The 111,005-nt window shown below is 42.3% G+C and overlaps 2 protein-coding genes across 6 annotated transcripts; both read left to right on the top strand.

The window, feature by feature from the left end:
- The first annotated feature begins 4,658 nt into the window (after positions 1-4,658).
- Positions 4,659-66,558, top strand: RBM6 (RNA binding motif protein 6). 4 transcript variants are annotated; one of them, XM_035105987.2, is made up of 21 exons: positions 4,659-4,756; positions 8,972-9,020; positions 10,474-11,785; positions 12,173-12,262; positions 13,093-13,162; positions 24,040-24,113; positions 50,597-50,671; positions 53,084-53,144; positions 54,063-54,356; positions 54,838-54,998; positions 55,845-55,942; positions 56,839-56,881; positions 57,244-57,301; positions 59,556-59,647; positions 59,737-59,889; positions 61,157-61,246; positions 62,660-62,914; positions 63,726-63,800; positions 64,751-64,848; positions 65,248-65,377; positions 66,303-66,558. In XM_035105987.2, the coding sequence occupies exons 2-21, from the start codon at positions 8,977-8,979 to the stop codon at positions 66,426-66,428; spliced, it is 3,399 nt and encodes a 1,132-aa protein (XP_034961878.2). In that variant the 5' UTR covers positions 4,659-4,756; positions 8,972-8,976; the 3' UTR covers positions 66,429-66,558. The 4 variants fall into 4 exon arrangements, with proteins under 4 accessions (XP_034961878.2, XP_034961879.2, XP_060127536.1 ...); XM_035105988.2 differs by having other exon boundaries at positions 4,664-4,756; positions 8,913-9,020; positions 54,069-54,356; XM_060271553.1 differs by having other exon boundaries at positions 4,664-4,756; positions 8,913-9,020; positions 54,880-54,998.
- Positions 66,559-68,453: 1,895 nt separating this feature from the next.
- RBM5 (RNA binding motif protein 5) lies at positions 68,454-89,472 on the top strand. 2 transcript variants are annotated; one of them, XM_035105990.2, is made up of 25 exons: positions 68,454-68,608; positions 69,512-69,576; positions 73,768-73,993; positions 74,459-74,620; positions 74,755-74,824; positions 75,255-75,328; positions 77,440-77,523; positions 78,328-78,388; positions 78,545-78,610; positions 79,714-79,874; positions 80,316-80,413; positions 80,610-80,697; positions 80,832-80,909; positions 81,819-81,891; positions 82,256-82,344; positions 82,723-82,801; positions 83,267-83,358; positions 84,117-84,278; positions 84,771-84,917; positions 84,996-85,070; positions 85,884-86,063; positions 86,700-86,774; positions 87,850-87,947; positions 88,038-88,167; positions 88,839-89,472. In XM_035105990.2, the coding sequence occupies exons 2-25, from the start codon at positions 69,560-69,562 to the stop codon at positions 88,962-88,964; spliced, it is 2,511 nt and encodes an 836-aa protein (XP_034961881.1). In that variant the 5' UTR covers positions 68,454-68,608; positions 69,512-69,559; the 3' UTR covers positions 88,965-89,472. The 2 variants fall into 2 exon arrangements, with proteins under 2 accessions (XP_034961881.1, XP_034961880.1); XM_035105989.2 differs by having other exon boundaries at positions 74,417-74,620.
- Positions 89,473-111,005: the final 21,533 nt, after the last annotated feature.

Here is a 111,005-nt window from a genome sequence, read left to right as displayed (position 1 = left end):
GAAGACCATGGTTCAAAACTCCACTCAGTCATGAAGTTCACTGGCCGACCTTGGGCCACTCACTGACTCTCAGCCTAACCTACATCACAGGGTTGTTGTGATTAAATGAGAAGAACCATGTATAGCATCTTAAGCTCCTTGGGAAAAAAGGTATGATATAAATGCAAAAAATAAATTTAGCTCAGTTAAATAAATAAGTTAAATAAGCTTATTTAACTTATATGCTTATTTAACTTATATGCAGAATTTATCATGCGAAAGGCTGGACTAGATGAATCCCTAGCCAGAATTAAGATTGCCGGAAGAAATATCAACAACCTCAGATATGCAGATGACACAACCTTGATGGCAGAAAGTGAGGAGGAATTAAAGAACCTTTTAATGAGGGTGAAAGAGGAGAGCGCAAAATATGGTCTGAAGCTCAACATCAAAAAAACCAAGATCATGGCCACTGGTCCCATCACCTCCTGGCAAATAGAAGGGAAAGAAATGGAGGCAGTGAGAGATTTTACTTTCTTGGGCTCCTTGATCACTGCAGATGGTGACAGCAGTCACGAAATTAAAAGACGCCTGCTTCTCGGGAGAAAAGCAATGACAAACCTAGACAGCATCTTAAAAAGCAGAGACATCACCTTGCCGACAAAGGTCCGCAAGGTTTTCCCAGTAGTGATGTATGGAAGTGAGAGCTGGACCATAAAGAAGGCTGATTGCCGAAGAATTGATGTTTTTGAATTCTGGTGCTGGAGGAGACTCTTGAGAGTCCCATGGACTGCAAGAAGATCAAACCTATCCATTCTGAAGGAAATCAGCCCTGAGTGCTCACTGGAAGGACAGATCCTGAAGCTGAGGCTCCAATACTTTGACCACCTCATGAGAAGAGAAGACTCCCTGGAAAAGACCCTGATGTTGGGAAAGATTGAGGGCACTAGGAGAAGGGGACTACAGAGGACAAGATGGTTGGACAGTGTTCTCGAAGCTACCAACATGAATTTGACCAAACTGCTGGAGGCAGTGGAAGACAGGAGTGCCTGGCGTGCTATGGTCCATGGGGTCATGAAGAGTCGGCATAGCTGCCAAGTTATCCCTTTTTTAAAGGGATTTTCCCTTATGCTGAATAGGCTTCCTCGCGAGAAAAGGGAAAACTTGGCAGCTATGTGAGTCGGACACGACTGAATGACTAAACAACAGCTCAGTTAACTCAACCTTGGCAGTCCTTAAAACTTCCATAATCACAGTTCACCCAACTTTTCAGGTCATTCTGTTGCAGGTTTATACAGAGGTAAACCGCATCCAATACAATGGGATTTACTCCCAAGTAAGTATGTGTGGAATGGGACCCAGGTGGCGCTGTGGTTAAACCACTGAGCCTAGGGCTTGCTGATCAGAAGGTTGGCGGTTCGAATCCCTGTGACGGGGTGAGCTCCCGTTGCTTGGTCCCAGCTCCTGCCAACCTAGCAGTTCGAAAGCACATCAAAATGCAAGTAGATAAATAGGAACCGCTACAGCGGGAAGGTAAACGGCGTTTCCGTGCGCTGCTCTGGTCCGCCAGAAGCGGCTTTGTCATGCTGGCCACATGACCTGGAAGCTATACGCCGGCTCCCTCGGCCAATAATGCGAGATGAGCGCGCAACTCCAGAGTCGGTCACGACTGGACCTAATGGTCAGGAGTCCCTTTACCTTTAAGTATGTGTGGAATGGCAGTCATAGCTACTTCCTTGCACCTGTTCCAAATTATGATCTGTGAAATAAGCTCCACAAGTGCAAAGCTCTTGAAGGAGCAACATGTTGATCTTGAAGGATCCCCGCCCCCCCCCAAAACCTACTGTGTTTGTCCTTATAGCACTATTTTGGAAATCACAATAATTAGGCACTTTAGGGTTGGTGCAGAAAAAAAAACTGGTGAAGGTAGGCAAGATTCTATCAATTGAAGATGCAGAATTGCAACATCTTGTCTGAAAATGCTTAAGAACTTGAGGATCAGACCAAAGGCCCATTTAGTTTAGAACAGGCCTCCCCAAACTGCGGCCCTCCAGATGTTTTGGCCTACAACTCCTATGATCCCTAGCTAACAGGACCAGTGGTCGGGGAAGATGGGAATTGTAGTCCAAAACATCTGAAGGGCTGAAGTTTGGGGATGCCTGGTTTAGAATCCCTTTCCCTACAGTGGCCAACTAGATGCCCCTGGGAAGCACAAAAGCAGACAATAGGCCTCTCTCACTGTTTCTCTCCCAGAAACTGGCATTTGGAGGTCTGCTGCCATTAAGTGGTTTAAATGAATGAACATAATGTTTTATGAACATGCCACTAGTATCTCATTCTTCAACTTGGAAACCGGTGGCAATGCTCCCTTGACGCTGCTTGACAAAATAGTTCAGAAAAGTTACGGTAATTACACTGAGAATATGAATGTCTCGTCAAGCCCACATTTAAGGAAGACTAGGTGTACGCATTTCAAGAGAGACAGGTAAGGTGTGAAATGCTTCTTGAGGAGCCTAAAGTGGAAGAAATAGGAAACATAGTTTCACCGTTATAGCCATTTGCATCACCTCTGTGATGAAAGGGCAGGGCTTGGCCTACTGGTTTCTGGGGGAGATGTGTTTGCATTCCACCCCACAACTTTACACATTCAAGCCTCCATCACCACAATGAAACCAAAGGACAGGGACAGGTTTACTGCCCAGTGCTTGATGAGGCTGAAGGCTGTGTCTTAGTGCCACCTTCCCTTCTGCTTTGCAAACCTAACTGCATTCTGCTAACTATGCTGACATGCACAGCCCAAACCCATCTCCAAGTCATGATAGTGTGTGACTAATACACAAACCCTCCACAAGTGTTATCAAGTGTTATTTTATTTTATTTGTTACTCTCCACCCCCTTCTTCCAAGGTACCCGAGACAGTTTACAATGTTTAAAACTTAAACAAATAAATTATATAAAATGTAAGGTAGCACTGTAACAATTAAAGAACCAAATACTGCCTGCAACTTCATTAAGCATGCCTTACTTGATCAATTTTATTGAAAAAACAGGAGAAAAGAGGGTGAAAGAAGAGTCTTGAGGTCAGCCTCCAAACGTATTCAATGAGAAGCCTTGTTCAAACAACATGCGGAATAACAACAAAAAGTGTTTCAGATCATGTGCAGAATGCCCTCCCAAACTTCGATATATATGATAACATTATCAGGGGAGCTTCACATAAAATTCTGCTATCCTTCAAGATAAATCTGCTTCCGCCTTTCTTCTATATGACTGGAATGTTTATACCACCACCGCAGTACTGACCAACTTCATCAATAGCAAAAATCAACAGCACAAATCTTGTCGTCTCCGTCGTTTACAGGCTCAACACATGAATATAAAGCTACAAGTCCCAGTAGGCACATCGACGCTAGAGAAAAGGAGGAAGTGGGTAGCGGAGCATCCTGGGAAATGTAGTTATAAGACACATACCCCTCCGCATTGAGCAAGTGAGTTTTCTTTTTCTTTATTTCCTCTTTCCAAGCAGGGCATTTAGGGCGTATAGGAGCATTATAAAAATACAAATATTAGAATTACAATTCAGTTGTCTGATGATTGATTTTCCGAGTCAATCTTTAGCTATATTTTTCTTATTCCATGGGGCATAAGTGAGAGCTGTCTACACAAAACGTTTATTAATTTATGGATTTACAGTCTGCTCCTCACCATATTCTAGTTCAGAGTGATTTTGTTCGCGGTTCAACCCAGCCCTCGTCCACGAAACTCCATTGCATTTCCCCACCCCTGCAACAATCGATCAGCGTCCTGCAGCTACTGATGCTCAGTCCTCACTAGGTTGACTTCTCATTTCTCCCAGGGTTTTCTTTTGCCTTTTTATGTATGTACTTTTTCAAACCTTGGGATTACCGGTACTGTACTCCGAGTTCCCTCTTGTACGTGGCTGTTGTCTGGTTTCTGGTAGCAACAAGCAGATAACAAAATTGGAATATAGAATAAAGAAATCCAGGATTTTGGCATAGCTGTGATTTGGTAGCAGCAGCACTTTCTCCACCTCCAGCACCCGACAGCAAATCACGCCTTTTCTATTATTATTATTATTATTATTATTATTATTAAGTTTTAAGAAATTTAAAAATTCATTTCTTTTTGTTGATTATATTTATATACCACTGATTGTAAGAAAAACCTTTAAAGCGGTTCCCATGCCAGTGCATTGTTTCCAAATTGAAGAGCGTTCAACTTACACCAGTTTTAGGTGCAGCTTCCTGCTAATATTTTAAGTGAAAGGCGGGCTGACGTTGGTCTAGCTTTCTTGCAACAAAGGGCTACCAACCCCACCCAGCTTCCTACTGCATACAAGAAAACTTATGCTTCAATGACTTGACTGCAGATCCGTTGGGCTTTAAAGTTTGAAAGCACTCAACTACAAAAAGAAAAGAAAAAGGAAATTCCGTAGGAAACCTTGATTTTCTTATTTTTGCTGCCCAACCCCAGCGACGATAAAATCCTGGATTTCTCCATTGTTTTCTTTGGGCAGCTCCCGCCTCTTGGGGAGACCCCGAAACATGGATTCCGAAGCTATCTGGGAAGCTGGCCCTTCTATCCTCCGTAAGTCTATGGTTAGCCGTATAGGCCGCTGTGCGCGTGCCCCAGGATGGCTGGGTGCGCTTTGCAAGGTCACATGGTTGAGAGCACCGGAATTTCCGGTTTCCTCCGGATCGGCGTTGCGGCTTCGGTGTGGAGGCCCAGAGTGGCAGAGCTGCCTGCCTTGCCTGTGGTGGGTATCTTCGCGCTCCCGCTCTTTCTCTGGCGTGAAAGGCCCCGGGGCTGCCTCGCTGTGCATGTGCGGCCGACTCCCGTCCGCCTTGGGTCGTAGGGTAGGGAAAGGGTGCCCCCCCATTGTCCGTCTTGGAGCAGCGAGACCGCATGCGGGAAACGCGCTTGGCGCTGACAGGGCCGCACGGGACAGGTCGGCGGGGAGGGGAACCTCTTGCCAGGCATACCTCAGCTCGTGGCATTTACAGGGTGGGGGGCTATAAGAGGGGGGCGTTTGGGCCGTAGAAATGCTCTTCCGGAAGAGGTGGGCCTCGAGGGGTATCCGCTTGTTAACAGTGAAGGAGGTAGACACAAGTTCTGCACCCGGCGACGGCGAGGACTGTTGGTTTATTATGTTTTTTGTGTCCTTTTTCTGTAGTTTGTTTGTTTCTTTGTTTTATGAACCGCCCTGTGATCTTCGGGTGAAGGGCGGTACTGTATACACATTAAATTAAATAAATAATTGGGGTGCGATGGGTTTCAAGCTTCCTGTGAGAACGCCTTTGGAAGATTCCCATTCAGGTACTGTACTGATATCTTCAGTTGGCAGGCCTCTCTTCCTTGACACTTTGGCGAGCTGCTGCCAGTGTAGGCTAAGCTGGAGGATGTACCATTGGCTTGGCTTGTGTAGTAAGATGGATTCCTGTGCTGTTAAACTCTGTCAAGGAGATGTGGGGTGCTTGCAGATTTGTGATCCAGAAGTATAATTGGAACTGAAGGTACAGAAACAAAAATAAAATCCCTGACTCTAGGAATAACTATGCAAGCATCTGGAGAGGAAGTGAAAAGTTAGTAAATTCAAATGATCTTAAGAAGGCGTTTTTATTTTTTAAAATGTGTTCATTGTTTTATATAGTTAACTATGAAAACAGCAGATATCACCTGCTGTCTTAGAAGGGGGCCTCCCGCCTTCCCATGTCTCACACGACAGAATGCTAGCAGTAACACACACACACATTGTAGGGTGTTGGACTGGATGACTCCTGAGGTCCCTTCCAACTCTACAGTTCTATAATTCTATGATAATCTAAAACGCTAGTGCTCTTCCCTTAAAAAAATATTTTAATTTTATGTGAAGTTGTGTAGATGTAATCCTATCATTTTTACAGCTCATCCCTAACTGGCCTTTTGGGAGGAAGAGTGGGATAGAATATTAATAAATTAATTAAAAATATCTGGTTAGAAGCAAGTCCTATTGAACTCCATTGTATTTACCCCCAAGATGGTAGAATTAGGAGTGTGGCCTTAATTAATTGGCTACGAGTAATAACCATACTCTTAGAATCAAAGCAAATGCGGTCACACTTTGTTCAGTGACATGTTGCTGCTGCAGGCAACACATAAACGAACGACAGATTCTAATTATGCAAACCCTCAATAACCCTTTACCTCTCCCTGAGCTCCTTAGAGTATGAGTGGGATACAGAAATGAAATAATTAAAAACTATGTGGCATTTCCCCCCATTATATTTACTGAATACTGTATCTGGAAAGACTTGTTGATGGATATAGAGCATATTCTTGTTTTTATTAGTTTTAATATGGTAGAATTTTTATTCAGAACACACACTATTTGAGCATTGGCTTGGGAACACCTAATTCTGTAGCCATATTTTAATTTTGTTACAGCTGCAGTTATATGCTGCTAGAAGATACCCATTCCAAACTGGCTTTAAGCAATTATTAAATATAATATAATATAATAAATAACTGAAAATGCAAATAAACAAAAGAACCAGTTTTAAAACAAGCATTAATCATTACAAATCATCAGCATCAAAAACACTCAAAATCAGGAAATCAATATATTGAACACTTTTTAAAGTATAATTATTATTTTAAAATAAAAGGTATATTTTAAAATGCATCACATTGAGTTCTTGGAAAACAAAGGACATACCTCTACAATTAGTTTGTCTGCCATTAAAAATTGTTCTTTTTTAAAGTTGTGTACAGTAACCTTCAGGGCAAAAATGGAATGTCCTTGGATTGAAATAGTCACCTAGTTTCTCTTGTGCTGCCATTTCTAATCGCTGCTTTCTGTCCTTTCATTGTTTTGTAGAAAGTATCCTGTTTGTCCTGTGTAAACTATAGCAGTTCATTGTTGCAAGTGATGGAAAGTTGTTTGTCATCATCAGAGAATGTAGTACAGTACTGTAATTGCTTTTTGCTTGGATAGCATGCAGTTAGTTATCTGTTCAGTAGTTATTCTTATAATGCTCAAATCAATGCATGTATAGGAAGTGACAAACTATAATTCAGGAAGAAAATGTATACTGTACCAAAATATGCCCCTGCCAGTGCACTTGTGTGCAAGGTATCTAGAACTCAGCACATTTTTGCTTTAGTTTAGATTATAATCTTTACCTGAAACTTCCCCATCCATGAAAAGACAAGTTTCCATGCAGAATTAATGCTAGCAGGTTTGTTTTTTTACTTATCAGTATCAGATTAATAATATTTATTTTCTGGACTGGAATGTGTATTGTATTAAGTGAAAACCTGCCTATTGGTTGTGGAAATGCAGATTAATAGATTTATTTTTAAAGCCAAGCCCTAGAATGTATTCTGGAAACAAAAGTATTTTTGATACAAACATTGGAAACAGCCCAATTGGACAACGTGGCATAGTGCTAGCCACATATTTGCCCATTTTTGAGTCATATTATTCATTTGCAGAGTTCTTCTGATCAAGACATAATGCAACTAGTATCATGGTTGTTCCTGTATGATTAATAGTGATGGTTCTGATCTTTCTTCTTCTTTCACCTTCAACATCTTGTGCATCAATTTAAATTGGGATGCATACAGACTTTTGTTCTTTATAGAGTGGGTGTTTAAGGCAAATTGTGGTGGAGTTCAGGAAGTGCTGTACATTTGCCAATATCCAGAATAAAGAGCATCTTGTTAGTGTTTTTGGCAAAACACAGGTGATTTATTTGTGGGCAGTTAGGATAGACTGGAAGTGGCACTGAATTTCAGATATGCTAGGTGTGGCACTGTGGTCTAAACCACTCAGCCTAGGGCTTGCCAATCAGAAGGTCAGCGGTTTGAACCCCTGTGATGGGGTGAGCGCCCATTGTTCGGTCCCTGCTGCTGCCCACCTAGCAGTTCGAAAACACAACAAAGTGCAAGTAGATAAATAGGGAAGGTAAACGGCGGGAAGGTAAACGGTGTTTCCGTGCGCTGCTTTGGTTCACCAGAAGTGGCTTAGTCATGCTGGCCACATGACCCGGAAGCTGTCTGCGGACAAACACTGGCTCACTTGGCCTATAGAGCGAGATAAGCGCGCAACCCCAGAGTCGTCCGCGACTGGACCTAACGGTCGGGGTACCTTTACCTTTTAGATGTGTGTAAAGTTCAGTGAAGATTAAATAAGAGATCCTTTCTCTGCTGTGCAGTGTGCTTTGCTGGGCCTCCTTCCTTACTCATACTTCCTCTTCCTGTGTTTCCATTCTCCATATCTCATCTCCTTTGACACTTCTGAATAAATTATGGAACAGCTTCACACAATAAATTAGCACCTGTTGCTTTCCTTTCGATATGACCCATGTTGCGGTATTGATGCTATGGTTTAAGTTGCTCTCATCACAATGGGCTTATTATTCTGATTGAGTTAAATGCTGTCTGTAGATGTGCAGGATTCACTGAGATGTTGAAAGACCTGATGAAGGTTCTAGGCCAGGCATCCCCAAACTGCGGCCCTCCAGATGTTTTGGCCTACAACTCCCATGATCCCTAGCTAACAGGACCAGTGGTCGGGGAAGATGGGAATTGTAGTCCAAAACATTTGGAGGGCTGAAGTTTGGGGATGCTTGTTCTAGGCTGTCATTGATTCAACCACTCTTGTGAAACATAGGACCTTGCAAACCTCTTTATCAGCAGAGGTGATGGGGAAATGTTTTGATTTAGAATAGTTAAGTCTCACCGTTCACAATGGAAAGGCAGACTGTCTTTCTGTTGCACAGTGGTCGACTGCTTAGCTTTTGACTCTTGCCTTGTAGGTTCAAATCATTCAAGAAGTTGAACTGAGTAATATTTTCTGGTTTAAAAGATAAAATTCATTAGCCAGAAGGATGCTAATTTAGTCGGCTTTTTATCATATTTGTATCTTGTAGAAAACAAAGCTGCAGTTTGACAAAAACAAGAACTCTTTCTTCTGTTTGTCTTACCACAGACAAAATGTGGGGAAACCCTCGACCAGCCAACAGAATGGGTCCTTTTCGGTAAGTGTTTAACATGAAATTCGTTTTTGTATTTATATTTGTCCTGCATTGGGCTAGATGCCATATAATAACACGGCACAAAATCTCTGCTTCATAATTGGTAACCACTTGTGACAACCCACTTGCACAGCATCCTTAGAGGGCTTGCCCTTCCCCTCCACCAGCTCCTCCCCAAGGTTTCCTAGTGCTGCTTTGTATGTAGTCAGAATAACGTCTCGAGTACACATGAGGGAGGTACCATTAGTTCTGGGGGAACCATGCTCAATGGTCATGGAATGCTGGTGAGAGGAAGAGGATAGAAGGGAGTAACCTGGAAGCAGATGTAGCTGGTGCATATAACTCAGTGTACACTTGGAACGTATGAACGTTTCCCTTGTCAAATTGGCAGTTATATTAATAAATGCCTACAGGAATTATTGAATGATGCTTTGGCCGAAAGTAGATTCCAGAAAATAGATTCCACTCAATGTTGGGACACTAACATGGAAGAGTGTTTATGCTCGTGTTTATATGTGGAGGACATGAACTTGACCCTCGTGGCCAAAGCTACTTTGCTAGGCTACTAGAACCGTACATTATGCCTTGTGTAGGGCCTTGGAGTTTCTAGGATCAAATGCTCCTGGAAGCTTTATGGCATGCATGCATATGCTCTGACACAGTGAAAAATCTTGAGAGAAACAGCTATACTGACAGAACCACATTGATAGGTTTGGGGAATTGTCTTCAAAGAGTAATGGATAGTAGCCATCAGCAGACGACAGAGATGCTTTGCTTTTATGCGTGGGTCTAACTACTAAATACGCATGAGACATGTTAGATGGGTACGCAGTTTTTATGGTGCAGATGAAGGAGCACATGGGGAAGGTGCAGTATGCTTTACTGCAAATTGAGATCAAAGTAAGACAATGGTGTGAGCCGAGAAAGTATATAAAATTTCATATTTGTCTCCCCTCCCTGATAGTACATTAGTACAACTAACACATGGACTGGGCAGTGTCATTCAGATATTGAGCTTGTCCACAAAGGCCTTGTTTTATGAATATAGCAGCATGAGCATAGTTGCTCAACTGCTTAAGAAAGTGATAAAACCAGATTTAATGGAAATTCTTTGTTTGGAGGAGCATCAAGGACAAATGCGGTGGCTTCCTTAATGGAGAATTCCAAATGCCCCAGCTGTATGTACTGTGAGACTATGTAGATTGTTACCTTCAATGACTCATTAATATTTCAGGTATTCCATGTTGAGTTCAACTGGGAATTATGGTGAAATGGGAGTACGCAAGTTTACTTGTCACGCCTGTCGTATACTACCTCCTCTTAAACTACCAAACATCAATATCTTCTGCGGATCTTACTGTTGAACAGCTCTGTAAAAGGTTTAGAGAAGAACATGCTGATGTGTAGATTACAAACTCGAAGGACATTATGAATAACACTGTCTTTATTTCTACAGTGGGAGCCAAGAAGAAAGGTTTGCTCCCGGGTGGAACAGGGATTACTCTCCTCCTCCCCTTGATAGTCTTGCTCAAGAAAGACACTCTGGCAACTTCTCTGGCAGAGAATCACTTCCTTTTGATATCCAGGGACACCCAGGCATCCTCAATCCTCAGTTTGCCAACAGAGAGGAACCTACTTTCAGCTTTGGAGGTAGAGATGGACCACATAGTGACTTCAGAGGTGGGGAGGGTCATTTGCATGGTTTTGGAGGCAGAGATTACCCACCTTCTGATTTTCAGAATAGAGATGAGTCACACTTGGACTTCAGGGGCAGGGTGCCACTTCTTCCAGATTTTAGAAGCAGGGAGATGTATCAAGGAGATTTCCAGGATAGGGAGGGGCAATCTATGGATTATAGTGAAGGAGACATTCCTCCAATGGATTACAGGAATAGGGATTCTTTCCGTATGAACTACAGGGATAGGGAAGCTCATAATATGAGCTATAGAGGCAGAGATGATGCTCCATCTGATTTTCGTGCAAGGGGAACATTTGATTTAGACTTCAGAAACCGAGATGGATCTCACCCACACTTTAGGGCAAGGGACATGTCTGAACAGGATTATAGGGGCAGGGAGCAGCCATATTCAGAGTTTAGGAAAAGAGAAATGCCTGATATGGACTTGAGGAGCGTGGGTGCAGCTGACCTAGACTTCAGAGACAGAGATGTATCCCATTCAAATTTCAGAAATAGGCCGAAATCTCAGGCTGATCAGGATTTTAGGGGTAGGGATGTGCCACCTCCTGTGGATTTTTCAGACAGAGATTTGCCCTCGGTGGACCCAAATGTGGACTACCAGCATAGCCTTTCTACAGTGCCACCAACAGATAGAGAATGTGAGGTAGATGAGGCTGGAATTGCTGCCAGAGAGAGGTCTTTTAGTGTTCAAAGCAAGGAGTTTCCACATTCAGAACCAAGAGCCAGAGAAGAAGAATCTCAAAGACAGAAGCCCAAGACTGACTCTTCACTAGACTTCCAAAGTAGCTGTGGTCCTCTTCCCACTCTTCAGGACCAAGATAAGCCTTCTCAGGCCTTCGTTAGCAATCAGGAGTTCCCTGCAGGTGAACAGCAAGTATCTGAACCATCTGCTCTTGGACTTGAGGAAAAAAGTGACCTGGATTTCCTTGGAAGGCAAGATACAGACTATAGGGGCATTGAGTATCGAGATGTAGATCATCGACTGCCAGGAAGTCAGCTGTTTGACTATGAACATGGCAAGTCTTTTGCAGAGGGCAGGTCTTCTAAAGATTCTCAGCCAGATCTTCAGGTATGTGATTCGTTGGAAAGCTTGTATCTATAATCATGTGTAAACATATTTATGAAAGCTTTGGAAGAATATGTTAATTACAGCCTCCCCTCCTTTGTATATTTAAAACCTAGTTAAGCTACTGTAAGGTAATATTGCAATGATAGTCTATAATGTTGAAACTTTCTCAAATCTAGTAGTCTTCCTTTGCTTACTAGTAATTCAAATTCCACATTTCTGACTGACAGGGGACTTCAAACAGTTAACATGTGAAGCTGGTTGTGCTTCAACATCGTGAACGTTTTATATAAAAACAATACTGTGTTATTTATTTTAAATCATTATAAACTGTTAAAATGATAGGCCTTCATTATTGTCTTTATATTTTTCTTGAACTTTTTCTTTAAGGACCAGGATTATAGAACCGGCCTCAAAGATATAAAACCAAGCAAGCTGATTCGACTAGGAAAAGTGCCTCAAACTGCAACAAAAGATGATGTAAGTATTTGTTTTGCTTCTTGAAACTTAATTAGAACAGCCAGTATTCCACAGTAACAGTTTTCTCCATATGTTTTATTATTATTATTGTTGTTGTTGTTGTTGTTCATTAAATTTATATGCTGTTCTTCATCCAAAGATCATTAGGTGGTTTACAACATAAAAACACAAAATACACAACACAATAGTGAAAACAATAACACCCCCAACACACGCATTTAAAGGCCAAATATAGTTCAACAGCCAAGGGCCTATTTGAAGAGGATTGTGTTTGCCTGGCACCTAAATGTATGTAATGTGGGCGCCAGGCAAGCCTCCCTGGGAAGAGCATTCTATGTGGGGAGCCTCTGTGTAAAAGGCCCATTCTCGTGTTGCTGCCCTCTGGGCCTCTCATGGAGGAGACACACAGATAAGGGCCTCAGATGGTGATTGCAGAGTCTGGGTCAGTTCATAGGGGAAGAGGCGGCCATGGAGGACCTGAGGCATTTAAGGCTATATAGATCAAAACTAGCACTTTGAATTGGCTCTGAAAACTAATTGACAGCCAGTGCAGTTGTGCCAGGATTGCACCAGTGAGCAACCTGGTCATTGAATTCTGCACCAGCTGATGTTTCCAAACTGTCTTCAGAGGCAGCCCTGTAGTAGAACAGAATGTTCCTTTTTATCTGAAGAAGTGTGCATGCACACGAAAGCTCATACCAAAATATAAACTTAGTTGGTCTTTAAGGTGCTACTGAAGGAATTTTTTTATTTTCCTTTTTAAAAAATGTTATGTAGGTTTTTTTAAAAAAATAAAAAACCTTAACCTAAAACTTTGTTTGCTTCTGTAGATTCTTAATGCTTTCCAAGCGTGTGTTGGGACACCAGTGAAGAATATGCGCCTGAAAGATTATACTACAGGTGAGAATTTATTCAGTGTCTGTTGGGTGGATTTACATTTCACCTTGCAATTATGGCTTCCTTTTCTGACATCCTTACTACTATTGATTAAATGGCCTTTGGGTCATCTAGTCTTCCCTTGCCTTCTTCAGGATTGAGCCCAGGTTTAGCAGAGATGATTTACAGCTGACTTGCTAATTCTACGTTAGCCGTGAAAAACCCCAAAAAACACTCCTAAGGAAGCCTTCTGGAGATGACAGTGGATTGTTTCTAGTGGATGTTCTTTATTCAATCTTCTCACTGGGCAAGATTTTTTCTCATCCCTGAAATACTTGCCCTGTAACATATTATGTACAAATAGTCTTCTTGTGAGATTTTGTGGCACCTCTAAAGTGGCACCTAATTCCAGTATCTTCAGATGTTGATAGCTCTAAATAGCTCAGTGGAAACATTTCTATACTTATAAGCTTCCCAAGTTTCTATACGTTGGGTTGGACTTCTCATTTCAGAGGATGGCTTCATTAAAATTTCCTGGCCTCAATCCTTAAGTTCCTAACTTGTCTAAATGAAGTTTGGTTAGGGAATAATTAGCAGTTTTCTTGTTGGGGGTTGGGGAGGCAAACAAAGATGGACAAGGTTAAACATGAAGGTAGGGAATGTGAGACATAAATATTATAGTTCCAGGAGGGGTGAGAGATGCAGGAGGAAAAATGGAGAGATGTTCTGGAATTTTTCCTTTCCTTTTCCTGCTCCAGTCTGATTGTAACAGAAATCTCTATAAGGATTTAAAATCTGTAACTTCTTTAAAGCAAACAGTCATGTAACCTACTAGTGCGTGCTACATCCTTAGTACACTTATTTCCTGGGTCGCTGTGATGTGGGAATCAAATAGTTTGCTTATACAGTATACCCTCAGTCTGGATAACGGCACTGAAAACATCCACAAAGTTGCAATTTTTTCTTTTCAGAAGTTGTTCTTGGAGTACCTCCAAACTGCTTTCAGTATCCTGAGTACAGAATCTGTTTGGAGACTTTGCATCAGTTTGAAGGAAAGCAAAATTCAAACTGCTTTTTGAACTTGGTGTATAAAGAGCAGTGTCTTTGTGCTATTAGGGCTGCTTCTGTGAAGGAAACTCGGGGGCTGTGAGGAGATGTAAGACCAGGCCGTATGTACCTTAGCATCATGCAGTTCCTCCTTCTTTTGCACATGGAGATCAGAAGCTTCTGATCACGGTTTGAGGCAAATAATAATTTGCAGTTGTCTGAACCCAGCAGACTAAACTTTGTGCAAAATGCCTATAAGCCAGGTTTGCAAACTATGAGTTGAACACCGCTTGCAGTAAAGCCATAGTTTAATGTTTGGGCAAAACTGCAAATGGTGGTTTGATGCAGATCATGGCTGGAAGTTCCTTATTTTCTCGTGTGGGGGTAGGAAGCAGAGTGAAAGCCCTAAGGCTTGTTTTTGTGATGCCAAACCATGGGTGAAATTCAAGATAACACTTAGGCAAACATTCTGTCCTCCATCTCTCCTCCCTGTGTCCCCTAAATCTGTTCTATGGGTTTCCCCAGGCCTCTGGAGCAGATTTGATGCTGGTATGGGGTGCATGTGGGACGCTGGTGGTGCTGTGGGTTAAACCACAGAGCCTAGGGCTTGCCGATCAGAAGGTCGGCAGTTTGAACCCCCACGACGGGGTGAGCTCCCAGTGCTCAGTCCCTGCTCCAGCCAACCTAGCATGAAAGCATGTCAAAGTGCAAGTAGATAAATAGCTACCGCTCTGGCGAAAAGGTAAATGGCATTTCCATGCACTGCTCTGGTTCATGCTGGCCACATGACCTGGAAGCTGCATGCCGGCTCCCTCAGCCAATAAAGCGAGATGAGAGCTGCAACCCCAGAGTCATCCGCGACTGGACCTAATGGTCAGGGGTCCCTTTGTTGTTGTTGTTTAGTCGTTTAGTCGTGTCCGACTCTTCGTGACCCCATGGACCATAGCACGCCAGGCACTCCTGTCTTCCACTGCCTCCCGTAGTTTGGTCAAACTCATGTTCGTAGCTTCGAGAACACTGTCCAACCATCTTGTCCTCTGTCGTCCCCTTCTCCTAGTGCCCTCAATCTTTCCCAACATCAGGGTCTTTTCCAAGGATTCTTCTCTTCTCATGAGGTGGCCAAAGTATTGGAGCCTCAGCTTCACGATCTGTCCTTCCAGGGAGCACTCAGGGCTGATTTCCTTAAGAATGGATAGGTTTGATCTTCTAGCAGTCCATGGGACTCTCAAGAGTCTCCTCCAGCACCATAATTCAAAAGCATCAATTCTTCGGCGATCAGCCTTCTTGATGGTCCAGCTCTCACTTCCATACATCACTATTGGGAAAACCATAGCTTTAACTATACGGACCTTTGTCGGCAAGGTGATGTCTCTGCTTTTTAAGATGCTGTCTAGGTTTGTCATTGCTTTTCTCCCAAGAAGCAGGCGTCTTTTAATTTCGTGACTGCTGTCACCATCTGCAGTGATCAAGGAACCCAAGAAAGTAAAATCTCTCACTGCCTCCATTTCTTCCCCTTCTATTTGCCAGGAGGTGATGGGACCAGTGGCCATGATCTTGGTTTTTTTGATGTTGAGCTTCAGACCATATTTTGCGCTCTCCTCTTTCACCCTCATTAAAAGGTTCTTTAATTCCTCCTCACTTTCTGCCATCAAGGTTGTGTCATCTGCATATCTGAGGTTGTTGATATTTCTTCCGGCAATCTTAATTCCTGCTTGGGATTCATCTAGTCCAGCCTTTCGCATGATGAATTCTGCATATAAGTTAAATAAGCAGGGAGACAATATACAACCTTGTCGTACTCCTTTCCCAATTTTGAACCAATCAGTTGTTCCATATCCAGTTCTAACTGTAGCTTCTTGTCCCACATAGAGATTTCTCAGGAGACAGATGAGGTGATCAGGCACTCCCATTTCTTTAAGAACTTGCCATAGTTTGCTGTGGTCGACACAGTCAAAGGCTTTTGCATAGTCAATGAAGCAGAAGTAGACGTTTTTCTGGAACTCTCTAGCTTTCTCCATAATCCAGCGCATGTTTGCTATTTGGTCTCTGGTTCCTCTGCCCTTTCGAAATCCAGCTTGCACTTCTGGGAGTTCTCGGTCCACATACTGCCTAAGCCTGCCTTGTAGAATTTTAAGCATAACCTTGCTAGCGTGTGAAATGAGGGCAATTGTGCGGTAGTTGGAGCATTCTTTGGCACTGCCCTTCTTTGGAATTGGGATGTAGACTGATCTTCTCCAATCCTCTGGCCATTGCTGAGTTTTCCAAACTTGCTGGCATATTGGGTGTAGCACCTTAACAGCATCATCTTTTAAAATTTTAAATAGTTCAGCTGGAATATCATCACTTCCACTGGCCTTGTTATTAGCAGTGCTTTCTAAGGCCCATTTGACTTCACTCTCCAAGATGTCTGGCTCAAGGTCAGCAACCACACTACCTGGGGTGTACGAGACCTCCATATCTTTCTGGTATAATTCCTCTGTGTATTCTTGCCACCTCTTCTTGATGTCTTCTGCTTCTGTTAGGTCCTTACCACTTTTGTCCTTGATTATGGTAATCTTTGTACGAAATGTTCCTTTCATATCTCCAATTTTCTTGAACAGATCTCTGGTTTTCCCCATTCTATTGTTTTCCTCTATTTCTTTGCATTGCTCATTTAAGAAGACCCTCTTGTCTCTCCTTGCTGTTTTTTGGAAATCTGCATTCAGTTTCCTGTATCTTTCCCTATCTCCCTTGCATTTTGCTTGCCTCCTCTCCTCCGCTATTTGTAAGGCCTCGTTGGACAGCCATTTTGCTTTCTTGCATTTCCTTTTCCTTGGGATGGTTTTCGTTGCTGCCTCCTGTATAATGTTACGAGCCTCCATCCATAGTTCTTCAGGCACTCTGTCCACCAAATCTAAATCCTTAAACCTGTTCCTCACTTCCACTGTGTATTCATAAGGGATTTGATTCAGATTGTATCTTACTGGCCCAGTGGTTTTTCCTACTTTCTTCAGTTTAAGCTGGAATTTTGCTATAAGAAGCTGATGATCTGAGTTACAGTCAGCTCCAGGTCTTGTTTTTGCTGACTGTATAGAGCTTCTCCATCTTTGGCTGCAGAGAATATAATCAATCTGATTTCGATGCTGCCCATTTGGTGATATCCATGTGTAGAGTCGTCTCTTGTGTTGTTGGAAGAGAGTGTTTGTGATGACCAGCTTGTTCTCTTGACAGAACTCTATTAGCCTTTGCCCTGCTTCATTTTGAACTCCAAGGCCAAACTTGCCAGTTGTTCCTTTTATCTCTTGATTCCCTACTTTAGCATTCCAATCCCCTGTAATGAGAAGAACATCCTTCTTTGGTGTCATTTCTAGAAGGTGTTGTAGGTCTTCATAGAATTGGTCAATTTCCCTTTCTTCAGCACCGGTAGTTGGTGCATAAACTTGGATTACTGTGATGTTAAAAGGTCTGCCTTGGATTCGTATCGAGATCATCCGCGACTGGACCTAATGGTCAGGGGTCCCTTTAGCTTTACCTTTATGGGGTGCATGTAGGGAGAAAGATCCATTGTGCAAGCAGAGGTTGTTCTGTTCGCACACTTATTTAGTTGAAAACCACTCCATGTTCTGCTGTTAGGTCTGAGTAGCTTAAGTAAGCCTAGTTACAGGTAGGTACTAGCTGTGTTGGTTCGCAGCCGTCAAAACAAAATAAAAAATTCCTTCCAGTAGCACCTTAGAGACCAACTAAGTTTGTCATTGGTATGAGTTTTCTTGTGCATGCACACTTCTTCAGATGTACTGAAACAGATGTCACCAGACCCTTATATATAGTGAGAGGGTGGGGAGGGGTATTGCTCAGAAGGGTGGTGGGAATGGGTGATTGGCTGATAGGTGTGGTAAACCTGTTGACTGTTAACGACGACGGCAATTGGTCTTACAGGAAAAAGCAAGGGGTGAGATGGCTTTATCCAATGTCTCTATTCAGACCAGGTCTCTCCATGGTTTTAAGTTTGGTAATAAGTAAGTCTGTTCTGCTGGATACAAACATTTGTCAATATGTGGATATTTTCCCTACAGTGTTCTTAATCACAGTGAGAAAGAGGCCATCCAGCGTAATAACCCCTAACTGGGAGGGAAATCATATGATCAGTGCTTCTCTGCTTCCTTTATGTATTGCTGTTTACAACATGATTTTGGTCAAATTTATGATTTTTTAAAAAATATAATAAAGAAATATTTACTATAAAATATTTATTTGAAAATGATAATTTCACACCCTTCTTTATTTCTACTCCCAGAGAGGTTGACTACTAGTAGTAAATAGTTAAAAGCAATACAGCATCATATTGAAAAACTAGAGTTAAAACATAGGTGCGTGCAGTTTTGTTTTACTTTCAGTGTCAACTGATTTCTTTTTGAAATGTTTGAAGCAAACCCTTTGAGCTGAAAAACAGATCCTTGGAATTGAATCCCAGTGTTTATGTTTCTGAGAAGTATGTTGGGAAATAGAGAATTGGTATAAAGTAGGGTTGAGTTCCGTTTCATGAGTAACTACACCAAATGAAAAGTTCACTAAATCGTTAGTAAATTAGAATTTAGAGGAGAGAAATTTATTTTAGCACTCTGGTATGTATAAGCAGGCATAAAGTATGTGTTTGATTTGTATTAGGGTCTAACTTCTCTTTGGATCCTGACACGTGTGTGTGTGTGGGGGGGAATTACAAACGTGCCTGGTGGGGTTTGATTTCCAACAGTCCTTGGCACTGCTTGAGGAGCTATACCCAAACTAGGGAGCTGAACAATCCTGTCAACCATTTACAGAGCATTCAGCCAAAACTAAATTGAATGCCATGTTCTGTGTGCTGCAATACAGCAGAAAAAAATAATATAAAGGGGATTCTGGGTGCAGAGAAAGTTCTGTACTCTACAGGTATCTAGGTTTTCTGGGAAGAAAATTCTATTTTAAGCCGCCTTATATATTTGTCAGAGCAATAAATCTAAATATTTTGAAAATGGTAGGATGTAGAAAGGGACGAAAATATTTGAATTCTGTTCACATTTTGATAGTCAAATGTGTTCTTGAATTACAAGCAACTGAAAGCACTTTGAGATATGTATTTTGCAACTATGATTTGATGTTTGTACTGATGCTTGGGGCGGTTTCTCAGGAGGTAAGCCCTGAAGGGGTGGCATGAGGGTCGAGTTTGTGCAAGAGTTTGTAAAAAATTCTCTATCTACCACAATTTGTGTAGGTTGAGAACTTCTCATGTTAGCTGCCTTGTTAATATATATATTAAGGTGGGATATAAAAGGTGGGATATAAATTTAACAAATAAGGTTTGGTGAATACTTTAGGTTATAATGAGTATTACAGGTTATATCTGTTCGATGAAAGATATTCGTTCAGTCCTTCTCTTACCCGTTTTTGCCATAACTGAATTCTGCTCCTCATCTTTGGCTGCCCTGATGTTTCTCTAACTCAATTAGAAAATAGTTGAATGTGGAACTGAGTTTCCTCTGTGTAATCCATGCTAAAGCTCTGGTAGGCAGGGAGTTTGCAGCTTGTTGAAAACATGGCATATTTAGTTCATAATTCACGTAGCGTCTTTAGGCAGGTATGCTATGTTGATGTGACCAGATAGCAACTGTAAGTCTCCATGTGAAAAGTGAGCAAGTATGGCTTGAAGTTATCCTCTCTGATAATGTGACATAATACATTTGTTCTTACTTCTCTTAAGGATGCACGCTTCACCTAGCCTCATCAAACACGATCAATTACATGCTCTTATTTCTGGGATTTGACTAGTTATAATTCAGCCTGTGTTCTGCCATATATTTTGGCAGCCTAGATCTGAAAGGATGTTTCAGCAAGGTAGAGGATTTGAGCATGATAGTAGACGGTTGATTATTTGAAGCTCAAAGAGAAGAAGAGATCTGTATATGAGTAATTTGGAGGAGAGGTGGAATGGTTTTTCAGTTTGTGCCTTCGTGCATTGAAGCATCTCATTTCCCCTATTTAGGGCATGTACATCACAGGAAGAGAGAACTTACTGCCATTTTTATGGCAGGCAGCTTGAAATTGGACATATGGCCTTTTGTTTCATATGAGTCAAGAAATATTTTAAGGAGTAGGTTGTCTCTAATAATGCTGACCACCACATCCAGTGAATGAGCTTGTAAGCAAGTCACTTCAATTTCTAGCCAGCATTGTGATTGCTTGTTAACTCCCAAGAATGATATGATCATCAAGTCTAAAAGTCTAAAATAAATTATTGAATAAAAAGTTTTTTTAAAAAAAACCTCTCCCAACGTTGCCACTTGTCTGAAATATAATTAAGACAGAGGCATATTCCATTTGTTTCATCAAACCACAGTTCCCTGGTTTCAAATTCATAGGAATTACATGTGATGTAATTTCTGCATACAGTTTCATAGAAATTACATGTGGTGTAATTTCTGCATAAAAAAATTCATGTCTTATTTTTAAAATCAGAGATTAAACCACAGTTTCTTTTTCTTTTCTTTTTTGATATCATGGATAGTTGTGGCTTAAATAATCCAGGTTCTATGCATACAAGTGTACAGTCACGTGGTCAGTTCTCTGGCCAATAACCACTATGTCTGAACTGAATCCTTATTTCTCAATTTATTAAAAATGATATAGTGAGTTAGATATGGTCAAGTGTAAGCTATTGTATGGAGGCCATTTCCGGCAGTCTGCTATGCGTATAATAGATAGACCAATCTGAACCTTCATGTATTTTATATTTTATGCAAAATACCGGTATCCTTATGCTCAAATGCCAGTGATGACTGATAAATATGTGCTTAGAAAGATATGTAAGATGATAGTCACCATTAGAGAAATTCATACCGCTGTATAGTTAACATAACACTTTTTTGAAGTTTTCCCCTGCCATGAACTTCTGAGCCCAAACTGAGATAGTAGTAGTATAGTAGCAGTAGTAGTAGTAGTAGTAGTAGTTGTTGTTGACAACAACTTGTTGTTTTTTAAAAATAGCTAGTAGGAAGTGAGGAAGAGAACCAAATAGGAAACATACGGATATTGTGGAGTTAACCCTAGGCCCCTACCATGATCCAAAAGATTTGTATGACATTGTTGTGAGTGGCCATTAGGAGATTTGGAGCAATTAATTAGTTCTTTGTTAGTCTAGTACTTGACATAGACTGGTCTGAATGCAGTGGTGGGCCAGGTGAGGGCCCATAATCTGAAGCTGAATTTTGACAAGATGGGAGGCACTGCATAGGTGGTTCCTGGGTCTGGGAATTGAGGCTGATGTTGTGCTTACCCTAAAAAGGGGCAGATACATAGTCTGGGTTTGCTCTTGGTTACTGGTGGCTCAACTAATCTATGTGGTAAGGAGCACCCTTCGCCATCTTAGGTTGATGCACCAGTTACAATGGGTTCTGGATGGAGATAAACTCCTTGCTGTGATCCATGTGTTCGTAACCTCTAGGTTGGATTGCTATTATGCAATCTCTGTGGGGTTACTGTTAGGTTTGGTTCAAAATCTGCAGCTAGCAAAGAATGGTTTCTACACTGCTGAGTGGAGTCTCCTGTTTCACCCACAGCATCTGTGCGGAAGGAACTGCACTGGCTCCTGATCAGTTACTGAACCAATTTTAAGCTGTTAGTGTTGGCCTTTAAAGCCCTGAGTAGCTCAAGACATGGATACCCCCTATAGACTGACCCAAGTCATTACTGTCTGCTGATGGGGCCCTCCTTACTGTGCCTCAACCTACACATATCTACTGGTGGGCGCCTGGAGAAGGGCCTTTTCTGTTGTGGCACCTACCTTGTAGAATGCCTTTTCTGTTCAGATTTGGTGGGCACTAAAGGTGTCATGTTGCCTGCCATGAACTTTCCCTGATTGCTAGTGTTGTTTCCTGTTGCCGTTGGTTACTGTGATGTTGTTACAAAAACTTGCTGTTTTTATTTACTGTGACTTGCTGGGGGGTTTTTTAAGGTTTTTTTTGTTATGATTTGAACCACTTTGGTATTTTTGAAAAGTGAAACTTAGTCTAAAAATCCTGTTAATAAGCAAATAAATTTTTAAAAAAATATGCTTAAACCAAAATCCAAATAGGCAGTGCATAGAAAGTTTGAGGCAATTGTCATCTTCATCCTGCTGAATTGCTGAGAAATCTGTTGGGGGGTGCTATGTGGATAGTGCTGAATTTGTTTGGCAGAGAATGAGCTTGAAAATTGCTGCTTGGTCACATAGCTTACCAAGTGGCATTGGACAGGCTGTGAGAAGCCAACCTAACATATACTTATTGGGTTAAAAGAAAACTATTTCCATATTTCAGTGTAAATTAAAATATAAACTCGTTAAAATTGCATGCAACTCTTGCTGGCCTTGTGAGAGGTATAATAAATAAACATTTGATTTTTTTTATTAAGATCTTAAAGTAGGAGATTGTCTCAGTACATGGAAGTAAAAATAGATTTAATGACAGAAGGCATTATCTATCGTTTGTGTAGAATACAGTAATTGATGTGTGCTTCCTTCTCCCCACCTTAGCCAAATTCCATAGGTTCTTACATCACACATCCCTATGCTACCTGTAAAAAGTTCAGCACTGAGTGATAAGGAGACTGAAGCATTGCAAACTAGTTTTAGGACACAGCATCTCTCCAGTGGTTTCATGTCAGAGGAAGGTGGATATCTCCTGATAGACAAAGATGATGTGTGTGTGTTTATATATATTCCACATAAAGTTTCTGGTATTTGTTTGCTTGTTTTCTTTAAAGAAAAAACAAAAACAAAACCTATTCATACACCTGTGCCAATTACTTATCTGTGCTACACTAGGCGTTCTGTTGCATTAATTTGTTCTATCTGCAATACCAGATCGGACAGAGTTAGTACATCATGTTTGTGTTTTGTGTTATTTGTGAAAAGAACTGAAGCATCTGAGTAGATGAAGCAGTCAAAACAAAATGTTTTATTTTTCTTTCGTTGTGAATTATACCATTGCAAACCAGTTCTTGCAGTTTCAGCCTTGGAAACTTTGCACACTGTTCCCTGCTTAAAGTGACACATCTTCCCTTGAGTAAGCCTTGGTATTAATTTAGATGGTTATGAATCCTTGATAATTTTGAGGTAAGGACACCTTTATGTACCCTTCTGGCCTCCGTTTCAGGCAGATGGGTGCATCGCTTCTTGAAATAGATTTCATCACTAGAAAATATTATTCTCTCTTAGTGGAATATGGTTAACTAACCATTTTACAATATAGTTAAAGAGATTACAAATGACCCCCCCCCCCAAAGCTTGTCTTTTAACTTGGACTACTTGTGAAGAAAGGAACAACAACACTTTAGGATACTCTTGTTAATTTTCTTGCAGTGTTTTAGAAGTGCATTAGATCAGTTTAAAAATTAAAATTAAAAGGGTTAAAAAATAGATCTTCACTTGGGGTGAAAAAGAATCTGAGACTAATACTATTACTGTAGTCAAAAATTAACAAAAACTTAAGCACTTTGACTTCTTGGTTTCACAAGGGTTGAAATGATGCCATTGAAACCAGACTCTGCTGTCTGGACTTTTGAAATGGGTGTTACACTTATTAAAAAAGCATATCTCTGGAGTGTTCAGTATCTCCTTAATTTCTAGGAGAATGAGCCCTTTACACTTTTGTTGGCTTTTTAATGGAACCCCACATTGCCTACTGAATTTTATAGTGTTTAAGACCAGTTTTAAAGAGCACCAACTATTGCCTTTGTTTTGTTTTATGGGGAGCATAGGGTGGCGGTAAATGGGTGTGTGCTGAAGGGAAGGGGAAACTGGGTACTGAAATTGTGGCTTTCTGGCACTAACGCAAATCCCGTCTGTATTTAAATGCTGTCCCCAGGTTACGACTATGGCTATATCTGCGTGGAGTTTTCCCTCTTGGAAGAGGCCATCGCCTGCATGGAAGCCAACCAGGTTGCTTTACACTTCGGTCGAAAATGCTGCTAGAAGAATATTTTTGTGGGGAGGGTTGACACCTAGTGATTTTTTTTTAATAAACAAAGATTCAGAGAAAGTCTCCCCCCCCCCCAATAGTAGCAGCCAATATGCTGATGTATTACAGAAATCTGGAGAGGCTTAATGTTCCACAGAATGAACTTCAAGTTTGTTTGTTTTCCTAAATAGTCTGCCTCTCATGTTGTGCACGCTTCGCAGGCTTGATAGTTTCTAAGTGTAGCAGTTAAGGAAAGGTTTCCAGTTCTGGTGGTTGTTCTTATGCGCTTGTATATGTGGTAGATTTCAAGTGACAGTAGCTAAAATGCTAATGTCAGATGTTTCACTTTCTTGATTGTACAGTAAAATGAAAATCTGTACTTCCTCTAAGCAAAATACGCTCTTGCGAGTGCAGACTCACACACACCCCTCTACATGTATTCATGGGCTAGACCACTAATATGCAGCTCTGAGTGAAAAATCCAATTTGCATGCCTCATTTGTCTATGTGCTTTCATCTGGTTGGTGGGGTGGGCTTTGTCTGTTTCCTTGAGTATTCATATTTATATTATTATGCAAGTTGGAGCTGCATAAGAGAAGTCTGGCCTGTTCCAGCTGCACCTGGTTAATCTGAATGTCTTAACATTTTCTTAGAAATAGAAAGTCGCTGGCATAGCTCCAAATTATATCTTCAGCTTTAAATATATATATATATATATATATATATATATTGAGTCCTATAAATAAAAAAGTAGTCAATTATAGCAGAAAATGGATCTTACAATAATACCCATGGCTTGGAAATTTTAGAAAATAAGCTCTATGTTTCCCCCCACATTTAAGAAATTGATCAAATTCTCAACTATTTTTACATAGTAAATTCTTACTTGTTGTTATTCAGTTCTTCATTTCCATCTTGAGAAATGCCTTCCAGTTTCTGGCTGCTACAATTCTAGAAGTGATTAATATTTCTCACAAAAATAATGTAAGCTGGAAACACTATGTCCTTGGTAATCTCAGTGAACAGATTAGTGCTAAATGTGATGGTTTATACCCAGTAATTTGAGAAATGAAATTTAGAAATCCTCGCCACGAATCTGTTCTCATAACATGACTATCAGATATAATGACCAGAGTGTTTCCCTGTCCAACAACAGCCATTTGAATGTTGTAGTTATTTTATGACAACATCCTATTTTTGTAGAATCTATAGATTGTCCTTCTAGATATTGTCATTGCCCATCCTTTTTTTTGTTTACTGTCTCTCCCCCCCCAATAGCTCAAAAACTTAGGGCAGCACTATATATAAGCCTGATTATAACTCAGAATATGAATTTTCTTTCCTTCTAAAAAATTGGCTTAACCAATAAGGAAGATGATACTTCATTATTATTAACCATTTATCAGTCACTTGGTACAATAAAAAGTCTCAAAGTGACTTGGCAATGTAAAATACATGCTTGATAAACATAACATACATAAGCTCTGTAGTTCTTGGGGGTTATTTCTTAACTCTTACTGCATTTCATAGCTGCTGTTCCAGTAGTCTGTCTGCAGCTTTATTCTGACAAGTGGGGAAAGTGCTATTTGCCTCAGGTTCAACTTGCAGGCTTCCCGCAGAGATCCGATTAGCTGTTTTGGTAGCATAGTTTAGATTTGTGTTAAATATGATTGGCATTTACCACAGTGCTGCCCACCAACAAGGTTTTATTTTCAAAACCCACATGTCTCTTTCACCAGTGGCCTGGAAACAGTTTACCTGTTTCTTCTTCACCTCAGTTAAGCTGCAGCAACCTCAGATGTTGTTTCTAGTAGCCGTGCAACCACAAACAAAGAGCCCCGAATTAAACTGAACAGTGGCTCTTGTATACACATGGCTCAAAAAAGCACTGGCACAAGGTTAACTGTCAAACATAAGCAGAGGGCATATTGCAGAACCCCTTCCCTTCATTTGGATCAACTTTCGATTTATAATGTTTGGATTCTTTCTGATTCAGGATTGACCAGGTTCAGCTTCTGCCTGTTCATTAACTGTTGAGTTCGTGTGTGGGGGTATGTGCTCTGTATCAGGGCAGAATCTCTCTTTGACGTATTGTACATGAAGACTCCTCACCCTCAAAAAGCTACTTTACTTTTTATAGGAAGTATGCCTGATGTATCTTCTGCCAGTTTGGACTGCTGTAGCGAAACCAGTTAAAATGTGTGTGTGTTTTTTTTATGTACCAGGAGAGTTTTAGAACCTCTCCTATTCAGATACAGAGAAAAGCCCTGAAATTTATTCAGTGTCTGGCCATATAGGTGAAGGCACCAAGGCTACTGAGCAGGATCTGTTTATGATGATGAAATCCACAGGGTTACCGTTGTCCTTGTCACCAGAGGGATTTATTTGGCATTCCAGGCACTCTTGTTGTTGCAAGTGCATTGTCATTTAATTCAGGGTAGAGAAATGTGTAAAGCAAATGATAATTGAATGTGTCTCCTGTTCTCACTGATATCACACCCACTGTGTGATATTTGTAAAATTTTAATACCATGACTTTCATGGTGGTCTGTTGTCAGTTGTCTTGTCATTTGGTTTTGACATCACTTTCTCTGTTAGTATGTTGCTGCTGTCCATTTGGGGTGAGATGCCTTTTTAGGTAGGGAAGAGGTGCAGAAAGTAACATGTCTTATGTAGTTTGCATCGCCTGCATACACGAAGCTGAATTGTTATCTCACTACCAAAATGACTTCAGAGTTAATGAACTGGCTCCTTCCTTCTTCAGACAACAGCCTTGAAAAGGAAAGAATATAGCACTTCTTCTTAATAGAAAATTACTGAGTATGCCTTAAATTTTTTTGAAGAATTCAATTATTTCAAAAAGTTATTCCATTTTGAGGACGTATTTAGCTCCCTGTGTTGGATGGAGGAAGCAACCTGTATTAATTTTCAAAATCTCAGCTATCCAGGGTATTCATGCGCTTTTATTCTTTATAGTCACCTGGAGCCGAGGAAGATTAAAATGCTCCCAGTTCTGCCTTGTCTTGGTTCCTATGCTAAAATAGCCAATGTCTCATTTATTTTAAGCATAGATTACCTGTGATTGAAAACTGAAGGATATTTGTATTAGATGATGGCATTAGTATAGCTCTCGTGATACTGTTGCCAGTCAGTGAAACAACTGAGCTGACACAAGGGTATGTTACAAGGTTTATTTGCTATGCCTGAATTGGGTGATCCATTTCAAGTTAGTTATAGCCCTTGTAAAACAAAGGATATAAATTCCATAAAACAAATTGATAAGTGTGTTCAATTTGTCACAGTTGTTAAGTAGCTGTAAGCATAGGCAGGTCTGTTTCTCATCATTTTCTGGATCATTGATAAATCATTAGGATGAGTTGGATAAGGAACTGTAGAAGAACCACAAAAGATGTTCTCTTATCTTTCCTGTGAGGTCTGCTTCATGTTAAGTTTGAAGCCCTTTGCCGACAGTGGTTCTTAACTGTGGTCCATGAACCACTGATGGTCTGCAGGCAATTTAAGTCAATTTAGAGCATTGACTTAAGGAGGAAACATTGAAGCCAGCAGTTCATCTATGATACGTTTGACCAGTTGTGACATAAAAGAAAGAGAACTTTATTGGGAAGACAGGCTGGTTAAGTATGTGGCTGCAATTCTTGCAGTTCTTTTACTTGTTATGTGCAGTCTGTGGCACATTCACTTGTTAGCTGCAGTACCCAGCAATGGTTTTGCATTAGCAGAAAGTACATGCTTGTGCATAGTGGGGTAAATTATTTTTTGGGGATTGATCCTGCCAACTCCACTCCATGCCTTCTATGCTGCTCCTAAAGGTTGGGGAACTCTTGAAAACATGGGATATGGCATGGAAGGCTGTTGTGGGGAGGAGGAAATACTAAAAACTGGATGGCTCAACTTGCATGAGCAGAAGCGCTTTCCACTAGTACAAGGCATCATAGGTTACAGCCCAATATCTTTTTCCAGTAAAGAACTTCTTTTGTGTGCATCTGAGGTCTCAGGCTGAGCATTTATTTGGGTATCCTTGTGAGATCTATGGAACTACTGTGGAAAACAATGTGAGACGACAAGTTGCTCCTGCAGCTAATTTTGTTTGCACCAAGTGGCTAGGATTTCTAAACACGCTTCTGTTTTGAAATACTATTATGACATTTCATTGAAGTACGTTATCATATATGGTTTATCTCATTGGGAACTCCGTTGTGCAGACAATCCCCAGTCATAGCAGGGCTAAGTGGTTCACCTAATGCCATGGTGATGAGGTGATGAGGTATGATTGACAGGTGGGCAGCCTCACTCCACTGGTAAAAATGGTCTTCAGGATGGGATCTCAGAATCCAGCTTGTCCTGTCTTATAACATCTCCATTAGCTACCATGTAAGCACAGCTCCTGACATCATCTGAAGAAGGCCCCACCTTCCACCCCCACCAGTTCCTTTCTTGCTTTTTGTTCCTTCCCCAGTGGCATTTAGGATTGGGAATTCTAATCTGAGATAGCCATGGTGAAAATTGAAGCAGGGCAGTGGTTATTCTGGACTAGTTAATCCAAAACAGTTTTTTCTCTGGCTCTGTCGCTCACTACTAGCATGTGCCTTCCCTCTTAAATACCAGATTTACTCCTGAGGGAGTGCACCCTCAACAATGAAAAGGTAGGCCCTTGAGGGCTTTAGGGCAGGACTAAGACAAGGATATTTTAAGGGTCATACTCTCCTGCCTGAGTGTTAAAGACACAGTGAAAAGCCCTTGTCTGTATATCCCATTACTATCAGAGATATGGTAGATGAGCAGCAGAGATAGGGCCTTCTTTCTGGTAGTGCCTAGAATGCTGTCCCTGGTGAAAGCTCTGGACTCCTTCCCTACTATCATGCAGGTCCACAGCTAAGGCCTTTTTGTTCTAACATTTTAATCTTTGACTATTGTGTCCTATTAATGTGGCTACTTATACTCTTTTATGTTTTGCGGTGGTTTCATTGTTTTAAAGCTACCTCTTGACAGTGTTGAATATAGCATGGAAAAACAGGACATAAATATAATGGAATTTTAAAAAATGTCACTAGGGTCAAATACCTGAGAAGTAGGCATAATACAAGTTGGACAATGTTAGGAGAATTGCATGAGAAAAATATTTGCCTTTTGCTTTCAACAACATTGTTGTTGTTTAGTCGTGTCCGACTCTTCGTGACCCCATGGACCAGAGCACGCCAGGCACTCCTGTCTTGCACTGCCTCCCGCAGTTTGGTCAAACTCAGCTACGAACATGAGTTTGACCAAACTGCGGGAGGCAGTGCAAGACAGGAGTGCCTGGCGTGCTCTGGTCCATGGGGTCACGAAGAGTCGGACACGACTAAACGACTAAACAACAACAATGTGTAAATACTTTGGCGATCATATCTTTGCATAATTGGATTGCGTGTGCTGGCAATACTGTTTTGCATATTTTGCCTCCATACAAAGGGGGAGACGTTTGGTTAACCAAGAGATTACAACAGTCCTTTCCATGTAGCTTTTACCCTTCTGTCTTCTCTAGTCACTCTTGTTATTCTTTCTGCAGCTGTTTTTGTAAAGCAAAGTCTCATTTCAATATAGGATCCTGCTGAGATTGAACTAAAAATGCTTTCTGTCCTCTTCCTCTGGTTAGGGGAACCTCTTATTGCTGTGGGATTTGGAAGAGGTGTCCACCCTGTACTGTAAAAGAGTGATGCTACCCTCATAGGAAACAATGGAATAATACTATTTAAAGCTAGTTTGCTATTACAGTGCGAAATATGAATCTACACTGTCTGGAGTTTCTTTCACTTTTCCTATTTCCCCCCTTCAATTCTTGCTTATTTAGTCTTACTGCTCCCCCTGCCCTGGACAACTATCTGTTCCTGTTCCATTCCCAGTCTACAGTGAGGCCCCACTGAGTTTTAGGGAGATGTGTCACATTTCTGTTGTGATTCTCTAGTAGAAGATTGGTAATATGAACACTAAATAGTGACCATATTCATGTGTAATGTTAAAACAAAAACTAATACAGTAGCCCCCTCCCACAAACACATTTAAAAGGACTTAGAATGTTAACCAGCCAAAGGCCTGTTTAAAGAGAAATGTTTTTGCCTGGTGTCTAAAAATATATAATGAAGGTGCCAGGCGAGCCTCCTTGGGGAGAGCATTCCACAAATGAAGCCACTGCAGAATAATAAAATAATAATAATAATAATAATAATAATAATAATAATAATAATAATAATTTATTATTTATACCCCGCCCATCTGGCTAGGTTTCCCCAGCCACTCTGGGCGGCTTCCAACAGAAAAATAAAATACAGTGTCTGTTCTTGTGTTGCCACTCTCTGGACCTCTCCACTCTCATGGAGGAGGCAGATGATGAAGGGCATCAGATGATGATCACAGGGTCTGGGTCAGTCTATATGAGGAGAGGCTATCCTTGAGATATTGCAGTCCTCAGCCATTTAAGGCTTTATACGTCAAAACCAGCACTTTGAATCAGGCCCATAAACTGATTGGCAGCCAGTGCAGTCAGGCTTGGATTGGTGCAATATGCTCAAATGGACTTGCCCTGGTGAGCACCCCGGCCACTGAATTCTGCACCAGCTGGACTTTCTGAACAGTCTTCAGAGGCAGCTCCTTGTATAACACGTTGCAGTAATCTCTTTGAAACACACTCAGCATTTTGGAGAGGAGGAGGGAATGAGTTGTTCATTGGGTAGTGGCATGGTGGTGAGTGTATGCTGTTTGTGTGGTTTGTATGTGTGTAGCATGTTCTCTGTATACATTGACCATACCAGTCACTGGTATGTGACCCTTAGAGGGGTGGCATATGTCAGTGTGGCCACTGGGCTGAAGAAGGTTCACAAGCCCTGACTGATAGGCATCACCATGCAACCCAGTAATCTAATGCTGTTCTCTGAACCTGCCACTCTATGTAGGATGGAACCATGGTAAAACGGTATCACCAACTCCCAACTCTGGAGACACTCTAGTCCAGGCTTTTTCAACCTTGGATCCCCAGATGTTGTTAGACTACAACTCCAATCATTCCTAGCCAGGAGGGCCAGTGGTCAAAGATAGTGGGAGTTGTAGTCCAACAACATCTGGGGACCCAAGGTTGAGAAAGGCTGCTCTAGTCAGAAGCCATGGTCAATGTTATCAAAAGCCACTGAGAGATCAAGCAAGAACAACAGGGTTGTGCTTCCCCTATATCTCTCCCATAGAAGGTAATTCAAGGCCAATTCTGTCCCCAAACCAGTCCTGGATTAAAATGGTCCTCCAAGAGGGTCTTTAGTAGGGCCGCCAATATCCCCCCAAAATCTAAAGTTGTACAGTGCTTTACCACCAGAAGTGGTATTTGTGACTAAGAGACAATTCTCAACTTTCTCAGAGTCCAAGTAAGGGTTTGTAGGAACAGTCACACTACTGCACCCTTCAAGGCATTGGGTACCACCCCCTGGCACAAAGAAACATGAACGATTTTCTTCCCATGTAATATACGTGGCATTAAAGTGCATGCTTCTAACACCAAGTCAAGTAGTAAGAAGCTAATCTCTTAGGAGAGATGCTCTGAAGGATTCTTGTACCTCCTCTTTGGGGTACTAAGGTAATGACCATGTTTACTCCAGGGTAACTCCTGCGCGGGTCAGCCTACTTACAAAACTTACAAAAAACATTTCTGGTTGAAATCATCCTTTTTGTCATACCTTGTATAAAAGAATGAAGCCCTGCTTCTGATGATACAGGAATGTATTTTAGTTATTGCCAAAATGAGAGTATGAAAACCCTTTCCTGTCTTGACAGAACATCAACTAAGACCATACTGAGACACAGTATGGCAGTGTCCAAGGGAAGTCCCATCATATTGGTAATTGTTTTGTGAATTTGATGTCCCCCTCCCTTTAAATCCGTTACTGTATTCAATAAGTGCAAAAACCAAGCAATATCCAAATCACCAGCAGTGAATGTCAGGGTGCAGATCGGTCATTGTTCACCATCTTGTATGGGTATATTAGCTTCACTTGATAATCCTAACATATATAGACTAAGTGTTTGTATACTGTGAAATATCGGCATGGCTTCTCATAAAGCTTTCTTCACTTTCTTCACTTCAGAAATAAGTCCATGGGTCATGTCTTATAAAGTAGGATGTCACAACTATGCATGGAACTTTCATAATGCTAGCCTATTAATAAAGGACACAGTGGTGAGAACTGAATGTACAGTTGCTTCCCTCAGGCCAAAACAATGCATTGCAGCAAAGCAGAAAAATAACCCTGTGCACAGTCCCTCGTGTGCAGATTGATAGTACATAAGCAGTGTGCAGGGGACTTTTCTTGTCCTCCAAGGAACTAGTAGCTCTTGAAGGCTTGGAGGTGATGATATCTACTGTTGAGGCGTGAAGATGATTAAGTTCTTATATATGTTTAAGACTATTTTGTTGTATTTCACATATAGGGTGGAACATTCATAAACAAAATCATTTCATTTTGTAGCTTATACATTGACTCCTTAAACTCTATGTATCCTGTGCTGTAGGAAAAAATGTGCTTCTTAGAAAATCTTAGTGAAAGCAAGGACTTCAAGTATGGAGACATTTCAGTTTTTTATAGATCACTTTTATTTTGTGTTTGGCATTCATGGTGAAGAGTTCCTTGATATCCTTTTTATGACATGCTAGAACGTATTAGAAGAACCTTGGCAGACTTCCCATAGCATTGTTTTCTTTCACAGTTTAGAAGACATAGCACAGGATGTCTTTCTGTCAAGTCAAGTTGCTTTCTTGAGACATTTCATCCAGGCTGTTACTTTTCTGTGCTTTCTGTGCTGGTAGAGAAATGAATATTTGAGTCTGCAATAGTCCATATACAGTTATCCTGTTGTGACTGTCCTTCCATGGTTGGACTGCAAATTAGTGTACATTCTGATTGCCTTATTGAGCTTTTCACAAGAATCTGTCTGGTGATGAAATGTGTGGTGTAAACATGCCTAGTGAAACAACTGAAGAAAAGGTTTGCTGCTGCTCCTTCTTACTGTGTATTGGTTGTAGTCAAGTGGTTGTTTGGGCTGTTAGGAGTCCAGTGGATCCCGGCTTTTTTGTTTAATTTACTAGCATGGTTAAATAAATTAAAATCATACAGGTCTCCAAGTAGCAGCGAGCTCCATGGTAGCAATCCATGACAGAAAGTGTGCATCTACAGAAACTACTCACTGGCTGTAATCATGTAGCATATTAAAGAAAAAAAGCTTGCAGGTTCATATCGAGATTACCCATGGGATTCCTGACAATATCATCTTTTCTTTAGCAAGAAGCAAGCGAGTCCTCTTTGCTGTAGAGGTAAGTTTGAATTACCCTCACTGACTGAGTAAATCTTATATGGGAATGATGCAAGGGTAATAGCAGGAATCTAAAGGGCCATGTGTAACCTCCTGGGCAGGGCTTTCTACCGTGTTTCTCCTAAAATAAGACACGTCTTATATTTATTTTTCCTCCCAAAAAACACACCACGGCTTATTTTCAGGGGATGTCTTTTTTTTTTTTTGCTGTCTTTGCGGAGGGGGGAGAGATGGAGCGAGGCGAAACGGTGTGTGTGTGTGCAGAGCACAGATTGCCCACCTCGCAGGTAGACACACCTGTCCGTCGCGCCCGCAGCTCGGAAAAAAAGGCCTACCGACATCCCTGCGATGTTGTCCCCTCTCACCTGCCGGTGGGGAGGGGGTTCTCGGAGGGCCAAGCGAAAGCAGCCAGCCGCAGCCTCTGACCGCCGCGATCTGCAAGGCGGAGGGGCTTGGGAGCGCGGGGCGGCTCTGGGTTCAAGTGCTGCGCGGAAAGGAGGAGCCAGCGCTATGTACCTTTCTGCAGCTCGGTCGGGCCACGTCTTGCAGCGGCGGTAGCCGAATGCATCCCCCAGGCGCCCAGCAGTAACGCCGCCAACAGGAGCAGGAGCCGCAGGGCCATGGAGCGGCGGGGGGCGCACGGAGCTGCGGCGCGCAGGGGAGGATCTGCGCTTTTCCGCGCCCGCCGCCTTTATGCACCCATGTTTGCTCAGAATGCAGCCCCGCCGCCGCGCCAGCAACTTTCCCTTTCGCTTTCCCTTCCTTTCCGCGGAATTGCCAGCTGCCGGGTTTCTCTCCCTCCTCTCCCTGGGGAGGGGGCTGGCCTCGGCCTGGAAAGCTCTCAAGCGCGGTGAGGAGGGCTGCCTGCCTCTCCAGGGGAAAGGGGCCCGCCTGCGCCCCGCTCCCCTCGCCGATGTGTGCCCCCCGAGCACGTGCAGAGTGCCCGGGAGAAAAGGCAATGAATTCAGGGATGGGGCGTGGAAGATATCGTACGCAGTAGGGCGCCACTGCAGGAACGAGAGTTAACTAGACGGGATGGAGATCGGCTTTCCTTGCTGCCAAGGAGATCGGAGTTCCTGAGTTCCGGTAGCGAAGAGGCGCCCGATCAGCTGAGAAGCGGGCTGATCGGGTGCCTCTTCGCCACAGCCGCAGTGCTCAGGGCGTTCGCCCCCAGTCGCCCACGCAGATCCTGGGCTTCACCTGCAGCCGCAGCTGCCTCTCACCAGGCTCTTCGTGCTGCGCTGCGCTCCCCGAAGCGGCTCCCACCCCCGGCTTATTTTCGGGGGATGTCTTATATTATTCTACTAATGAAAAGCCTGACATGGCTTATTTTTGAGGACCGTCTTATTTTAGGAGAAACACGGTAGCCTCCTGCCTTCAGCATTTAGGATTCTGGATGCCTTAGTTGGTTAAAGCATGGTGCTGATAACGCCAAGGTTGCAGTTTTGATTCCTGTATGGGACAGCTGCATACTGTATTCCTGCATTGCAGGGAGTTGGAATAGATGATCCTAAGGGACCAACTTTCCAACTCACAGTTCTGTGACTCTATTACCTTTGTGTCCCTCAAAAGCTACCTGAATGTCAGGATACCTTCTCAAGCAGATTTCCATGAAATGAAGAAGTCAAATCTTTCTGCTGACATTGTTGGAAGCTAGCTAAAATATTTAGGTGCTATATCTCACATGTGGGCAACTTGCCGACTACAAGTTGGAACCTTTTGGAGTGCCCTATGTTGGTGCCCAAGTCACTCCCACTGCAAAATTCCGAATGAAAATCATGCTGTCCTCTCCCAGCTCAACAAATAGGAGTGTGTTTGTGGTGAGGAGAACTGGGTGGGAACTGTCCTTCCATGTAAATTGTGCTCTCCTCAGCCCATCATCAAGCTGTTAGGTGAACTGAGGGTAGTGTGGGTGTAAATGGATGTGTGTAATTTTGATGGGGTGGCTGTGTATGTGTGAATAAGCATAATTGTGATGAGGTATGTGTGGCCCTGCCCACTGCCTTTTGTCACCCCATCCACAGGCACACAGCTACTGGCTGCCTAGTTATCTTTGGAAAGAAATAGCATGCTCCACAGCCTTTGTGCTTGTGGGGATTACTAGTGCTGCTTCTATCCTCCCCGTTTCATTTGGCAAGTAAACAAAGCGGCTTACAAAAGTTTTAAAATATGCAGTAAAATATACACTGTGTGCAAAATCTTGAAAATAAAATCATATAGTTTAAAACCAGTTAGCCAGATTAAGAACCAGAGATAGCAAACTTGAAGACTAAATCAAACAGTAGAAGCACGCTGAAATCAGAGGTCTTCAGCCACCTTGAAAATGTGTGTCCAGTGTATGGGGAATGTTTAGACGTTCCAGGTACTTATACTTCAGTGCTCTCCACAATTCCTTTCTATTTTGTCACAAGCTGAATAAACTGTGGAAAGTAAGTGCCACAAACAGTTTTGCATTCAGATCTCAAGATAATGATACACAGTGCTGTCTGGTGAAATTCAGTTTGGGCTTTGAGAATTATCAACACTCATTGTGGTTGGATCTAGACTTCTGTTTGTGGAAGGACCAAGCTCCAGCAGAGCGTACCGCTGAAGGGAAGGGGGAGCAGAGAAAGTGATTTTTTTGCATATTCTTTTGCAGTTCCACACTGTTAGAGGGGGTCTTACAGCTCTCCTGAGTAGCTTTTCCGGGGACAGGGGGAATGAGTGCCTCCCCACCTCTTAACAGAGGAGTCTCATGGATGGAGTTCTGCCAACACATATTTTTTCATTTCATTGGTGCTGGCTTGCGCCTGCATTTCATAAAAGTTATTGCTGTCATCTTGGAGACAAATTCCAAAAGGATAACTGTGTTGGTCTGTCGCAACAAAAACAAAATCTGGCGGAACCTTAAACACTAACATGTATTTGTGGCCTATCTTTCCATAGGACAAAGCCCACTGTTAGATCCATAAGTGGTAATTTAAGGGGCCTGGTATATAGCAAGTTATCCCAAGTTCAGAGAGGAGAAGGGGAAGATGTGTGCATTAAAATGAAAGGTCAAAGAGTCAGTAGAAGTTGGTATGTAACAGTACCCAGGAGAGCAGAAATGGAAGATTCAACCAGTGTGGTGACATCCACTCATGACTAACAGCCACTGGTGATGAAAAGATGTAGCACGGTCACCAGTGTAAGTGGACACCTACAGAAGGGGAACTTTCTTTAATGAGTAAGCTGTTCTTAGGATTTGTAGAGGCCATCAAATGGCTAGATCACTGCAGCAAATATTGTCCCTCTGTAGGTATTTACTATTTGGGCAAAGGCAATAAAATGAAAGCTCATACTAGTAACAACTAGTTCAGCTGTAGCCCTTTGAGCCACAAAGGTCTAGTTTTAACATGCAACAAAATTGAGTGAGTGCTCATCTGTTGGTAGAGGCATTATTTTTATTTATTAAAAATATTTATAGTCTGCCCTTTGTGAATGCATATACAAGGTTGGGGTACAGAACACAAAATAAAAACCAACTAATCAAATTTATAAAATAGTCAAGACATAGTAAAGTACACCATCAAAGAAATACAGTAAAGCAACAAATAGTTCTGCAACTGTAGAGACCCTAAGCCTATCTTGTGACACCCTCCTCCCATTAAAAAGATTTCTTAAAATTCTGTTACTGCTCAGCCTGAGAGTGCTTTGTAAATTATCTCTCTGGATTCTCCAATATAGTACTGTCACATCTCTTTAATTCTTCCTCAAGAACTAATTCCCCATAGTGGGCACGCTGGCCCCCACTGAGTATCTGAGTTTGGAACTTTATCATCTTAGGTTCAGATTACAGTACTCGTTTCTAAGCATCCTGTGACAAAAGGGAACCCCTTGAATTAGAAGTTTGAAAGTTTGTTTTTAAAATGAACGTATGCGTAATTTGGGAACAAACTCTGTGTTTTTGTTTTTCTTTAAATTTGACCTTTTAGGATGAACATATTTCCAAGACGGCTTCCAAACGGCATTTCTCTTTAAAGACCACCACCACCATCACACACAGGGGGGGGGGGTATTCAGGTTTTATTCAGAGCAGACTAATTGAAAATCATTGTCCTTAACTTAGTCATGTTCATTAATTTCAGTGGTTCTGCCCTGAGTAAAACTTAGATGAATACCACCCACTCACCAAACAATATTAGAAGTCATCAGGATCATTTCCACAAGGCATTTGGGGTTGGAGAAGGTCTTCCCACAGGACAACGGATTAGCCTTGGGGGTGGCCCAACTAGAGTAGGTCATGAGGTGGCCTTTTCCTGCTATGACTTCTCTCCTGTAATACCACAGGGCAGTGTAAGAGCAAGGTAGATACAAAGCAAAATTCGCACTGCTAAAGATCTGCGTGCTTTGGCATGGTTATATTGGCTAAATGAGGAACTGAAAATAGTATATACTGAAAATGCAATGGTTCTTCATTGACAAACTGTTTGGGAATGGCACTACAGTGGTGCCTCGCTAGACGAATTTAATTTGTTCCACGGGTCTTTTCTTATAATGAAAAAATTAGTCTAGCGAGTCCCATAGGAATGCATTCAATTTTTTCCGAATTGTTTTTTGCCCATAGGAACGCATTAATTGAATTTCAATGCATTCCTATGGGAAACCGCGATTCGCTAGACGAAAACGCATTCATCTAGCGAGGCAACCTCCGCTCGAAAAATCCTTTCGTTAAGCGGAAATTTCGTTAAGCAGGGCGTTCGTTAAGCGAGGCACCACTGTATACAAGTTGAACTTAGCGGACATTCATTCTTTGGGGGTTGGGTTTGAAGTCCAGGAATCTCTCCCTGCCCCCATTTTGAAATCTTTGAAATGCTCTGTTAGCTCACCCTGTGTTTTGTCTTTTGACAGCCATCTAATTCCTATCTGTATGATCACAGTAAGTGCTCCATAATGGTGTGCCCACATAGTATGGGGCGACTGAAAATAGAATCTAAATTAGAAGATGTTGACTTATAAATTCTATTTTTTATACATTTTGCTGTGATTAATGCCTTCTCCCCCAGGAGCCCCAAACTCTGGCTCCATTTGTAACTTGTGTATGTCTGCTGCTTCTCTGTATGTGCCTATGACTAAATTTTATTATAGCATGTGTGTTAATATTCCATACCAGAATAGCGTGGAGAACCTTCCTCTGCTATTATGACTTTTGGTGATTTGCCTCTTCCCAAGCATGACTTTGGTCAGCGTTTCAACCACTTCCTTGCACTTCTCAGAGTGCAAACAAGAGAAAGTAGTGTTGGAAGTATTCTTCAGTGGAGAGCATTCTAGAATTTGTATATTTCAGCCCTATGTTTTTCAAGTGGTGTTCTGATGAAACCTGGACTTCCTCATTGAGAAGAAGATAATAATGGCATACAAGCTTGCCCACTAGAACTTATCTTTCCCTGTAATGTGCAGCTATTGTAGTGTGTGCATTGGTGTCTTTTAAAATGCACTGTTATTTCACACAGGACCATGATGAGTATTGGTAAACCTGGCGAGTGCTTCTTCTGAACAAGATGTCAGGCTAAAACACACTCCAGATTTTTCTGCAGCTGACAGAGAGTTTAAGGCATATGTTTGAGGGTTGCTCAGCAGGTGTTGAAGTGTAAAATCTTTCCTGAATTTACATTCTTACACATTTATTTGGGAATAAGTCCCATTGAATTCAATAGGAATGTTTCCAAATTTTACCTTTTAAAAAAATGGAGAAGACCCCAAAATGGCTGAAAACATATTTGTAATAGAGAGTAGCCATACGCAAAATGGGAAAATGTCTAAAAGCAAGTGCTAAAATGCTATTTCGGTTATAAGGTGTTTAAATATTAAGGGTGGAATCCAGTTGGTGCTCTTGTGATCTCAGAAGGGTTTTTGATCCAGTGGACCCATCTGCTAACAGAGGAAGAGGGGAGGCAGTTTTTGCCAGTGCCCCTGCAGCCCCCCAAATTGGGTCTTCTATTAGCAGAGGCTTTTGCTGGATCAGAAGCCTTTCTGGGAGCACCTAAGCAATAATTGGCTGCCCATTTGCGGGATGCTCTCCGCAGGGAAGCTCGCCTGGCACCATCATTATATCTTTAGGCACCAGGCAAAAATAACCACGTCTTTAACTATCTGCGAGCTTCTAGATATGGGTGGGATGTTTTAATGTAAAGCGCTCCACACTTTGTTTTAATGTATCTATGTGGGGGGGACTTGGTTGTAAATCATTTTGGGTTGCCTTGGGCAAGATAAAGTGGCTAACAAATTTTAACAACAGCAACAATGGTGCCTGGATTGCACCCTGAGCTATTAGTAAATATACTACAGTATATTCCTGCGTATAAGACTACTTTTTAACCCAGGAAAAATTTCAAAGTCAGGGGCCGTCTTATACGCCGGGTCATATTTCTTATACGGCGAGTATATCCCAAATTCTATATTTTAACTGGAAAAGTTGGGAGTCGTCTACTTAAACAAAAAAGTGTGATACTGCTGTAACATTATAATGCTTTTAAAAAAAAGTTTCCCATCACTGCCTTTTAAAATTGTGGTGAGTGGGAAAGGGGTTTTATTTTTATTTTTTAAATTTTTTTATTCAATTTTCTTTTTCTATCATTACATACATCTCGTATCCATAACATTTATATTCCATTCCCTCTTCCCTCCCCTCCTGGGCTTCCCTCAACTTCCACTTCTGATTTGTTTTCCCCTTATTACACTCTGCAGTTTCCTAAAAGATACACTATATTATTTATCTTCTACATACAGTGGTGCCTCGCTAGACGAATGCCCTGTAAGACGATTTTTTCACTTAACGAATAGGTTTTGCGATCGGAGGTTGCCTCGCAAGACGACGAGGTTTTCTATGGCCGCCGCTTCGTCTTGCGAAGCGTGCCTTGAAAACTTCTGATCACAAAACCTATTTGCAAAAGGCATTTGTCTAGCGAAAGGGGAACCAGCTTGTAATAATTTTATCGCCTGTTTTGCTGTTTCTTTATTTGGTGCTATTAATAATTCTTTTTCCTTTTCTGCTATTTTATTTAAGATCTCTTTCTTTTTCTTCTGTCTTATCTTCTTTTTAATTGAATTTTGTTGGATGAATATGTCTCTCATCACTGACTTGCTGGCGTCCCAGACTATTTGGAGTTTGGTTTCATTATTCAAATTCTGTTCAAAATATTCTCTTTTTTTGTATTTTTTGTCTTTTCCAGAAAAACTTTGTCATCCAATATTTCTTCATTCAGTCTCCACTGAAAGGTGGACTGAGTATCTTTTTGTATTCCCATAATTATAGAATTATGATCTGACAATGTTCTTGGATCTATTTCGATTTTTTTTAAATTTTTTGACTCCAATTCCTTAGAAACCCAAACCGCATCTAGTCTGGCACTGCTTCCATGAACATGAGAGAAAAAAGTGAATTGTTTTTCAAACCGGTGCTTAACTCTCCAGATATCCATCAGTCTTACTGTTTCTGTCATTTCAAAAAAAGTTTTGGGAAGCCTACCCTCTTTTGCGTCTTTTTTTTCCTGATCGTTCTATCCTTCTCTAGTGATGGGACTCCATTACGGTCCCCCATCACTATTATTTTCTCATCTGCAAAATCTAGTAATTGTGTTTCTAACTCTTGGGAAAATTTTGATTTATTTTCATTTGCTGCATATATCCCTACCAAAATAATTTTTTTCCCTTGAACTTTAATTTGGACCATCATTTTTATCCCTTTCTCATCCTTTTGAATTAATTGTGGTTCAAGTTCAGGTTTTATGTACAAAACAATTCCATGTTTTTTGGAAAAGTCTGATGCAATAAATTGACTCCCTAATCTCTTATTAGTCAAAATTTTTCTGAAGTTTCCTTGAAACATGAGTCTCCTGTAGGCAAATTATATCCAAATTTCATTTTAAAATTTCATGTTCCTTTTTATTTTATTATTTAAGCCGTTCACATTCCAAGTTAGTAATTTAAGATTTGCCATTGTCTGGTTTACTTAAAAACGTTTTACTTTCTCGCCCTGTTCCTCCTGTTTTTCCCCAATTTGTCTCTTTGCATCTCATAGAGGGTTCTGAAGTCTCTTCTCACATTTTGAAACTCTGGGTCCTTGCCATGTTTGTCTAGAAACTCCTGTGCCTGACTCTTTGTCACTAATCTAAATCTCTACCGTGTTTCCCCCTTTTTAATACGTAGTCATAAAGTAAGCCATGGCAGGGTTTTTAATCATTTGAGAAATGTAAGACATACCCCGAAAATAAGCCATACTTCCGTGATGTGCGGAGCAAGACCACCAAGCGCCCCAGCCAGCTAGCGGGACCCAGCACGCCGGCTGCAACAGGAGGAGGAAGCCTGCCTGGTTGGGTCGGTGTCTGGAAGCGGCGGCAGCTGCTGCAGCGCCGATAAAGCATGCAGCAGTGCCGCACGGAGCACCGAGGGCACAAGCCAGCAGGACCCAGCTCCTGCAATGCCGGCCATGGCAGGAGGAAGAAGCCTGCCAGGTCGGGTTGGCGCTTGGAAGCGGCGTCGGCTGCAGCGCTGACAAAGCGCGAAGCAGCGCCGCACTCTCTCTGTGTGTGCGTGTCCGTCTCTCTCTGTGTGTGTGTGCGCGGCGTCCCTCTCTCTCTCAGCGTGCGTCTCTCTCTCTCTCTCTCTGTGCGTCTTTTTCTCTCCCCCGTTTGCGAGTATGTCTCTCTCTGTATGTTTGTGATCGTGTCTCCCCCCCCCGACAGAGAAAAGGTGCCGCGCAGGTTCCTCTTTGGCTCGTCATTCAGCCTCCCCGGCCTCCTCGCCGAGAGCTGACACCACTCCTCTCCCCCTCCTTTCCTTTCCCCCTCCCTTCCCTTCCGTCAGTTGGGGTTGCGCGTGCCAGAGGCGCAGGCCCAAGCCTCGTCCCCCTCGCGCTTCCCTCACGAGCATCTCGGAGCGGGGCGGGTCCCAGTCTCCCTCCTCATTCCCCGGCCGGCGTGAGAGAGCCCAGGGAGCAGCCTCTATACCTCTGCGCACGCACACACCCGGCCGCTGCCGCCTCTGAAGCCATGGCGGCGAGTGCCAAGCCAAAGCAGGAGGAGAAGCACCTGAAGCTGCTGAGGGAGATGAGCAGCCTCCCACCCAACCGCAAGTGCTTCGGCTGCGACCAGTGCAGTCCCACCTACACCAACATGACGGTGGGCAGCTTCGTGTATACCTCCTCCTCCGGCATCCTACGAGGTTTAAATCTACCTCACAGAGTGAAGTTCCCACCCCGTGTGCACGTCTGTCTCCGAGGCAGGTGGCCATCCAGCCTCTGCTTAGAAGCCTCCAAGGAAAGAGAGCCCTTGACTCAGGATGGGGAGGAGGGGAAAGGGAGAGAATAGAAGAGGCAGAAAATGCGCGTGGAAGAGAGCGCCAAGCGTCCTGAGCCAGTGGGACCCAGTTGTACCGGCACTTTAAAAAAAAAAGACACCCCCTGAAAATAAGCCACCGTGTGTTTTTTTGAGGAAAAAAAGTTGTAAGACGGTGTCTTAAAAAAGGGGAAACACGGTACTTCCTGTGTATCTGAAAAAGTCTGCATGCACACAAAAGCTCATACCTATGACAAACTTAGTTGGTCTCTAAGGTGCTACTGGAAGGATTTTTTTTTATTTTTGTTTTTATTTCCTGTAAGTAAAGGAAACTCCTTTCGGAAATTCCCATTTGTAGTTTATCTCTGCTCCTCTAAGGATTGATGTCAGGTTTTGATGCTTCCTTCTTTTAACTCTCAATTTAAATGGAATTTCTTTGAAAATGTCAACTTTCTGTCCTTCAACCACCAGACCCTCCTCAAAGCTTTTTTGCGTTACTGCATCTTTAATTTTCCTTGTTATAAAAGTCAATACATCTGGTGGCCGTCTTCTCTCTCTCGAAGCTCGGGTTCAAACTCGATAGACATTCTCAATAAATTCTTCCATTTCCTCCTTTGCCCCCATCCATTCTGCCAATATCCCACTCACATACCAGTAGCTTGCAGGACCTTGCTTGGGAAAAGGGTTTTTAGTAATAGTTAGAAGAACTTTTGAAAGCCACATTTGTGGTAATAAAGGCATTTTCTTATTTGCTTTAAGCAGACTAATTATCCATCTTTGTGGAAGAGTGTCTCCCATACTAAATAGCAGCTGCACTTCTTTTAAATCTCTCATTGTTTTGGCATTCATGTGTGTGTTCTCCCATCCAATCCCCACAAAGTCTTCCCCGTGTGAGTAAAAGAGCTTCCTCTGTGTGGAGCACAGAAGAAAGAGAATTTCTTCTGTGAGAGTGGAAGCCCTGGAGAATTCATAGCGGCCAGAGTTTCTGGCAGCTCAAGACTCATGCTGAACTGATCAGCCAGAAAGGATTTGGGCAAAGAAAAGGAGGCAACTTTAAAGATAGGAGCTGCTCGAATGAATTGTACCCTAACCTAACTCCAGCACGACATATATACTAGCATGGACAAAAGATAGCAAGATGCTCACACACACAAAGCGACACATCCCACATCTAGCTTACAGTATATAAATATCAAATTCACAGTGTTAGGAACTGCCTGGAAACAGCACCATTTAGCTTGACACTGACTCTAGGCGTTCCCTATTCTGTTCAGTAATGCACCCTTGTCATAATTTAAAAGAGTGGTGGTGGGGAGAACACCTGAAGCAAGCAGCAGAAGAAACTGGGTGCTTGCATGTCCTATTGTGTACAGTTTTATAAACATGTAACCCACTTTGCTAAACAGAGGGCAGTTTCCTCTTCTCACCCCTTCCTGTGTCGTTCTCACATGTCTCAAATATGTGCTGATGAATTTAGCTGCCACCCGTCAAATAGAGAGAACAAAGGGAGGAATGTCATACTTTCAGTTTTTCCATCAGCACAAACATTTCAGCTCACTACATGGATCAATCCCTCCTCTCCTCCCCCCACATGCTGTTCTGGGGGTTTGTCTGATCTTCCCCAAACCAGTTTGTGGGTGGGTGGGAGAGTGGAAAGCCCCATTGTGCGGGTTTCTACTATAGGGCCCAAATTGTAATGATCAAAGCGTGCCATCCTTTTTTTAAAGTTGTGGAATGATTCAACATTAATCAACCTTAGCCTTGAGCGTTAGACTACATGGATTGTGAAAGTATTGTAAGATATAGTGTGAAGAGTTGTGCAACATTATTTTCTGTTAACATTGCAATTCAGAAGGATGGATTGTTCTGTGAAAATAATACTATTTCTTGACACTAATTTTTATTTCAAAATGGCATGCCTATAGTAACTGTGTTATAAACCGATTTACACTTAAACTTGAATGATTAATTCCTGAAGATGTACCGTGTTTCTCATATTTTAAGGCATCCCTACAAAATAAGGCATGGCAGGATTTTCCTGAGGTGGAAAAATATAAGGCATACCTCGAAAATAAGCCGTACCGGGTGGTGGAAGAAGGTCTGTGGCAAAGAAGGGTTGCTGCTGCCGCGTTAACCCCCGAGACCTGGCTGCAGCCTCAGCGCGCAGCGCGTGCAGCCCCAGAACCCGGCTGTAGCCTTTGCGCACGGACACCCGGGACCCGGCTGCAGCCTCAGCGCGCAGCGCGCGCAGCCCCAGTACCCGGCTGCAGCCTCTGCCTGCCGCGCGTGCAGCCCCAGGACCCGGCTGCAGCCTCTGCCTGCCGCGCGCGCAGCCCCAGGACCCGGCTGCAGCCTCTGCCTGCCGCGCGCGCAGCCCCAGGACCCGGCTGCAGCCTCTGCCTGCCGCGCGCGCAGCCCCAGGACCCGGCTGCAGCCTCTGCCTGCCGCGCGCGCAGCCCCAGGACCCGGCTGCAGCCTCTGCCTGCCGCGCGCGCAGCCCCAGGACCCGGCTGCAGCCTCTGCCTGCCGCGCGCGCAGCCCCAGGACCCGGCTGCAGCCTCTGCCTGCCGCGCGCGCAGCCCCAGGACCCGGCTGCAGCCTCTGCCTGCCGCGCGCGAAGACCCGGTGGGAGCAGGTCTGTCGTCTGCACAGATACCGGTACCGGTACTTATTTTTTAATTAAGACATCCCTTGAAAATAAGCCATGCTGTGTTTTTTTCAGGAAAAAATTAATATAAGACATGACTTATAATGTGAGAAACACGGTATTAAGACCACATATCTAGATTTCAATTAAGGAAACGATGGCAAGGGCACCAAGCATCACACAGCTGCTTGTATATGGAAGTGAGCTTTAGAGTCCGTCCCCCCAATCCATACTACATGCCATGAGACAATCTTCAAAGCAGTTTTAGATATGGGTGTGTATATTGGATCTTTGAAATTAAGTTCGCAACATTCCAGGTATTTATTTCCTAGTTGTTGCTTTATGTAAAGCAAAGCAGGTTTGGAAGGACAATTCTGTACTGCGCTTAAACTTACCTGCACGTGCCTCTTTCCCCAATTGCTTTTTCCTCACCTCATTCATGGGGTTTTAGAAACATATCAGCAGTGCAAGTAGAGGGGGGTGGTTACAGTGGGTGCTTCTCTGCTGAAAGTGGAATGCGCCAGAAGCTGTTTTATACATCCCTGTGTTTAACATGTCATTTGGCCCTTATTATTAATGCTTTATAATTCAGAAATGTAATGGTGTACATTGCACACCCATCCATCGCCGCCTCTTATTTCTTATTTCTAAAAAGAAAGAGTATGTGAGTATGGTTGATAACAGGTGATATCTGCCCACTTGCACAGTGACAATCGACTTGTGCAATGGAACTTCCTGTTTCTTTTCCCCTACAGTCCTGTGTACCCCAAAAATCTGTGACAGAGGGTCCCCCAACCCTCCAGGGCAATTGGGGGCTGTAGGTGGGAGGGGAGAGAAAAGAGAAGCTCCCTTGAGTGAGCAGATGCGTTCTCATGCTACATGGGCTCTCACCCTTTGACTATTACCAGAATGTGCCATTTATGGTGATGATCTGTCTGAGAATAAAACTCAATGTATATTATCAGAGACTGTTTGAAAATCTCTGTGTATAATCTGTTTTGGAAATGGAAAATAGATGCAACATAAAGACACGTCTTGGGCAGAGCGCGGTAGAAGGATGCATGTGAGCAGGGGGAAGGCTAGGATAAAAATGTAATAAGATTTTTTTTCTTAAAATAAGAAGTTAAGCATCACTTAGGTCAGGCATCCCCAAACTGCGGCCCTCCGGATGTTTTGGCCTACAACTCCCACAATCCCTACCTAATAGGACTAGTGGTCAGGGATGATGGGAATTGTAGTCCAAAACATCTGGAGGGCCGAAGTTTGGGGATGCCTGACTTAGGTGCTTCATTCTCCTTCCTTTAAAAATGTGCTAAAGTACAGAGATGAGTTTTAAAGCTATAGTCTCTGGGATAGAAATAGAAAAGGGTTCAAAAAAGCCAAACCCACCCAATACCTTTTCCCCGGAGTGTTTTCCTGTCATGGCAAGAAGTTGGTGAGCAGGCTATTGTAGTTTCTGACTTCTTACAATTTTGAGGGATCCAAGGTCAATGCAGCATTGCTAACACAGCCACTATTAAGCGGTTCTTATAAAGAAAGAAAAGCTTGTTGTTGATGACCACATCTGGTAAGTAGTAACTATAATTGTTAATGAAGTAATATAAAAAATATGCTAATAAGTAATATAGCTATATTATTGTTTATGGGTGCTTTTTGTGTTTCAGGAGATCAGCTGTTTCCAGGTTGGAATCCACCGAACATTTAGGAATATGTGGAGCGCGACGAAGCTCTGGTCTTCAGTTTGAGAATCCGAATTGGAATAAAAACACAACAAACCGAAGAAATTAGTATATTACTGCTGTTAATAAATTAGCCTTGATAGACAGGAAATACTTTGCTTGTCATAATCTGACTTAAGTAAAAAATTGTTGTAAAAACAAAGGCTCCTGGTTTTTTCTTTCATTTGTGTAGGATTAGAAGAATACATGCATTTTCATTTAATATATGCCTGATAAATCATGCTTTGAGTAAGCGTGATAGATATAGTGAGGGGGGAAAGTATTTGATTTCCTGCTAAATTTGCCCGTTTGCCCTCTGACGAAGAAATGACCAGTCCATAATTTTAATGGTAGGTTCATTGTAGCCGTGAGATACAGAATAACAACAGGAAAACCCCCAGAAACCCAGAAGAGGGTCGACAAGTGTCTTTTGTACAGGTACTGTAACGAGCTGGGATTACAGGTAAGACCTCTCCCTTTCAGCAGGCGTTTCTAATCTCAGCTCGTTACATACAGTGAAGATACCAGGTAGCCTGACATCTGGCTGGCTGATAGGGGATGAAATACTTATTTCACTCATTATAATGCACATCAATCTCTGACTTTTGTCTTCTGGGTTTCTGGGGTTTTCCCTGTTGTTATTCTGTCTTTCACAGCTACAATAAACCTACTATTAAAATTATGGACTGGTCATTTCTTCGTCAGAGGGCAAATGGGCAAATTTAGCAGGGGATCAAATACTTTCCCCCCTCACTGTAGAAAGAAGGTTAAAACAAAATCATAGCTAAAAGCATTTGGAAATAACAAAATTAGCAGAAGTAATGCTTGGTACCTATTTAGAAGTGAATGTGTTTGCATAAGACCTCTAAAAGATTTGATGAATACAATACAGGCATTTAGTAGCAAATTTGCATAGGCCAACCCTTTAACAAATTAATGAGCACAGGAGGGCATCAGAGTTTTAGCATCAGAGTCTGACAAAGTCTAGGTTAAGGGGGAAGGCATGCTGTACAGTATTCCTGTCTGTGAAATGAGCTGGGCCAGAGGTTATCCCCAGAGGAAGACACAATTTAGGGAGCCAATCAGAAAAGACGCTCAAATTTTGAAGGGAAAAGGTCAGAGTGGATAAAAGGCTGTTGTCTGAATGGGCTAGCAAGGACAGGAAGGAAGAAAAACTAAACTCAGGGTTGACCTGGACATTAGAAGCAATGTGTGTGTTTCTTAGTCTGAGCTTAATAAAACTTTACAATTAGTTTAACTTGCTTGATCTGTCATAGCTTGCTTTAGTTTGGGTTGACTCCAGAAATGCATGTCTTCAAACATGGTAGTAGGATCTCTGCTGGAAGGTGCTGGGGCTACACTTGAAACTATTTCACCACAGAATCCTCACAGATGATAAAACTAATGACTAATGAAACTTGAAGGGAAATGATGTCTGAACCAAATTATAGAGAACAGGTTTGGAGTTGGATATCCATGGGGGGGGGATACTAGTTTTCTTGCTAATTTAAATAGAATATTATTGGAGTCACTCGTGAATACCACTAGGGATGGAATTTTCAAATCGTATCTAGGGAGTGAGTAGGAAATTGAATCAAGAAAAACAAATTATATCTGCTAGGCACTTTTTTTATCTTTGCTGTCTTGGGACATATGCTGATCTCCTGTAAATAGACATTAAACATGCCCATCTTGGGAGCTTTTCTTAAAATGAGTCTCTTAACTTGCTCTTATTCCATGGAACTAATATTTAAAGGGCTGTCATACATGGTAAGATCCAGTTCCGTACCATCAGATGTGACAGGACTTTCCCCCTCCTCCTCTTCCTGTAGCCCTTCATGCACACACCCCATCTGTTCTGGCAGGTCTGCCAACCCACTGGAGTTTATAACAAAACTCTGGAGTGATTGTTCCTTGGTGATTTGTCAAAAGAAGGTGCCGGTTTTGTTTCTTTCCAGAGGTCTGTCTTGCTGTTTTTCGGTGAAGAGCAATGCATAAGTGCCAGAAGCATTTCCTGTATTGTAAAATGGTGCTAGATGTGTGTCCGTCACCTTTTCATCATCATTGTATCAATGACAGGTTAAAAGTGTAGAGAGGCGGGTATTTTACTTTCTTCTAGTCATCCTTTGAAGGAACCGACTGTTCTGAATACAGGATATTTCTTTCGTTTTAATAAACTTGAGTACCACATATCAGCTGAACATTAAATCCTCTTATGTAGGCCATCACAAGTTTTCAGTGCTTAATATTTCATAAGTTGATTCTAACTGCCAAAGTGTCACCTGTTTGCTTTCATCATGAGACGAACACTGCTGAGAATCTCTTGAGATGTAACCTACCTTTTCTGACAAAGCTTTTAAAGGGAGACGTGTTTTAAGATATTACTTAAGCCTTGTCTTCAGTCTGCAAGTCAAGCATCTAGCTTGCCAGTGAAATAAATATGCATCCGAGTTTTAGATGCATGTATGGGAAAAGTAATTATTTTTTTTTAAGCCCTAAGACTTTCTGCACTGCCACACACCATTTAGGATCAGGTAAGGGGTGGTGGTGGTATTATTATTATTATTATTATTATTATTATTATTATTATTTATACCCCACCCATCTGACTGGGTTTCCCCAGCCACTCTGAGTGGCTCCCAACAGAGGACTAAAAACAGAATAAAACATCAAATATTAAAAACTCCCCTAATCAGGGCTGCCTTCAGATGTCTTCTAAAAGTCAGATAGTTGTTTCTTTCCTTGACATCTGATGGAAGGGTGTTTTACAGAGCGGGCGCCACTACTGAGAAGGCCCTCTGCCTTGTTCCTTGTAACCTCACTTCTCGCAGGGAGGGAACCACCAGAAGGCCCTCGGCACTGGACCTCATATCATATGACTGGGTAGCAGTCATATCAGCACAACATAGAGCAGTGTGGGTTGTGGGTTCAAGGTGAAAGATTCCTGCAGGGGTTGGACTAGATGACCGTCATGGTCCCTCGCAACTCCAAAAATCTCTACTAAACCATGCTGTTACATGTCTGTGCCACAGTGTCATGGCAGGCAAACTAGACAAGCAGTGGCTTCTTTAGGATCAGAGTGTAAATGTCTTTACCATTAAATTTGCTTTATTAAGTCCAGCCTGTATTTGTAGCCTATGGATAAAACTTAGTTCGATCATTTCCATTTTCTCTAACATGCACATGTATAACCTTTATTAAAGGCAATACCATTTGGCCTCTTCTTTGTAGAGTTAATGTGTGAGATTTTTGCTCTGTCAGCTTATAGCAGTATAGAATCCATGTATATGAAATGCAAGTCACCTTTTCCTTGTTTGTTTTCATTCATTTCCAACATTTCAGGTGTTTAAGTCAGCCACATGACTTTCCCCAATAAAGTCCCTCTTGGGGGGTGTTTTTTTTTTTTTTGCTTTTGTTACGTTTGGCATGTAAATTCCCCTTTCTCTTTTTGATTTTAATAGGGACACCTTGTGATTGGTGGGAAAGAAGTGACTCTGGAATACAGCCAGTCTCCTGAATTCTGGCACTGCAGGCGTGTGAGTATATGGAAAGAGAACTAACTGCAAGTTACCTCAGAAAGAGTATTGAGAATTAGATCACAGATACAGTGTGTTGAATGCTAACCTGTTGGTGTGCTACTTTCTGGGGGAGAGATCTCCAGCTGCGAAGAATGTTGTGGGTATATGTGTACCATCCCTCTGCTGAGAAAAATAAACGTGGGTTTTTTGGATGTGGAATCTTCCCAAGCCCACAGGGTGATGCAAGGGATGGTGCTGCCAAGGTCTTCCCATTGGCAGGGGAGGGAATGTGCACAGACCTAGACACTTTCTGAGTTGAGAATTCTTCCTCAAATTAAATGAGGCTTTTGTGAATCGGCATCTAGTATAAAAATCCCAGAGATCTTTCCCTCCTTTATTTGTTTTATTTTTTTGTTTATTTCATAAAATTTATACACCGCTTGAGTGTAAAAAGAAAAAAACAAACCCTCAAAGTGGTTAACAAAAGATAAAACAGTAAAATAAAGAAAAAAATTATAACCCTACTTTAAAACATACAGAAGTTGAAGTCCAAAAATTTCCTAAGCATCTGGGTAAAAGGGTAAAGGGACCCCTGACCGCTAGGTCCAGTTGCGGACGACTCTGGGGTTGCGCCCTCATCTCACTCTGTACGCCGAGGGAGCCGGCGTTTGTCCACAGACAGCTTCCAGGTCATGTGGCCAGCATGACTAAGCCGCTTCTGACGAACCAGAGCAGCACACGCAAATGCCGTTTACCTTCCTGCCAGAGCGGTACCTATTTATCTACTTGCACTTTGACGTGCTTTCGAACTGCTAGGTTGGCAGGAGCAGGGACCAAACAATGGGAGCTCACCCCATCATGGGGGTTCAAACCGCTGACCTTCCGATTGGCAAGCCCAGACTCTGTGGTTTACACCACTGAATAGTTTGCCAGTAAAGACAGTAATGTCTACAGGGACTTGGATTTTATGCCCTTGCTTCATTGTTGTAGCCAAGGAAAAGGCCTGACCATTACTTCTTTTCAGAATCCCAATGAGCAACTAGATCTAACCCACACAGGTACCCACCATTGGACCATGAGCTTTCAAACTGGTCTTTTAAAAACAGTCCTTAATATTCTTGTGATTAAGGGAGCTCACCCCGTCGCGGGGATTCAAACTGCCGACCTTCCGATCGGCAAGCCCTAGGTTCTGTGGTATACACCACAGCGCCACCTGCACCCCCAAGCATCTGGGTAGGCTTATCTAAACAGCAACGTTTTCAGTATGTGCAAAAAAGAAAAAGAAAAAAAGAGAGAGAATACAGTGAAGGTGCCTGCTTGATCTCAATAGGCAGGGAGTTCCAAAGTGTCGGTGTTGCCATACTAAACGATCAAGTTCTTACAAATGCAGAATGGGTATCATTTGGCACCTGCAGTACAGTACTTTAAAAATAGTCATTAAAAGTAAGGAACCTGCACTACTTCAAAATGTTTTGTAATATATGGGCTGCTGTAAACAATGAAGATAATAAGCTTCACATGTAGCTTGATCAAGAGCAGGTTTTATTACAAGTAAATTCCAATGAAATACAGTAAGACCTGGATATTGCCAATGAGGAGTGATTATAATCAACAGGTTTGAGATTTTGTTCCATCGAACTCAAGACCTCTTAATGACACAGGCTCCGGTGCTGCTTGCCTAAGGCCTAAACTACACTATGAGCAGATGCATGGGTGTTGCCAGCTTGCGTCTCTCCAATAATGTGTAATTTGGGGGGGCAAGGGAAGCATAATGTGTCATTCTGTAAGTATCCTTCCTCTCCCTCCTTCCCCCACCCGCCCGAATTCATTTAGTTGCCACTTTCAAGGGTTGGGTAAACACTAGCATGACAACACACCATGTTTTTTATCTGCACAATACCATGGGGATTGGGGCAGATGGGGCTCAACAACCTGGGAAGAAGAACCTCATCCATCTAGGAGAAGGAAAACTGATCTCAAACCTCTACTTTCTTGTGGGATATCTTTGGAACAAGAAAAGGCTCAGGAGTGAACCCTACACAAATCCAGAGTGGAGCCCTAAGAGGGTTGGATGGCTCCTTGTATGCCTCCTTCCGGGAACTCCTGCAGCCAAGCTGGTGCCAAACATATTGCTCTGCTTCCCTTTGGACCACATCAGTGAGGTCTTGTCATCCGGGCAGTCCAGAACCACCTACATATTGCCTAATGCAGTGGTTTCACTTCATAACTAGAGGCGCACTCCATTGTCTCTCAAAACAGACAGGTGCCAACAACGCTGGAAATGTAGGTGGTAGCACACACACATTTTGATGCAACATTCAGCTTATGCTTTAATAAAGCAATGACATTAGTATAAGAGCTACAAAGTATATTGGATGGAGAAAAACCTTTTAAGTGTCTTTCCCTCATGCTGTGCCTCTTTCATTGCAGTGTAAAGTGTCCACAGTAGGGTATCGTTCATCCTGTTATTACTGCAGACTCCCAAGAGATGGTGAGTCTACTTTTGTTTAATTGGCATTTAAACAAAGAAATAGTAGTGTGAATTCTAAGTGAATAAAAAACTGAGGTGCATGTGGCCCTGGAGAGCTGTAGGTTCCTCAACTATGATGTCCTAGCAAATATTGCCAGCATTATTAGTAGAGCAATTGTGTTCCTTTCTGCAGATGGTTAACTTAAAACTAGTCAAGCACTTGGGAAATAAGGAGAGACAGAGATTGGTCCAGACTTGGAACAGTCCTTTAAGTTTGTATGAGTTGCAATACTTTTTTTCTCTCTTTTTTGCTTGAAAGTGCAGTGTTTCATCCAAAGACTCTCTCTTCAGTAATGCTGTGTTGGCAAGCTGGCACTACCAAAGAGAGAGGAAGGGAAGAAATTACTTCCCAAGCGGTTAAAGGCTAATGATGGAGACTTAGAGGAACAAGTGGTGTTACTCATGTTTATGCTGATCCTTGTATCCGGTTTGTTAGTGTGATCCTGCCTATCATTGGTGTAAATGGCTAACAAGATGGCTAAGCTGAAAACAGTTTTCACTAGTACATATACAGTGGTACCTCGACTTACTAACGACTCGACAACCGAATTTTTCGACTTATGAATGGGGCAAATGGCCGCACGCTTATGAATTTCTCGACATCCGAATGGAGACCGCGGCGGTTTTAGATAGGGTTTTTTCGACTTACGAATTTTTAGATGGGGTTGCTTCGACTTATGAATTTTTCCGTTTCCAATGCATTCCTATGGGAAACCGCGTTTCCAATGGCACTTTTGACTTACGAATTTTTCGACCTACAAAGGTGCCTTCGGAACGGATTAAATTCGTAAGTCGAGGCACCACTGTAAGGGATTAAAAGAACCGTTTTAATATAGTGGTTACTGCAGACAGGGCTTCACTTGTTTTACTTTTTGCTAGTAACAGAAGAAAAGATTGAAAAGGGGGAGGAAGAGTTATCTGAGGAACCAACACCAGAGGAAGAACCTCCTAAGGACCCTGCTCCTCCACAGGAACCTTCTCCTCAGAAACCTACTTCTGAGCAGGAAAGTCAACCTCAGGAACCTGAACCCAAGAAGGATGAAAGTAGGGAACAATGGCATTCACAAGAAAAGAAAAGGGACTCTGAAATGTACCCACCTCGAAGGGAGAACCAAGAACATGGTTCAAGAAGAGAATCCATGGAAACCAAACATGAGGAGGATGAGAGTAAAAGTAAGTAGATTATACTTTCAACCATTTGGTCTTACTTACTGAGTTCATAATGGACACTTGGACTTGAGTAACTTGCAAAAAGAGGCTTGATTTGAATCTTGCAGTTTACAATTCTCTTTGTGTTCTGCAGCATTATTGATTTTAACAGAGTAGTCTTCAAGTCAGCTGAGCCTAATACAGTGGTACCTCAGGTTAAGTACTTAATTGGTTCCGGGGTGCCATTCGCACTCCGAAAAGTACCTAACCCGAGTGATGATAGTGTGCGTGCACAAAGCGCGCAGAACGCTTCTGTGCATGCGTGCGCGGCGAAACCCGGAAGTAAACACTTCCACCGTGTACTTAACCTGAAAGTACGCAACCTGAAGCGTACTTAACCCGAGGTATGACTGTACCAGGAGCTTTTCACAGGATGACAGAAAAGATGAAGTACATTTCTCCTCCTGAAGTAATATTTCCCTTTCTCCTTGTAACTTTGTAACAGCAATTATGCTAAAACGCATCCCTCGCTTCATTCCTCCGGAAGTGATTGTAGGATATCTGGCACCCTACGTCCGCTTGTCTACTTCAAATGTGCGTGTCATGAAGAACAAAGCTGGTCGGATGGGCTACACCTATGGCTTCATTGAACTGGACTCTCATGCTGTATGTTATCATTCGCCACCCACCACCGCACAGTATAGTATTGACAATTCTATGGTAGACATACACTTGTGCAAGCAGTGTCACCCATCCTGTAGCGCCCCCCCCCATGTGATTCACGGGGAAGGAGAGGAAGAACAATTCTGTCAAATCTGGAGCAACACTAGTTTTCCTGTGCCTTTATCTTCTTATGTGACGGAGCCCCCTTCTGGCTTGTGTTTTTGTGTATAATGTTTAATTACAATATTGGAACTTCTTCTGCCTTCTCTGTCCAACGCCAGCCAGCAGTGGTTGCATAGTTAGTTAATGCATTAAGAGGATGCTCTTCCTCCTGATGTGGCCATAAAGCTTCCACTTTATAGTTTATTAAGCACAGCTCAGTGTTGCCTCCAAACACAAAACTGTGGTTATCTTTAACTATGGTTTACAAAAACAAGCCAGCTTCATAAACCATAGTTTGAAGTTGACTTGCTTTAGAAAACCATGGTATAGAGTACCTATTTTGTTTGATTTCACCTGTAATGCTGAGCAATAGTTAGTCAAGCTTCTGAACTCTTTGTGGCTATGTGTCGTAGTGTGGGTTTGAGCGTTTTCTTCAGGGCATAAAGGCCGGGCCAAGAGAAAGAGTAAGCCTCAGGTCAACTGGTGTCAGAGGGAACTGGTGACCAAGATGATGAAAGTGAGAGCTCCTTTAGGGACCAGTAGGACTCACTTAGACTTAGGGCTGCTAGAGGAACTTGATGGGTGGGGGTATAAATAATATAATAATTATTATTATTGTGAGAACTTATTTCTGGCTTAGTGGCTCAAACTTCTCCCCCCCCCCTAATTGGATTATTGTCTCCACAGGAAGCAGTCCTCTTAGTGAAGGTTTTGCAACATCTGGATCCCCCATTCAGCATAGCCGGCCGTGCTGTGGATGTAAACCTAGCCACCGGAAAGAGGAGGTAATAGAAACCCCTCACTAAAAATGCACAATTATGACTCTATGTTGGGCATCCCCAAACTTCGGCCCTCCAGATGTTTTGGACTACAGTTCCCACCATCCCTGACAACTGGTCCTGTTAGCTAGGGATCATGGGAGTTGTAGGCTAAAACATCTGGAGGGCCGCAGTTTGGGGATGCCTGCTCTATGTTATCAACACATGCTTTACACCAGGCACCAAAACATGCAGATTGATGCTTGATTAAACATTTGGGGGAAGTTTTGCAGAGGACGGTTGTTGTTTTTTACAAAAACAAACAAACCCCAAAACGAAACAGTCGTGTTATGATTACAGTGGTGCCTTGCAAGACGAATTTAATTAGTTCTGTGAGTCAATTCGTTTAGCGAAAAATTCGTCTTGCGAATCCCATACATTGAATCCCATGCATTGAATTTTTTTTTTGCTCATAGGAACACATTAATTGAATTTCAATGCATTCCTATGGGAAACCGCGATTCGCTAGGCGAATTTTTCACAAAATGAATTCATCTTGCGAGGCAACCTCCGATCGCGAAACCCATTCGTCTAGCAAAAAATTCGTCTAGCAGGGCATTCGTCTAGCGAGGTACCACTGTATATGCAGTTGAATCTCCCTTGTTAATGTGCCTGTGCTGTTGAACTCAGCTCATAGTTCCTTTGCAACAATGTGGTGATATCACAACTAAGCCATTTGGAAGGTAGTCATAGTGAACATGAGCAACAGCTGACTGAGCTATAAAGCCAAGTTTCTTGTTGACCGAATGGCCCACTGAAACTAGTAATGTTAAGAGTGAAGCAAAAGTAACACTTGCCATGCATGTGGTATCTTTGAAAAACTTAAACTGGTATTAATTCAGATGTTCTCTTTCTGTTGCTAGAAATGAATATGGAGACTATGGTGATGTTCCACGCTATAGCCAGGTATGCTTGCAGTACAATATGTGATGGCACTCTGAGGGAATTGACTCCTGCCTCTCGGCTATGCGGACACTGAGGGATTGAAGAGTTTGATTTATGAGTGTTTGGTGGCATTCTTAATTGTTCTATAGAAGTTGATACTAGGGAAGTTACCTGTATTTTCCAGTATAGCGCCTTTTGATGTCAATAGAGGACCACATACTGGCTGAGTTGCACATTTAGGTCAGAGAAGCGTACATCGTGGCTTTTATTTTATGACAACCCAGTACATGCAGATTAGTCTGGAGTACTTTGAATTGTGGGGAAATGTCCACCAGATGTTCTGCTTTCTTAGTTTCTATTTTTAAATGCCTTTTCTGTATTAGGGCAAAAGGGACACAGGTGACAGGAGAGGCGCCGACTCACAGAAGCGAAGATCAGAGTGTAAGACTCAACTTCATTTTCTTGTTACTGTGTTCTTCTGGTCACTTTCTACTTGTGAAAGCTCAGTGTCCTTACTCCATTTTTAAAAAATGTTCCTTATCTAGGGTTATATCCAACAAAGCACTGATGTGAATGTTCCATCAGTATACAGATTTCTACTTGTGCAACAGAACATTCTTCCTTCCTCTTCCCCCTGTGCACCCCCTAAATCTATTCTGGGGGTTTCCCCAACCATCTGGAGCAGATTTGGGGCAGGGGGAAGTCTAGTTGTGCAAATGGAAATCCTTGCACCGACAAGATGTTTTGGTTGAATTCTGACCATAGGATTGTTGACGTTTTCAATAACAATTAGAAGTTTTTGCAAATGCACTTTTCAAAGCTGAGTATGCTTTGAAACAAAATGAAACGTGTACACCAGCCTTAAATTTCCTGGTTTTGGATTTTGTATTGGACACTGGAGATTTTTTTCAGTGGAAATATGTGTTGATCCTATGTTTTACTTTTATTCTGACTGCAGGATCTTGCAAGAACTTTTTCTTACTTGAAAAATTCACCCAAATCGAGTGTAGAATCATAAGGCTTCCCTGCGCTAAATGTTGCTTGCATGTGAGCCATATCTGGCTTACCAAGTCATAGAAAGTAGACATTGGTCCCCAAAACTTTTATCTCCTGATGGGATCAGGAGATCAACCTATCTATCCTTTAGAGAGCGATTGGGAGATAGAATCCCTCTGCTGCTTCTTTAGAGATCTACTCTAAAAGGTAGCCAATGGAATCTTTTATCTCTGATTTCAGCACTATGTACCATAGCACTGATATTGAAGATTGAGCCTAGTCTTTAAGATGAAAAGCCAGCATTTCCTCTCTCCTTTAGTGCTGGAGTGGGGAGTACTGCGAGTATTGGTTTTGTGTATGTGGGTCTGCATGTGTTTGTATATGAAAGAGTACATGTTTCAGTGTTTAACTGCATTTGTCAAAACAAAATTTTAAAAATCCTTCCAGTAGCACCTTAGAGACCAACTAAGTTTGTCATAGCTATGAGCTTTCATGTGCATGCACACTTCTTCAGATACACTGAAACGCTCATACCTATGACAAACTTAGTTGGTCTCTAAGGTGCTACTGGAAGGATTTTTTTTAAATTTTGTTTTGACTACGTCAGACCAACACGGTTACCTACCTGTAACTAACTGCATTTGTGTTTGTGTGTGTGTGTGTGTGTGTGTGTGTGTGTGTATGTGTGTGACTGAGCTCTGTGAAAGTGCTGAGTGGCCCTTGGAGGGATGACTCGATGTCTTTGGCTGAAAAGCTAGCTCTCACTGCCCTACATAAAGGGTATTTGGAGTCATACCAAATGCAATCACTAATTTCTTACGTGCATCCCAAGACCTGACTTGGTTATAATTTGACTGCTTCTCTACTGTTGGATTGACACTTATTGGAGGCCTCAGGAAATTATCAGACAAAAAAAGTGACACCTTCTCACTCCTTGGAGAGAAGTACATTGAAGCACAATGTGTAGAGATGCATAGCTGCCAAGTCCGGATCATAAAGATCCGGGATCGGCAGCGCGCGCATAACCGGAAGTTGCGCGACGCAACTTCCGGTGGCACTGCGCCCTTCTATGGGCACCAGAAAATGGCGGCGCCAGCTCCGGAAGTCGCTTCCGCGCATGACCGGAAACACGTAAAAGCGACTTCCGACGCCGGCGCCGCCATTTTCTGATGCCCATAGAAGGGCAAACCGCAACCGGAAGTCGCGTCACGCAACTTCCGGTCATGCGCGGAAGCGACTTCTGACGCCGGCGCCGCCATTTTCTGGTGCCCATAGAAGGGCAAAGCGGCACCAGAAAAATGGCCGCCGGGAAGAAGCAAATTAAAGGGACAATGCCGGGATTTTCCGCCAAACGGGAGACCGCCGGAAACGGTAAGGAAAAAAGGGGTTTTCCCGGCGGATACGGGATACTTGGCAGCTATGGAGATGTGCAGTGCTATTAAATTTTTAGGTTGAAATTTCATCATCTAGTCTTTCAGCAGGATAATTTTTACCCATGCATTTCCCCTTTCTTTCAGGGCTGGCCTAACCATAAGGCAGAGTTTCAAAGTATCCTTAAGCAACAGCAGTTATTTAGTGTAATATATATTTATTATATGGCAACCCTTTTGGAATCTTCCCCCTTGAACACCAGAATGTCTTGCGCCATCTCTGTTTTTATTTAAAGTATATGATGTTTGTCCTAATTTCTTCCCATCAGCTTCCTCCGATGTGTCCACATTCATTTATGATCCAGACACTGGAAACTATTTTGACCCCATTACAGGGGTATACTATGATCCCAATACTCAGGTGAGGGCATGTGCATGTGTGTGCTCACTTTGCCATTTCAGTGCCAGGAAAAAATATTCTTTAAACACATGCCAAATATCTCCTTCCAGAGAGATGTTCCAGTGGGTCGAGAAGCATCTTCATCCCCACCACCACACACTGGGAGGAGGCGCAGGAGCCAGGATAGGGCAAGTGAACGAGATGAGCCATCCAGTAGAGATAACCGAGAGAGAAGAGAGAGACACAGAAACAAGTCAGCCAAGGTAAAATATCTGCGCCATAATCATTCTTATGAACTGTACAAATTGGCGTGGTCCAAAGATTATTACTGCCATAGTCAAAGCTTGCTTTTGCAGCTAGGCAAGTCTAGGAACTTGCAAAATATGCAATAGATAGGGTTTAGCTTAACCTGTAGATAATAACATTTCCTTTTAAACTCGTAATCCTTTTAAGGCACCCAGCTTCTTCATGAGCACAAAAGCTCATTTGATCATAAAAACAAGCAGATCAAACACTCTTTCAAAGGAGGGCATGGGTTTGTGGTTCCAGAAACCAAGTGCCATTAAACCTAAGTGCGTATTTTAAAAGATGCAAGCAAAGTAACTAAAATATAAAAATCATTATAGAAAATACTATGATTCACTGGACTGTTGAGATGGTAGGCTGCAGATCAGACCACTTGAGTGTACACAACATTTTAAAAATGATCATTCACTCTTGAAAACACACAATCCTACTTTGTCCCTGAAGTTGCCAAGAGAGCAAAGCCCAGTACACATCCAGAACGGAAGGGTTTCAAGAGAGGTGTTAGTAAGCCCGTAAGTGGGCACAAATAGTTCAGTGTAACTGTCAATAATTATTTTCTTATTTTGAGATAAAAGTTCTGAGAGTGACAAAGGACTGTAATTTGATTTACAGGCTGCTTCCTCAAATTGCTCAAGCTTCCAGTTTTCCTGTGACTCATCCTGAACAAATAGGAGAATTTTCCAGTAATAAACTGGATATCTAAAAAACCAAGATTCCATGCACAATAAATCTGGTCTGATTCTTGTGGTGTAATCTCCAGGGAATCATACGTGCTAAGAGTTACCCAGTAAATGAGTGCATTGCACTTGCCCTTGTTTAAAAGCTAGTTTGACTTGATCTGAACAGGGAGGGAAGAGCAACATTAATCGAATTCAAGAACAGGAGCTGAAAGCATATTTTCAACATCCCATACAGCCAGTAGTATATTTCAGCACTTGGCATATGTGTTCCACCTTACAGCTTTGATGCGCTGTTTGCTAAGTATCTACCAGCTACACAATCCCATTTGAACACCCCTCTGACTCTCAGCCACAGTTTGTCATTCTTAGATGCAAAAGAGTATAACTGAGTATAGCAAAAGTGTGAGGCAAGAAACCAAATATCTCCTCTATGCTTGTTGCTGTAAACAAGGAAGTAAAGGTAGTAGTAAGAAAAATGGTTGGAGGCAGGCAGTGGGGAAGCCCAGCTGGCAATAAGTTTTAACTCCAAGTCTTAATGTTTCAGAATGAGAATCCAGAGGAAAAGCTTCCTGCAGATGATGTATTTAAAAAACCACTACCTCCAACACTGAAAAAAGAAGAGAGTACACCCCAAGTAAGGACTTTACTTGGCATTTGTCATCTGGAACATTTAATTATTATTTATTGATCTTATCAAGTATGAGGCTTACTGTCCTGCTGAAATTTGTCTGGTACAGTGGCACCTCGGTTTAAGTACCTAATTGGTTCCGGGGAGCCATTCGCTCCCCAAAAACTACTTAAACTGAGTGCCAATAGAGCACTTCTGGCATGCTGCGCAGATCGCTTTTGTGCATGCGCACGCTGTGGGACTCGGAAGTAAGCACTTCTGGGTCCACGGAGTACTCAAACTGAGAGTACTCAAACTGCAGCAGACGTAAACCGAGGTATGACTGTACATGCTGTAGTTAGCTTGTCAGTAACAATTCTTAGCATTGTAGCAGGGAAAGTATCCTGTCCCCCTCTTTCTTGAACCGACACTGAATGGACTGCTGTGTGCTTAGGTGGTCTCTTGGACTGTATCCCTAAACCTACTTTTCAAGTGGGAGCCATTGAACTTAGTGGGACTTAATTCTGAATAAACTTGCATGAGTGGGATTTTGTTGTCAGTGTTTCTCTTGATGGACTAAGTTGTTTAGATTTCATTTCTCTTCATATCAGTTTTTTTAAATTGATTGAAAATGAGGATAAATTGTAACAGATTTCAAATTGTCTGTGTAATGTGCAACAAAAAAGCAACATGTCAACAGGAGCACCATGTGCAAGACAGAAGAGGCAGCAGTGCTGACTTAGATTTGGTCTACACATGCAGCAGAATGCTACCTTCAACTTGTGAGCTAGTTGAATGGCCTGTTCTGTTTCAGTCTCTTGTTTCAATCGGGGATTGAGTCAAAGTCAAATCTATGCAACAATGGTAAAGGTAAAGGTAAAGGGACCCCTGACCATTAGGTCCAGTCGTGACCGACTCTGGGGTTGCGCGCTCATCTCGCATTATTGGCTGAGGGAGCCGGCGTGTAGCTTCCAGGTCATGTGGCCAGCATGACAAAACCACTTCTGGCAAACCAGAGCAGCACATGAAAACGCCGTTTACCTTCCCGCTGTTGCGGTTCCTATTTATCTACTTGCATTTTGACGTGCTTTCGAACTGCTAGGTTGGCAGGAGCTGGGACCAAGCAACGGGAGCTCACCCCGTCACAGGGATTCGAACCGCCGACCTTCTGATCAGCAAGCCCTAGGCTCAGTGGTTTAACCACAGCGCCACCTGGGTCCCTATGCAACAATGGTACCAGTTCCCAATAATCTTTATTTTGCATGCAGGCACTCCTTCCATTTGTCTTCTTACATTTTGGCTATTTTGGTAGAGGCGAGATTCAAACCAGGGATTTCCCTGATTGTAGCTTAGTCATTTAGCAACTGTACTAGACCTCAGATCCACTGAATTGGCTTTGGTTTGCATGTGATTCTCATTCTGCCCCCCCCCCCCCTTCAGCCAAAGGTGGTGAATCCTCTGATAGGACTCCTAGGAGAATATGGTGGAGACAGTGACAATGAGGAGGAGGAAGAAGAGGAACCACAGCCACAGCCTCCACGGCCACCAGTGCAACAGGAGGAACGGCCACAGAAGCTTGAAAATGATGAAGAAAAGCTGACTGACTGGAATAAGTTAGCATGTTTACTTTGCCGGAGACAGTTCCCAAATAAAGAAGTCCTGATCAAGCATCAACAACTTTCCAATCTTCACAAAGTAAGGAAAAAAGCAACCCATTCAGGAGAATCTGCTATTCATGCTATCTTGCTTCATTTAACAAAACTTATCCATATTTCACAAGCGCCTCTCACAGATGTAATTTTTCCTGATTTCTCTTTCCTTCCTGTATTGTGTCCTGCTTGAATTCACACTCCTTTCTCTTTTCAGTGCTGTGATCTGCTACTTTTATGCCTGCTTTTGAAAACAGCTTCAAATCCTGGTTTCAGATTGTGTTAACCACAATGCAGGTGTAGCATTAAACCATGGTTCATATTGAAAAGGGACGGAGGAAAGCGGATGGTACATGTCAGCTTGTGGGAGATATCAGAAAGTGTTAGATAATCATTATGATCCTGTTTTCTCTTTCCCAAAATTTAGCTCAATGCAAGCCTTTTCAATCCCCTTCTCAACAGAAATAAAAATCAGAACAACAGTCAGAAATCAACAATAGGTTATACCTGAAAGGAAACAGTCATTGCCTGCTGAGTTTCTCTGGGGAGGGCATTCCACCAAGTTGGTGCCCAAGCTTCATTTGGCAATGACACCCGAAAGAGAGTGAAAAGCTGTCTTTTTAGGAACAGCAATACATGGAATAGATTTAATCTATTTGCTTTCATTTTGCACTCTTAGGTACAGTATATTTATTTTCTAGCAATTTGTACTCAGCTGTTGGAATTCAGTATAATACTTCATTTTATTTCCAAATGTTTGCCCATTTGGCTAAATATATTAAATGGCTAGAAGAAATATTTTTCATTACATGAAGTGAGACAATTCAAAAGCTATTCATTCATTTTGCTTCTTACAGCAAAACCTAGAAATTCATCGTAAAATAAAACAATCGGAGCAAGAGCTTGCGTATTTGGAGAGGCGAGAACGTGAGGTAATTAAATCTGCTTTGTATGGTCCTGTGCAGCTGTGGCTCTGCATAAACAAAACACTAATTCCCCGTGTGCCCCACCAATGCTTACTTGCAAGAGAGAGAGAGAGAGAACATACACAGTGCAGCAGGTATCTAGATTCTAGGCTGAAGTGACTCCTGAGAGTGAATTAAACAACCATCTACCATCTACTCAATTTTTTGTCATTCCGTGACAGCTTTAAGCAGCACCATCAGTTGATATTGAGAATTTTACTTTGTGTGACCTCTGTGCCTCTGATTTCCCTTGCCATCTGGAGAGTGCTGTTGTTTACCTTGTTTTTCTGGGTGCCATTAGTCTACCTGCTATTTAGAAATAAAGTCAAGTGCCAATAAAGGCTGCAAGTGGGAAAGAATTAAAACAACCTGATCGTGTAGGAACATGGTTTGTTATAAACACCCAGCCCTGGGGACTCTTCTCTTAGCTGTGCACAGAGACTGCACTGGCTCTCGTCTTGCCTTGATAGGGAGAGACACAAAATTGATCTGTCAGAAGATGTAGACTCTGACTGCTAAATTTATGCCCACAGAAAAGTCTTGCTTTCAAGTGTGCAGCAGTGTTCTTGGATCTGAATGTCAGAACTCTCTCTTCCAAAGAACCCTTAAAGATAACCAAATTGTTTCAATTTTATGGAGATGCAAGATCAAAATGACTAGTACTTGTACTTTGATATTACATTGATAATACAAAGTTAATAAGGTGGGTAGGCTCTTGTAGATGCTTGTTTGGAAATGTCTTGAAAATAAAGCAAGATGCTCTGTTGCAGTACTGAGGGACTACTGGAGAAATTTCCCCCACTCCTTAGGTTAGTTGCACAAATGTTGCACAAATGTATAATTTTTAGTGAATGGATGCATTTTGGGAGGGAAAATCTGTGATGCCATCTTTACTAACTTTGCCTTTTAATATAAAGGGAAGGTTTAAAGAAAAGGGAGGTGACAGAAGAGAGAGATTTGAGGGACAGAACTCTCCAGAGAGAAAACGACCGAAGAATTTCAGGAATTCTGAAAGGTATTGGGACATTCTTAACTCAAAGTTGTTTTTGCCAGCTTATTCCGTAACAGTGAAACAGGCTGCTTTGCAAAGGATCTCTTTTTGTTAGAGGCTCGATGACTATCTTACAGGGATGCCGTAGTAATGGCTTTGCTGCATTGACAGATGGTGGTGATGGTGGGAACTGAAGTGGCTCCCAACTCTTTAGGTTGTATCCTGCTAAGTTATATTCAGAATAGATCTATTAAAATTAATGCAGCCTGGCCTAGATGCTCATTCTTTAGGCAGCTAACAGCCCGGCTCCTAATGTTTCTTTGCATCTATAAAGCACACTATTGCTTATACAATAATTTGTATAGCAGATATACAGTACTCCTGAAAGTTTATTCATGCCAGCATACTTAAATTTGTTTGCAGTGACTATAAGCCCACAGACAGAGGAAGAGCGGAGGGCAATAACAAAGGAGTCCGTATGATGCAGGCTATGGGCTGGAAGGAAGGTTCAGGTCTGGGTCGCAATGAACAGGGCATGACGTCACCAGTGGAGGTAAAATTCTTGTTTTTGCTGTTTTGAATTATTGCATCTTACGAGCATGAACAGTATCCCTGCAATATCTCTGCATACTGGCATCTGAAGTGTTATTAAGTGGAAGTGACGTAAAGAGTCTTATTGGTTCCAGCACCCGGGATATGGAACTTCCTGCCCTGGGAAGTCAAACTGTCCTCTTTATTAGCAGAGTCTTCACATGAAAACATTACTGTTCTAGTTATGTTTTTTTGTTTAACTCCTGTTACATTAGCTGCCTTGAGCACTTAACTGAAGTGAAAAGTGAGGGGTATGATTTTTTTAATGTGGTTGGCAATACTGGAGCAAGGTGGGTTGTGGTGCTGAAGGTGAGATTCAGAAAATGATCCCCAAGAATGGAGGTGGCATAGCATGACCACTTAAAGGACCAAACACTCAATGTCCTTATTTACAGCATTTTTAAAGGCAAAGCTAGCTGGTATTAAATGATGTATTTCCTGTACATTATCCTTACTCAAAGCAATATTGTTAAGCTATGTTTTAAATAGCTTGAAAGGGCTTTTGATTGTTCAGGTACTTGCTTGAACATGCAAAGAGCTAAAACTGTCTAGAGATAGGGATGTGTGCATGTGCAGGCAAGTCCTGCCCTCAATGTCCCTGCATGGGGGCTGCTTTCTGATTTTTTCCCAATGAGTGGAAAGACATGAGGAGCCTCCATGGGTGGGGTTTTGCAGGGGGGGGCAGTTTTCACCCTCGTGAGTTTGGTGAATGCCTGAACGGGACCTGTCTGTAACATGCCAAGCAATGTTTATTCCTTCCCTAGTGATAAGAAGTGCACTAGGTGAACGTTCTAGGTGCAAGTACAACTAGCTGCTTATCTATCTATCTATCTATCTATCTATCTATCTATCTATCTATCTATCTAATCTAATCTATCTCTTTTCAGCCTGAAAGTCGAAAGAGAGGAGCAGGATTAGGGACCCAAGGGAGGCCCAGCAGGAGGCTATCTAATGAAACGTACCGAGATGCTGTGCGGCGAGTCATGTTTGCCCGCTACAAGGAACTTGAATAAATCTGGAAAGAAATCCCACCATACCAACACACCCCATACCCTTCGGCCCTTTGTGTCTGTCTTGTTTTTTGAATCAATGTTTTTTTGCTGCTGGTGTGTTTTTGTTTTTGGAATAAAACAGAAAAGTCAATGTTTGGTCTCTTCTTTCCCTCTTTCCAGGTTTTTGAGCTAAATCATACTGGGGAAATAGTGCTGTTCAAATCCCTTTGAAATGATAGTACATTGTTATATAATAGCAGCCTCATTCTTTCATAAAGTGAAAGAAAATAAGATTATTGATATACCATGAACAATATGGAAATATTAAAGAAGTAATAAATGCAATTACTGTATACAGATGGATACAGATATTATATAAAATTCCCAAGCTCTACATTGCAGCCTCCTAATACTTACTGCAGCCCATCTATTTCTAAAGCACTTAAGTTTCCTAGCTGTAAGTTTCTAGCCACATGGTATTTTAGCATTAAGCTGAAGAGAAGAATCATAGTTGATCACCAGTCGGATATAGTAAGCCAATAAGTCAAAGGATCCCTCCATCGCTAACAAGGCAGTAAGAGAAAAACAAAAGAAGGGAAAAGAAAAGGAAGACTAAACAATAGCTCGTCTTCTCCCCTCATGCAATTCCAGTTCAATTGAAAAGGTCATGTCCCTCTGCATGGTTAAAAGACATGGAAAACATTGCAAAAAGATTGCTGTTTCTAAATCTTGAAGCTGCCCCCTCAATGTTGACCATGCTGCTGGTTTTAGCCACAGGCAGTGCAACCCTACGCATAGCTACTCAGAAGCAAGTCACACAGTGTTCAATGGGATTTGATCTTAGGTGAATATGTATAGGAGTCTAGCCTGGAGTATGCTACAATATTATGAGAACCCAGTATTTTTTTCGCCCACTTGATGAGTGGGCAATATCAATATCCTCTTAACCCATGCTTTCACAACAAATGCCTCCTTTTGGGCAAAGGGTTTAATTATGGGGTGCATATTTTGGTATTGAGAGGCATCCCACGTCTACCCACCCGCGCCAGCCATTTTGGTTTAGAATTAGGGAAGAGGGGTGTGTGTGTGTGAGAAATTGGGAGATCGCTTTCTCTCTTGCCCCACTTATGTAGAGACCATCTTCGCTGCCATTTCATACGCTGAGTAAACTAGCGGCAAGCCTTTTATTTCCCTGGCCTACCTGCCCTTATTAAGGCCAGTTTATGTATTTGCAATAGGACCAAGAATGGGATCAGAGTCCGCCTTGACTAGGCGCGTCTGGAGAGGGAGGGGCGGCGTCGGCTACAAAGCGGCTCAGTCGAGCAGCGGGGGAGACGTTTCCCCATTCCTGTACAGTACTGTGTATGCTTCCCCACCTCACTGTGCCCAATGAGACTTAATACCAAGTAAATGCGCACAGGACCGCACCCATTACGTGCTTCGCTTGTTTCTCTACTCCGGAACGTGGCAGTTCTGCAGAAGAAAAGGCTTTTCTATAGACTGCATGTGCATTGCAATGTGCCATTAAGGCGTGTGTTAGAGAGCATACTTAATACCATTTCGCCATTATTATTTTTTTTTTTAAAAAAGTAAACATCATCGTGATGTATTCACACGCTCCAGACTTCTGTTCAGCTCGCCGGCTTTATGAAATGGCCGTGATTGCCGACGATGTAAATTTCACAAAATGGTTGTCTGCCCAGCGGGATCTTTGCAGTCGCTACACCTCACACTTTTGCACAAAGCAGGCTCCGCGGCCGGCGGTGAAGAAATCCCGGGAGATGCTGGAGTCAAGAGGAAAGCACTTCGCATGGTCTACTTGGGACCTACAATCTTGCCGGGGCGTAACCAGCTTCGCATCTCTGATGCCCCATCACGAACATTTTTGGGCACAATCCCTCTCTTCGCCCTCCGTCCGCCACCCCCACCCCGCGAAACGCAATAAACGAAGGTTGGGCTGCAGCACAGCGACGCTACCCAGCAGGCCGCGCGGAGCTAGAGCCCACCTCTTGAGCTCGCGGCTCGCTGGAAGCTTCCAGCAGGAGGAGGAGGAGGAGGAGGCGGGGAGCGCGAGGGATTGTGGGTAGAAGACGGCGAGCTCCCCTTCAGCGCCATTTTGTGGTGTTTGACAGAAGCTGCTGTGGCTGCTGCTGTAGCTGTTGCGGTGGCAGAGGCGGCCCTTGGCCCATTTCTCCTCGCCGGTAGGTACTGAAAATCGGACTTCCGATGCTGAGACGGCTATATAGTCAGTAGAGAAGAACTCGGGAAGAGTCCTTAGTCTGATTTGGGAATAACGAATTAGGGTGGTGGTTTTTTTTGGCTGTTCATGGGACTTTTAAGCCGTAACTGGAGCCTCTACAACTTCGGAGGCGGCAAAGAGAGAGAAGAGACGCTATAGGGAGCCCTGTTTGCCGGGGGGGGGCGGAGGTGGTTGCGGCGGTTTGGAGCGCCAACCGTCCGCTCTCTGAAGCAGGGGGAGGCTTAGGAAATGCTTCGGTGGGAAGGAGCTTCAGCTTTGGGTGTCCTTTAAAACGCCTTTCCTCCGAGTCGCCGCTTCCCCTTCATTGCGTTTGTGGAGAACTCCGCATAATTGCTATTGTGGTCCCTATTGTTGGTCGCCGCAGGTGTGGTTGCGTCCTGCGTTTCTCTCTCTCTCCCCTGCGGAATATCGGCCACCATTAAACGCCGCCCTGTCAGCGCCAGTCCCTTGCAATGCCCAGGGGGAGGCACCCGTTGTAGAAAGGATTATTCTGGTCTAATTTAACCAAGACCAGCGTGGCCATTCCGCTTCTGATTCCTTCTCGACATATGCGTACCTTAGCGTGACTTTTTGTGGGTATCTGAATGTGCCTTTTAACAGCTCTGCAGATAAACCTTTTACAGCGATTCCCTGATTATCTTGTTATTTTTCTCTTTTTTTGCTGCAGCGAGGGTACTGAAAGCTAATTTTTAGTTGAAAGTACGCTGTTGGAGGGGCATTCATTAGTAGGGTGCCTGACCAGGTTTTTGTAGGCATTATTTTGGAGCCTTGCATTTCTGCACAATGCTTTTAAAATGATCGGTGTCTGCATTGATTGATTGATTTTGTTTTGTTTTCTAAATAGGCAATCCAACTCACTAGAAGCAGTTTAATCAGGAACTGAAGGCAAGCCATGGGTTCAGACAAACGGTAGGCAAAAGCAAACATTGAAGTATTACATAATGGTGGCTGCAATTTCAGAAACACTTTTTTCTGATGTTTCCTAAATCTGTGGTATATCTCTTTAGCCATCTTCAAGCATTACTTGCATGATGGGAACATGTGTGGCCAGGGGGGCTGCATGGTCACTTGTTTAGCCCCACCCCACGTTGAATAGCCCCTGCTTCTGCCTTTTTGGGATACAGCTTATGAAGCAGAGTGCCTATTCGCTCTACAATACAAAAACCTGGACAATCAGGGTTCTAAATTGTGTAGGAAGCTTGCATGCACCTTGTTGGAGCACACCAAATACCCATCTTGTCCAGCATCTTGTTTTTACAGTAGCCAGCAAAATGCCTGTGGGAAGCTTGCAAGCAGCACTTGGGTTCAACAGCACTCTGCCCACATAGGACCTTTGGCAATTGGTATTCAGAGGCATATTGCTTCCAGTGTCATGGATTTGTTTAAATCTTTTTTTAAAGCCTTCCAAGATGGCCCTTATTAGATCTTGTAGGAATCAATTCCATATTTTTATATGCTGAGGGGAAAAACATTTTTTATTGTCCAGAATTTTCCTACATTCAGTTTCACTGAATGATCCCAAGTACTGTGAGAAATGCTTTTCTCTAGCCCCCTTCTGCACATCATTCATAATTTGGTACACCTTTATCAGGTCCTTCCTTACTTTCCCTTTTCTAAATTAAAAGGCCCCACATGTTGAAACCTTTCCTCATGGGGGGGGGGGGTTGGTTGTTTAATCCCCATGATTAAATTCAGTCTCCCTTTTTCAGCTCTACAACATCCTTTTTAGGAACAGAAGCCATAATTGTACTCCATATTCTGTGTATGGTCAAACCAAAGATTCGTATAACCATATTATGATACAGTAGCTTTATTTTCAGTGACTTTCCTAATATCCTTAATAGGAAAATCAGCATTTTCACCGCTGCTGCACAACACAACATTTTCATCAAACTATTCACTAAGGTCCTCTTCCCTGTCAGTTACTACCTGTTCGGATCCTATAAACACATGTGAAATTGGGATACGTTTTGCCCCAATGTGCATCATTTTACACTTGATTATGTTGAATTGCATTTTCCATTTTAATAGCCATTTACCCATTTTGGGTGGATCCTTTTGGAGTATCTTGCAATGCTTTTTGTTCTTAACACCTTGAATGATTTGGTGGGTTCAGCAAACTTGGTCGCCTCACTGCTCATCACTAGATCCATTCATGACAAAGAAGTAAAATTTCTAGTTACTCTAAATGACAGCGCCCTTGAATGGTGGTGACCCTCTACTCTACTTGATCTTTGGCATCCAGCACCTTTCGTGACTTGTAAATGTTATTGAATTGGCTACAAACAGTGACCATAATGCTTTCAAATTGAACATACATGTAAGTGAACAATTGTCAAGATAGTCTCACACGACTGCAAAAGAAGAAACTTCAAAATGCTTGGGGGTTGTTCAAAACTATAATAATAAAAGCTCAGCTAAAATGTATATTGCAGGTTAGAATGGGTACTATCAAGCCAATGTAATTAACTAGCAAAGTCAAATAATTACTGTATATGGAGTAAGGTTTCTTTAAATAAGTAGAAGTCCTATCGAAATGAGAACAAAAAGGAACATTGGACAATGAGGTATGTAAAAAAGCACACTGCCATAGCTATGAATTTATGCTGATCCCTTTTTAAAGCCATCCCAGTTGGTGGTAATCACTGCCTCCTGTGGAGAAACACTTTCTTTTGTCCCCTAGTGCAAAGTTTATCTTGCCTGGGCCGGATCCGTCCCACGGAGATCCCTCCGTGGGCCAGATTGCGGGTGCACGTGAGCATGCGCCCCTGCGATTTTCAGCGCCATGGAAGTGAGTCGTCGCACTGTGGCGGTTTAGCGCGCAAGGGCGCAACTCAGTTTGGGGGCAACTCAGGGGCCAGTCAAACAACCTCCATGGCCCTTAGATTACTGACCCCTGCCCTAGTGCCTAAAAATTCTAAATCCCTCCTGTCATCACTTGTCTTATCCATGCATTGAGATTAATCACCTGTGCCTGTCTAGCATACTGGATATGTAGCACAGGCATCCCCAAACTTCGGCCCTCCAGATGTTTTGGACTACAATTCCCATCTTCCCCGACCACTGGTCCTGTTAGCTAGGGATCATGGGAGTTGTAGGCCAAAACATCTGGAGGGCCGCAGTTTGGGGATGCCTGTCCTAAATGCACAACCACTTTCACCAAATGTTTTCCTCCTGTGTTGATGCTTTCCCTGTACGTGTTCACCTTACACAGGTAAAGTAATAAAAGCTGCTTTGATTGTTTTGATGGAAAGGAAGAGTAAAAATGTGTTTAATAAATAAGTGTCTTTATAAAGCATTTGAACCACTTTTGTGTGTGTATTAACATAGAAAAACAGTTGTGTATTTAACATATTAAAGAAATACACAACACAGCTAAAAATGAGCTAATACGGGGGTCAGCAAACTTTTTCAGCAGGGGGCCGGTCCACTGTCCCTCAGACCTTGTGGGGGGCCGGACTATATTTTGGAAAAATATATGAATGAATTCCTATGCCCCACAAATAACCCAGAGATGCATTTTAAATAAAAGAACACATTCCACCAATGTAAAAACATGCTGATTCCTGGACCGTCCGCGGGCCGGATTTAGAAGGCAATTGGGCCGCATCCGGCCCCCAGGCCTTATGGGGACCCCTGAGCTAATACGTTACTTACAAGAACCTGAGCAAGAGAGACTGTACGATACTTAGGACCCAACTATTTGTATATTTTACCACACTAGTGTAAACAGAAAATAAGGACATATATCCCTGTAAATTTAAATCATTCCTGAAAGCTAACAATTTTGGAGTTCATTTTTTAACAAATAGATTTCTTATTTTTTGTCTTTACAAATGTTAAGTAAGATCCATATTAAGTATTTTTTTTTAGCATTTTAGCCATGTCCCAAATACTAGAAAACAAACCCCAAAAACGCAGGTAGGGAATTAGTTTTCCAGTGAAATGCTACTGGGATTTTAAAAGCAGTTAATGTATCAATCATTTCTACACCTTTGTTGTCCTCTTAAGTAATTTACAGAACAATCCTATACATGTTTTCTTAAGTCCCGTCTCCCCCAAAGCTTATTACCTAGCAATTTGTTTTGGAATTGTAGCCCTGAAAACTAAAATCCTGAAGTAAACCTTTATTTATTCAATGTAAAACAGCCAAATTTCAACATTTACAGTTTTATATACTTGCAAAAATTGAGTGCAATTTTCATGCTGTCTTCTATAGTGTTAGCTATTTAGTCAGTCATCAATTAATTTGAATTTTTTTATAAAGAGGCAAAAATCACAGGAAAAGAATTGATTTTTTTTTTGCAATTTAACATTCTTTACCAAAGGACACATATTAGTTAGGATTTATTAACATGAATGTCTCCCTATAAAGTCACAAGTGCATAATAATTCTTATTAGTCAAAGTTGTACCTGAAATTACTCTCGGCCACCTTTATATATTCCTGGGTAGGTCTTTATGAAAAGGGAGAATCACATACAAATTACAGGCAGCGACCATTTCAGGCACATCCAATATGTGTGTGACTGCACATGTGCATTTCGCTGAATCCAGAACTAACACAAAAAGGGGTGGGGTGTTTGCAGGCTTTTTCAATGGTGATTCAAATACTGTATTGGCCTCACTTTTCCCCCCAATTTCCGACTGTGAAAAGTTTTAAGTGCGGCTTAAATTCGCAACTTTACAAAAATTTGCTTTTACCCTGCTGAAACAAGATTTGGTAAAACGGAACAGGTGTGAATCCCTTCTGAATTTTAAGGGAGTGGCTTATATTCAGGTATTGTCTCTCCTCCCCCCCCCTTGAATTTTAAAGGTGTGGCTTATATTCAGGCCAATACGGCATATGTGATTTCACTTTAAGACACAGTTACTTAGAATGTAGCCCCCACATAATTTGGGAGTTACTTGTATAGCCATGTTCTCTCTCTCTCTCTCTCTCTCTCTCTCTCTCTCTCTCTCTCTCTTTTAAGCCATTGTACTATGATGCCCCACTTGGGGCTTTATTTCATTTTTTTTCATAACCCTGCTGATCCTGTTAAAAGCGTTGCTGATTAATTACATTTTTCAAACTGTCTGACTTGACTATCTCTTTGTGTAGTGTGAGCAGAACTGAACGGAGTGGAAGATACGGCTCTATCATAGATAGAGATGATCGTGATGAGCGGGACTCCAGAAGTCGTCGACGGGATTCTGACTATAAAAGATCTAGCGAGGAGCGCAGAAGTGACAGATACGATGACTACCGGGATTACGATAGTCGGGATTATGATGGCAAAGATTATGATGGCAGAGATTATGATGGTAGAGATTATGACAGTCCTGAGGTGAGCGTAATGTCTGTGTGCATGGAAAGTTTTGAACAACACATGTTTTAACTTTGGTTACTGTTATGGAGAAATGGGAAACAGGTGGCCCTCCAAATACTCTTGGTTAGCATTTTCCATCATCCTTGACCATTGTCCATTCTGGCTGGGACTGATGGTGGTTGGAGAACCTTGATTGTCAGAGGGCTACAGGTTCCTTATCCCTGGCATAATGAGTGTTTTTGTATTGTGCTGTTTCCTGTGTTAATAAATGGTACATTTCCTAGCTTTACTTACTATATGGAGCTCATATGGCCAATATTTTTTCCGGATACTGACTGTAGAAAGTAAATGTATCACGTTTCTTAAGCAAAGAAAGGATTGTTTGAATATGGATTGAATGATTTTCACAAGTCCTGATTGTTTTTTTTTTAATGGATAAAGTGCTATAGAGTTAGCTTGCTAAAACACATGCTCACTTGGCAGAGAGAGCGTGAACGCGAGCGGCGTAATAGCGACAAATCAGAAGATGGATATCATTCTGATGGGGACTATGGAGAGCATGACTATCGAAATGACATTAATGATGAGAAAGAAAGCAAGACCATCATGTTGCGTGGGCTCCCTATCACTGTTACAGACTATGATGTAAGTAATATTTAACTATTGTCTTTAGAATATTTGGATTACATTAGAATAAATGCACAAACAGCTTATATAATCTTGAAAAGCACTCAATTTTTAATAGTAATAGTTTTTTTAAAAATTAAACTTGCATACAGATTCGCGAGATCATTGAGTCCTGTGAAGGCCCTCGGCCCGCGGATGTAAGGCTGATGAAGAGAAAGACAGGTGAGAGTGTTAACCTATTTTTTGGCAGTACCTTCCTCTTCCCCAGGCCTAAAACGTTTTCCCCACACCTGCAAGTACAATCAGAATGAAAGGTTTGCCATGGGTAAGGAATTTAGCCTTTTGAAAGGCTGTAGATAGTGGAAGAAGCCTTCAGATTTTTATATATTAAAGGGTATGGTAAGTAACACTGTTAATTTGTTTTTAAACTTTAGTAGTTCATTGCATGGTTACCTTTAAACATGGATCCCATTCAGGTGTTAAGGCAGCTTGGTTTCCTTGCCATGGCAAAACAAGAAGCAAATTCAGAGTTGACGTCGCATTTATAAAACTGCTTTGTCATGAAGTAATGAAGCAGTTGGAGAGAGATTCACCTGTTTTAAAGGAACTGACTAACACAACTATCCCGTCTATATCTGAATGCTGTCTCTAGGTGTAAGCCGTGGTTTCGCCTTCGTGGAGTTTTATCACTTTCAAGATGCTACCAGCTGGATGGAAGCCAATCAGGTTGCTTCACTCACAAAGTCTAGATTATTCCTGAAAATGGAACAAGTCTGTACAGTTTTTAAAAAGGAATAAATGAAAGGCTGAAGGAGTGGTTTGTTCCAAAACCATGACTTCCTAAAGATTTAAAAGCTTTGTATATGTTAAAATTTTCAAAATGTGTTTGCATAGTGCTAGAGAGCCCCAATAGATTTGCCAAACCGCCTGTTATAAAATCAGCATATTACTATTCTGATAGTAATAATGTATAGCATTTTACTTGACTGATTTGGTCTCTAAACATTATTTCCATAGTAACATCTCAAGTTTCAAACCATATAGGCTTTTTTCTGAATGCAGCAATACTGTATGTGTGCTTTATGCTAGCGCTAGCTGTGAAAGGGCAATCTATTAAACTACAGCTGCACTTTTATAGTAACACATATGCCTTTTCAATATTACTTAACAAATGAAAGTGGAACATTGTGCAGTATTACTAATGTAATCAACAAAAAATGGTAATTAAAATAATACTGAAATATCTTCCTACTTATTTCCAGTGCATTGGTATGCTTCTGGATTACCAATACAGTTTTTCATAGCAAAACCTCTCTCCTACTGAATTGCTGTTAAGCTAGACCTATGCAGCTGGTGGAGATATTAAAAATCTATAAAGAGCAGAAATACAATTATTGTGGCTTAAAAACAAGATTGAAAATGCATCTCTTGCTGAATTTTTCCACTTCTGACATCCAATAACTGGAAGTATAATGAGTATTTCTGTGGACTTCATATCATGGGCAACCACCACAGCAATTAAGCTGAAAGAGTACCTAATCCTTGCATACATTAAATGACTTTTATGATGTCCATAGCATGCATTGGTGGCACACATGGGTGCCTGAATTAACATTAACTGGATTTACTAGTAAACTCTGCACAATTTTTAACATATACAAAGCTATATCAGTATTCATCTTACTGAATAAATTTCAAATTCACTCCAAAAAATAACCACACATCCTCTAGCATAGGGAAAAGTAGTCAAATCTCCCCAGTGGCCCTGTTGCTAACTGTCAGACAAACATGATTTAGTGTAAATATGCCAGCAACGTGTGTGTGCATAACCCAGTTTGTTCTGGGTCCTTCAACCTTCCCCTTACTTGCCTACTCTAGCAATAAAAGGATGAAATATGCACCCTAGATCTACCAGATACTTTAAGTTTCTTCATGCCATTTATATTTAGAACTTTACTTTCGGACGTAATATTTTAGCTAAAAATTAGGTTTAGCATACACATCTCAACATACTTAAAGGTGCATCTCTCTGAATGAATAGCTGTTAATGGCTTACAGAAATTAGGGGAGGCATAGAGGAACTATGTATATGTAGGAATCAATAAAGTTTAAGTTGAGAAACTTGGCTTCTTCGTATACAGTTAAGCAGCTAATAATTTATAACGTCATTTTAACTTTGAAGGGGCACTGAGAGCAAAATCAACTGTTACCCTATTGTGAAATTTCAGTAGCATTGTAGTTATTTGAAGAAAGCTACTGTCTGAAGAACGCAAATTTCTTATACAAGCTTTTATGTGAACTGATGAATTAGTCAAAAAAGATTCATACTGAACATGTGTTCAGTTAATGACCTTTTGTTCAGCCTCCAGGAAGCTAACCAGGGTCTTCTTGGGAGAAATTACTTTCAAGGGGCACTTCATGAAGAAAGCAACTGAAAACAGTCCATTTGTTTTGAAGTTTTAAAATTCTAGGGTGTTTGGAGTTGGGAAAGAAGCGAAGCAATCACTTGACAATATTTTTAAAGCGTGTTGCTATGCCAGTAGGACTCGGTCTCCTTTGAGACATTTCCTGGTTCCATGTCAGCGCTTAGTTTTGGCAGCTTGATCAACACTCCCTGATTCCGTTTACTTTTACTGCACATCCCATTTTCTTACTGCCCGTGTCCTCCTGCAGGATTGAATGGGCAGAGTGTAGGAGGCGGTGGTTGGTTCTCTACGTCCTCCCCATATGTTGTCCATTTAATTCATGAGCACTGAATCCTCCGAAGTGTGCTCTGCCATGGGAAAATGGACATCTGTGCCGTGATACAGGAATAACAAAACGTGCTTTTTTTGCAGAAAAAACTGTTGATTCAAGGGAAACAAATCGCAATGCACTACAGTAATCCCAGGCCTAAATTTGAAGACTGGCTTTGCAACAAGGTAAAGCAATGTTTCACATCTTTCCTAGTTGCTATTTAACTTCATTAATCATTATTGGCTACATCCATGGAAGTGACTATTAAATTTTAGTAACATTTAAATTTCAGAGCTATTACAGCAAAATTTAAATAAAGTATAAGGCTTGCCACAAACAAGTACAAACAGTTGAGCAAGAATATACATACCCAGGGAATGATCTGAAGGTGTGTGAGGCCATTCCTTGCTAAAGCTAAGCAGGTCTGTCTCTAGTATTCAGTGCCTGGTTTGGTGACTTTCTGGGGACCACTAGTACACTTCCCTGGGTTCCACATTGGAAGAAAAGTTGGGGATAAATATGAGAAAATAGAAAGGTTAACAAACTTTAAAGGCGAAAGCCACTGATTATTGGCTTTATGTAGAGATTGTATGGTGTTCTAAAACGATGAGAAATTCTGTGTGTTTTCCTTTATCTGCTCTTAATGCACATTCCAGGGCTATAGACCCATGCAGCTGATGGAACTGTGAGCTCTAGCTCTTTTCAAACACTGAACAATGTTTACTCCAAATTCTGTAATATTTCAATAGAAAGATGGGCATTGCTAAGAAAATGCTATAGAGGATAGGCTAGTTTATTTTATAGAGGCTACTTGCAGAATTGCTATTTGTGTGAACGGGTAAAGTTTGTTGAGACTGGTATCTGAAGGCTGCAGATGATTATATGTGGTAACAGTTTCACTTTAAATTAATTGGTATAAATGTGGTATGCTACAGCAAGCTTCATCAGCTGAATGATCTAAAAATGTAATGGATTTGTTTGTTTGTTAGTGCTGCCTTTACAACTTCAGAAGGCGTCTAAAATGCTTCCGTTGTGGAGCAGATAAATTTGGTAAGTTCTATTTGAGTAACTTACACTAAATAGATACTTTTATTTCACAATTATTAATTATGCATGTCATTCTTACTCTGACATAGTAGAACCGTCTTGATGTATCAACTTAAGTTACTGCATGATTAAAATTATTTTTCCTGATTTGCAATAAAGATTCAGAACAGGAGGTACCACCTGGAGGACCAGAGGCTGTTCAGTCTGTAGACTACTACTGTGATAGTGAGTAAAGTCTCAAGTCTTCTATTATACTGTGGGATTGGTTGGCCGAAGTGTGTTGCAAGAAGTCCATTTCCTACCAAGATCCCCATAGATTTGATTAAATATTTTCATTTTCATTTCTGAAGAGTAGACCATAGGGCAAAAATCCAAGGTGCTGAAGCACAGTAACCCAGAGATTTATAAGTAGTATGAGATCGTTTTAGCTCAGGACACTTGAAACCCAAATTTAGCCCTCACAGCTGTTGCAGGGCTTTCTTTACCCCCCTCCCCCCCCTCAGTCTTCAAGCATGCTTTTCTCTGTTGATGTTTTTAAAACTGATCTTTCTCTACCACCACTCTAGGAGCACATACTCCTGCTTCCCCTCCTTAATACATTACTCTTCTTTTTCTTTCTCACCAATGGCTCAAGTTTCAAAATTTTCTCAAGTTTCAAAATGCTTTGCTGCAGATATTGTAAGCTATTCTTGATAACGAAATTTTCTAATTATGAAATAATGTTAAGCATAATAAAACATTTTGGCACTTTGAGAATTGGTTTTCCCTTTACTCACTGCTCTCCCTCCCCTTTGTGGGTCCCTTGCTGTCGACAAGAACCCCCCCCCCCCCAATTGTTTCCTCCCCTGCAGTCATGCTATTTCCTATAAGACTTGATTCTCTTTATTGGGGTTCTTCCTGCTCCCCATTCTTCGTACATATAGGAAAGGCTTCCTCTCTAGCTTCATATTTATACTAAGAAGTTCTAACATACAGGCATCAACCGATTTATGTGATTCCAAGTGACAAACGCCCGCCCCAGAAATCGCTAGAAAAGAGGAGGTGGGGGAAGCTTATACGCATTCCACCATTGTGCACAATGACCGAGAACACAACTCCCACATAAATCAGGGGTTGCTTGTACTCATATTTAAAACTACATCTTACTAATGTATTCCTGTGATAGTGAGTGTAACATATAAATGACTATATCAATATACCTTAGGTGTTATTGCAAAATATTAATACAATATTTTTAAACTTACAACGTATCATGAATTTGGTGGATTCTTACACTTAAAGGGTAATATACGGAGCATCTTTTAATAACTTGTTATTTGTTCCCCTAGCTCTTATTCTCAGAAACATAGCCCCTCACACAGTAGTGGAATCGATCATGACAGCGCTGTCACCATATGCTTCACTGGCAGTAAATAACATCCGACTTATTAAAGACAAACAGACCCAACAAAATAGAGGCTTTGCTTTTGTACAATTGTCTTCAGCAATGGTGAGAACATACTTTTTTCACTTAGATACTGAATTTCGCATATGGTCACTGGAAAGAAGTAAAAGTCCTATTTCCTGATCATATTCAAGTTCAGTGAGATGTGCAGCATCCTGAGCAATTGCACCTTCTCTAGCTTTGGAGAGGTAGTGGAATTAAAGCAACTTTTGGAGTATCATCTTATTGAAGTACCACATTTATGGCTTACATAGTATTAAATGAGTGGACAAGACACTTCTTAAATGTGGTGAGAATGGTACAGCATTTGGTCATCTTATCAGTCAGTGGCATTGTATCAGGCCATTAATACTCTTAATAGAACAAAATCTTGTGTAAAGGTATGCAGTCCATGTGATGTGCTTGCCTAGCTCAGTGCCCTTCTGAGCAAGAATTTTGTGTTTTAATTTGAGCTTTGTCCAATACCTGCAATTACTTTTTTTCTAGGATGCTTCTCAGCTGTTGCAAATTTTGCAGAGTCTTCAGCCACCTCTTAAAATAGATGGCAAAACGATTGGTGTGGATTTTGCCAAAAGTGCCAGGAAGTGAGTTTCATTAACTGTTGCTCTTTCATATTTAAAATGTATGTCAAATTTTCTCCAAATGGTAAAGAATTGGAAATTGGTATTGCTGCTATATTTGCAAATGTCAGTGTTAAAACTGAAATGAAATGGTGTTTTGAAGCTTTTTATGATAGCAGGTTGTCTGTGAAATGTTCTTAGATGTTTTTCTTGTTTTTAGGGATTTGCTTCTCCCAGATGGTAATCGTGTCAGTGCTTTCTCTGTTGCTAGTACAGCCATTGCTGCAGCCCAGTGGTCATCAACCCAGGTAGGGGATCTGAGTCTAAAATGGATGGTTGTTAATGACCTTGCCTTATTCCATCAATTTAAGTAGCCATCTAAACAGCCTTTGTGTTTGGTTTGGTTTGGTTATTTACTTTACCATATCCTTTAATTTTATAGCCTCAAAGTGGAGAAGGTGGAGCAGTTGAATTCAACTACCTCCAGCTGGGACAGGATGGCTATACCCAGTACACTCAAGTACGTATGATTAATATTATCTTAGGATCCAAGCCACAGTTCACAAGCGAACAGAAAGAAGTTGACAGAAAGTTTCCCCTTTTTCCCACCCCACTCCAAAAAGCCTATCCAGGGCTATGAGATGGGGGGCCAACGAGCTTCTCGGAGGATAATGAATCGTCCCAAAATTTGATTGGGCTCTTCCCCAGTTTTTTTGCAATTAAGCTGAACCTTAGACAGCATTATCCAGAAGATTCCCCAACCCTCCAGGAGGCAGAAAACGTCATCATTATTATGCATTTCATTTCTATACCACACTATATTTTAAAGGAGGGGGAATCTCAAAAGCTGTTTACTACACATTAAAACATCAAATAAAACAATCCAAAATCAAACATTACTGAAGAAAGTCAAAGTATATATTCAAAACAACATAACAGGAAACTGAAGATTTCAAAGTACAACATTACAAAAGAAGTAAACCACAGAATGCAAATTTAATGCAACAAAAATATCTTAAACATTTCATAAGAAAACATTGCTAAAGGAAGTCAAATACAAAATGCACATTTAAAACAGCATAATTAACAAGAGAATAAAATATTATCTTAAACATGGAGTGTATCTGCTGCCGTTGCAGCCAGTCCTGCCAATGGTGGTTCATGGTGGGTGGTGGCAGTAACAGCTCAGGCCTGATGACCCGGGTCTGCACTAAAGAGAGAACCAAAATGGTCTCCGACCTCTTTAGCAGCCTTAGCTTTTTGTAGCTGGAGTCAGTCAAGGCCTGCCCTCCCAAGCCGGGTGGAAAGAATTATACAGGGCAGGTAGCAGAACTTCCAGGACTTTTATAAATTTCCTTTTGTTAAGAGCCAAGCCTGTCTATTTATATTATGGATCACACAAGTAATTTTGTCTTAATTCTTTGCATAGTGTTCACAGGATTATCAGCAGTTTTACCAGAATCAAGCAGGAACATTGGAAACAGATACAGCTACAATATCAGGTAACAGTTTCCTCTTCCTATTACTGTGGTAAAATTCTACTTACCCATGTTCCTGTGCAAGATCTGTATGGAATATTCAGTGCTGGTCTCTGCATTCAGTAGAGTGGTATACAAGAGTAAACAATTAGTTTCTGTATTTGAACAGTCTAGAAAATCTAAATGCTCTAGTTCAGGCATGGCCAAACTTGGGACTACCATTCCCATCATTCCTGACCATTAGTCCTGTTAGCTAGGGATGATGGGAGTTGTAGTCCCAAAACAGCTGGAGGGCCAAGTTTGGCCACGCCTGCTCTAGTTGGAGTAACAAAGTGCTATTGTAGTTTTTCAGATTGCTTTGCTGAACTTCTAATAACTCTGTTGCCAGGTACTCCAGTGACAAGTGCTACTACAGCAGCTGTTGTTTCCCAGAGTCCTCAGTTATATAATCAACAGACCAGCTCTCCCGATTCTCCGGTAAATACAATCTGTATTCTGTTGGACTGAGACTTTAGGTTATAATAATTTGGAAGGTACATTCGTCTGAAAGATATTGGTGTGGCTTAGTAGAGCTTGCCTGTGTAAACTCCATTTTGGAAGTATTGACCTGTACTGTATGTAGTATACTGGATAGGTTCATTTAAGGCATTCTTCGAGATCTGGTGAACTCCAGATGTTTTGGGCGTCAGCTTCAGTTCACTCTGCTTTTGGCCATCCTGATTTGGCTGGTGGGAATTGTAGTTAAAAAAACATCTGGAGGGCACCAGGTTGAGGAGGACTCAGTGTAAGTTATTGAACAATTGTTGTAACTTTTAAAGATCCTATTTTTAAATTGTCCCCCCTCCCTTTCTATAGACACAAGTAGCACAGCCAGGCACTAGTGCACAGGTGCCATCAGCATCTCCAACTGGCGTGGTCCCTGGCACCAAGTATGGTAAGCAAACTTCCCTTCCAAGTAATCAGTGGAAATAGACAGCAGTTTACACTCATACGTCTTGACAGTGCCCATTTTTAGGACAAAAGTAAGCATGTGGATAGGATGAACTTTGTTTTTAATCCGCTGCAGTGTTTTCCTGAAGTGAGAATATCCAAGACCTTTTGGGGTTGGGGGGGTTGGGAGGCAAAATGAAAGGGCAAAGGCACTGCTGAAGGAAATGAGTGATACCGAAAACAGGTAAAAGGGAGTCGAGAATGATTATCAGCATTGCTGCTTTTGGGTGTCTCAGACCTAGGGTTGATCAAGACTAGCTACTTCATTTCATTAGTTCGTTATGAGCAAGTTGGTCAGACAACTGCTTTCTCATATTTACTGTTGCGATTTGTGGTTTTCTTGACATCTACTAAGTAATGGTGATTTAACACACGCAGTTAATAATAGCTCACACTTCTAAATTTTCAGCTGTTCCAGATACTTCTACATACCAATATGATGAATCATCAGGTTTCTATTATGATCCTGTAACAGGGCTCTATTATGATCCAAACTCCCAGGTAAACAGTGCTCCCAGCTCTTTTTAATCAACTAAAAATAACATGGGGTCATAACCTGTGCTGAATCGTGCATACCTTTTGGAAACAGAGTGTCATTCAGTACTGGATTAGCAACTTTGGGAGTAATCTGTCTCCCAGGCCTTGAACAGTTACTGTCAGTGGAGAGTACTGGGGTAGAAGGACCAATTGTCCAGCTTGGTACCGTGTTTCTCTGAAAATAAGACACCGTCTTATATTTATTTTTCCTAAAAAAACACCACACTCTGGCTTATTTTCAGGGGATGTATTAATCTTTTCCTCTTCCTCCTGCCGCGGCCGGCATTGCTGCTGTGCCTATCACTATGTCTTATTTTTTTGGGTATGGCTTATATTCCTTGAATGCTTAAAAATTCTGCTATGGCTTATTTTATGACTACGTCTTAAAATAGGGGAAACGGTATTAATTTGCAGTAGTGACATGTGCATTCATGCATGTGCTGTTCACAAGCTGCCTTGTAGCCATTTGATTGGTATGTCTTTCAAATCTTTGGTATTATCTGAAACAATGTTTGCACAAACAGACTATATTTCAGAAAATCGGGCTGCATAGAGAGTTTCTCTGTCAATAATGTGAACCCGTAACAATCCAAATTTAGCTCAAATTTGTTCTTGGTTTTGGTATCAGTCTCTACACGAGTTGCATATGAGGAAAATTTTTTTGAAAGGTGACTTGATCTATAGGATATAAATATGAATAGATATGGGTTTTCCCCCCTCAGTACTACTACAATGCGATAACGCAGCAGTATCTTTATTGGGATGGTGAGAAAGAGACCTACATGCCTGCAGCAGAGGGTACATCTTACCATCAAAGTAATGCATCTTCCACAAAAGATGGGAAAGAGAAGAAAGAGAAGCCCAAGAGTAAAACAGCTCAGCAGGTGATTATCAGAATGACAGCTTTAATTGATAAGATCAGTTTGCATGTTTGAACACAAAACACTCTTTTTACTTAAATCACGTAATGAAAATTGCATGTCTTATTAACAATATTAAGTGAAAAACTGGATAGCTTAAAGTATTTGGCACCATAAGCAGGCAGAAAAAAGTATATTTACTAGAAAGATGGTTACATGTTTACATCATTAATGGGTCCCAATATGCTCAAATCACTAACAGAATGACACCTCTAGTGAACCTAGGCAATTTAGTAATATAACCTTTAAACAACAAACTAAACACTTGAGTTGGTTATTAAAGATTTCCAAATTCATGTCTTTTCACACTAGTTTGATAACTCATTTGACAAAATTGAGTTGCATGTGAATAACCTGAAATCTATAGGTGCAGAAAATGTGGTATTGTATCCAGATACGAAATTTGATTTGTTTTATTGGTATAGACTGAATTTATGTCAATGTTTCCCTATTCAGATTGCTAAAGACATGGAACGTTGGGCTAAGAGCCTAAACAAACAGAAGGAGAACTTCAAGAATAGCTTCCAGCCTCTGAATGCAAGGGAGGAAGAAAGGCGAGAATCTGCAGCAGCTGATGCTGGCTTTGCTCTATTTGAGAAAAAGGTAAAGGTTGGTAAGATTTAGTATCTAAAAAGGATATTGTATACGGTCTTTGGGCTTATCAGTTCTTTCTTTCTTCAGGGTACCTTGTCTGAGAGACAGCAGATAATAACAGAAGTTATAAAGAATGGTGGTGAAGATGACAACCCACTGAAAGTGAGTGAATGGAAACTTGCACTGACAGTGTTGTTTAAGGTTTTTGTTAACATGCCTACTTCATAAATAAGTTTTGGCTAGTGCTTCCTTTAAGCTGTGAAACACCTGTTCTTTTTGTTATGGAGCAAGAATCAGTTCCCCCCCCCCCAAGCTTATATTTAGTGGTTAATCTTATTTCAGCTAAACATGTTAGCTTAGGCTTCCGTGTCCTTTATGCAATAATCTAGAAGTTTGCAGACATAGAGGTACTGAAAACAGGAAGGAGTGTTTTGGGACCCTTTTAATCTTTGGAGTTGCAAAAGGGCAGTTGGCCATTGTGATGAAACTTTGTTGGTCTTTGCTGGGAAACTGATCTTTACAGTAACTCCTTTCTCTTTAGAGTCTTCCTTCTAAAAAGGAAGTAAAGCAACACCTTAGAGTTATGGGATATGGGACATTCAGTAGAGTTCTAATCTTGTCAGGGAATCAAATGCAGTTTACATGTTCATAGGGTGCCTCTGTCAAGCATGTTGAGCTGTAGAACAGCAGTGGCCTGAGGTTTCCTATATCAACCCTCTAGTACAGGCATCCCCAAACTACGGCCCTCCAGATGTTTTGGCCTACAACTCCCATGATCCCTAGCTAACAGGACCAGTGGTCGGGGAAGATGGGAATTGTAGTCCAAAACATCTGGAGGGCCGAAGTTTGGGGATGCCTGCTCTAGTACCTGGTAGAGCCCATAACAATCTATTGTCTATCACCTGCTGCCCTTTAGTGTGATAGAACTTGGCAGCTTGTATTTATTGGGCTAAAATGACATTACTACTCTTCCAGCGTGGATTGGTGGCTGCTTATAGCGGAGACAGTGATAATGAAGAGGATTTCTTGGAAAGGCTGGAAAATGAGGAAGAAAAACTAACAGACTGGAAAAAAATGGCCTGTTTGTTATGTAGAAGGCAGTTTCCAAATAAAGAAGCTCTAGTCAGGCACCAACAGCTCTCTGATCTTCATAAGGTAATCAACTTCTTCAAACAATAAACTCAATATTGCAGAATTGTACAGTTGCCACCCCAAAAAACAGAATATCAACTTGTTCTCTTGGCTTGGCCTGGGGGGTGGGGAGCATGGAAGGTGGTCAAAAAGGTTCTGGACAAGTGGATATTTCCCTCTTTTCCCTCTGTAGTTTGAACCTTGTCATAATTATAGTTACTTATATCTCACCCTACTAAGTATTACTAAACTCCATTTTAAAAAGCACAATAAGCAATATCAACATAAAAAATGTTGTTAGTTGTTCCACAGAGTAGTTGATAGAATAGCCCTGGCTTTGCAGGGTGGGGGGCAGTAGTGAGCTGGAGCACACTTAATATTATTAGGCCTGTCTATGTCTTCTGTTGGGATACTTTCCACAGGGTTGTATCCCACATGATGGAGGGCGGGGGGTGCGCACAAATTTTGTCTGTCTTTTTACATAGACAAAATAGTATGTGGCATTGAGCTTTTCACTTGCAGTGTTTTATTACTTATGGATATCGCTCATTAGGAATAAAACCGTAAAGTAGTCTTAAATAGAAAAGTTTTTTTTTTAAAAAAAAAAAGCTTCCTGCGCAAGTGTCAGTTCAATTTTGATGACTGTTTTTTCCTATAAAGCAAAACATGGACATCTACAGGAGATCGAGACTATCAGAGCAAGAGCTTGAAGCCTTGGAAATGCGTGAGAGAGAGGTGAGTTGTATGTAAACAAGACAATAGATTTTGAGGTGTTCATTCAGCCCCCAGGCAACCATTCCACAAGCATTCTGTTGCGATCCCCAAGATTTGGGTTAATTCTGTTGCTTTCAAAAAGAAATTGGAATGGAAGAAATGCAAACTATGGTTCTCAAACACGAAATAAGTAAAAGATGGGAAGTCCTGGATTGAAACTTGGTAGTTGAAAAAAGCTCAAGGAGAAGGAATACAGTTGAAACTCAGAAAATTAGAATATCGTCGAAAAGTGCATTTATTTCAGTAATGCAACTATATTTTTCTTTTTCTTTTAATGTTTACAAATGCTTTCTTTGGGAAATTCCACAGTAATAAAACAAATGGTTACAATAATACAAAAATAAACATCACTATTACATTTCATTAATTACATTCCATTTATAATTGACCCGCCTAACGACAAATAATTAAAATTATAACAAATAAAGACTTGACATATCTTGCTTTGCATGTCATGCATCTATCTCATATTGGTTTCACCTTTTAAGTTGCATTACTGAAATAACTGCACTTTTCGACAATACACTCATTTTCCGAGTTTCACCTGTATATCTTGCCAACCCCTGACATTTAGGAGCTTCCAGTGTCCTAGTTTTCTGGAACACATAGAAAATAGTACATCTCGTTTACATGTGTCTTTTGGGGTTGGGAATAAAGATTTTATATCAACTAGTTACGCAGCCAAAATCTGCAGAATGATTGCCATGCATGTACTTTATGTATTCAAAAGTCAGGGGTATACGGCGAGTATATTCCAAACTCTATATTTTAACTGGAAAAGTTGGGGGTCGTCTTATACGCCTGAATATACAGTAATTGAATCCAGTAGCAATAGAGTGGGATCAGTCTGTATGGTGTGCATCCGTTCTTTCTCTGTTTCTCTACTGTTTGGATATTGTACTTGACTCTCTTGCGTTCTATGCTGCCTACATCAATAGATGCCACATTGTTTTGATACTTAGAGGCAGAAGAGTACTAGAGTATGTGCTGGGGTTGACAATGAGTTGAGAAGTTGATGAAATTGATATAATTTCAGATGAAATACAGAGACAGAGCAGCTGAAAGACGTGAGAAATACGGCATACCAGAGCCACCTGAGCCAAAGCGGAAAAAAGTGTTTGATGCAGGCACCGTGTATGTATTTGAAATATTTTACCATTTTACAGTTAAAATAAAATTCTCTAAATCTTCCTTAGTTTAACTATGTGTTCTTCTTTTTTTTAGGAATTATGAACAGCCCACAAAAGATGGCATTGACCATAGTAATATTGGCAACAAAATGCTTCAAGCTATGGGCTGGAGGGAAGGTTCAGGATTAGGAAGGAAATGCCAAGGTATCACAGCCCCCATTGAGGTAAGCAAGGATGAGTTGTATATGGTTATCATCCTAGATCAGGCACCCCCAAACTGCGGCCCTCCAGATGTTTTGGGATACAACTCCCATGATCCCTAGCTAACAAGACCAGTGGTCGGGGAAGATGGGAGTTGTAGTCCAAAACATCTGGAGGGCCAAAGTTTGGGGGTGCCTGTCCTAGATAGTTTAAAAGTTGTTTTAAAATCTGAATTACACCAAGTGTCTTAAACATGCCCACGCTTCCATCTCTCTTGAACAGAGGAGAGATGCTCAGAACTCATGAGCAAGTGTGGCAGTGCAGATTTAGGTGACTTTCCCATTGGGGGACACACTTGCTCACACCATTTTGTGCTCCTGTTTCTTTCTGCTTTTATGGATGTGACAGCCATTTTGTGTTAACCATGGCAGACGTTTTCTGATTAACACTCATGGCACTTTCCCAAATGTGTCCACTGGCCCCAAAAAAGGTTGCTGAATTGGGACAGCATACCTGAGGAATATGTTTTTTTGGGGGGGGGGGGAATCATACTTGCTTGGCTAAAAAGTGAGTTTAAATTATTTTTCAGAGGTGGGGTGTTGTTCACCCATTGAGACTTGTGATGAATGAAACGTAACTTCTGTGGTCATTATATTTACTTTGCTGCTGCAAAAATACCTGTGTTTCTTTGCAGGCTCAAGTGAGAATGAGGGGAGCTGGGCTAGGAGCAAAAGGTAGTTCTTATGGTGTCTCCACAGCAGACTCTTACAAAGATGCAGTACGGAAAGCTATGTTTGCTCGATTCACTGAAATGGAATAAGCTCTGTCCATCTTAGAAGCAGAAAAGCATGAAACATCTCACCCAATTTTTCCCCAAACAGACTGTTAAAAACCTTATGACCTTGGAGGCATTGCAGTTACTTACTTAACTTACTTCCGGTTTCAGGATTTCCATTAATTCCAGTGTGTAATGCTTCTCTTTGTGGATCATAAAACACAAAGCACCACAGCTTCATGTTGGAAGAACCATAACTTAGATTAAAAGGGGGTGCTGGATCTTTATACATTTTTGTATATAGTGTAAATTTATGTGTCATGCTATTAAATTTGTGTAGTCTAAAACCCACACCTGTCCTGTGGAGCAGTTGAGGAAGTGTTAATGTGATTTTACATTGTTATATCTGCCTACTTTGTACTGTTTCTCATTTTTGGCAAAACTTTCCTGTATATTTTGTAAAATATGTCTTTGTATAGGGTTTTTTTTGGAAGATTTTGATTATAGATGCCAGTCTAGGCTTCTTTCAAGAAGAAATAAAGCCTAAACCAAATTTTGTTTCTCAATGGGAAAAGTTGATTTGTGGCAAAGAAAAATAGGTGACGATGTCTAACTACCTGTTTGCTGATAACAAATAGATAAAATACCTCTGGTCCTGCTCTGAAGTATTGAGAAAAGGATCTGTATGTATGGTATAGGTAAAGGTACCCCTGACCATTAGGTCCACTCATGGATGACTAGGGTTGCGGCGCTTATCTCGCTCTCTAGGCCGAGGGAGCCGGCGTTTGTCCGTAGACAGTTTCTGGGTCATGGGGCCACCAGCATGACTAAGCCCCTTCTGGCAAACCAGAGCAGCACACGGAAACACAGTTTACCTTCCCGCCAGAGCAGTACCTATTTATCTACTTGGACTTTGACGTGCTTTCGAACTGCTAGGTGGGCAGGAGCTGGGACTGAACAACGGAAGCTCACCCCGTCGCAGGGATTCGAACCACCAACTTGATCGGCAAGCCCTAAGCCAGGCATCCCCAAACTTTGGCCCTCCAGATGTTTTGGACTACAATTCCCATCTTCCCCGACCACTGGTCCTGTTAGCTAGGGATCATGGGAGTTGTAGGCCAAAACATCTGGAGGGCCACAGTTTGGGGATGCCTGCCCTAGGCTCTGTGGTTTAGACCACAGCACCACCCGCATCCCTAAATGTATGGTATACTTTTATGCAAAAAATGGCACCTACTGCCCTAGTTCCCATGACACCAGCAATCCTGTTGACAACACTTTTGAGCTCTATCACATAATTGGGGTTGCGGTACGGGAATATATCCATCTGGGGATTAACAAATAAAGATTTAGGAAGACTGCAAGTGTGCCAGCAGAACTCCAGGAAAAGAAATTGATCATATGCCCAAGCAACTACATAGCCAGTCCCCTACTGCCACATCAATTTCCTTCCTAGTATGGGATACAGTAGTGGTTTCTCCTACATTCTCAGCTCTGTCTGATGGTTTTTCACTTTCTTTGCTTTATTCTCACCTCTTGTTTTCTCTGGATTGTCTCTCTTGGTTCTGTTTCTCCACTTCTGGTGGCTTTGGTAAGAAAGCATTCCTCCTGAATAAAGATACAAGCAAGTGTAAAGTGCATTGAAGAGTTATTAAACCGAATGCTAGAGCTGCAGTAGTGCAGTTCACTGCACTTCAGGAGAGGATTCACTAGGCCCTGAGCATGGCCAAGAGCTTTATTCAGTTGCTGTCTGTAGAATCCCTAATGCATTATTTAGGGAGCCAGCACAAATAGGCTGGCTTCAGATGCAGTAGGCAATTTGGACTTCAGCAAAGGGCAGAATACCTCAGCTCCTTAAGTGAGTAGTTGGTGGTGTCTTGAATGGGGGAGCTACTGGAACATCACTAGAAGGCTTCTACATGGCATTGTAAGACCTTTTTGCCTAGTGAGGTTCTCTCCAGGTGTATCCTTGCAGACAAGCACAAGCCAAAGTGCAGCAGGCAGCTAGCTGCCATTCTTTTTTCTATTCCCTACTTTCCTTCCCATGGAGATGGAACTGCTTGGCCTTTGTATGATGGCTATCTTCAAATATCTAAAGGTCTGTCACATGGAGGATGGAGCAAGCTTGCATTCAAGTTGCAAAACAGGAAATCCTGTAGGAGCTGTTCAACAGACATGAGAGGTGGTGGTTTCCCCTTCCTGAGGCTTTTAAGTAGAGGTTGGATGGCCACCTGTCATGTAGGATTTCATTGAGATTCCTGCATTGCAGGCGGCTGGAGTAGATGTCCCTCTGGGTCCCTTCCAATGATGATTTATAATCTGAATTGAAGTAGTGCCTTAGGACAAGTTCTACCTACGTCCCTTCGAGTAGCTCCTGCCACATTAGAGTCAGATTGTCAATCCCGGTGGCTATTCAATTTTACCCCTCCCAGTGATGACCTTTAGTTGGTGGCTGAAGCACCCTGTCTCAGGAAGGGTGAGGTTGCAGGAAAGCAGGGGAGTAGAGTGCTCTTGTGCTCAGGTCCTGCTTGCAAGTTTCCTACAGGCATTTTGTTGGCCACACTGGGAACAGGATGCTGCGCCAGATCAGCCATTGGCATGATCCAGCAGACTCTTCTAGTGTTATGAGATTTGCTTCTGAAGAGGATTTCCATGGCAGAGGCCTGTCTTAGCAGGTCCTGGTAGGGTCATTTGATTCAGAATGGAGCTGTCTGGAACAATGGCACAGCAGCTACTGGCTGGAGCTCCATGGCTTCCTTCTGGCCCTTGGGTTTTGCAGGCCACCTCTTCCTGCATCTCACGTTTGCCCATGTGGATAACATCCATGAGGGCACATTCAGGGGAGGAGAGAACTGGTTCTCAATTTTTTTGCACAAGAAGCAATAACATAAGTAGACCCCTGCTGGATCAGACCACAGTCCTGTTACAGGAACAGACCCTGTTTTGCACACCAACAGAAGTTCCTGGAGAGTTTTCAGAGGCAGTCCCACATACAGCACCTTGCAGTAATCTAAAAGGGAGGTTACTAAGGCATGGATTATTCTAGCTAGATTACATGTGAGGGTAGGGTCAAAGTTCTCATTATCAACCTAAACGGCTAAAAAAAAAGTCCTCTGTGCTAGTACCTTGGGTGGCAAAAGATGAACACTGCTCCCGCACCCCCAGAGTTAGGTCTGATTGTTTTGAAGAAGCATAACCCCCAGAAGAGGAGGCTGAACACTCACTGGGTACAGAAAACGGGTCAGCTCCTCTTTCCAGTTTTGGGCATATATTATTTGGGTAGCTGTGGTAGCATACATGTTTTTTTGTTTGTCTTTCGGCACCTCTTCTCCAAGTATACCTAAAAGAAAAGCTGGGGTGTTGTTTTTTTTACAAAAGTTATTTTAAACATTTTTTTTCCCAATTCATTATAAATCATTTCCCAGAAGGCTTCTACAACCTTACAAGATCGCCACATATGAAAAAGGTTCCTTCTTTCTCTTTACATTTCCAACATATATTGGATTCAGCCTTACACATTTTTGCCAGCTTGCTAGGCGTCAAATACCATCTATACATCACCATGTAGTTTTCTTTTAAAGTGTAGCATGCTGTAAATGTTAAATCTTTCCAAATTCTTTCCCATGCTGCCATATCAATATTGCAACCTAAAGGAGGCTTTTACGTCCCTGCGGCCTTAAAACTATACAAGGCCAAAACATTGTCCCAGCTCACCTATGGGACCTTCTTGGGCCCACCTTCCCCTTCCTTCATCTTACTTGAGAGAGTCCAATCAAAATTTCTCAGAGCCCTACTGCAGGTTCCCAGGTGCGTCTTGAACGCCTGGGTAAGATTAGAAACAGGGCATATGAGGGTTGAGGCTCATATCAGACTTACCTCAATTTATAAATGGCTGACCCTACAATCACACCCTCGAGGTCTGGCCCCTCTGATTCTTCGAGACCAATTTCAGTCTGGCTGGCAGTTTGAGGTCCAGGTCACTCTCCGGAAACTGGGCTTCTCACCCCAAGCCCTATTGGCCATGGGCATAGACCAAGTGAGATCCGAGGTCAGACAAAAAATTGTGGACACAGAGAGACAGCTAGACAGCATGAGGTCCCCAGATTCCAATATAGCTGAAAACGAGAAATACGTTGCTGCCCCGGCAGCGTATCTCTTTTACCTTGAATCCAGAAACTCAAGAAGAGCCTTTACGCTCGCCCGAAGCTCGGCATTGCCCTCGCCAGTGCTGTTAGGCTCCTTCAGAAAGATCCCATACGAGCAGAGACTCTGCTCCTGCCCATTGGGGGAAGTAGGCAGCCCCGAACATCTTTTTTTAAGATGCCCTCTGTTCGATAAGGCACACAGAGATACCATCGCCCCCATTCTGGAGAGCCTGGCCGACCTCCCAGATACCATAAGACCAAACTAAAGGCCCTACTATTAGGAAAGGAGCAAAAGTTAACTCGGACGGTAGCCAGATTCTGCACGCAGGACCAGTCCCCCCCCCCCAAGAACAAGACAGCCATTGGAATAGCAAACTCGGTATTGGACTGTGGGAAGTAGTTCCTCCGCTCGGGTACGAAACTGAGAACTTTGAGCAGCACCAGGGGAAAAGCCAGCTAGACCCTCCCTCTGGAAACATAGCTCCTTCAAACTCATAGACTCTTATATCCATCCCGAATGACAACTCCCATAGCCTTGAAAAGCATCTTTATTTTTAATAGCTGGTATATGACCGTAATAAAGCTTGATTGATTGATTATAACCTATATCCACTGCCCAATGTATCATTGATGATTTGACCATTTCATCCTTTGTTTCACATTCTAATAATAATTTATACATTTTAGACATTACCTTTTGATTATTCTAATTGGGAGGTTTGAGTTGTAAATACATTTTTTCTCTATCTTAAATATCTCATTTAATTGGCAATATTGTAGCCAACTTAATATTCCACTTATCTATTTCTTCAAACTTTTTCGTTTAACCTCCCCTTTCACCTCTATTAGCAACTCCCTATACCATGTTTCTCCGAAAATAAGCCATACCCCGAAAATAAGGCATACCCCAAAAATAAGCCATAGTGATAGGCAGTTTAACCTTGTAGGTTAAACTGTACCATACTTAATTTTAAAAAAAGACATCCCCTGAAAATAAGCTACCGTGTTTTTTTTTGAGGAAAAATAAATATAAGACTGTCTTATTTTTGGAGAAACACGGGTATGTTACCCAGTCCGTGTCCATATTCTTTTCCCCCCACCAATATGACTTCTACTGGTGAGTGCCACATTGATGTTTTTCCCCCAGCAAGTTTTTTATATTTATCCCATACTCTATATATTTTTTTTACTAATTACTGTATATGGTTGGTGAAACCCAGCACTTTTTTCTGGGGTGGTGCAGGGGTATGCATACCCCTAAACATTTTGTGAATCTATGTTTGGCCTTGTTGAGCATTTCAATATGAGTAGAAAAATGAGAGTACCCCTAAACATCTTTTTAGGGGGGAAAAAGCACTGGTGAAACCTTATGCATTCTAGTTTTCCCATGCCACAAATATGCATGCCAGCCAAATTTCTTCTGTCCTTCAGGATCCAAAATCTGCGTATTCTTCAATAAAAACCGCTCCTTTAACCAGCAAAGACAGGATGCTTAAGTATAGTCTTAAGTCTGGCAGGGAGAAGCCACCTCTTTCTTTTGCATCAATTAAAATTTTATATTTTATTCTTGGTTTCTTCCCTTGCCAGATAATTTTTATTATGTTTCTTTGCCATTCCTTGAAGCATCCTGCATTACCGATCACTGGAGCTGTCTGAAATATAAAAAAAAGTCATCCTCGGCAGAACATTTATTTTTATGACTGAGACCCCTCCTAATAAAGTTTCATTCTTCCCCATATTTCCAACTTGTTCTTGATTTCTCTCCATGTTTTAACATAATTACCGTGAAACAAATTTAAGTTCCTTGCTGTTAGCCATATCCCCAAATATTTTACTTTTTCCTCTATCAATAGACCTGTTTTTCCCTCTAGTTCTCTTTTCCTTCATATGTTTCACTAACATTTTGGTTTACTCTTGTTCATCCCACTAACAGTATCTGTTTGCTTCTCATGATGTATCTATTCACCCTCTCCAACATTTCTCCTGTATGAATATCCCTTCCACCTAATAAAATGTACAATGTACATATGCAGACCACATATGATAAAATGGTAATCTACATGGTGGTTGGGAAGATTACATATATATGGAATAAAAATGTACACCTGCAACCCACCACCACCATTGCAGCCTCCAATAGCTGTCTGTGAATGTGTTCCCCTTCTCTTGGTTATTAATATCATTCTGTGAGTGATTTGTTTACACATCCAGGAGCACATGTTTATCTTAACTTTTCTGTTCCTGTTTTTCAAATATCCATGGATTTCATTTCCAGCTGGGTGTGTCACAAATGCCTATCTATAGAATCAGGACAAGGCAGGGTAGAATAGCGCTTGGCACAGAATCATCATCTGCAGTGCTGCGTAACACCCACTAGGTGACAGCAGATTCCCAATAATGACAGTCCCTCCTTAACCCTGCTACACAGTGCTTTCTCATGTGGCTTGCTCAGAAAAGAGACATTTGTCTTTACCAACCAATCAACTTGCAACCAATAACAGATGCTGCGTCCATGAGCTTAAATATACTGCAGCTTTATCCGTGGTAGCAGATCCACAATAGCCATTGCACATAAGCCCCACTCCTCCAACCCAAGTGGCACTTTAAAGGACCTAAAAACTATCATCTTCTCTCACTAACTTTCAGGAACCTCACTTCCACAGAAAGTATGGGTGTGTGCATGTTGTGTGCCCATGTATGGGAGGAGAGGGAAATTATTTTAATAAGCTACAGCTTACTGTGATATAATACTATGATTCTATTTGATATATTTGTGTGTCACTGCCATCAGAGGAGGGACAGCAAAATCCTTGCACCTGATTGTTTTAAGATTAGATTATGCTGACTTCAGACGCCCTGTGATGATTCCACTAAAACAAAAGGGCTGCAAGCTCCGGTAGGGATTGTGGGCTCTTGTCCACAATACTGTATCCTTTTATTTTCTTCTTTGGGATGCAGCCTTCTGGCGGTTCCCTCGTTGCGAGAAGCCAAGTTGCAGGGAACCAGACAGAGGGTCTTCTCGGTAGTGGCACCCGCCCTGTGGAACGCCCTCCCAGCAGATGTCAAGGCAATAAGTAACTATTTTACTTTTAGAAGACAACTGAAGGCGGCCCTGTTTAGGGAAGTTTTTAATGTTTGATGCTGTACTGTTTTTAATATTCGGTTGTAAGCCACCCAGAGTGGCTGGGGAAACCCAGCCAGATGGGCGGGGTATGAATAAATTATTATTATTATTATTATTATTATTATTATTATTTATAGCAGATGTTCCATGTCTTCTCCACCTGCCGCTAGTCAGTGAAGGGCTCACAAATCTCTTGCTGTACGCTGTGGGTTAAGCCACAGAGTCTAGGGCTTGCCGATCAGAAGGTTGGCGGTTCGAATCCCTGTGACGGGTGAGCTCCCATTGCTCAGTCCTAGCTCCTGCCAACCTAGCAGTTCAAAAGCACGTCAAAGTGCAAGTAGATAAATAGGTACCGCCCCAAGCAGGAAGGTAAACGGCATTTTGGTGCGCTACTCTGGTTTGCCAGAAGCGGCTTTGTCATGTTGGCCACATGACCTGGAAGCTGTACGCCGGCTCCCTCAGCCAATAACATGAGATGAGCGCCGCAAACCCAGAGTCTGTCACGACTGGACCTAATGGTCAGGGGTCCCTTTACCTTTACCTTTACCACAATGCTCTGTTACATATTGCAGAGGGAGATCCTGACAGGCTGGATAGAATGACAGACAAGGAAAGAGTTTCCCAAATGGCATGGGCCCAAGCACTAGATGGGGTTTATATACCTGTGTTGACACTCTATTGGGCATCCAACTGGTAACATAATGAACTGCTACTCCCTGCCATGCCCTGGGCAGCGAAGGCATATGCTATGCCACTGTTCCAAAAGGAGCATCAGTGGTGTGGTTGGTTAAGTTGCCACTGCAACCAGGGTTGAGCCAGGACTGGCTGGCTCAGATTGAGCAATTAGGCAAATATCTGCTCCCAAAAAAGGACCTGAGGTGACATGCTAGACTCATGTTTCTTCCTCTTCTTCTTCTTCTTCTTCTTCTTCTTCTTCTTCTTCTCCTCCTCCTCCTCCTCCTCCTCCTCCTCCTCCTCCTCCTCCTCCTCCTGGTGAGAAACTGTAGGCACAGAAAGGGCAGGTGTACTTCAAAGACTATATGAAAACTGTGGCAGTGGTGTGCTTCCAAGCCATTGGTGGAACCAACGATGTGGTGGAGCTCTCAGAAGGTCACTGCCAGAGGAATACCAATTGAGCACAGAATCATCTCCAAAGACAGGATCTGAGCTCAATGGGCCAGTTGGCAGGAGCACCTGCCAATACTTCCTTCTCCAAATGATGCTGTAAGCCTTGGGGAGTGATTGCAATGCGCTGCTTAGTGGATTTTAAACAGCACGGGCAAGAATCCGTGTTCTGCTCCTTGCCAAGACAAATCAAAAATCAATTGTGCCCATCCGTGGTGGGGACCACAGTGCTGTTTAACAGATGACTGCTGCACCATCAGTATGCAGAAAAGCTAGGGAGGGGGAACAAATCAGGAAAACCATGAATTATAGCCAAACCGTACAAAGAATCCAGGAAAAAAGAACAAGGGAGTTCCCTAAGGGAGAAAAACTAAATTCTAAATCTCATTGTGAAAATATATTTAAAAATAAATAAATTCCTGAGCTGTTCTCTTGACAGTTGGAAAAGATCTGAATGGGTGGCCATCCCACAATTTTCAAGACTTGCACAAGCAGGAGGGAGGGGGAGGGAGAGGGAGAGGGAGAGGGAGAGATTTTCCTCTCAGGAGGAAGTTCAGAGCACAAACTCCCTGATCACAGCTGCAGAATGCTCCTTGAGTGGGCTCTGAAGGGATGCAGAGCCTGTGTGTGTGACTGCACAGGAAACAGGGTCTCATGTAGGAAACAGGGGACATAGGAAACTGTCTTACAGTGAGTAAGTGGCTAATGACAAGCATGCTCAGTACTGTCTACACAAGAGTTTCCCTCCAGATGTTGTTGGACTTCAGCTTCCATCAGCAACAGCAAGCACTGCCAACACTCAAGGATGATGGGAGCACTGGCGGAGGAAGAGGAGGCCATCGCAGCTCCGCCCCCGCTGGGAGCCACGCCCCCGCAGATGGTGCTCCTGGGATGCGCGCCAGCTCTCCGCGGCACCCCCCCCCCAGTGCCATAGCATGAAGCTCCGCCACTGGATGGGAGCTGTAGTCTATCCCCCCTACCCCTGACCTACAACAACTGACAGTGGGCTTCCAGGGTTTCAGACAGGTGTCTTTCAAAGCCCTAGCAGGAAATGCCATGGATTGAACCTCAGAGCATCTGTGTGCGAAACAAGTGCACCAACAATTGGGCATTTCCCCAGGGGCTTATTACTAAAGGAAAAGTCCGCAAAAGTCCTGAGAAATTGTCATTGAACAACAACTGGTCCATATAGTCTCAGGCCCCTTCGGATTGTTGCTATTTGCAGGTAAGGTTTTATGGCATACCAGCAAAATCAGGTTGCACAATTAAGGTGGATTTGGTGTTCTTGCAAACCCACTGGGGGCGGGGAGGAAATCCACACACCCTTGCTTATGAATTATTTTGTGGCAAGGAAAGTGACAGGAAAATGCACTGGATAAGACATTGCCTATCCTTCCCACTAACAAATCAGAATGAATATTCTGGAAGTGAGTTCAGTGAGTTCAGTCTTAGGCTGAGAAATGATTGCTGAACATCTTAGGCAGGCATCCTCAAACTGTGGCCCTCCAGATGTTTTGCCTACAACTCCCATGATCCCTAGCTAACAGGACCAGTGATCAGGGAAGATGGGGGTTGTAGTCCAAAACATCTGGAGGGCCGAAGTTTGGGGATACCTGATCTTAAGCAATAGCTTGTCCATATAGCCTCAGTGAATAATCTTAGGTTGAGAGGCAAGGGACCCTGCCTGATGAGTTTAAATCTTACTTCTACTCATGTAAGCTTTTCTCTCTCTGTGGGGACAGAGCGCAGCCTAATTGTATGGGCTACAGTGATAAGATAGAGAAAAGTCACTTCAGGGTCTAGTCTCCAACCCAGGACGATAAGATATTACAGCAAACAAGCTAGTCACATTGTTAAATACTTCCCACCTTCTTACAGTTTACTTTCTTACATCATGGGTAAACATCTTCAGAAATAGATGAAGTAAACTAAAGTAAACTAATGCATATTTTGGAGGCTAAATTCATAAGCTCATACTTGTTTGTACACTCAGTTTGAAAGTTTCCATTTCTCTAAAAGCTGACCTTCAGTCTGCCACAGTTTGAAGTTCTGAAATATCAAGTTATGGAAGATTTGAATGTTCTAAAATGCCAGTGCCTTCAGCATTTCGAAGGCTTTGATTTTAGCATCATTAAAAGCTAAACTGTACTTGCAAATGATAAAATCAATTGTTCAGTTGTTGGCATCAGGAGACAATGATGGAGTACACCTTCAGGGGTGAAGTCAAACTGTTGGAAGGTTGCAGCACTTGCTGTGGAGACCAATATGGGAGAGACATGTTTTGTTGCAGCTGGGGCAGATGAAGACATTCAGTTTTGCTGCTTCAGGTGCAACACGACATTCCTTCTCTCTGTGCTCCTCCCAGCAGTCATTCCTTCTCTGGTCACTGCTATGGATACACAACCTGACTCTCCAGGCACTGTGGTCGTCTGCAACCCACATGACAAGGTTGATGTTGCCAGCCTTCATGTCATGTTTGCAGATACCCAAATCAAATAGAAAATTTAATTCAATGAATTCAATTCAGCCAAAATTAAGGACAGAAGACCTATTGGCTGACATATCTCTTTGTCATGGGAATCTACTTGTGGTATTTGATGTGTTGTGATGTATGTCTGTAGCAGAAGCTGGGTTCATACTCTGGGTCTGCGGCTACTCTTAGAATTCATTTTCTCTCTAAAGTAAGCAATCAGGGAAAAAGTCTCCTCTTTCCTGGTTCTACTGAAATACTAATGAAATATCCTTGACGCATCAATAGCGGAATTAAGTCAAACTAGTTTCCTCACTGGATGGGGAAAAACACAGGTGGGACCACTGACTGTATCCTTGCAACATAGTCCACAAACATGGAAAAGGGAAAATATTTGCCATTAGCTTCAAGAAAATGTTTGACTTCATCTAGCATCCAGGGTCAGTGTTGAAGCAAAAACATATGATCTAACTATATCTGTGCACAGATCCATCAAATGAAGGATGTGTTCTGAAAACAAATTAGAGATTTCAGACCAGCAGGGTGTAAACAAGAGAGCCATTCTCAGCTCAAACGTCTTCTTTATTAAACACATCGATAATTTCCCAGCCATCTTGAGCTACTCATCAAGCTCAGGATGACGAGACGAAATACACGCTATCATGACGTTACAAGCAATTGCTATAATCTCATCACACATAGAGCTGCAAATGCATTTGATGGAAAACCAGTCCAAACCTCAGCAAAGTAAAGTTCCACTCCAAAGAAATGGAGATTGAACACATCTTAAATTATACATACCTGGGTCTCATAATTAATGCATTAGGGCACTATCAGAAAGTCGGGGGGGAGGAGGGGGGAATCTATGGTGTGTTTTGTGCTGGCTCCCCCCTTTTTTTATACAACACTCAATATAATCCTTCTGTTTATCATCGTTGACAGCTGTGAAAGCAGGGAAATGTGCAGGAAAAAAATTCAAAAGAATTCCATATTCTTTTGATTTGCAATGAATTCCCCTGCTACCTGGGAGCTCTAGCAACAACTGACAAGAGAGGGAAAGGTGGGTGCTTTTCCTTGCTTCTTATCCTAGCCATCAAAACTTTCCACTTTCTGGCAATTCCTCAATCAAACTAGGACACTCCCCTGCACAGCACTCACTCCAAACATTCAATTCAACAGCTGGCACAGCTGATGTCCGTAAATCATGCAAAAATATTCAAGCTGCTTGATCAAGAGTTAAAAGCAGCCACTTGCCGCGGAGATAATGGACAAATGCTATCACACAGTCTCTTGCACTGCTACAGATTGCTGCATTCGATCAGCGACCCACATGACAACTATCAATTGTGCCAACAAATGCAGTCTCGTACCCACTAGTATGCAAATTTGTGAGATTATTTAGCCCAAACTGGGAGCCTGCTATGATGTGTAACCAACCACTTTTTAAGCTGGTCATCTGTATGCTCTTGCCAAGTGGCCTGGGCACTGTGTTCCCCAAGGTAGAAGCCCCCCTGTTCCAAAAAGGGTTGGAATACAGACCCAACCCACACAGTTCCTTCTCACTCAATTGTCAACTAGTCAGGAAAGAGGGTGACTACAAATCCGGCCCTCATTGTGGGAATGTTGGGATGTGGATTAGGATATATTATTAGATAGATCCTATCCAAGCTTGTGTTAGCAAGCTTCCAATACCAGCAGAGTGACATTCCCCTTTTGTGTGCAGCAAAGTGTGTGCGCTCACGTTTGCTAAAACCTGTACAATATTATACTTCCCGGCAAAGTCCCCTTTGTCCCTCTTAAAAGAAATACACAACACAGTGTTTATAAAATAGTATAGAGTTTACTTACAGTTTCATCCCGAGTTAAAAGCATAATCTCAGAAAGGCAGGCTTGCTTAGAAAAGTTACAGTTATATACATGTGGAGACTACTTGGTAAAGTAAGGCTCCATTTGGTCTCTGTCTTGGCTGCAGGCCAAGATGGAGAACCATCCTAACAGAAGATTCTCTGGAGATGTGTTCCCATCGAAGGAGAGAAGGCTAAGAGAGAAAATGGCTGCTGGCCAGGGGCTTTTGTCCCAGCTAGTCCATCTCATTTGCATGTCTTTAGGAACAGGAACTTAATCAGGTGTCCCTCCAGGTAAGTTCCTGTTAGTGGACACTCTAGGAACTGTTGTGACTTGTCTGCCCCAGTGTTCCATCCCACACTCATTAGCTGGTTTGTTTGGGTTTTTAACAAAAATAAAAACATGAAAACTATTGTCTCAAACCAAAATGGATCTGTTCTTGGGAATTTGCATCTCCAGCATGGAGAAAAAGTAAAACATGATGTCCTGGAAACAAAATAAAACAATTCCTTCCAGTAGCACCTTAGAGACCAACTAAGGTAAGTTTAGCATTGGTATGAGCATTGGTATCTGAAGAAGTGTGCATGCACACGAAAGCTCATACCAATGACAAACTTAGTTGGTCTCTAAGGTGCTACTGGAAGGAATTGTTTTATTTTGTTTTGACTACGGCAGACCAACACGGCTACCTGCCTGTAAATAGAACTATGATGTCCTGGAGGCAGAGGAAATGCCGGGAACTTGCACATCCTGTCCCGCCTCCAGCGAGGTAACAATGCAAACTTCTCTTAGTGGTCTTGTGGCTCTGCTCTTGGTGGAATGGGGCAATAAAAGAAGATAGTTCTTTCTGCCTGGGCTGTAGCAGCAGCAGCACCCCCTTCAGGAAGCATCTGGTCCTGCAACTTCTGCGGCACCCCCACTGGCAGAGAGCCAGGTGCACAGTAAGTGCTTTGATTCTCTTGGCGATTGTTTCTAACTGGAGGGAAATAATTTCACGGCGAGAGTTTCCCAGCATGGAGATTTAGCCGGTCGATAAAATGCATTTCCTCATCTCACTCTCTCTTTAGGTCTATTGATCTTGCTCAAAAATACCTTCCTCCTGGCAAGGGGAGATGAGTCAGACCTTGAACTTTCCTTCTTTAAAGTAAAGAGAGAAGAAAGGAGAAACAGAGAGAGAGAGGACTAATGCAGGCAGTTTTCTCTATCTCCAAGCAGGCTGCTCCAATCAAACAGCGATTCGTAACATTTCTAATATTAAATGTGCGAGGAGAGAGAGGAGAGTTGAAATGAGAGCTCTGGCGCAGAATGTCACCCAGGTCACCACAATGGGCTCGTTCTTAGTGATCTGCTTGCCCAGTGAACAAGACTGGGCGATAACTGATGTGTTCTGAACAAAGATTGACAACTCTTTTAAAAGTCTGGATATTCTATTGTTAGTTGGGTGTGGTGAAATGGGAGCCATCCCTCCCAAACATTGGAAGCTTCCCCAGTTAGAGAGGGGAAGAGGAAAGTGGGGATTGTGTTAGTCAAATCAAATAGTCCCAAGGGCAAAACTGGTGTCTGGAATCTTTGGGGCATCCAACTTGGGGCAAAATTGCATGTTATGACGGAGGTGTCTGTATGCATCTTCACTTGAATTAAAAGTTTAAAAATAGCCGTTTGGGAGGAGCATGTGGAACCCTAACAGGGCTTAACACACACACACTCTCTCTCACTCTCTGTTTGTGTGTGTGTGTGTGTGTGCGTGAGCATGAGCAGGAGGAAACATCCACCCCAATAGATTGTTGGACAGACTTGCCATGAGACCTCTTCCATACTTGTCCACACCAACATTTTGTGTCAGTTGCTAGGGCAGGCATCCCCAAACTGCGGCACTCACTCCAGATGTTTTGGCCTACAACTCCCATGATCCCTAGCTAAGAGGACCAGTGGTCAGGGATGAAGGGAATTGTAGTCCAAAACATCTGGAGGGCTGAAGTTTGGGGATGCCTGTGTTAGGGGAACCTATCTCCAGGGCGTTGCCTCTCACCAATTCCTAGGAAATGCCAGAGGTTGCCTCCTTTGCCAAAGTTCAGTTCCTGAGCTAGGATGTGACAACGGACAACTCTGGCAAAGCGTTTATATGAGATGATGAGTTTGAAACTGGCTATTATATGCACATGACTGTATTTCTTTGGAATTGCAAAGCATTTAAGTCAGGTGTCAGAAATTTAAAGATGTAGAATAGGACAAAGGAAATACTAAGATTGGGAGGAAGCAGATACTGGTTTCAGAGAAAACACGTGCAACTGATTAGGTTGATTCTGCTATGAAAAGCTTTAACAAACCAATGCTGCTTTCATACTCACTTGGAGCCAAGGTCCATGGACAGTGTCATCACAAAATTTAGTCACTGGGTAGCACTGGACTTCATTATGTTTGGGTGGAGTCAGAAGTTTCCTGTTGCCCTTCTGCTTAATAGAGACAATAAATGTATTGTCTGGCTTTCTGACTGGTGGCCCCTCTTAAGAGGACAGCAGGTCTAGTCTTCCCTGGATTGTGTTCTTGCTTCAAAGAGATTTCATAATTGATTAAGAAAGGTTTCAGTATTCCCAGTCACCCAAGAAAGGAGTTATCTAGAGTGCCAAACTGTTTTAAAAGGCCCGCTGTCCTTTTCAGGGGGGGGGCACCCCATTTTGAGTACTGCTTTGATTGGTGTCAATGATTTGTGAAAGGCCACATTTCTGTGACAGGCCACCCAGAATATAGAGATGCTCACAGAATTATCTCCCACCAAAATTTGCCCCAGATTGTGTGGCTCTTAATTACCCATTTTTGTTTATGCAGTAGCACTAGTGGGTTAGTTATATTCACCATTTTCCGGATCGAATTCCCGGACTCTAAAGATTGTTGGGCCTGCAGAGTTTAATTTTGCCGCAGCTTTCCATTCCTTCATGTACCGTATATTCCGGCATATAAGACGACTGGGAGTATAAGACGACCCCCAACTTTTCCAGTTAAAATATAGAGTTTGGGATATACTCGCAGTATAAGAAATACGACCCGGCGTATAAGATGACCCCCGACTTTTCAGAATAATTTTCTGGGTTAAAAAGTAGTCTTATACGCAGGAATATACAGTATTTCTCATTCTGCGTATCATGTGCATGAGGAAATGTGTGTGCTGAAACACTATGTTCACTTCTTTGACAATATTTTTTTTTTGTATACCTGAAAACATCAGTGTTCACTCCTATTTTGTTTCTTCGTGAGTCCCTGCCCTACAAGCACTTCTGCAACCCTTTGGGGACCTCACAACAGGAAACTGAAGCGGTTCTAGCATTTTTAAATTGCTTGGGAATACCGTACCTAAAATCTTAACCATCCATAAGTTTTTTTTTTGGCAAGTGATAACTTTTCTGCCTAGTATTGGACTATGATGCATTCATTATAATGCAGTAGAAAGTCTTAGGGCTTGTACAAAGGGTGGGGGGAGAGGAATGCAAAAGACTGTGCAGAACAACATGTTTATTTCTCTTATTACTCTCCCTGGCAGACCCAATTTCGGTCCCCATTCCCCCCCCCCCAACGAGTCAACCTACTAGTTGAAGGACTTTGCTGATATTAGGACTTTTCAAATAAATAAAAAACCAAATAAAGGTGCCTGCTAAAACCCTAAAATAAAGTTTCCAGAAAGGAAAGGGGGGGGGGACACCAGCATGTGCAGCTGAAGTGTGAATGTTTATTGTGATGCTGTTGCAGGCAACTATTGGATAGTACTTGTGACATCACTGCTTACAAGTAGCGCACATGCCACCCCTCATTACAGGTGCAGTGTTAGAACTATTTTTAAACTGCTTTACATTTTATTCTTAGTTCAGTGAGTTCTTGTTTCAATGAGAGCCCTTAGCTGGTTAGACAGATGAGCACTCAGTCATAGCCCTTTAAAAAGGAAAAAAAGAGCATGAAATTATATGCTCCCACACAATACTCCTACACAATACAAACAGCACTGCAATTTTTTTGGGGGGGGGGAGATTGTGCAATAGCACAGGTACAGCAGCACACAGAAAGGAAAAAAAAACCTACTGGAAAATCTCCAGATGAAGTAGTGGCAATTATGCCCCATTGAAACCAGTGAGTTTTAAGCACACTTTTCAGTGCTCACAAACTTCAGCTGGATTTCTTTATACATTATGCATGCCGCTTTCTCTAGGATTGTGCCCCCACGAATTCATCCTCAGTGAAGCATGCTTTCTATCCCCAACTGGGACCAGCTATGGTGAGAACAAGCCAGGATAACAGCCTGAGGTGCAGAATATCCACTGAGAATAACCCAAGGCACCTCCAGGGGCTCTTGGTGTTTTGCAGAAGGGATTTAATTGAATACCTGAACTTTGGATTTATGCATGTAGGGACTCTTCCAGACATCCTTTCTTTGCTGCATCCAAAATGATTTGTGCTCATCACATCAAACACTCCAGAGGTTTGTTCTCCTACTTTTTTGTGTGTGCTGAAGTGTGTTCCAGACAGCAATTGCTGCTGTTGTCCATTTCTGAACCACTTGCTAGGAACAGTAAAACCTAGTATACTGTTTCCTTGGCCCCAGATCAGGTGCAAGCTTTCCCAGCCAGCTCTTAAGACAGAGGGATTTCCTGGTGGTGGAAGTCCTGTGGACCACTGGCCACCCCTCCATCCCATCCCCGCAGCCTGTGTTTGGTGCTGCAGTAAGCATCTGGGTGGGCACAGCTGGGTTAGATCGACTCCTCTCAGACTCCCCCTCCCCAGGTCTCAGAAATAAGACAATGCGGTAGCACTGGGGGAGCACTGCAGAACAACAGATAAATCAGAAAGATGTACTTCTAGTGCACTATTGCTGCATCAATGTTACATGGAGGGAAAAAACACCTGCAAAAACCCATCGGTCTGGAGGGACCCTAGGTTAAAGCATTCTGTCCCTGGGTTACAGAGCCCCACCTGGCATTATGGAGCAGTCAGGCATTTAGTGCCACCAGGTCCTAAGCTCTGGAATACTCTTCCAGCAGGGATTAGGTAGGCACTCTCACTGTTACATTCCTGGCATGTCTTGACCCTTTATGCTGAGCAGCCTATTCGTTTTAATTTTCGTAAGATGAGCTTGTTTTAACGACTGTTTTGTATTGTTTTTATGTTTATTTTTTATTGTCTTTGTATACATCTTTGTACACCACCTTGATAGTTTGCATGAGATGGCGGCATACAGTTTTATAAATATATAAAAATGAATAAAAACATATCTTAAAAAAAGAAAGAAAAAGGTGGACTTTTTGCAGTTCAGAAAGTGACAGGGAAACACATTGTAAGGTGTGGGGCGAATGAATGAGTGAGGGGAAGATGCATTAACTTCCTGCAAGTGAATCTGTATGACTAATGTTCATGGCACTATAACTGCCCTGCAAACAATCACAACAAATACTCAAGAAAGAACACTGGATATAATGTAACCTCCAAGCAAGCTTTGTGCAAGCAGATCGGCTCAATAGATGGGGGGTCATCGGGGCAGCAGGTGGGGGCTGGCCAGGGCCGGATTTAGGTTTGCTGAGGCCCTAAGCTACTGAAGGTAATGGGACCCTTTATATGTCCAGCTGTCCTTTGTCAACAACAAATTGTCACTGTTTCTTGTGTTGAATATATGCTATATGGTAATTTATAGGCCCATTACTTACATCAGGGGTGACCAACTCCCAAGAGACTGCGATCTACTCACAGAGTTAAAAACTGGCAGTGATCTACCCCCCTTTTTGGGGGGTTCAGGTAAATATATATGTAGAGCTTGTTTTTTTAGGAAGAATAGACTAAGTATTTGTTCATTTATTGTCCAGAACACCTTCAGGGTAGTTTACAAAACATAAAAAACAGCAATTATGTTTAAAAATAAATAAATCAGCATTTAAAAGTATCCTAAATCACGATCTACCTGTTGGACATGCCTGACTTACATCATAGGAGCGTACACAACACAAAACACTGTTGCTGCATGTAGGTTTTATTTTATTTGTTTTTTTATCTTATATTTTGGAAATGTACATCCAGTTGTTTTTTCCCCTTAACATTTTATGGGGGCCCTCAGGAGAGTGGGGCCCTAAGCTATAGCTTGTTTAGCTTATATGTAAATCCATATAAGTCCAACCTCTTGTGCAACACAACATAATACAGTAGCTTGAATTGCAGAGGGGAGGCAGAAGAAGCTTGCTCCCTTACCTTTTATTGTTTTCAGAAGGCAATGGGAAAGGCGTAATTGTCTAAAACACGAGGTGGAGCTTGTAAAATTCATTAAGCTTCTGCTAAATGTTAACCACCACCACCTGAACCCCACAGTGAGATTTAAGAGACCTCCAGCTAATTCTGTTTTCTGTATATAAAATCCACTTTCTCTCTCTCTAGAAGTAAAGAAAATAGAAAGACAATTTCCTTGTCAATCCTGTCATCACTCTAACCCAGTGTTTACTTCATGTGGGACAGGAGGTAGGGATTGAGTTGTCTTTTACCCATCCTGGGCAATTGAGAATGCTCGTTTCTAGACCCTGGACTAGTATCCATGGATTTCTCTAGGCTGCAAGAGCTGGCAAGAGAACACAAGCATGCCTTTGCCGAGTCCAATTCTCCATATTCTAGCCACTAATCTCTACCACCTCCTCACCAGGAGACGAAAATAGGCTCCAGGAGTTCCGAGTCCTCATTCCCTTGTTTATAACCGCTTGGCTCTCCTTCTTTCCTCTGCAGCTCCCACTCCCTAACTATTATTTCTGCCTTGGGGAGGGCGGGGGGAGTCAAACAGAATTACAAAGTGCTGGCACAGTCTACGCTTGCTCCACCTGGATCAATAGATTCTTTGAAGTTACAGCAACACATCACTCCAGCTCACTGCAAAGTTGTGGCTCGAGTCGAAAAGCGCCCTAGGCCCTGGCTTCTCAAAGAGAATTACAAAAGGCAGTACCTGCACTTGCTTGGAACATCACAAGCCTCGTGACCGACAGCAGAGAGCCTTGAAATTGGGATGTAGCAACCTTTTCCCGCCCCTAAACTTCATCTTCAGTGTTTGTGGTAACAAATCCAAAAGGGCTGGCTTCTTAACCTCCCCCCACAACCACAAAGGGGGCTCAAGGCATCTGGTTTTAATAAAAGGAGAGGCTGTTGCAAATCATGTGATTTCTCACACCGGAGCTCTAAAAACACACACAAACGCCCCATCAAACATGGCAAATAATGCCAAAATGGGCCTGCCAATTTCTCCTCTGCGCATTTTGATGTTGACTATTCCTCAAACTTCAAATATCAAACCCAACCTTCTGATATTAGCTGTATATAGTTACCAAATGTGATACTTGATTCCAGTATTTATTGTCTAATGGATTACTTAGGGGAGGATTCAATAGGTGATTGTCCTTAACCCCTGGCCTACCTGGCAGCAAGTCAGTCCACCAATCCCCTTTTCCAGGGTCAATCAACATCTCCAGTGTCCAAACCAAAGCAAAGTCCTGCAGAGATCTCTATACCATCCAAGCTGAGGTCCATCGACATGGGCAGTTGAGCAGACACAGCACCTTTTGTACTTTACATGCTTATTGCAGCATCTGGCTTGATGAGGCGTGTGACCCTCACCTGTTCCAAGCCTATTCCAACTGATGAATAGCACACCTCCTCCCAGAGCTAGCGAGCCCCACCTGGCCAGCTAGTGAGCTGGGCTGTGGGCCCTTGCCTGTTTCAGCCTCCTGGAGTGCCACTCCTACTGCTCCCTATGCCTCAGAGCCCACTGTGTTTGTGGGGACAGGGGCCCCTCTGGCTCTGGCGATGGGTCCTGCTGCTCTGGTTCCTGCACACTGACCCCCATCTCCTCGCCATCCTCTGTGAGTACTTCCTACATCAACCTCCCCTGGTGTAGTGGTTAAGAGTGGTGGAGTGGTGGAATCTGGTGAACCGGGCTCGCTTCCCTGCTCCTCCACATGCAGCTGCTGGGTGACCTTGGGCTAGTCACACTTCTTTGAAGTCTCTCAGCCCCACTCACCTCACAGAAGGTTTGTTGTGGGGGAGGAAGGGAAAGGAGATTGTTAGCCACTTTGAGACTCCTTAGGGCAGTGTTTCCCAAGCAGTGTGCCTCCATATGTTTTGGGACTACAACTCCCATCATCCCTAGCTAGCAAGACCAGTGGTCAGGACTGATGGGAGTTGTAGTCCCAAAACATCTGGAGGCACACTGGTTGGGAAACACTGCCTTAGGGTAGTGATAAAGCAGGATATCAAATCCAAACTCCTCCTCTTCTTCTTCCCCATCCCCAGCTTGCCCTGGTGTGTCCCAGTCCAGCTACACCCCTCACTGTGTTCCTCTTCTTCCTCCCCATAGTCCTGACGATAATATGCAATGGTATATAGTTGTGGCTTTGGGGGAGTTCCCCAGACATGCTGTTTATTGTGCATTTGTGGTGATTTGTGCTCATGATGCTGTTGGGGTGGTTATTGTGATCCAGTTTTTGGCACTGTTTGCTGCTGCAAAAGGTTTCAGGCAGACATCTTGCTTCCTTGCCAATCAATCCATGTTCTGTAGCTTCCTGCTGAGTGAAATCCTTTACGTTTCCATACCACAAAGTTTTAAGCGGGGCAGTCCCACTTTTGTTGCACTACAGAGCAAGAGTGCCCCTCCAGATGGCACTAATGTGGTAGCATAGGGGAAGCATTCCAGAACCACTAATAAAGCTAAATGATGCATACATCCACCACTCACGCAGCATTATTGCATCAATGACGTGTTGCAAAATAAATGAAGGAAGGAAGGAAACCTGTCTGGAAGGAGGAGTTTGGATTTGATATCCCGTTTTATCACTACCCAAAGGAGTCTCAAAGCGGCTAACATTCTCCTTTCCCTTCCTCCCCCACAACAAACACTCTGTGAGGTGAGTGGGGCTGAGAGACTTCAAAGAAGTGTGACCAGCCCAAGGTCACCCAGGAGCTGCATGTGGAGGAGCGGAGACGCGAACCCGGTTCACCAGATTGAGTCTACCACTCCTAACCACTACAGCACACTGGCTCTTGAAGAAGCCCTTGATTTCATTCACACAGAGGGGGAAACGCAATAGATAGTCAACAAAACTGCACTACCAACAAGCAAAATGTAAGCAATGGAATTTGAGAAAGACTACTTTGAAGGAAAGTCTAGATTTCCACAGGTATGCAAAGGTGAAACTACACATTTCATTGATAACATGATTGGTGTTAAAGTGCAGGGTTTTTCTTTCACAAATAGCAGCTGTGGGGGTGCTTATCCAGAACTGGACCGGGAGTGGGGTGGGGTGGGGTATGAATGAGAGTCCCCCCTGCAGCAGGTGCAGTTTCCCCTTCTGAGTCTGGATGAGGAACACAGTCTA

The sequence above is a fragment of the Zootoca vivipara genome, chromosome 2 (genome assembly GCF_963506605.1).
Source record: "Zootoca vivipara chromosome 2, rZooViv1.1, whole genome shotgun sequence".
Lineage (NCBI taxonomy): Eukaryota > Metazoa > Chordata > Lepidosauria > Squamata > Lacertidae > Zootoca > Zootoca vivipara.
Note: the sequence above shows the minus strand (reverse complement) of the source record. Positions and strands in the feature narration are given on the sequence as shown.

Excerpts from the sequence above, each read along its gene's own strand:
- RBM6 (XM_035105987.2), top strand. The coding sequence starts at position 8,977 with ATGTGGGGAAACCCTCGACCAGCCAACAGAATGGGTCCTTTTCG. Across the intron at positions 12,263-13,092 it reads AAACTGCAACAAAAGATGAT|ATTCTTAATGCTTTCCAAGC; the intron begins GTAAGTATTTGT and ends TTGCTTCTGTAG. Across the intron at positions 59,890-61,156 it reads ACAGAAACAAGTCAGCCAAG|AATGAGAATCCAGAGGAAAA; the intron begins GTAAAATATCTG and ends TTAATGTTTCAG.
- RBM5 (XM_035105989.2), top strand. Across the intron at positions 74,825-75,254 it reads GCTGATGAAGAGAAAGACAG|GTGTAAGCCGTGGTTTCGCC; the intron begins GTGAGAGTGTTA and ends TGCTGTCTCTAG. Across the intron at positions 86,064-86,699 it reads AGCTCTCTGATCTTCATAAG|CAAAACATGGACATCTACAG; the intron begins GTAATCAACTTC and ends TTTCCTATAAAG.